At 45.6% G+C, this 144,179-nt stretch overlaps 1 protein-coding gene and 1 long non-coding RNA gene across 4 annotated transcripts; one reads left to right on the top strand and one right to left on the bottom strand.

Moving 5' to 3' along the window:
- The first annotated feature begins 23,013 nt into the window (after nucleotides 1-23,013).
- Nucleotides 23,014-51,430, top strand: LOC141100449 (uncharacterized). The gene is made up of 3 exons (XR_012234696.1): nucleotides 23,014-23,100; nucleotides 46,949-47,006; nucleotides 50,645-51,430. It is a non-coding gene; the product is annotated as an uncharacterized lncRNA (long non-coding RNA).
- A 19,305-nt stretch (nucleotides 51,431-70,735) lies between these two features.
- OGDH (oxoglutarate dehydrogenase) lies at nucleotides 70,736-139,035 on the bottom strand. Of its 3 annotated transcripts, none has more exons than XM_073588639.1 (23): nucleotides 138,892-139,035; nucleotides 121,050-121,305; nucleotides 110,958-111,146; nucleotides 108,746-108,839; nucleotides 98,825-98,940; nucleotides 98,566-98,720; nucleotides 97,753-97,899; nucleotides 97,553-97,643; nucleotides 97,052-97,231; nucleotides 96,838-96,966; nucleotides 95,870-96,049; nucleotides 95,039-95,191; nucleotides 94,720-94,822; nucleotides 94,303-94,431; nucleotides 94,060-94,210; nucleotides 89,521-89,648; nucleotides 89,104-89,282; nucleotides 85,143-85,214; nucleotides 84,608-84,733; nucleotides 78,265-78,337; nucleotides 74,156-74,319; nucleotides 73,865-74,019; nucleotides 70,736-73,089 (listed from the first exon to the last, which is right to left on the bottom strand). In XM_073588639.1, the coding sequence occupies exons 2-23, from the start codon at nucleotides 121,269-121,271 to the stop codon at nucleotides 72,969-72,971; spliced, it is 3,057 nt and encodes a 1,018-aa protein (XP_073444740.1). In that variant the 5' UTR covers nucleotides 121,272-121,305; nucleotides 138,892-139,035; the 3' UTR covers nucleotides 70,736-72,968. The 3 variants fall into 3 exon arrangements, with proteins under 3 accessions (XP_073444740.1, XP_073444738.1, XP_073444739.1); XM_073588637.1 differs by lacking the exon at nucleotides 108,746-108,839 and adding an exon at nucleotides 108,432-108,534; XM_073588638.1 differs by lacking the exons at nucleotides 108,746-108,839; nucleotides 138,892-139,035 and adding exons at nucleotides 108,432-108,534; nucleotides 131,421-131,444.
- Between the last annotated feature and the right edge of the window lie 5,144 nt (nucleotides 139,036-144,179).

The raw sequence follows: 144,179 nt of genomic DNA, 5'->3' as shown, positions 1-144,179 counted from the left end.
CCGTGACATTCCCCATTGAGATCCACGGGCCCGGTACCGAGTACACCATTGCCCTGGCGACTGAGGGCGCTCCATATATATATATACACTGTATATATAGATATTCACTACTGGGTCGCCCTCCCAGGGCTGTGGGGTACTCGGTACCGGGCCGGTGTCAGGGGGATGTGTCACAGCAGCGGTGACCCTGTCTGTGGCCCTGAGCGCCCAAGTAATGGGACAATGTAGTTAATGGAATGGAATAGTTCGTGACGCCACCTGTGGTGCTCGGCAAGGGAGGTGTTAAGCCAACGCTGCATGCAGATCGGCTGGGACTGATGGTAGGGTGCAGCAAGGATGTAAAAACTCCCCACAGGTGAAGCTATAGTCCCAGGGCAGTGTAGAGGTGGTTGGCACGGGGATGTAGCAGTGCCGTAAGGGTAGGAAGCAGACAAGACACAGCGGGGTGCAATTTCTGTACCTCTACTTGATAACTGCAGTCCAGGGTCCTGATTACAGATGGTAACGGAACAGGCTAGCCTGGAAGCAACTCAGGGATTCTCTCTCAGCAGACGGGCTGTGCAGTCTCCTTCCTAACGCTTGTTTGAATGAAGCACTCCAGTACTAAGTTACTCTGAAGTTCTTCCTGTCAGATGTTCCCAAGAACCTTACTTGCACAGCAGACAGCTGTAGCCTCTCTCGGGGACTCCTCTCATGAGTCCTGGCTCTCTATCCAAGCTGCTGTTGTGCCTCAAGTCTTAAACGGGAGTAGGGCATTTACAGCCTCCTACCCCTCTGGTATCTGCTGTAAGACCGTTAGTATGCATACAGCTGTGGAGCCCAAGCTCCAGTTCTTGCGCTCTCAAGCTGAGGGAGCTCTCCTTCCTAGCTCAACCTCCAGCTTCTCCCTACACGTCTGCACACTTCACCCTTTGCAGACTAACTTACTTCCCCTTCCTCCTGGCCCTCAGAGAGCACTCCTCCCCTTAATCCTGGTTCAGAGTTCCCCCTGCTGGCCTGGAGTGGAACTGTGTTGCATGTATGGATTGACTGACTGCGAGAGAGACCCATCATTGCCTCCAAGCCTGGCATTACCCTCCCCTGGAGGAAGGCAAAGCCACTGTGGCGACCATACTCCTGGGGCCGCCACACTACTGTACGCTGAAGCACTTGCGATGAAAGATCACGTCCTGACACTATATATATATACACAATATATACTTTTTAATATGATGCCACATTTTGTCCTGGAAACCAAGGTAGAGTTATTCATTGTAAATTGCGGCGGTAAGATGTGTTCGGCTTGTTGAGGGGATCAGCCTTTCCTTCACATCAGGAAGAAGAGGCTGCGGATGGAAATTCCACCAGTGTACATTCCATAGATAAAGGGGGGGAAAAAACACAATCCAGCTCCACCAAAAATTAGTCTACAATATATAAAAAGAAATTTTCTATTCTCAGAATGCACATGAGACTCTGACCACTACATATTTTCAATTTCTGTCAAACATAAGCCACCAACATATTTCACTGTAGAGGCAACATCTGAGTGTGCCCCTAACCAGTAACCCTGATTACAGCTATGGTGGTACATTGATATTTTCACCATATGATGATCATATGGTGGCATATACCAGTCCTGCAGAATGTACAAGTGATTACAGTACAGTTACATATGTATAGTGACATACAGATGACTTTCTTTCTGATGGAGTTGTTTATTTTTCATGTCTTTTCCATCTGGCCCAGTCCAACATGAAAACTTCTCCAGCCAGGACTCAGATGCAGAGATTACGACAGAACTGTCATAGCGTTGATGAACACACAAGACGTCAAAGCACCAGTGCGGCGCGATGATGTCACTGCCCTGTGTCTCGGCCGTTCTGTGGCCCGCAGGCTCAAAGCAGCCTGCATTGTACAAATAGAGAGCTATAGTGCAGGGAGACCACTCCAGGTGGGACCTTCTGAGCCATGGGTCCAGGGCAACCACAGCCTTCCCACCCCTGGTAGCTACACTACTGCACTGTGTACTTGTGGCGCCCCTGAGGGTTCAGTCGCCACAGAGGTACGGCACATCCTCCTGAGGTGTGGTACCCCACTATCCAGGTAAGGTGGAGACACCTGACCACACTCCAACACTCGCATCCCACACGCACACCAGTGCTGGGAGGTGGGTGGAGCTTAGACTGCACAAGAGAGCGGGAGAATATTAGGAAAAGGTCAGTCTGTGAGAGAAGATCCCCAGAGAGGGATGGAGTGAAGAAAGTGCTGCAGCAGACTCCTGTGACCTGGAGCTGCTGGCACAGGAAAGAGCCATAGAAAGCCTGATTCTTCAGAGGGAAGATAGTTTAGTACGGAACATAAGGAGAAGAAGAGAACTAAGGACTAGGGTCAGAGCGGAGCCCTTCCTCAAGTTTGAAGCGTATGGCCGGGGTCCGGTCCCCGAGGTTGTATGGATACTGATGTTCCTGCAGCAGAAACCGGAGGAATAGAAGTCGTCACCACTTTATTCCCATCTAAGACTTGGGGGCACAACAGCAACGTGGGTGAGTCGGGACATGATAGCAAGGAGTTCCCGAAGCAGGCTACAGCTGTCTGCCGTACAAGGAGAGTTCTAAGTAACATCAAGAAGAAGGAACTTGAGTTTAATACGCAACTACAAGTACTTCAGATTAGGTGCTAGTGTGGAGACGTTCAGAGAAGGCACATGTTGGAGAAGTGCTGGAATGGTGTACTTTACCTTGCCTGGGAGTTGGCTGAGCCCCTGACCTGGAGGACACGGCCCTGAAGCGGGCACCTGTGTGCACCAGACTGTGAGTAAAGCCTTGGAACTACATGCCCTTGTGTCCTCCACTTTTTCTTGCGCCTTACACCCGGCTCTGCTACATCTACTTCTTTACTCCATCTCCCCACTTGCTAACCTCATCTACACTGCCCTGGGACTACAGCTGCACCTGTGGGGAGCTTCAACATCATTGCTGCACCACACCACCTGTCCCAGAGAAGCAACCCTGCAGTGCTGGTAAAACGGACCAGAAACCACAGGTGGCGTCACGAATCATCTCAACAACTTTATCCCCATCACTCTACCCCTTTTACATTGACCACCTGAGGCCATGGACCGGGTCACTGCCACCCTGACATCTCCCATTGTAATCAACAGGCCGGGCACCGAGTACCCCACGGCCTCTGGGGGCGAGTCAATTTTGGCATCACGAACAGGATGACGAAGCCCGGTACCACCGGGTCCTGTGTGCTGAAGATTTATTGGACTTAAAATTGCTGAAAATGTGCAAAATAACCAAAATGATAGACTGTAAAATGGACTCTCAAAATGGCCGCCGGCGCGGTGAAGAAGGGCGTGACAACATGGGTGGCCCTAAGAAAAGAGCGCAAACTGTCCTGGGCCTCCCCTGCCTGAACTTCTATGCAACAGCAACATGGCCCACCCCCAGAGGGGTTCGTATACTGGCTTGGTATGGAGGCAGAGGAAGAAGACGCCGCCCCAGGAAGGAGGAGCAAAGCCCTGTGTCAGGAAAGGAGCCCAGAGAGAAGCCAGAATGCCAGGATGCCATGATGGAAGGACAGAGGCCTGAAGAGCGCGAGGAAGAGGAGCTTGCCTTCCCCGGCGCAGTAGTTGAAGGCTCCGGCCCTGCTCCTGTGATGGACCGTCAGCAGCTGGAGGAATAAACTGCCATGCTGAACCGCAGTCTGCGGCTGAAGCAGGAAGCGCTGCGGACCTTGGACCAGCAGCGCACCCAGGAGGGGCCTGCAGAAACGGTACCTCCACCACCGGTACCCGCCGCCGCTGCACCAGTTCTCCCCCAGGCAGCACCTGTGAAACCCGCGGCCGCTGCTATGCCATCGGCAGCGCCCGTCACCACTTCCACGCTGCTGCCGCCGCTGGGCACTGCCTACCCGGAGGACTTACCTGAGGGCCCGGGAGCTGAATGTGAAGCAGGGACCGTGTTCCTGCCTGGACCTGGTGCGGCCACGTAGGTCCCACCGGAGGCCTCAGCAGACCGTGAACCAGCATCTGCTCCACTCCAGTCGCCGCCCGCTGACCAGGCAGCTCCAGCAACCATCGCTGCCACCGGCTGCCGTCCAGTGCCTGCAGCGGAGCCAAAACAACACCGTCAGGAAACTTCAGGTACGACCGCCGCCCCTGCAACCGGGTTGACCCCTGAGTTTCCGTCCACCATGTGCAACAGGCCGGTACTTTGCATGGAACAAATGGAGGAGTTGTGTTCTCAATTCCAAGACGCTAAGCTGACTGCGATGGAGAACTGGAAGAAGTCCCTGCTGAAAAAAGCCAAGCTGGAGCAGATGCGTCCCATTCGGCGGCTTTTCATCTCGGAGGAGGAGCCTGAGCAGCTGATGGGTGTTACCATGCATCACGGATTTCCCCTACCAGAGATTCGTTATCCTCGCATTTCATCATACAAGCGACAAAACTCCTAAGTACTCTAACTAACTGAACTGTTACCCAAGAGGGTATGGGCACCGTTGTGCCCTCATTTTCTGTGTCTCCCCAATTCGCCCAGTTGGCACCACTTTTATTGAACTGAGCGATCATGAACTTGGAGTGATCCAAAAACTTTGTTGTAAATAGTTTGCACCTCTTAAGGTGCTCTCTCTTGGTTTTACATGAACAGTCTTCAACAAGGACTACCTCAGACCCGAGTTCTACTTCAGCTACAGAGACACAGCAAGAAATCCCGGCTGGGAGCGGTGTCCAGCCCTTGCAAGAATTACTGCTGTCTTACTGTGAAGTATTTGTGCCTTTTGAAAATGTTGGTAGCAATGTTTGGCTGCAGTATTAGGAGTGAATACTTTGCAGAATTTAGCCTCATAGTAATGCTTAATAAAAAATAAAAAAAAGTGAAGTTTTGAATAAAAATTTGAATCCAGGTGACGAACCAGGAGTCAATGGTTGTCACCTATGGGCCTAGAAGAAACAGCAGAATGTGAAAATGTGAATGACAAAGGAAAACATGTTGCAGCGGGGATAGTAGGCCCCGAACTGGTAGTGAACTTAGCAACGGTTACTGCCAATAACACTTTAAATTAGGTAAAATGTTAAAATATAGGTAGTCTGGTAACTTGTTCTGCAACGTTTAAGAATCAGTGCCTCCCATATTGGGAAGTTTAGTTTAAAAATTGTTCACCTGTTAAAATGCATTTTAAAAATTTTGTATGTTCCTTATATAACAACCTTTGCTTCACTTGCAGCCCGCGGACATGCTGTGTTTAACGGGGGGGGGGGGTGTATGTGGCACCCCTGAGGGTTCAGTCGCCACAGAGGTACTGCACCTCCTCCTGAGGTGTGGTACCCCACTATCCAGGTAAGGTGGAGACACCTGACCACACTCCAACACTTGCATCCCAAACGCACAACAGTAGTGTAGCAGAGCAACCTTGGTGGCTCCCTGCTTGGAACATGAAGCGTGCTGGGAGGTGGGTGGAGCTTAGACTGCACAAGAGAGCGGGAGAATATTAGGAAAAGGTCAGTCTGTGAGAGAAGATCCCCTGAGAGGGATGGAGTGAAGGAAGTGCTGCAGCAGACTCCTGTGACCTGGAGCTGCTGGCACAGGAAAAAGCCATAGAAATCCTGATTCTTCAGAGGGAAGATAGTTTAGTACGGAACGTAAGGATAAGAAGAGAACTAAGGACTAGGGTCAGAGCGGATCCCTTCCTGAAGTTTGAAGCGCATGGCAGGGGTCCGGTCCCCGAGGTTGTATGGATACTGATGCTCCTGCAGCAGAAACCAGAGGAATAGAAGTCGTCACCACTTTATTCCCATTTAAGACTTGGGGGCACAAAAGCAACATGGGTGAACCGGGACATGATAGCAAGAAGTCCCCGAAGCAGGCTACAGCTGTCTGCCGTACAAGTAGAGTTCTAAGTAACATGAAGAAGGAGGAACTTGAGTTTAATACGCAACTACAAGTACTTCAGATTAGGCGCTAGTGGTGGAGACGTTCAGAGAAGGCACATGTTGGAGGAGTGCTGGAAAGGTGTACCTTACCTTGCCTTGTACTTGGCTGAGCCCCTGACCTGGAGGACACGGCACTGAAGCGGGCACCTGTGTGCACCAGACTGTGAGTAAAGCCTTGGAACTACATGCCCTTGTGTCCTCCACTTTTTCTTGCGCCTTACACCCGGCTCTGCTACATCTACTTCTTTACACCATCTCCCCACTTGCCAATCTCATCTACACTGCCCTGAGACTACAGCTCCACCTGTGCAGAGCTTCAACATCATTGCTACACCACACCATTTGTCCCAGAGAAGCAACCCTGCAGCGCTGGTCAAACTGACCAGAAACCACAGGTGGCGTCACGAATCATCTCAACAACTTTATCCCCATCACTCTACCCCTTTTACATTGACCGCCCGAGGCCACGGACCCGGTCACTGCCACTGTGACATCTCCCATTGTAATCAACGGGCCCGGCACAGAGTACCCCACGGCCTCTGGGGGCGAGTCATACTTACATTTGCTCATTTTGCCTTTCCAACCAGCTAATTGTTCTCTTTTCTTTGCTCTATGTAGAAACAGGAAGTCATTTTTCCTTACATGAGTCATCTCCCTCTTCCCCTGCTGCCAGAGACTTTTGCAGTGATGACTCATGCAGGGAAAATAGGCCTCCTGTTTCTACATAGAACCTAGGAGGAGTCAGCTAATCAGTTTTTAATCACATGATGTGGTAGACTTAATGGAAAAGAGAAGAATTAGCTGGGCAGAGGGGCAAAATGAGCAATTGTAATTACACAGTGCTGTGTAATATGATGATTGCAATATATTAGGAGGATAAAAACTTTGATGGGAGCACATCTTTAAAAACTTTACTTAAAGGTGTATTCCCATTTTTAAATTTATGGCATATGAATAGGATATTCCATAAGTGTATAGTAGATGCAGTTTTCAACAATAGAACCTACACCAGTCTCAGGATTGGGACACCGTGTGGTCAGCTGTCAGTGCAGAGGTGGTCGGAATTCCCATACAAATCAATGTAAAACGCGACCTCTTCGATGCTGACAGAAGCGCATGTCATGGTGCGGTTCTCAAGATAGATGCAGAAACATCAAAATTTCCACTCTGAGTAGAGATCAACGGAGAGTCCTGGTTACTTGGAATAACTGAATTTGTTATTTTATATTATTTACTTTGTGTAGAATTTTTTTTCTAATTTGTAGAATCTCAATAAACATGCCTGTCATTTATTATTATTTATTATTATTATTTATTTATATAGCACCATTAATTCCATGGTGCTGTACATGACAAGGGGGTTACATACAAAGTTATAGATATCGTTAACAGTAAACAAATTTACAATGAAAGACTGGTACAGAGGGGAGGGGACCCTGTCCTTGCGGACTTACATTCTACAGGATAATGGGGAAGAGACAGAAGGTCGGGGGTGCAGCAGCTCTGGTGGTGATGAGGCGGCAGCTCAGGCGGTGGTGAGGTGGCAGAATGGTTATTGCAGGCTGTAGGCTTTCCTGAAAAGATGGGTTTTCAGGTTCCGTTTGAAGGATCCAAGGGTGGTGGATAATCGGACGTGTTGAGGCATGGCATTCCAGAGGATAGGGGATATTGGGGAGAAATCTTGGAAGCGGTTGTGTGAGGAACTAATAAGTGTGGAGGAGAGTAGGAGGTCTTGGGAGGATCGAAGATTATGTGAGGGAAGATATTGGGAGATTAGTTCAGAGATATAGGGAGGGGAAAGGTTGTGGATGGCTTTGTAGGTTAGTGTTAGTAGTTTGAACTGGATTCGCTGGGGAATTGGAAGCCAATGGAGGGATTTGCAGAGGGGGGAGACAGGGGAGTAACAAGGAGAGAGGTGGATTAGTCGGGCAGCAGAATTGAGGACAGACTGGAGTGGTGCAAGAGAGATAGCAGGGAGGCCACAGAGGAGAGTGTTGCAGTAGTCAAGGCGAGAGATGATGAGGGCATGTAAAAGAGTTTTAGTAGATTGAGGACTGAGGAAGGGACGGAGTCTGGAAATATTTTAGAGTTGGAGGCAACAGGAGGTGGCAAGAGATTGGATGTGTGGTTTGAAGGACAGGGCAGAGTCGAGAGTTACTCCGAGGCAGCGGATATCAGGTGCGGGAGAGAGCGTGATGCCGTTTACCATAATAGATAGATCGGGTAGGGAAGATACGCGAGATGGAGGAAAGATAATGAGTTCATTTTTGTCTACGTTGAGTTTTAGGAAGCGAGAGGTGAAAAAGGAGGATATGGTTGATAGACACTCCGGGATTCTGGACAGCAGAGAGGTGACATCTGAGCCAGAGAGGTAGATTTGAGTGTCATCTGCATACAGGTGGTACTGGAAGTCATGGGACTTTATGAGTTGTCCTAGGCCAAGAGTATAAATGGAAAAAAGTAGGAGCCCCAGGACAGAGCCTTGGGGGACTCCAACAGAGAGGGACCGGGATGAGGAGGTAGTGCGGGAGTGGGAAACGCTGAATGTGCGGTCAGAAAGGTATGAGGAAATCCAGGACAGGGCAAGGTCTTTGATGCCAAGGGAAGAAAGAATCTGTAGAAGTAGACAGTGGTCAACTGTGTCAAAGGCAGAGGACAGGTCAAGAAGGAGGAGGATGGAGAACTGTCTGTTAGCTTTGGCTATGAGTAAGTCATTAGTAATTTTGGTCAGGGCAGTTTCAGTGGAGCGGTGGGGTCGGAAGTCAGATTGCAGGATGTCAAGGAGGGAGTTAGATGAGAGGTGGGAGGAAAGTTGAGCATGGACATGCTGTTCAAGGAGTTTGGAAGCAAACGGGAGCAGTGATATGGGGCGATAGCTGGGCATAGCAGTTGGGTCAAGGTTTGATTTTTTGAGGATCGGTGTTATGGTGGCATGTTTGAAGGCAGAGGGGAGGCTGGAATGATCATGTTAGTGAGGTTGGGGGGCAGGTGGGAAGGGATGGGGTCAAGTGCACAGGTGGTGAGACGTGATTTGGAAAGGAGATGAGTAAGCTCTCCTTCAGTGATGTTGGAGAGGGAGGTTATTAGGGAAGAGGAGAGGTCTGGTATTTGGAGCGGTTGGGGTGGTGGAACTGTAAAGGTTTGCCTTGTTTGGTCAATCTTGTTTTTGAAGTAGGTGGCAAAGTCCTCAGCAGAGATGAGGGGAGTTGCAGATGGCAGTGGTGGGCGGAGGAGAGAGTTGAATGTGCTGAACAGTTGTTTTGGGTTGTGGGATAATGAAGATACAAGGCTTGTGAAATAGATCTGTTTAGCAGAGGTGAGGGCTGATTTAAAGGCAAGTGTAGCTTGTTTGAAAGCAGTGAAGTCGTCTGGCAGGCGTGTTTTCTTCCAACGCCTCTCCGCGACCCTGGATGCTTGTTGAAGTTTTTTGGTGAGGTTGTTGTGCCAGGGTTGCCTATTGGTTTGTCGCACTTTGCCATGCATGAGAGGAGCGACTGAGTCTATGGCTGATGTGAGGGTGGCGTTGTAGAAAGCGGTGGCACTATCCATCTTGTGGAGTGAAAATATGGAGGACAGAGGTAGAAGAGAGTCTGAGAGTCTGTGGATGTCTAGGTGTGCGAGGTTTCTGCGAGGATGTGCCAGTGGCTGGACATGGGGGGCAGGTGAGAAGGACAAGGATGAGAAGGTGAGTAGATGGTGGTTGGATAGGGGGAAGGGAGAGGTTGTGAGATTAGATAGGGAACAGAGGCGGGTGAAGATGAGGTCTAATGTATGTCCATCTGTGTGGGTGGCTGTGGAGGACCACCGAGTAAGTCCAAAGAATGAGGTAAGTGACAGGAGTTTGGAGGCTGCTGGCTGGTGGGTGTCAATGGGGATGTTGAAATCCCCCATGATGATGGTGGGGATGTCAGAACAGAGAAAGTGGAGAAGCCAGGTGAAGAATTGGTCAATGAAGGCAGTGTGTTGTGAGTTCATTTTCCCCTCCATCACTGAGGCCTGGTGAACTCCCTATTCTAGTGAAGGAAGGTAGTGAGCCTGATTATCAGACACCTGGGACTAATGAAGACAATTGGCTGAGTGGAGTCACTGACTGGATTTAAGGCAGCCTACGCCCTTTCTGCCCTGCGAGTGATTTCTCTGTGGACTCTTGGACACCAGTCTGATTCCTGCTCTCCTAAAGCTAAGTTTTCTGTTTTGCCTTTTTGCATCTAAGATTTGTTTTTGTTTTTCTTGCTTTTGGATTCTGCCACTCCCTGCTGGAGTGTGCAGTGTTCCGTGAGCTCTGTCTTCTGAAGGTACCTGAGTGCTGATTTAGTTTTTGAAGCTTAGTTGCTTCAGGGCCATTTTTATATCAGCTTGTTGGCTTTTGTCTCTGATAGGGTTTTTGCAGATTGCAGACAGCAGCCTTCCTATCCATTCCTATCTAGGTAGTTTTTGGGCCCCGTCTTTGCTCAGCCTGTCTTTCTGTCTGTTTAAGTGTTTTCACCTTGCTTCACCGTCATTATATGTGGGGGGCTGCCTATTGCTTTGGGGTCTGCTCTGGGGCAGTTAGATTTCCCCTTTCCTTCTTTAGGCCTATGTATCTCTCCGGCTGTGATCGAGGGGTCTAGGTCATCGTAGGAACCCCCCACGGCTACTGCTAGTTGTGTTGATAGGTTCAGGGGTCTGCAATCTGATAGTTGCCAACTTCTCTGGTTTTCAAGACTTAGCTAGCATTTCTGTTTTTGCCTCCTACGGTGACTCAATCATAACAGAAGTGGCTGAGCCCGGTGGTCGGTATATGACAGGCATTTGGAGATTAGAGGGAGAGTAAATACGGACAGAGTGAACCTCGAAAGAAGGGAGGATAAGGGAGGGTGGGGTTGGATAGGGTTGAAGGAGCAGTTTTTAGAAAGAAGGAAAGCCACTCCTCCATCTTGTCTGATGCCAGGGCGAGGAGTGTTGGTAAAGTGGAGGCCACCATAACTTAGTGCGGCAAGGGAGGCCGTGTCAGGGGGTGTCAGCCAGGTCTCAATGAGGGCCAGGAAGGAAAGGTTGCGGGAGGTAAAGAGGTCATGGATCACGTGAAGCTTGTGTGGCGCCCCTCAGGGCTCAGTCGCCACAGAGGTACTGCACCTCCTCACGAGGTGTGGTACCCCACCATCCAGGTAAGGTGGAGACTCCTGACCACACTCCAACACCTGCACCCCACACCACAAAGTAGTGTAGCAAAGCACCTTCGACGGCTCCCTGCTTGGAGTGTAGCATAGCACCCCTTGGTGGCTCCCTGCTTGGAACACGAAACGTGCTGGGAGGTGGGTGGAGCTTAGTTTACATAAAAGAGCGGGAAGAGTTGAGTCAGTCATTCAGTCATTCATTCAGTCAGTGAGTGAAGATCTAGAAGGACAGAGAGTGAGACAGAGAAGATCCCCGGGAGAGGGATGGAAGAAGGAAGTGCTGCAGCAGGCCACAGTGGTCTGGGTCTGCTGGCACAGGAAAGAGACAGAGAAAGGAAGCTTGATTCTCCATTGGGAAGAAGGATAAGCATGGAACGTCAGGAGGATCAGGGTTAGAAGAGAGAACCCTTCCCAAGTTCACAGCGCAAGGCCGGGGTCCGGTCCCAGAGGTTGTATGGATACTAATGGTCCTGCAGCAGACACCAACGGAATAGAAGTTGTCATCACTTTATTCCCACACAAAGACTTGGGGGCACAACAGCAACATAAGAGAGAGCCGGGACTTAGTAGCAAGGAGTCCCCGAAGCAGGCTACAGCTGTCTGTCGTACAAGTAGAGTTCATAGGAACATCTGATAGGAGGAACTCCAGTGTAACTCAGTACTGTGAGTACTTCACTCAAAGGCGCTATAAGAGGAGACGTTCAGAAAAGGCACATATGTTGGCGGAGTGTTGGAAAGGAGTACTTCATCTTGCCTGGAAGTTGGCTGAGCTCCTGATCCGGAGGACACGGCACGGATGCGGGCACCTGTACCTGCAACAGACTGTGAGTAAAGCTTTGGAACTACATGCCCAGGTGTCCTCCACTTATTCCTGCGCCAACCCGCCCAGCACTGCTACATCCCTTGCACCCGACACTACACCATCTAAGTGTCACTTCACCTACTCTGCCCTGGGACTACAGCCCTGCCTGTAGAGGGCTATAACATCACTGCTGCACCACACCATCTGTCCCAGAGGATCTATCTGCAGCGTCGGCTTAACATCTTCATTGCCGAACACCACAGGTGGCGTCACGAATCATTCATAAACTTTCCCCTTTTACAATGGGCGCCCAGGGCCACGGGCCGGGTCCCAGCTACCGTGACATCTCCCACCGAAGTTCATCGGGCCCAGTACCGAGTACCCCACAGCCCTGGGAGGGCGACCCACTTGTTGCAGATGGAGCGAGCATTCCAAAGTGCTCCAGAAAGAGGGTGCGGGAGGGAGGGGGTCAGTGGCACGGGTTTTAAGTGTGAGGGATTGCGGTAGTTTCTCTTAGTGTAAGAAATATAGGGGTGAGGATTAGTGGGATGTATGAGGCAGGGGGGCCAGGATATGAGAGAGAGAGCGAGAAAGAGAGCGAGAGCGAGAAAGAGAGCGAGAGCGAGAAAGAGAGCGAGAGCGAGAGCGAGAAAGAGAGCGAGAGCGAGAGCGAGAAAGAGAGCGAGAGCGAGAGCGAGAAAGAGAGCGAGAGCGAGAGCGAGAAAGAGAGCGAGAGCGAGAGCGAGAGCGAGAGCGAGAAAGAGAGCGCGAGCGAGAAAGAGAGCGCGAGCGAGAAAGAGAGCGCGAGCGAGAAAGAGAGAGAGCGAGAAAGAGAGAGAGCGAGAAAGAGAGAGAGCGAGAAAGAGAGAGAGCGAGAAAGAGAGAGAGCGAGAAAGAGAGAGAGCGAGAAAGAGAGAGAGCGAGAAAGAGAGAGAGCGAGAAAGAGAGAGAGCGAGAAAGAGAGAGAGCGAGAAAGAGAGAGAGCGAGAAAGAGAGAGAGCGAGAAAGAGAGAGAGCGAGAAAGAGAGAGAGCGAGAAAGAGAGAGAGCGAGAAAGAGAGAGAGCGAGAAAGAGAGAGAGCGAGAAAGAGAGAGAGCGAGAAAGAGAGAGAGCGAGAAAGAGAGAGAGCGAGAAAGAGAGAGAGCGAGAAAGAGAGAGAGCGAGAAAGAGAGAGAGCGAGAAAGAGAGAGAGCGAGAAAGAGAGAGAGCGAGAAAGAGAGAGAGCGAGAAAGAGAGAGAGCGAGAAAGAGAGAGAGCGAGAAAGAGAGAGAGCGAGAAAGAGAGAGCGAGAAAGAGAGAGAGCGAGAAAGAGAGAGAGAGAAAAAGAGAGAGAGAGAAAAAGAGAGAGAGAGAGAAAGAGAGAGAGAGAAAGAGAGAGAAAGAGAGAGAAAGAGAGAGAAAGAAAGAGAAAGAGAGAAAGAAAGAGAGAGAGAGAATTTTTTCGGCCGACAGAACAGGGTTTAGGGTTAAATTTGCGGCCGAGGCAAATCCTCCGGGCATGCGCAATGTAAAATGCGGATCCGGCCGCCCGAAAAAACGTTGCATTGTCCGTCCAGACATGTCGGCAGACGCCAAAATTTTGGCGGATCCGCAAAAAAATGGATCCAACAGATGGCCATCTGTCAAGATCCGCCGGTAATGCAACTCAATGGGAAAAAAAAGGATCCGGCCAAGCAAACTGGCGGATCTGTTTTTTTTGCAAAACGGCGGATCTTGACTGATTTGAAAAAACTGATGTGTGAAACAGGCCTAAGGAGTATGTCTGCAGCTAAAGCGAGGTGGGGGGGTAAGAGAGAGGGCGAGATAGTTATTTGGCTCGAGGGTGCAGGGGTTTGGGGATAGCGAAGGAGAGTGAAGATTAGTGGAGCAAAAACGGTGATGGCAAATGTGAGCATGGTTAAAGAGCAGAGAAAAAAAAGCAAGTAGAGTAAGAAAGCAGTGGTTAGTCTTACCGTCTGACCGATTTCTGGACTATGTCTGGTATATTTCTCATGTATCACTTCAAATGATGTCACATCTGACCTGCTCTCTTCAACTTATACCATTCAAATGTCCATGAAATGAAGCCAGGTGAGGGAGGGAGGGAGGAGGAGAGGGGGGCTGGAGGACGGTTCACAGCAGGGGGCAATTAACAGATTGCAGTTAATGGGACATTTGACTAGCATCAAAGTTGAAGAAAAAGGTGGGATAAGATGGAAGGATGGAAGGTGTGAGGAGCATGGGTATATCAATATGCATACAGTCAATTTGAAGTATGATACATGGAATTAAAGTCAGGGGAAAAAACAGAGTACAGACATACCAATTAAAAACAGAGGGTGAACAATGCATGAGGGTTCAGGAGTTCAGTGAGTATTCTGGATTAAGAAGCGGGTTCAGCAGACATACCAATTCAGCAGACATTACCATCAATATGTATTTTTTTTTAACTGCGGTCGTTCTCCTGAATTTGGCATTGTTTTCCTTTTGTTCTTGCACCTCTCTGTTTCTGAGACATGGCCTCCTCTTCTTTGTGTGTAAATCTAGTCTTTTTTTTGTGAGTGTGATCATCATACTTTTTGTGGACATCTTCTTGAGGATCACTGTCATGATCCAGGACGGGGTTTCGCTTTGGCCCGTCCTGGTCAGACTGGGGGTTAATTGTTCCGCCTCTCTCTGGCAGAGGGCGGCTATTTAATGTTCACTGGACCAAGGTCCGGTGTCAGTTATACTCCTGCCCTCGGCTGAGATAGTTGACCTCTTGTATATGTGTGTCTTGTGCCTGATAACTTGTTGCTTGTTTGGTTGTGATCCGGTTCTGTCCCTGTTACGAGTTCTGCCTGCCCCTCTTGTACCGCACCACTCTCTTGTGTATGACTCTCTGCTCGTCCCTTTGGTACCGCACCGCCCTCTTGTGTATGACCTTTGGCTTTGTCTGACCTCCCGTCTGTTTACCCCTCCTGTACCTCGTTTGCCTGTACTGTGTATGACCTCTGTTTTGCCCGACTCTGAGTTTTCTACCTTATCTGAAAGCAGGACGCTAAGCCCCGCCCCCTTGCAGTCACATGACCGTAGGTCCTGTGCCAGCTTGCTAAACTTCAGCGTTCAGGTCCTGTGCATCTGTACTTTCTGGCTGTTATTGTCCCCAGGGGTCCCTACAGTGGGGGTGAGTCCCTGCTCAGTGGAGGCTGTACGCCGGCGCTGTCAGGATCCTGATAATCACACCAAGATTTGTAAAGAGTGAAGAGGTCTCCATATCTCAGGAACTGAGAGGTGTAAAAGCAAAATAAAAAACGCATCAAATTCAGAACTGCGGCATTTATACCAGGTTAAAAAAAACCATAGATTAATTAATGGCAAATGACAGGTCCTCTTTAACGCTGGTGGCCTATGCCACATTCAGTATTACTTTGTTGCAACCTAACGCAAACATTATTTTACCCGCCAGCAAATATTTACTGACAAACACAATGCTTCAGCAATGGGTGGTGTTGTGAGTTCATTTTCCCCTTCACCATTGAGGTCTGGATGAACTCCCTCTTCTGGTGAAGGAAGTTAGTGAGGCTGATTACCAAGCACCTGAGCTGGATGATGATGACTGGGTGACGGGAATTGCTGACTGGATATAAGGCAGCCGATGCCCTTCTGACTTGCTGGTGATCTCTCTGAGGGATTCTAGGAGACCAGTCTGATTCCTGCTCCTCAAAAGCTAAGTGCTCTGCTTTTTGCATTTGTGTTTTGGTTTTGTTTTGCCTTGTTTTTCTGGATTTCTGCCATTCCCTGCTGGGGTGAGCTGAATTCCTTTTTGCTCTGTGTTCAGAAGATACCTGAGTGCTGATATAGTCTTTTTGAAGCCTAGCGTCTTCAGGGCTTTTTTCCCTATGAACCTGTTGGCTCTTGTTTTGATAGGGTTTTGGCGGATTGCAGACAGCAGCTTTTCTATCCTGTCCTATTTAGTTAGCTTGGGCCCCACCATTTGCTCAGCCTATCTTTCTATCTGTGTGAGTGTTCTTTCATCTTGCTTCACCATCATTATATGTTGGGGGCTGCCTATTGCTTTGGGGTCTGCTCTGGGGCAGTTTAGATTTCCCCTTTCTTTCTTTAGGCTATTTAGTTCTCCGGCTGTGATCGAGGGGTCTAGGGCACCGTAGGAACCCCCCACGGCTACTGCTAGTTGTTGTTGATAGGTTCAGGGGTCTGCAATCCGATAGCTGCCAACTTCTCTGGTTTTCTGAACTTAGCTAGTATTTCTGTTTTTGCCTTCTACAGTGACTCATTCATAACAGGGTGGCATATTGTCTACATTGACTATACGGCTCCAAAATATTTATGAGCTCCTGCTGGGCAGCAAGTATCCACTAAGGGTACTGTTACACTTAGGGTGCCATCACAATAAAGGATGCACCAGCGATCCCGACATCGATACTATATTGTCAGGATTGCTGGTGCCTTGCTACATGATCGCTGGTGAGCTACCAAACAGGCAGACACACCAGTGATCAGGACCAGCGAGGACGCTGGTATCCAAGGTAAATATTGGGTAACTAAGCGAGCGCATCGCTTAGTTACCCGCTGTGTACCTTGGATTCCTGCGTGCTCGCGCTGGGAGCTGGAATCCAAGGTAAATATTGGGTAACTAAGTGCGCACGGCACTTAGTTACCCGCTGTTTACCTTCGATACCAGTTCCCAGCGCCAGCACACAGGTATCCAATGTATACAGTGGGTAACTAAGCGACGAGCGCGCTTAGTTACCTGATATTTACCTTGGATACCAGCTCCCAGCGTCTGCTTACAGCGCTTGGAGCTCGCTGATCGTTAGTCTCCTGCTGGCCAGCATGCATGGCAGCGGGAGAGCAACGATCAAAAAACGGCCCAGGACATTCATGCACGATCAGCGATACCCGGCGGGGGGGCTGGTCGCTGATGCATGTCTCACACAGTGAGCTCGCTGGGGAGATCACTGATGCGTCACAAAATCAGCAATCTTGCTAGCGATCTTGCTGTTTGACGGGGCCTTAAGAGACGCACCAGCGATCCCGACAACGATACGACCTGGTAAGGATCGCTGGTGCGTCGCTAAATGGTCGCTAGTTAATTGCCAAACAGTCAGATTTACCCAACAACGCAGCAACGATCCAGCGATCCGTATTATGACCTCGGCGTTCGTTGGGACCTTGTCACACAGCAGCGATTCTGACGACTCCCGCCTGCATCCATGATTTCTAAGTCGCTAGCGAGGTCGCTCGTTGGTGTCAAACACAGCGATGCGCTCTGGTCAGCGAGACACCAGTGATCAAAAAACCTGCACTGGGATCAAGACAGTACCCCCTCTCAACAGGGGGCCTCTGAACCCCCAGGCTTCCCCGGGTATTTGGCATGGAAAGCCCGAACTAGGCAATCCACATGTACCGAGTGAGCAGGGACCCATGAGCGATTCTCCAGTCCATATCCCTTCCTGTGGACCAGGTACTGCAAGGAGCAGCGTACCCGCTGAGAGACCACAATATGTCCGACCTCATACTCCAAGTGACCCTCCACCAACACTGGAGGAACAACAGACTCGGAGTCCTCCTTGACAGACCCCACAGGTTTCAACAGAGATTTATGGAACACATTGGATATTTTTAAGGAGGCGGCGAGAACGCAACCTATATGCCACCATAATCTCGTACGAACCAATGAACTTTGGTCCCAATTTAACTGATGGTACCTTCAAGTTGATGTTATATGTGGAAAGCCATACCTTCTCCCCCACCTGAAACATGTGTCCCGATGCTCTCTTTTTGCCAGCAAAATATTTGTACCTCCCCTGCGCCCAAGAGATATTACGCTGGACTTCAGTCCAGAGGTTTTTTTTTTAACCGTTGAACGGATCTCTCCACCCCTGGACAACTGGAATCCACCCGTGAAAACTCCCCAGAATGAGGATTAAACCCATAATTGATCAGGAATGGAGACATGTTGGTGGACTGACTCACCAGGTTGTTAAAAGCGAATTCCGCCAACGGTAACGCATCACACCAATCCTCCTGTCTGGCGGAGGTCAGACACCTGAGAATTTGTTCCAGGGATCGATTGGTGCATTCCGTCTGACCATTACTTTCCGGGTGATATGCCGACGAGAAGGAGAGTGAGATGCCCAATTTCGTACAGAATGCCCTCCAAAATTTGGCCACAAACTGCACACCTCTGTCAGACAAAACATTCAGGGGTACCCCATACAATCAGACCACATGCTGCACAAACAACCTTGACAATGTTTCTGCTGAGGGTAATGCTGCCAAGGGAATGAAATGGGCCTGTTTTGAAAACCTATCCACCACCTCCCAGATCACTGTATTGCCCCTGTAGGGTGGAAGACCGGTAATAAAGTCCATGGAGAGATGAGTCCATGGCCTATCAGGAACCTGTAAAGGTATGAGTTCCCCAGCCGGCCGGTTATGCGAGCTGTTGGAACGGGCACACACCACAAGCGGAAATGAATTTCTTGACATCGGACCCCAGTGAAGGCCACCAAAAAAACCTTGGCTACTGCCTCTCTAGTGGCCGTGATACCGGTATGAGCACTCAGCCTAGACTCATGAAACTCCTGCTGAAGTCTAGGCCGCAATAAATCTGGAACAATTTATCCCCTGGCCTTGTTGCCGGAGCTAGGAACTGAGCTCTCAAAATTTCTTGTTCCAACTCTGACAAGACCCCCACCACTACCAGCCCTGGGGGAAGAATGGAGGATGGCGGCTTGGGGGGAGACACCGGGTCAAAACTTCTGGACAGGGCATCCGCTTTAACATTTTTGGACCCTGGTCGAAAAGTAATTGAAATCGTGAAAAAAAAGTGACCAACGGGCTTGTCTAGGAGTAAGCCTCTTAGCAGATTCAAGGTATGCCAAATTTTTGTGATCCATGATAACAGTGATAGGGTGAGCCGCCCCTTCCAAAAAGTGCCTCCATTCTTCGAATGCCAGCTTGACCGCAAGAAGTTCTCTATTGCCTACATAGTAACATAGTAACTATTGCCTACATCATAGTTTCTCTCGGTGGAAGAGAACTTGTTGGAGAAGAAGGCACAGGGTTTGAGATTAGTAAGGGTGGCCAGACCCTGGGACAGCGCAGCCCCCACCCCCACTTTAGAAGCATTCACCTCCACTATGAATGGTTTGGACGGGTCTGGCTGAACCAACAACGGGGTGGACATGAAACATTTCTTAAGTGTTGAGAAGGACTCCTTAGCGAGTCACGACCAATTTTTTACATCAGCCCCCTTCCGGGTAAGATCCGTGAGTGGTTTAAACACTTGTAAGAAACCTTTAATGAATCTCCGGTAATAGGTCACAAATCCAGTGAAGATGCGTGCTTCAGACCAGCAGGACCTGAAGCATGTGACTGCTATGGGTGTGGCCTAAACTCCAGAGTGCTAGAAGCTGCAGGAAAACTCCTAGAAAGGTAACTACATGACAAAGTTACCAAGGGGCATATATAGAGACGTAAACAGATCAGGCCGGGGTCAAAGCACGAGATAGCACGACAATACCAAAGGGCTAGACAGAACGGATAGTTAGGACGTAGCCAAGAAGTCAGAAACCAGAGAAACTGGTATACAGTACAGAATAAACAGGCAAACTCACAACAGGGGACAGAACCAGGTCAGAACCAAAGAAGTAAGCTAGAAGGCAAGCAAAAGGCACAGGCACACAGGGGTCACCACACTCGGCCAATGGCAAAAGTATAACTGACGGGGATTGGAGTTTCCCAGGGCTATAAGAAGCTCTCCCTGAACCAAAGAGAGGCCACAATAATTAACCCCAGATGTGCAGGTCAGAACCTGCACTGGGATCAAGACATTAACCCCTGGCGTGCAGGCCAAAACCTGCACTGGGATCATGGCAGACCTTTGGTGACGTTGTGGTTTCGCTAGACCGCAATGTCATCCAAGGTCAATGTCGCAAGGCATCCCTGGGAACGGGACTTGCCGGGAGCATCGCGGGACGCCGGAAGGTGAGAAGAACACGATTTTTTATTTTTAAATTATTTTTAACATTAGATTTTTTTACTACTGATGCTGCATAGGCAGCCTCAATAGTAAAAAGTTAGTCACATTTGTCAAACACTATGTTTGACAAGTGTGACCAACCTGTCAATCAGTTTTCCAAGCGATGCTACAGATCCCTTGGAAAACGCTTGCATTCTGCAAGCTAATTACGCTTGCAAAATGCTATTTTTTCGCAGGAAATATGTGGGAATTACAAATGCGGATTTCTCGCATATTTCCCGCAGCATGGTGTTACAGAACCACTTAGCACCCAGAATATGTTGTGCAGTTATATGTATATATAATAGGTTCTATGAGAGATGCATGTCCCTAATGTATCAGCAGTGTCCACCCTACCCCCACCTTTGTAATTCCCACAGTAAACATCGGCAGGCTCCGGCCACCTGCGGCTTTTGTAATGCATGTCTGGCCTGATGCTTGTCTATTGGCCTGCCCTCTGTATCTGTGTGATATATTCTGTGTCCTGTGAGTAAAGTGTTGTCAGACTGGAAATACATGGAGAAGCAGTGATCTTTTATATGCGCCCCATGCACGCAGAGGAATTCCAGCCAGCGTCATTCATTCAGACTCCAGCCAACGCAGAGCGGACCTCCGAAAACACGGGGTGGTACTGAAAGAGGTACCCCAGCTTGGAAGACCCCGTTACACATGGAATTGCGGAATTCCCACGGAAATTCCGGACGTGTGCACATAGCCTCAGTCTTAAAGTTCGAAACACATAGACTTTTATTACTTGAACCAGAAAAACTTCAATCAGTAAAAATATTAGACTTCCACAAAGATATAACGAGGTAAAGAATCCTGCCGCACTTCTCAGTAGTCACACATTAAAACAGCTGTGTGTCTGGGTATGATAGCAAGAGATCTGCACACTTCTCAACCAATCAGAGACAGGGTGAGAAAATCGGTGAAGTGATAAGATCAAGTTACAATTAAGGCCCCGTCAGCAACCGACCCCGGTTATCGCCGATCGTGCAGCATCGGCCTGGGCCGTTTTTCGATCGCTGGTCTCCCGCTGGCCAGCGCGCATCGCTGCATGTGGCAGCGAGAGACCAGCGATCAGCGACGCTGGTTTCTAATGTAAACATTGGGTATCCAGGAGACGCCGCTATGTATCACATGTAGCGAGATCGCAGGCGAGATTGCTGCTGCGTCACAAAATCCACTAGCGATCTCGCTATGTGAGACGGGGCCTTGAATCATTTTTTTCACTTGAAAAAGGCCACAATATGGCCGATACGTTGTATTCTTTCACTGGCAGAATAAATCTTTGACACGATTTTTCCCCTGGATAGGATGCTGCTCTTCTTTTTATTGGACATTTGTGTTCACTTGGGTTCGTGAACTTGGAGCTTGCATCCATAATACTCCTGCTGTGCTGTCGGCTGTCTTTTGCTGTATTACCTTGTGGGGCCTTAAATCATGTGATTAACGACACAAATACCTCCCCACTATGTGTAAGTCAATTTTAAAAAAAAAAATGCCATCTAAAATCTATCTAATTTACAAGGGCTCATAAAATAGAGGAATATATTGTAGCCTGGAGGTGTATAGTTTGGCCTACGCTATTTTACACCACTGGGTATAGTTTGGAGTAGGACAGTTTATCCCCCGAGTTATACTCTGGCCTGGGCTAAACTATACCCGGGATTAATCGGGACAGGAGTTAATTTGGCCTGTTACACCGCTTTTACACTTTAGATGAAGCTTCGGCCAATCATTCAGCTGACAGCCATCTCAGCCAGCTCTCCCATAAAGAGGAGCGCTCGTTGGTTCGAGAAGTCATGTGGTGGTGGCTTATCTCCGGGAGATCAATGCGATCACCAGTCCGAAATCGAACATGCCCACTCGACATCTTCCCCCCGTCAATCAGTTGTCCTGTTCCCCCATACACAGTAGAATAATGTGTATCATGGCCTTAGGCCGGGGTCAGACCTGCAAGAAACTCGCACATCAGTGCCCGGCACTGCCGCCGGCGCTCGGGACCAGCATAGAAATACATGCAGCTGAAACGCTCCACCTTCTTTTTTCTGTCAGTCAATGAAAATCATCCGATTTTTTCTCTCTGGACCATAGCCTTGCATTGCCGATTTTGATCAGATCAATATCACACGTCTCCATGATTTTGCACTCCAAAGGAAAAAAATCAGACATGGCACTGCCCCATAGAATATCATAGGTACAAGTGCCATCCGTGACAACCATGGATAGTTCTCGTACAAGAAAAACGGCTGTGTGCACGAACCCTTATGGCTCACTCAGATGTCCGATTTTTGCGTATGAGTGCTCTCCATGATTTTCACGGACCGTACTCATACCTACCATGGTCTATGGGGCCATTCACATGGTCCACCTTCTACTCTGCCGGAGAGGTCTGCAGACAATGGCAGAGACCCGCCCAATTTTGATCTGAGGGTCGGAACAAAATCGGCAGTGAGAGCCGATCTGTCCGTGAAATAATTGGACCACACTCGAATGACATCTGAGTGCAGTTCAATTTTCACAGACTATCAGAATAGGGAAGGTAGAGGAATTTTTGTTTAAAATTGTCCAAATACGGGAAATTCAGATGAAATTCAGATCACACTTTGATCAGAGTCTGATAAGAGTAATAGGTCATACGTGAAAAAATTGGACGTCTGCATGAGCCCTCACGTAAAGATCTTTGTTTCAGCGTTCATTCACACATCAGGTTTTCTCATATTTTTTGTTTCCCACATTCGCCTTCGTACCACTGACAGTCTCGGACCAAGTTGTTTGTGCAAAATCATGGAGACTTGTCCGTTATTGATCCAAGTGTCAGATCGAAATCACCAATGCAAGTTTATGAAAAAATTGGATAGCGCTCAGATGCCATCCAAGTGGTGTTCGTTTTTCACTGACTGATAAGAGAAGTTGAAAAAACTGATGACACTCTGATGAAAATCACTGATGTCCATTTTTCTCATGTGTCTGATGTCTGAGCCCTAGGCTTCACAGGGCAAAAATAATGGGTCGCAACAATAGCCCATACTCAACACCATCAGTTTCCGTCACCCGCACGTGGCGGTATTATGTTTACATATAAATATGTTGCCTCTTCTTGTTGTAACACAACGCTGCCAATTGCAGATGGATCACGGAAGATTTTGCTCAGACGTGTCACCGTGCCAGGCTGATGAGGTTTATTTTAAGGACCAATTTGCTCTCCTGCTGTGTAAGTATTATTCCGCTCTCTTACTTTGTTCGCTTTTTATGTCTTTTTGGTTCCATGAAAAAGGCAATCAGAGCATTATCTCTGGGCTTATTTCGATAAAAATGTACACACGGACCAGGGAGCTTCTGTGCTATAGACAAGATATGACTAAATACGATGTGTAGCTCAGACCGGGTCACGCACATGGCAAAAAAATCATTAGGAAAATATTAACACAATCATTTCTGAGTCATAGATCATTAGTAACACATCCAAATTCATCATACATGCATCATCATTTATTTTATGTCCCCTCGGGTGTAAGGTTATGCAATTAAAATATATAATATGTTATTTTAAAATATTTAATTATTCATTGTAATTAAGAATTTGTTTGGATTTTTTTTATGCGCCGAGTGCATTTTGCATTACAACAGCGGCATGGTCACACATTAAAGTTAGAGGGATGTCACACTCGAGGGCCGAGGTGCAATTCAAAAAGTGCAATACTTGAACATCATCAGGCTGTCTTGATATATAGACCCCAAAATCAATTCAAACCAGACCCCAATAATAATTCAGAGCTCAGACCAAAGCCATAATTAGTTCAGACCCCAGACCAGACCCCAAAATGTATTTAAACCCCAGACCTGAATTTATATTAATTCAGACCTCAGACCAGACCCCAAAATTAAGATAGACCCCAGACCAGAATGTATAAAAAATGAGACCCTAGTCAAGAATTTAAAATTAATTCAGACTCCAGATGAGATGTGTTTATATATTAAGACCAAACAATAGACCCCAAACCAGGACCCTTAAATGTATTAATCTTTCCAGTAGGATTATTTTCATATCTGGGCAAGGATATTGTTGGCGCTGCTTGCCCACAGAGTTATGACATTGCGCAGAGGTGATTGGCAAGAGAAACTAGCCATTAACTATAGGGTCAAATCTGGTACCAGGTCACCTTGAGCCCAGAGCTCCATATAAGTGGGCGCGGCCACTAGTTACGACCTTTTGGGGAAGTGGTTACTCATGTGGGCTGGTATCTGTGTGCATCTATGATGCTGATACAGTTGAATGCAGCACGCGGGGGGGGGCGCCGCTCGCACTGGGTCCCCCTGACTCACAGGCCCCATAGCGGCTGCGTGGTGTGCCACTATTAGCAGCACACTACTGGCTGGGAGCCCCTGGGGCAGGGGGGCCTTAGGCAGCTGCCTAGTCTGCCTGCCTCTAACGCCAGCCCTGCCTGTAGGCCTCCTCAATTGCATCAATAAAGCAAAAAAGGGGGGGGGGGGACAGTTTTCTGGAGCCTTCTCCCTTACCAGGATAGCAAAAACGGCAAAGGCTTGCAGCCAATTAAAAAAAAAAAGCGGTACCTGCTCTTTTGCTCATCCTCATTTTTTGATTCATCTCTCTTTAACCTGTCCAAATTAAAACACTCTAACGGTAACAGCGAAAAAATGTTCACTTATTAATTTGTCCATATTTTTTCCCTTCCTGCTTCAAATGAGCCCCCAACGACCCCTAAAAATACATATACACCTCTCCTCTTGTAGAATTGTCCAGCCCAACAGGCTCACCCTTTTTATTTTCATTTTTTTCTGTCCTCCGTTTGAACCTGTACTCACCCGCCAACACCTGCTACTGCGGACGCCTGAACCCCTGAGCCTGAATTCCGGTACTAACCGTTAGTACCTCTGTACTTGTGATGTTACTGGCCTCTATAACCCCTAAACGAGAACTCAAACCCCCCGTCCATGCAGCAGAAGGGGGTACTTTCACCACTTAAAAAAAAATATACATGTTTGGTATTTGTGTAATAATACTTACCGGGAGAATCATACCGCCAGGTCATTTATACCATATAGTTAACATGGAAACGTAAAAATAAATAAATAATAATAATAATAATAATAGTTGGACTGCACTTTTGCCATTTTGCCACACCTGGAATTTTTTTTCACAATTTCCAATACATCATATGATAAAATGAACAGTGGCATTCAAAAGTACAAAACAACAAGCTGTCACATGGCTACGTTGACAGAAAAATAAAAAAGGTATCAATAGCTCTTGGAAGAAGAAGAGAAAAAATAAATCAAAATGCATATAATGAAAAATAGCCCCCTCCTGAAGGGGTCCAAGAGGATGCCCAGGATTAGAACAATAGGAGGCAGCAGGTGATACCTCTCTAATCAATGAAACAAAAGAAAATATGCATTTTACTTGTTATTTTATTGAACCAATTTGAATTGAAATCAGGTGATTTTTGTTTGTTTGTTTTTCCTTTTCAAAATTTTGCTGCAATGACATTTGTGGGACTTTTTGAGGGTTTCAGGTGTGATGTAAAGTATCAGGAGCAGGGTCAAGGCTGAGGACTTCGGACTCAGTGACTTTGTGATCTTTTTAATTGAATTTTTTTTTTTTTTTTAGAAAGCTCTGCATATCAATCTGGATCATTCAAGTTTAATGTAGTAATTGGGGAGCCCATTTCTATCTTGATTTTAATTTTTTTTTTGGGGGGGGCAGTTAGTACAAATTAAACCACAGCAGATAAAGTGTTAAACGCTCCTAGGACAAAATGTGTACATAGAGATAAAGTACACTACTGGTCCTGAGAACTGCACACACAGAGGGAGGTAAGAAAACACACAAGCCTATGTCCTCAGCATCCAGAAGTTACCAGGAGGTATGGTTAACACTTCAAGTGCCAGGTCTAAATGGACCTACGTATCAGATGTGAACGTCCGCTTTAGCAGGACCAGACAGGTACTGAGTTTTGAGACATTCTGCGTAATCAAATGACCAAATGAAATGATTGAATATTTGCTAGTAAGTGTAAAGAGAGCAAAATATTAATGATCACAGACAACCCCTTTAATGTGGGGGCCAGACTCCTGGCACACAGCTGGGAAAAGCCACAGTCAGCCAGACATTTCCTCCACAGCAGCCGCAAGTGAGTGGAGATCAAGAGCTACTAACAAGAAGCACTCTTGGCTGGGAGAGGGGTCCCAAGCAGGGGACTTCCTCCATAACATATATATGTCCTATGGGCAGGGGTTGTCTTAAGGGGATGAAATATGCTACTACAATCTATACACTGCCATGTATCTGAGCACTTATGGAGCAGCAGCTACAATTTTAATTCAATGTGTCTGTACATAATGCGTGCTTTGATGCCAACATACACCAAGCGCAAAGAGTAACTAAACTTTCATTTTTTTTTCTATATAATTTTGTCAGTGAAATCAGAATTGTACTCTTTTGGAGTACAGATGATGGCAGTGATGGGTCAGCACCTGCGTCTTCTCCTGAGGTTTCTGCTTATCAGAACATCTCCTGCTCTACAATTCATTTGATAGCTAATATTTCCGAAACGGGGCGGCGAGATTAATCTAAAAATAAAGTCATTTTATTCCTGCCTCTCTGCAGCCTCTTTACATTGTGTGTCCAATTCAACATCAAAAATTTGGTGAAAGGTCTGTAATAGTGGTGGATTGTACTGTCGTGCTCCTGCCCCTGAAGACCACAATCACGTTATCTAAATGATGTCATGCGTTTTATCCATACATTGTGCTGTGCGAAGTGTGAACTGTTTATTCTGATTTTAGGCGTACACGTTGGTATGGTAATGTGCCTTACATAAGTAATGTTTAGTATGTAAGTATAGAGTAAGACATAGGTTAGAACATAAGGTCGTGTGACTATAGGGTAAGATAGAAACAGTAAAGAGAGGGGCGCATTAGCGCAGTTACCAAATTAACAATTAGTTTACTGTAAGGTAAAATTCTCATCTTTACACGTTGTGACTATGCACAACACAAATAGTAAGTATGATAGGAGAGCTGCAGATGGCACCGGACCCGCAAAAGATCTTCAAGAAATTCTGGATAGGATATTCAAGATGCCGACAATTCCGCGCTCCTCCAAAATCAGGCACAAACAACCCCTTTTACCACATTTGGTAATACAACATTGGCTATGTACCTGAGGATGTGGACAGAACGTTCACGAAACGCGTGGTTTAATAGCCCTGGATAAAGTATGCAACTCTTCTGAACTCTGTGATTCCCTTGCCTGATTTTGGAGGAGCGCGGAATTGTCGGCATCTTGAATACCCTATCCAGAATTTATAGGGTAAGATAGACTTTGGTAAGCATTACAGGTGTAATCTAGTTAATGTATTGTCGGGATATAATACATAGTGTTGTGAGGGTGATCTGCCCAGTTACATATTGTCTTGACAGACATACTTAAAGTTGGGACTAGCCCATTATAGGAGGAGCAAGCCCAGTAAAAGGGGACTGCTTCCTGATATCAGATCAGATAGGGAACTACAGTAACCAAGGTCAAGTTCAAGTTACAATGGGCAAGCATTTATCATTTGAGGCAGTGGAAAGCCTTGCTGGTATATCTTGCAAATATTCCTCAAGTATCCGGAGCTCAGGGCTCGATAAAGGTACTACAAAGAGTGCCTCATCCTCTGGAGTACAGGAGAGGATGGACATGAAACCACATGAAGGGAAGGTAACGGATCCAGGGTGCACTTTGGAACTGGGTGGGAAATCCCTGGGGCTGACAGAGCCAGTAAACAGAGTTATTGTCCAGGAGGAATGGATAGTGATGCTGGAAATATACTGTATAAAGGAAACAAGGAATAAGAAGTGTTTTGCCCCAGACTGCGTGTTACAATCTGATGAACTTGAACTTTACAGTAAACTTCCGGTTGCTAAAGCGAACTGCGTGCCCCTGTGTTATGTGCTGCGGCTCCTGAAGATGGAGGCCTGCGTCCTACAAGTGAGTGTGATGCACCCCACACCTGACCGCACGCTGGGAATGGGACATGATGTTCCAGGACGTTTCGAAGCAGCAGCTCGTCCACGGATTCCGCCCTCAGTCACTTTACAGGTCCTCTTTAAACAAACATTGTTGAAGTTCTCTACAGCTAAGTTTGAAGATTGGATTTTGACATATTACATAATACAATACAAATTTTTACAGCACTTTTCTGCTCCACTGTAACCGTCCATATGGTTCTACTTGGTTACACCTGGTCATAAGTTGATTGTCTGGTTTGCAAACTTTTTCCTTTATGCGTGAACAGGGTACCCCCTATAGACAATCCCTAACTAGAGCAAAAACCATTTTTAGGTATGCCAATTGATTCAGCACAATGCAAAGCAAACATGAGCTTTTGTGAAGAATCAACGGCTTCTTGACCCTCACCATCAGCTTATTCCGTTTGCAGCCCAATTTCTCATCATAATGCACAATTCCACCTGCTCTGGAGGTAGACGTGCCACCTTACCTCCTGCGCCCCGTGAGGCTGCACAGGTCGCACCATTGGTGTGTCCGCTCCTGCCTCCCAATGCAAATGTGTAGGGTGAATGAAAGCGACTTTGCAGGCACAGGAAAAAGAAAGGGTTACAGTCTGCCAGCCCTGCAAATAGGAGGCAGATTTAGGGAGTAAGGCTGGGGTCACACTTGCAACTGCAAAGCGAGAAACTCGCGCGAGTCTCTCGCCTCAATACCCAGCGCTGCCGCCGGCACTCGGGACCAGAGTGTGGCTCTGCAGGTATTTCTATGCAGCTGAACGCTCCGGTCCTGAGTGCCAGGTATTGATGCGAGAGACTCGCGCTAGTTTCTCGCACTGCAGTTGCAAGTGTGACCCCGGACTAAGAAGAAAGTTAGTTCCTCGTTAGAAGAGTCATCAGTTACTGGTAAAGTGAAGAGAGTGAAACCAACTACAGGGAATGTGACTGATCAGGTCACATAGTGAGTGTGTGTGCAAGGAGAAGGTTTTCTGAGGTAGCAAGCCCTATAACTGTACTGGATAAAGTGGCAGTCTGGATCTTAAAATATCCAGAATATCCTGGATCCTGATAAGTGGAACAGACATGGAGGGAGAGCTATGCTAAAGTGAGTACAACCTGGGGCCCAAGGCGTTTTAGCTGTGGGTAGCCCCGAGACAGCACAAGCGAACTGGAGATAAAAAGGCAACGTGTAGGCCGGACCTGAGAGTTGTACTGAAAAACTACTGGATTTGCCAGGGCACGAGTACCGCTGAAAATGGTCTGTGAACATTGAAGGACAATTAGTTGAAATGGAGTACTCAGGTCACCAATGCCGTATTGCTGAAATGCTGTTGCTAACAAGTGATTCTGGACCGTGAAGAAGGCGGGTTCTACCGCTGAAACGCGTAGTCCTATCTGCACGACTTTCCTGCGTAACAGCATCCTGTATTGCTCACGTTATTGCTGGACTTTGCTTTGTCGTTGTTCACATTTGCATGGATGGACTCCTACATCCAGATCCGGGCACAACGGAGTTAACCAGGTCAGCTGAGGTCCCAGGTGGTTCACAGGAGTGAGCTGGTCTACATTGTTGGATATATATATATATATATATATATATATATATATATATATATATATATAAATACACTTATAACAACCTATCCCAGAAGGCAGCCCCCCACCTATCATTATCTCTAAAATAAACACACAACATATCAAAATTAATGGTAGATTGCGAACACAAATAATTGTTCTATATTAAGGTGACACTATGTGAATACAAGAAAAATTAACAATAAAAGTGAAAAAAATCTGTTTTATTTATTTTCTAACTAAAAGCAAACTAAAAATGATGGACCCAATTTATTAAGACCGGTATTATGCATGCCAGACTTAAATGGAATCAGTCAGTAAGATGGTCCCTCCTAAGTCACCTATATGGACATGTAGGTCATCTAATTCCAGCTAAATCTGCTGTTTTTCTTAGTATGTAAATGAGCTGTGAAGATCTATGGGCTGGGCAGAGCTCTCCCTGAGAATCCGCCTCCAGAGATTATTATAAATGAAAGGGAGAGTTACCAGTGTGAGACATGTAATGACTGACAGTCTGCTCTCCTGATCTACATGTAAGGCCCATAGATCTTAACAGCTCATTTACATATTAAGAAAAATGTGGATTTATCTGGAATAAAACATCAGATCACAGATATCATACAGGGGCATAAAGTTTGATGCCTTTGCCACACCATCAGGGCCGCCATCAGGGCATTACTGCCCTTACTACTGTATGGGGCCCCATGAACAGTAGCAAAAGGAGGGGCCCGGAAGCGCTGGCAGGCCGGGCCCTCCTCTCTTGATACTGCTGTTTGGGCTACAGGTGCAATAGGTCATGGCCGCTGCAAGCTAGATACCTAACAACACCGCGGTGATTTAAAGATACACCTACAGTGTTGTTAGTGAATGCGGCGGCCAGAATTCAGTGCTGTACCTTTAAAGCAGCAGCAGGACCAAGTGCATCATGGTCCTGACGCAGGTCATGTGACACACTGCGCGCTCTTCTTCATTCTCCAGCAGAGCAGCAACATGTCATGTTTCTGGGAGACAGAAGATGCTGAAATCGGCAGAGGCAGAGGAGGCGGGCAGTGTGCCAGGACTTGCAGGAAGTTGCAGAGGGGAGTGAGGTGAGGAGATGGGAGGTTGCTGAGGTGTGGAGATGGGAGGCTGCTGAGGAGAGGAGATGGGAGGCTGCTGAGGTGTGGAGATGGGAGGCTGCTGAGGTGAGGAGATGGGAGGCTGCTGAGGTGTGGAGATGGGAGGCTGCTGAGGTGTGGAGATGGGAGGCTGCTGAGGTGTGGAGATGGGAGGCTGCTGAGGTGTGGAGATGGGAGGCTGCTGAGGTGTGGAGATGGAGGCTGCTGAGGAGATGGGAGGCTGCTGAGGAGATGGGAGGCTGCTGAGGAGATGGGAGGCTGCTGAGGAGATGGGAGGCTGCTGAGGTGAGGAGATGGGAGGCTGCTGAGGAGAGGAGATGGGAGGCTGCTGAGGAGAGGAGATGGGAGGCTGCTGAGGAGAGGAGATGGGAGGCTGCTGAGGTGAGGAGATGGGAGGCTGCTGAGGAGAGGAGATGGGAGGCTGCTGAGGAGAGGAGATGGGAGGCTGCTGAGGAGAGGAGATGGGAGGCTGCTGAGGAGAGGAGATGGGAGGCTGCTGAGGTGTGGAGATGGGAGGCTGCTGAGGAGATGGGAGGCTGCTGAGGTGTGGAGATGGGAGGCTGCTGAGGTGTGGAGATGGGAGGCTGCTGAGGTGTGGAGATGGGAGGCTGCTGAGGTGTGGAGATGGGAGGCTGCTGAGGTGAGGAGATGGGAGGCTGCTGAGGAGATGGGAGGCTGCTGAGGTGTGGAGATGGGAGGCTGCTGAGGAGATGGGAGGCTGCTGAGGAGATGGGAGGCTGCTGAGGAGATGGGAGGCTGCTGAGGAGATGGGAGGCTGCTGAGGAGATGGGAGGCTGCTGAGGAGATGGGAGGCTGCTGAGGTGTGGAGATGGGAGGCTGCTGAGGTGTGGAGATGGGAGGCTGCTGAGGTGAGGAGATGGGAGGCTGCTGAGGTGTGGAGATGGGAGGCTGCTGAGGAGATGGGAGGCTGCTGAGGAGATGGGAGGCTGCTGAGGAGATGGGAGGCTGCTGAGGAGATGGGAGGCTGCTGAGGTGTGGAGATGGGAGGCTGCTGAGGTGTGGAGATGGGAGGCTGCTGAGGTGAGGAGATGGGAGGCTGCTGAGGTGAGGAGATGGGAGGCTGCTGAGGTGAGGAGATGGGAGGCTGCTGAGGAGATGGGAGGCTGCTGAGGTGAGGAGATGGGAGGCTGCTGAGGTGTGGAGATGGGAGGCTGCTGAGGTGTGGAGATGGGAGGCTGCTGAGGAGAGGAGATGGGAGGCTGCTGAGGAGTGGAGATGGGAGGCTGCTGAGGTGTGGAGATGGGAGGCTGCTGAGGTGTGGAGATGGGAGGCTGCTGAGGTGTGGAGATGGGAGGCTGCTGAGGTGTGGAGATGGGAGGCTGCTGAGGTGTGGAGATGGGAGGCTGCTGAGGTGTGGAGATGGGAGGCTGCTGAGGTGTGGAGATGGGAGGCTGCTGAGGTGTGGAGATGGGAGGCTGCTGAGGTGTGGAGATGGGAGGCTGCTGAGGTGAGGAGATGGGAGGCTGCTGACGTGTGGAGATGGGAGGCTGCTGACGTGTGGAGATGGGAGGCTGCTGAGACGACCAAAAAAATTCTAGAATTCCACTTTTCTCAATTTCAACGCACTTTGAATTTTTTTCCCATTTTCGAGTACGCTATTTGATAACGCCAATCATGTCATTCAAAAGTACAACTCGTCCTGCAAAAAACAAGCCCTCACACGGCCATATTGATGGAAAAATAAAAAGTGGGTATATATGACTGGGAAACATCTTTATTTGGGAAACTAGCTGAAGAGCCCGGCGCTGCCCGGGCATAGTAACTAACTGTGGTTAGTTATAGCAAATTATAATTATCCTCCATCCCATAGGCCCGTGCCCATATACCCATCATACATATCCTCCATCCCATAGTCCGGTGCCCATATACCCATCACACATCCTCCATCCCATAGTCCCGTGCCCATATACCCATCATACATATCCTCCATCCCATAGTCCGGTGCCCATATACCCATCACACATCCTCCATCCCATAGTCCCGTGCCCATATACCCATCATACATATCCTCCATCCCATAGTCCGGTGCCCATATACCCATCACACATCCTCCATCCCATAGTCAACCATAGTGACATCATAATGAGGGGCGGGGCTTGATGCGCACACACTGGTTCCCCAGTATGCAAATAGGGGCATTATAACATCACAATGAGGGGCGGGGCTTGACGCGCACACACTTTTTCCTCATTATGTAGATAGGGGCAAAATTGGTGAATTGGAACGCACGGGGTTAAAATTTTGCCTCATAACATAGCCTAGGACACTCTCGGGTCCAGACGTGTGATGTGTGACATTTTGTGGCTGTAGCTGCGACGGTGCAGATGCCTATCCCGGACATACACACACACTTTGAGCTTTCTATATTAGATTGTTCTGCGCTCGCACTGCGGTGCATGGACTGGGCGCCGATCTCCTGGCCTGCATCCTCATACATGCTGTGAGGCTGCTGAGTTCTAGTCAGGAGACCGGCGGCCCGTCCATGTACTGCGGTCCGAGCGCAGATCGATATCCACCGACAGCTTCATACATGTACAGAAAACAATACAATAATCTACAATCAGAAATACAGATTATAAAAAAAAATCACAATCTGGTTTCAATTATTTTTTAAAAAAGTATGTGACTCATTTCCTTAACCCCTTACCTACAATTGACGTAATATTCCGTCCATGTGACCCTGGACCTAATTACCATGGACGGAATATTACGTCATCGCGATCAGCAGCGCCCACGTGGTGAGCGCCGCTGATCGCGGCCGAGTGTCAGCTAATTATCATAGCTGACACCCGGCACAATGTGTCAGGGGCGGTCACGGACCACCCCCGACACGTTAACCCCTTGCACACCGCGATCAAACACGATCGCGGTGTACCGGGGGTTAAAAGGAAGCATCGGCAGGGAGGGGGCTCCCTCCGTGCTTCCCTGAGCCCCCCACGGCAGCGCAATGTGCAGCGCTGCTGCGGGGGGCTCTTTCCCTGCAGGTCCCCGATCCAATATGGCGACGGGGACCTCCGGGGGCCTGCAGGAAGCTGGCTTCCTCAGTGCCTGCAAAGCGCAGGCATGAGGAAGCCTGTGCAGTGCCTGTGACAGATCGCTGATCTGTCACAGTGATCTGACAGATCAGCGATCTGTCACAGGATAGTTATGTCCCCCCTGGGACATTGTAATAAAGTAAAAAAAAAAATTAAAAAAAGTGTAAAAATAATTAAAAAAAAAAAAAAAAAATCGCTAAATAAATTAAAAAAAAAAAAAAAAAATATTCCCCAAAAAATTCATTTTTTGCAAATAAAAAAAACAAAAAACAATAAAAGTACACATATTTGGTATCGCCGCGTCCGTAACGACCCGCCCTATAAAACTGTCCCAATAGTTAACCCCTTAAGTGAACCCCTTAAATAAAAATAAAAAACGAAGCAAAAAATAATGATTTATTATCCTACCGCCGAACAAAAAGTGCAATAACGCGCGATCAAAAAGACGCATATAAATATCCATGGTACCGTTGAAAACGTCATCTTGTCCCGCAAAAAACAAGCCACCATACAGCATCATCAGCGAAAAAATAAAAAAGTTATAGCTCGCAGAATAAAGTGATGCAAAAATAATTATTTTTTATATAAAATTGTTTTCATTGCATAAAAGCGCCAAAACATAAAAAAATGACCTAAATGAGGTATCGCTGTAACCGTACTGACCCGAAGAATAAAACTGCCTTATAAATTTTACCGCACCCGGAACGGCATAAACGCACCACCCAAAAGAAATTCATGAAACGCTGGTTTTTGTTCATTCTGCGTCCCAAAAAACGAAATAAAAAGCGATCAAAAAATGTCACGTGCCCAAACATGATACCAATAAAAGCGTCAACTCGTCCCGCATAAAATAAGACCTCACATGACTCGGTGGGTCAAAATATGGAAAAATTATAGCTCTCAATATGTGGTGATGCAAAAACTATTTTTACAATAAAAAGCGTCTTTTAGCGTATGATAGCTGCCAAAAATAAAAACCGCCATAAATAGTAAATCAAACCCCCCGTTATCACCCCCTTAGTTAGGGAAAAATAATAAAATTAAAAAAATGTATTTATTTCCATTTTCCCATTAGGGCTAGGGTTAGGGTTAGGGCTAGGGTTAGGGCTAGGGCTAGGGTTAGTGCTAGGGTTAGGGCTAGGGTTAGAATTGGGGGTTTCCACTATTTGCGTACATGAGGTGCTCTCCAAACGCAACATGGCGTCTGATCTCAATTCCAGCCAATTCTGCGTTGAAAAAGTCAAATGGTGCTCCTTCCCTTCCAAGCTCTGCCATGCACCCAAACAGTGTTTTACCCCCTCATATGGGGTATCAGCCTACTCAGGACAGTTTGCAAAACTACTTTTGGGGTCCTATTTCTCCTGTTGCCCTTAGGAAAATAAAAATTTTGGGGCAAAAATATCATTTTTGTGGAAAAAAAATGTTTTGTTATTTTCACGCCTGGGCGTTATAAACTTCTGTGAAGCCCTTGTGGGTTCAAAGTTCTCACCACACATCTAGATAAGTTCTTTGGGGGGTCTAGTTTCAAAAATGGGGTCACTTGTGGGGGGTTTCCACTGTTTAGGTACATCAGGGGCTCTCCAAACGCGACATGGCGTCCGATCAGAATTCCAGCCAATTTGCATTGAAAAAGTCAAACGGCGATCCTTCCCTTCTGAGCTCTGCCATGCGCCGAAACAGTGGTTCCCCCCCCACATATCAGGTATCAGCGTACTCAGGACAAATTGCACAATAATTTTTGCAGTCCAATTTCTCCTGTTACCCTTGGTAAAATAAAAAAAATTGAACCTGAAGTAATTTTTTTTGTGAAAAAAAGTTAAATGTTAATTATTTTTAAATATTCAAAAAATTCCTGTGACGCACCTGAAGGGTTAATAAACTCCTTGAATGTGGTTTTAAGCACCTTAAGGGGTGCAGTTTTTAGAATGGTGTCACTTTTGGGTATTTTCTATCATATAGACCCCTCAAAGTGGCTTCAAATGTAATGTGGTCCGTAAAAATAAAATGGTGTTGCAAAAATGAGAGATTGCTGGTCAACTTTTAACCCTTATATCTTACTAACAAATAAAAATTTTGGTACCAAAATTGTGCTGATGTAAAGTAAACATGTGGCAAATGTTACTTATTAAGTTTTTTGTGTGCCATATCTCTGTGGTTTAAGGGCATAAAAATTCAAAGTTGGAAAATTGCGGAATTTTCAAAATTTTCGCCAAATTTCCGTTTTTCTCACAAATAAACGCAAGTTATATGAATGAAATTTTACCACTAACATGAAGTACAATATGTCACGAGAAAACAATGTCAGAATCACCGGGATCCATGGAAGCGTTTCAGAGTTATTACCTCATAAAGGGACAGTGGTCAGAATTGTAAAAATTGGCCCGGTAGTTAACGTGCAAACCACCCTTGGTAGTGAAGGGGTTAAAGAGAAAGAAAAATATACCTAAACAGAGTATTGGGTATTTTAACAAATGATTAATAAGTTACAGTACAGTAGAGCTCATCCAAAAGAGTCTACCTTGTTGTGGTGGCGGCTTAAAATTCTTTTGGCCAGAACAAAAGCTGCTGGCTATATGTATGATCTGGGAAATGTTAATGTGTGATTGGTGAGGACGTGGTGCAGAAGTGGAGTTTTTCCAAGAGTGGGTAGTGGGACTCTGGAAGATTTGAGGGGTGGAGGCAGGGCTGGGGTGGAGCCTGGACGGAGTCTCAAGGGGGTCCAAACATTTTTACAGTATGGGGCCCTGAAATTCCTAATGGCAGCCCTGCACACCATGCTCAAACTTTGCCCTTTTTGGCAGAGCTGGCCACGACTGGCGTAAGGCCATGTGCACACGATGCATTTTTCCTGCGGATCCGCAGCGGATTTTGCCGTGCAGAAACGCTGAGGATCCGCAAAGTGATTTACAGTACAATGTAAATCAATGCAAAAAAAAAACGCTGTGCAGACGCTGCGTTTTTTTCCGCGCGGTACAAAAAAATGCAGCATGTCACTTCTTTTGTGCGGTTTTCCACCTGCTCCATTCTCTAAATCCGCAGGGGGAAAAACCCCCAAAAACCGCTGGAAAACCGCAATAAAAAAGGAAGAAATCCGCAGGAAAAATGCAGGTCATTTGACCTGCGGATTTCTTCAAATCTGCGCGGAAAAATCCGCAGGAGGAAAATCTACGTGTGCACTTAGCCTAAAACTGAAAAATGTCATGAACTGTTTTGTGCAACTTTGAGTTGCACAAATTTTTTGCACCATTTCAAGGTGTTTATGCGAGAAAATGGACGAAAACACCGTGATGAGCAGGACCGATGTTTACCAAAATGTTAAAACTAGAAGTGACGCCGATCACCTTCCGAAGCAATGCTGAGATTCAGACCATATAGTGATCGGGGAATGGCTGGATTTTTTGTTTCCGGATATCGGTCCCTTTGGGCTTTCCCGACCATCTATGCCAGACTAGAGGAATTGCACTGTATTTGATTACGACTTTTATCCCCTTCTGTTAATAAATCAAAATATAATAAGAAAGATTTGGAGACGACATCTACAGATTAGTCCGTGTAATACCCTGCAGTCAGGAAGTAAGTGGCTGCATGTTCTGCTTGTTTTGCAGGGGGCCCTGTATTTAGAGACGGTGTGTGTGAGTATAGGGGGGCAATGTGGGCTAGTAAGAGCTCAGAACACTGTGTTCTCCTACTTCTTTCTGGCACAAACTGCATATTAATAGGATGAGGCAAAGATTAACTCCTTCCCCGATCTATGGAGAAAAGCAGCGTAGAAACACAAGGCAAGGAGCTCCAAAATCGAAATCACATCAAACCCAATATATTTTCCATTAAAGGAAGGCAGAGCTCATGGTAAATGCGTTCCCATGAGAAAAATGCGCGAGACACATATTAATAGTAGAAGTCTATTAGGCCAACAGGATGCTGGATTAGCAGATCTTCCAGAGTACTGGATGCTTTTAATACTCGGTCAACATTTTGGAGATTCTAACTGTGACTTGGAAGCCCTCCATAAATATCTGCAGCCACTAAGACACAGTATTTTTTTCCTGTTCAGATACTGGATCTTTCGGTCCTTTTTACTTTTTATACTATACATCTATTAGCCAGATCTCCAATTTGATGCAATGTCTTGTCGAGCAATTAAGTGGTAGGTGTAAAGGATGTTGTCCATTATTTCCTTACAAATTCTTATAAGTAAAGTCCCAACTTGTGCCTTAAAGGGTGTGACTGCAGACTTGTGAATTCTCAATCCTCATAGTGTGCACAGTGTGCGCTGTCAGGATTCTCTGGTGCTTGGAACTAGCAGGTGTGTGACTGTAAGAATAGGATTTGCATATGTGCGGTCACATGTCAACTAGACATGCATGACACGTCTAGTCATAATACGGCTGGAAGTGTGCAAGTAGCATGACCACCCGCTCACGGCAGGGGAGAATCCTGACTGCGAGCACTGTACGCACTGTGAGGATTCACAAGTCTGCAGTTGCAAAGAGTGACTGCAGACTTGAATCCCAAGCCTGGACAACCCCTTTAAGGCCAGTTTCACACATGCAAGTTTTTCTCACATCACAATTACCAGTCCAACCACCGGGTCTCTTGTCATAAGCTACCTGCTTTATTGGCATATAAAGAGCAAATAGCTCAGGGCAGGAGACCTGGCAAAGTGGGCATAAGGGAGAAATAGGTGTCAAGAAGGTAGTCCGATCCATAGTCCATTCACGACAAGACAATATTATGCCCCAAAATGGTAAGAAGACTGGGACCTTATGGACCAGTCACTGCAGTCCATTGGGCTTCATAACAAAACTATTCCATCATGAATAATTTAACAATGTAACCCATAATGTCAGAGTGAACAATGCCTAATAGGGCTAAAGTATATAACGGCCAAAATTGCTAACTTAGGATGCTTTCATGCACACAAAACTATGGCTTAAAGTGAACCTGTCAGGTGAAAAAAATCGCTATTAACCTGCAGATATAGGGATAATCTGCAGGTTAATAGCGTTCTGACCCTGCCCAGCGCCAGCACTTAAGCCCCCGTCACACACAGCGATCTCGCTAGCAAGATCGCTGCTGAGTCACAAGTTTTGTGACACAACAGTGATCTCACCAGCGAGATCTCTGTGTGTGACACTGACCAGCGACCGGCCCCCCTGCCGGGTATCGCTGATCGTTCTTGAAAGCATCGCTGCATGTGGCAGGCGGGAGACCAGCGATCAGCGAGCAGGAGCTGGTAACCAAGGTAAACAGCTGGTTTCTAAGCGCCGCACGGCGCTTAGAAACCCGCTGTGTACCTTAGTTACCAGCGTGCTGGTGCAGGGAGCTGGTAACCAAGGTAAACAGCGGGTTTCTAAGGCTAGTTTCAGACTAGCGTATCTACACGCAGCGCACGCCACCGCTAAGCCCTGCCGCACCCCCTCCGGTCATCTCCTCCTACTACAGCACATCGCTGCATGCGATCTGCGCACCCCATCTTTAGCATAGAGTGCGAAGACTGTGCGCTGGCCGTGCGCTAGTAGGATTTTGCGTGCGCTGCGCCCTTTTGACGGTGTGCCGAGCACACCAAAATGCAACATGTTGCGTTCGGCGCACATCGGCGCACCGTCAAAAGGGTGCAGTGCACGCAAAATCCTACTAGCGCACGGCCAGCGCACCCTATGCTAAAGATAGGGTGCGCAGATCGCATGCAGCAATGTGCGCTAGTAGGAGAAGATGACCGGAGGGGGCGCGGCAGGGGGCGGGGCTTAGCGGCGCCGTGCGCTGCGTGTAGATACGCTAGTGTGAAACTAGCCTAAGTGCCACGCGGCGCTTAGAAACCCACTGTTTACCTTGGTTACCAGCTCCCTGAATCAGCGCGCTGGTAACTAAGGTACACAGCGACGCGCCCACTCGTCGTCGCTGGTGCTGATCACTGGTGAAGCTGCCTGTTTGGCAGCTCACAAGCGATCATGTAGAGACCCACCAGCGATCCTGACAAGTTTATATCGTTGAGAAACTGGGTCTGAGCAGAAAAAGTAAGTTAATGTGCATGCAATATGTAATTGCATATGAACACATGACCTTTACACAGAGAAAACCAAAAGCAAAACACAAAACAAATATCCTGGAATAAAAAAGTAAAAAAATATATTGCAAAAATTGCATGAAGGTAGTAATAATAGTAATAATAAGGGTATTTAGTTAACATAATTTTGATCAAAATAATGTAGAAGCCATCCCGCCACGTCACGGCAACCCTTGTGGGACAGTCCTAACTCTTGTATTTAAAACCTTTCCACTTGTCAAGTGACGTAAATGTGAACAAGGACAGAGGGACTGAACCACCAATAATAGTGTAGGCCAGACAGGATGGATTTTCCAACTCAGAAACAGGGCGGTCACACTACATTATTTTGATCAAAATTATGTTAACTAAATACCCTTATTATTACTATTATTACTACCTTCATGCAATTTTTGCAATATATTTTTTTACTTTTTTATTCCAGGATATTTGTTTTGTGTTTTGCTTTTGGTTTTCTCTGTGTAAAGGTCATGTGTTCATATGCAATTACATATTGCATGCACATTAATTTACTTTTTCTGCTCAGACCCAGTTTCTCATTTGTTTCATTGTGCATTCTGTGCATATAAGGGTGTGACCGCCCTGTTTCTGAGTTGGAAAATCCATCCTGTCTGGCCTATACTATTACTGGTGGTTCAGTCCCTCTGTCCTTGTTCACATTTACGTCACTTGACAAGTGGAAAGGTTTTAAATACAAGAGTTAGGACTGTCCCATAAGGGTTGCCGTGACGTGGCGGGATGGCTTCTACATTATTTTGATCAAAATTATGTTAACTAAATACCCTTATTATTACTATTATTACTACCTTCATGCAATTTTTGCAATATATTTTTTTACTTTTTTATTCCAGGATATTTGTTTTAAGTTTATATCGTTGTCGGGATCGCTGGTGAGTCGCTATGTGTGACGGGGCCCGTAGACCCCTCTGCTGGGGGGAAATTAACATTATTCCTCCTGGTCATTTCCTCCTGGCAGTGGGGCTCTCAGTGCCAGCGCCGGGCAGGTTCAGAACACTATTAACCTCCAGATGAACCCCATAACTGAAGGATAATAGCTCTTTTTCATGTGACAGGTTCCTTTTCAAGCAATTAAGGCATTATTCATGGACCTAACTATAGGTGGTGAAGCGGTAGCAGTCTTTTTAGGCTCCGACACTGGAAGGAACCTTCTGACACAGAAGAAGTCTGTATGATAACTCTCCCAGACTGTCTGGGAACCTCCAGGAAATACAAGGGGAAAACTTCTAGAATCTCCTGGATGCCACCAAAACCTCTTGTAAAGCAGTGTTCTGGAAAGTTTCTTCTACACGACGCCGGGATATTCCATCATTAGTGCTTTGTTGTCCAAGGATCATAGCCTAAAGGGCATGGCAATGTGAAAAAAAATAATGGCGGCATATTCCCAGAAGTCCATCGCAAAAAAATTGTCATGTAAAAAGGGCATGGCACAGGATAGGTGGAGACTTGTTACAGATTTTGGATTGGGATCCAGGAGTCTTACAAAGGCTCTAATACTGGGGTGTACAACTGGAGGCCCAAGGGTCACATACGGCCCTCGATTCCTTTCGGTGTGGACCTCAACTATCTGGTGGTCACAGACAGGCCTGACAGTGTCAGGTAGCGCCATAGGGATGGGTAACTATTAATGGTACACTGTGTGGCCATGTCTTTATCTACGTAAGCGAAGAAGTTTTCCTCTCCTTTCTGGAGTGTGAATGGGAGGGATGAGGACCTCTAACCTCCTGATATGGGGAGTCCCAAAAATGAAAATTTATGTTGTGATGTTTCAAGATTGGTTCAATTTGACTCTGTAGACCTAGTGCCGAAAAAGGTCATGGACCCCGGCTCTACTATGGTATCGTAGTGGATATGAGTGATTTATACCTTCCGGTGACGTTTTATGACATCTGTGTGCATGACATGCCATTTTACCTCCCCAGTGGCTACCTTACTGTTGTGCTGTTGTAGAGGAGCCACTCTGCATACAACATGTCTAGGAAAATAACACCAGTAAATGTTTATACCACACGACCGCACTCAACAAACTGTAATAGATTGCCCACTGCTCATAGCAGCCATTATTCTCGACAGCACAGGTAATCAACACAGGGTCATGCGCAGCCGAGAACCATAATTATTTGTACAGCTCAAAAGATTATTCCACCTGATGAACGAGCGTTTTGCTCCTAGGAATGCTCGTTCATGATAATTTTTCAGTCTAAAAAGTCATAATATGGCACCTACAAAAGTCTGTGGGGACTTACTGTAGAAATTGGGGTCAGATCCTTTATGGAGTATAGTAGGACAAAAAGTGGTCAAACCTGCACATGTGGACCTGACTGTATACGCAAGACAGAACATGCCTATATCAAGTTCTGCACTGTTAGAAGGGTGGATCCAGACTCTTTCTGGATGAAAAGGGCAGTCACGTCCTGCCCTGAACCCATTCACCAGCCAGGAATGTCACATTTTGTGTCTAGTCCTTCGCTGTGGGAGAGGAGAGGCCAAAACCTCCCAGAAAGAAAAGAAAACTCCAGGCATCATTTCCCTGCAAGACCTCTGCATTATCAGTACAGCTGGGATATTAACTGTTACAGACTGCAGTTTATCCTCACGTACAGTATGTTTCTTATGGGAAACCTATAAGGTCACCATTACGGATCCCATAGGACTTGTCACACAACTTTTCTTGAGCCTTTAGGCTCAAATATGCATATTTAGGCTGAGACACTGTGGAGAGGGAGAGATCACTACATTTCTAGACAGTTCTGGCATTCAAGATCCTGAAAATAAAGATTTAAAAGATATGTCTACCTTCCAATAGAAATATACTACACTATATATGTATAATAAACACAGCGATGTCACTGTACAGGGATAATACGCACAGCGATGTCACAGTACAGGGATAATACGCACAGCGATGTCACAGTACAGGAATAATACACACAGCGATGTCACAGTACAGGAATAATACACAGCGATGTCACAGTACAGGGATAATACACACAGCGATGTCACAGTACAGGGATAGTATACACAGCACTGTCACAGTACAGGAATAATACACACAGCGATGTCACAGTACAGGAATAATACACAGCGATGTCACAGTACAGGGATAATACACACAGCGATGTCACAGTACAGGGATAGTATACACAGCACTGTCACAGTACAGGAATAATACACACAGCGATGTCACAGTACAGGAATAATACACAGCGATGTCACAGTACAGGGATAATACACACAGCGATGTCACAGTACAGGGATAGTATACACAGCACTGTCACAGTACAGGGATAATACGCACAGCGATGTCACAGTACAGGGATAATACACACAGCGATGTCACAGTACAGGGATAATACGCACAGCGATGTCACAGTACAGGGATAATACGCACAGCGATGTCACAGTACAGGGATAATACACACAGCGATGTCACAGTACAGGGATAGTATACACAGCACTGTCACAGTACAGGGATAATACGCACAGCGATGTCACAGTACAGGGATAATACGCACAGCGATGTCACAGTACAGGGATAATACGCACAGCGATGTCACAGTACAGGAATAATACGCACAGCGATGTCACAGTACAGGAATAATACGCACAGCGATGTCACAGTACAGGGATAATACGCACAGCGATGTCACTGTACAGGGATAATACGCACAGCGATGTCACAGTACAGGGATAATACGCACAGCGATGTCACAGTACAGGGATAATACGCACAGCGATGTCACAGTACAGGGATAATACGCACAGCGATGTCACAGTACAGGGATAATACACACAGCGATGTCACAGTACAGGGATAGTATACACAGCACTGTCACAGTACAGGGATAATACGCACAGCGATGTCACAGTACAGGGATAATACGCACAGCGATGTCACTGTACAGGGATAATACGCACAGCGATGTCACTGTACAGGGATAATACGCACAGCGATGTCACAGTACAGGAATAATACGCACAGCAATGTCACAGTACAGGGATAATACGCACAGCGATGTCACAGTACAGGGATAATACGCACAGCGATGTCACAGTACAGGAATAATACACAGCGATGTCACAGTACAGGGATAATACGCACAGCGATGTCACAGTACAGGGATAATACGCACAGCGATGTCACAGTACAGGGATAATACGCACAGCGATGTCACAGTACAGGGATAATACGCACAGCGATGTCACAGTACAGGGATAATACGCACAGCGATGTCACAGTACAGGAATAATACTCAGCGATGTCACAGTACAGGAATAATAAGCACAGCGATGTCACAGTACAGGAATAATAAGCACAGCGATGTCACAGTACAGGGATAATACGCACAGCGATGTCACAGTACAGGGATAATACGCACAGCGATGTCACAGTACAGGGATAATACGCACAGCGATGTCACAGTACAGGGATAATACGCACAGCGATGTCACAGTACAGGAATAATACGCACAGCGATGTCACAGTACAGGAATAATACGCACAGCGATGTCACAGTACAGGAATAATACGCACAGCGATGTCACAGTACAGGAATAATACGCACAGCGATGTCACAGTACAGGAATAATACGCACAGCGATGTCACAGTACAGGAATAATACGCATAGCGATGTCACAGTACAGGAATAATACCCACAGCGATGTCACAGTACAGGGATAATACACACAGCGATGTCACAGTATAGGGATAATACACAGCGATGTCACAGTACAGGGATAATATACACAGCGATGTCACAGTACAGGGATAATATACTCAGCACTGTCACAGTACAGGGATAATATACTCAGCACTGTCACAGTACAGGGATAATACACAGCGATGTCACAGTACAGGAATAATACACAGCGATGTCACAGTACAGGGATAATACACACAGCGATGTCACAGTACAGGGATAGTATACACAGCACTGTCACAGTACAGGAATAATACACACAGCGATGTCACAGTACAGGAATAATACACAGCGATGTCACAGTACAGGGATAATACACACAGCGATGTCACAGTACAGGGATAGTATACACAGCACTGTCACAGTACAGGGATAATACGCACAGCGATGTCACAGTACAGGGATAATACGCACAGCGATGTCACAGTACAGGGATAATACGCACAGCGATGTCACAGTACAGGGATAATACGCACAGCGATGTCACAGTACAGGGATAATACACACAGCGATGTCACAGTACAGGGATAGTATACACAGCACTGTCACAGTACAGGGATAATACGCACAGCGATGTCACTGTACAGGGATAATACGTACAGCGATGTCACTGTACAGGGATAATACGCACAGCGATGTCACTGTACAGGGATAATACGCACAGCGATGTCACAGTACAGGAATAATACGCACAGCGATGTCACAGTACAGGGATAATACGCACAGCGATGTCACAGTACAGGGATAATACGCACAGCGATGTCACAGTACAGGAATAATACACAGCGATGTCACAGTACAGGGATAATACGCACAGCGATGTCACAGTACAGGGATAATACGCACAGCGATGTCACAGTACAGGGATAATACGCACAGCGATGTCACAGTACAGGGATAATACGCACAGCGATGTCACAGTACAGGAATAATACGCACAGCGATGTCACAGTACAGGAATAATAAGCACAGCGATGTCACAGTACAGGGATAATACACACAGCGATGTCACAGTACAGGAATAATACCCACAGCGATGTCACAGTACAGGGATAATACACACAGCGATGTCACAGTACAGGGATAATATACTCAGCACTGTCACAGTACAGGGATAATACACAGCGATGTCACAGTACAGGGATAATACACACAGCAATGTCACTGTACAGGGATAATACACACAGCGATGTCACTGTACAGGGATAATACGCACAGCGATGTCACAGTATAGGGATAATACACAGCGATGTCACAGTACAGGGATAATCTACACAGCGATGTCACAGTACAGGGATAATATACTCAGCACTGTCACAGTACAGGGATAATACACACAGCGATGTCACAGTACAGGGATAATACACACAGCGATGTCACAGTATAGGGATAATACACAGCGATGTCACAGTACAGGGATAATATACACAGCGATGTCACAGTACAGGGATAATATACTCAGCACTGTCACAGTACAGGGATAATACACACAGCGATGTCACAGTACAGGGATAATACACACAGCGATGTCACTGTACAGGGATAATACACACAGCGATGTCACTGTACAGGGATAATACACACAGTGATGTCACAGTACAGGGATAATGCATTCAGTTGTGTAACATCACAGTACAGTAATAATACATAGTGATGTCACAGTACAGCAATAACGTATACCTAGATGTCAGAGCATAGGGATAATGCACACAGTAATATCACAGTACAGTGCTAATACAGACAGGGATGTCACAGTACCGATATACTATACAAAATAATATCAGAGTACAGTGATAATGAAGTGATGTCACAGTACAAGGAAAAATGTCACAGTCAGGGGCGGACATACCATTGGTGAAACCTGTGCGGTGTCACAAGGGTCCATGGGGTAAGGGGGTCCACATCCATCTCATAAGCAAGTGGAATTGTGCATTATGATGAGCTTTTGGGCTGCAGTGCCCAATGCTGTTCTTGCCCAGAGGCCCTCTCCTGACTGTGACCAGTGACCACCAGTGGTCACAGTATGGGGATAATGCACAGTGATGTCACAGTTCAGGGATACATTTATTTTATGTTTTCCTATGGCTTAGATCCTACTGATGACTCTTGGAAGGGTGCATTATCCTTTCTCGTCTGTATTATTTTTTGCTGTGACATCACTGTATTATTCCTCCTATGTGTTTTTTTTCTGCCCCCTTATATAATTAGTGTTAACTGCAAATTATTTCTGAATCTAAATGTGCCTCCAGAGTTGTTGGACCCCATTGAAACTGCAATGCTTTAGTAGTTACGTCCATGGTGCTGGTAAAGCACCACTGACTATTGAGCACAACCGAACAGCACAGAAAACGTCCTCGTGCCAATGGATCACCATTATACAGGACCAGGACTAAATGTCCATTAAACAATGTCTACTTTTAACTGGCCACAGCACATAGTCATCCAATCTTTTCCCTCCCTTTTATAACGGGAAGGAACACCTCATAGCAAAGATTTTTTTTTGTTTCTCAACAGGGTATGAAATACTGTTTATGAGTAATTCCAACCATTAGAAGGACTCAATGTGTCTCCTGTAAGTATTCTAATTCTCGTTTGACAGACTGCATACAAATTTGGGCTATTCAAGACTAACTTAAAAGGGGTTTCCAGGTTACTGTAATTTGCTATTATTCAAGGTGTAAATAGAAACTTGACATAGCAGAACAAAACCTATCTCATCGACAAGATGCAACAGACTTATTAGTGGCCCATGCCTCTTAAAAAATTTGTAGAAACTAGGTCAGATGCGCCCACATATAATATGATGACTAGAACTTAGATCTTGGTATTACAGTGAAGAGCAAATGGCTAGTGAGGTTTTGAACTTTTTACTTTCAAGCTCATCTCATTATCCACTTCTGCTTTGAACTTAGAATCATAGAATGGTAGAGTTGGAAGGGACCTCTGGGGTCATCGTGTCCAACCCCCTGCTCAATGCAGGATTCACTAAACGATCTCAGACACATGTCTGTCCAGCCTCTATTTGAAGACTTCCATTGAAAGAGATCTCACCACCTCTAGTGGCAGCCTGTTCCACTCATTGATCACCCTCACTGTCAAAAAGTGTTTTCTGATATCTAATCTGCATCTTTTCTCTTTCAGTTTCATTCCATTGCTTCTCGTGTTTCCATGTACAAATGAAAATAAGGATGATCCCTCTACACTGAGACATCCCATCAGATATTTGTATTCTTATCCAAATACGCGCAGGTGCTTCCCACAAAATTAGAATATCATCAAAAAGTTGACTTATTTCAGTTCTTCAATACAAAAAGTCAAACTCCTATATTCTATAGAGTCATTACACACAGAGTGATCTATTTCACGTGTTTATTTTTGTTAATGTTGATGATTATGGCTTACAGCCAGTGAAAACCCAAAAGTCATTATCTCAGTAAATTAGAATACTTTATAACACCAGCTTGAAAAATGATTTTAAAATCCGAAATGTTGGCCTACTGAAATGTATGTTCAGTAAATGCACTCAATACTTGGTCAGGGCTCCTTTTGCATCAATTACTGCGTCAATGCAGCGCAGCATGGTGGCGATCAGCCTATGGCACTGCTGAGGGGTTATGGAAGCCCAGGTTGCTTTGATGGCAGCCTTCAGGTCGTCTGCATTGTTGGGTCTGGTGTCTCATCTTCCTCTTGACAATACCCCTACACCAGCAGATGACATGGCTCCCCAAACCATCACTGATTGTGGAAACTTCACACTAGACCTCAAGCAGCTTGGATTATGGCCTCTCCACTCTTCCGCCAAACTCTGGGACCTTGATTTCCAAATGAAATGAAAAATTTACTTTCATCTGAAAACAACACCTTGGGCCACTGACAACAGTCCAGTTCTTTTTCTCTTTTGCCCAGGTAAGACGCTTCTGGTGTTGTCTATTGGTCATGAGTGGCTTGACACAAGGAATGCGACACTTGTAGCCCATGTCCTGGATACGTCTGTGTGTGGTGGCTCTTGAAGCAATGACTCCAGCAGCAGTCCATTCCTTGTGAATCTCCCTAAAATTTTTGAATGGCCTTTTCTTAACAATCCTTTCAAAGCTACGGTTATCCCAGTTGCTTATGCACCTTTTTCTACCACACTTTTTCCTTCCACTCAACTCTCCATTAATATGCTTGGATACAGCACTCTGTGAACAGCCAGCTTCTTTAGTAATGACCTTTTGTGGCTTAACCTCCTTGTGGAGTGTGTCAATGACTGCCTTCTGGATATCAGTCAAGTCAGCAGTCTTCCCCATGATTGTGGAGCCAACTGAAACGGACTAAGGGACCTTTCTTTTTAAATGCTTAGGAAGTCTTTGCAGGTGTTTTTTTGTAATTATTCTAATTTACGGAGATAACGACTTTTAGGTTTTCATTGGCTGTAAGCCATAATCATCAATATTAAAATAAATAAACACTTGAAATAGATGATTCCGTTTGTAATGTCTCTATATAATATATGAGTTTCATTTTTTATATTGAAGAACTGAAATAAATTATGTTTTTGATGATATTCTAATTTTGTGAGAAGCACCTGTACATGCTGTTCAATAATTTGTACCAATATCTTTCCTGGTATAGAAGTAAGGCTCACTGGCCTGTAATTTCCTGGCTTCTTATTTCCTGTTTTGAAGATAGGGACAGCATTTACCCTTCTCCAATCTTCTGGGACTTCTCCTGTTTTACAGGATTTTTCTAAGATTCTGGCTGAGACTGGCTTGAGACTGCCATCATTTTGTAGACAATCATCTTGGATATCTCATACTTAAAGGGAACCTGTTACCAGGTTTGGCCGATACGAGTTACGGCCACTGCCTTTCAGGATTTATCTACAGCATTCTATAATGCCTTCTGGGCATGCTCTCAATCAGCATTCTATAATGCTGTAGTTAAGCCCTCGATCCGACCTGCAAGAGAAGAAAAATAAGTTTTATTATAGTCACCTGCTGGCCGGTCCGGTCCAATGGGTGTCGCAGGTGCTGGTCTGGCACCTCCCATCTTCTTGCCGCCCTCATGCTTGCTTCATGGCTCCCCAGCATCGCGCTCCTGCGTGTCCCAGCTCCTGCGCACTGCAGTACTTTCATCTGTCCTCTACAGAGCAGATAAGTATGCCTGCACAGGAGCACGATACCAGGGAGATAAGTACTTGTTTGCAAACTCGAACTGACCCTTCTTATGACAATATTGAAGTTGACGTTTCTTCACCTTTTTTCGGGCCACCATTCCAGACTCGTGCAATGTGTGTTGCATGGTGCGTGCATCGACGTCTGTGATCTCATTATTACGACGCATACGAGCCTCCTCCACTGCCGTGTTTGTCACTCCAGAACTGATAGACCTTGAGATGAGCCAACTTGTTGACTGTGATATTTTGCCTGGACATCCACTTTTTGGCTTCTGAATCAATGGACGGGCTTCCTTTCGTGCTCTTTCAACTGTCATGGCGCTCACATGATGCAGTTTGGCAATTTTCTTGGCCCAAGAGACCGCTATCGATGAGCTGGACGATGCGGTTTCTCTTTTCTTGGGAAATTGTCTTCATGCTCCTTCTCTATTCAAACCAGAGACCTTTCACTTGGGAATCAACCTAATAACACGCTGAGCTATTAGGGAATGTGAGTACAGGTTGTATTTTGTAGTATTCAGGAATAAAAATATTTTTCCACCATCAGGAGCAAAACAGTAACACTGCAGGGTCATAAGAATCTGCATAACTAGTCACATGCTAAATAGCTGCAAGTCAAATTTATGTACGAGATAGTCAAGATGATGGTCTATAAAATGACGGTAGCCTCATGTTCAAAGCAGTAGTGGATGGTGAGATATTGAGCCTGAAAGTCAAAAGTTCAAAACATTGTTACCCTTTTGCTCTTCACTGTATATTAAAGCTATTATAATATTCAAGGTGCAATATTCTGGGCAGAGCACTCAAAGTAGCACAATGAAGTATATGTCCCAGTCTACACAACAAAGCTGACAGCTAAGCTACAGGAAATGTCAACTTAACCATGTGTTCTCTAGTTGACTTTGTAAAAAATATTTTTTATATGTATTTAGATTTTTATGGATAATTGTATAAAAAAAACACTTCAAATATTAAAAAAAAAATAGTTTATCATAAAAGCCCAATCATAATAGAATGTTATTTATTGATTATACGTTCTCTTTAACCTTCAGAAGAGACAGCAACCCTAAGCACACAGCCAACACAACGCAGGAGTGGCATCGGGACAAGTCTGTGAATGTCCTTACGTGGCCCAGCCAGAGCCCGGACGTGAACTTGATCAAACAAGACCTGAAAATAGATGTGACTGTCCTCATCCCATCTGACAGGGCTTAAGAGGATCTGCAGAGAAGGAAATCTACACATACCGGGGTGCCAGACTTCTAGTGCCGTACCCTAGTATTGTGAGGAATGAGTGATACTCTGTGGATTAAGTCAAGAGGAGCGCATCTTTTCTAAATGCACTGTACTTCAATGAGATTCTTGGATCTTTCACAATCAGTCATGAGATCAATGGTGCTGATCCATTAAAGTGATTCGCAGCCATGACGTAAATTTGTGCATCAGTTCTGCCCTCCGTCATCCATTCAGCGAACTGATAAAAAAAAAAAGTGTATTAAAACGTAATGCAAGCGCTTAGGGAATCACAGTGGTTATCAGTATAATGACATCCACGCCTCTGGACGTCTTCATTTCTCCAGCATCACGTGGGCTTCCATGCGCACAGATTTCTGATGTAATCTACACTCTGACTGTCTCCACCTGCGTAGAAGAAATCATTGCAGTGACTCATCCGGTTTGCCATTTACATGCACTCTTTCAGTCCTCTCTGACTCTCGCCCACTGGAAATTTTCCAATGTGCTGCTTGTTTTTTTTTTTTTTTCTTCATAAACTGATCCAATACATTTTCATTTATGAGAAAACCTCACACCGCTTATTAAACCACTACTTTGTAATCTGATGATTCCTGCCAAAGCTGATGGGCATTTACTACTCCAGTCCTCTCTTCAAGTTCTGATGATGAAAGGGACTTCTTGCATTGATAGATGCCCTTTCAGTTGTGTCTCCAATTCTGGTGGACTTGAGTTGTACACGTGCTACATTAATAATCATTTCATCTGAATAGTTGACATTTAATACTATGATATCCTTGCAGTATCCACTGAAGGTGAAATGCCCGATTGGCTGTGACTTTCCCTATCATTAGTATGCCATAGGTGCTGAGACAAATCTCCTTTATGTATGGAGAAATTCTGACAGGCATTGTATATCAGGCTACTTGTCACGACTCTGTTGTCGGGTGTCCCAGGACCAGGAGCTCCTTCCCTGTCCCTATCGCTAGGGGCACCCTAGCTCGCCCTGTTCCCCAGATTACTTCTGATGGTGAAGACACCGGGGCCACATCTCTGGCCTTAGCTCCTGAATCCTCCCTCAGTCTGTACCCTTCCCCACCCAGGGAAGAGGGGAGTAGTAGTGTACCGAAATACACCAGTGTTGTGAGTTCATTTTCCCCTTCACTACTGAGGCCCGAGGAACTCCCTCTTCTGGTAAAGAGAGGTAGTGAGCCTGATTATCAAACACCTGAGTCTGATGATGATGACTGGCTGAGTGGAGTTACTGACTGGATATAAGGCTGCCGACGCCCTTCTGCCCTGCAGGTGATTTCTCTGTGGGATCCTTGGAGACCAGTCTGAATTCCTGCTCCTCTAAAGCTAAGTTTTCTGCTCGGCTTTTTGCATTTGTGCTTAGACTTTGTTTTGCTTTGTTTCTCTGGATTTCTGCCATTCCCTGCTGGGGTGTGCTGAATTCCTTTAGCTCTGTCTTCTGAAAATACCTGAGTGCTGATTCAGTTTTTGAAGCCTAGCTGCTTCAGGGTCTTTTTCATATCAGCTTGTTGGCTTATGTCTTTGATAGGGTTTTGGCAGATTGCAGACAGCAACCTTCCTTTCCTGTTCTGTTTATCTAGCTTGGGCCCCATCGTTTGCTCAGCCTATCTTTCTATCTGTGTGAGTGTTTTTTCATCTTGCTTCACCGTCAAGATATGTTGGGGGCTGCCTTTTACTTTTGGGTCTGCTCTGGGGCAGTTAGATTTCCTTTTCTGTTTTTAGGCTATTTAGCATTCCGGCTGTGATCGAGGGGTCTAGGGTATCGTAGGAACCCCCCACGGCTACTGCTAGTTGTGTTGATAGGTTCAGGGGTCTGCAATCTGATAGTTGACAACTTCTCTGGTTTTCTGGACGTAGCTTCTACTTTTGTGTCTGCCTCCTACGGTGACTCAATCATAACACACCAGACTAAATCTGCTTAATTAGACAACCAGAGTTGGCATCAGCATCTGGCAAACCTGGGCATCTACCATACGTGGAATCAAGAGCTGAGTCTGAACCAGTCGGCACCAAAGTCTAACTACTGCAAATGGAGATGGTCGACATGTCTGTACGCCAACAGTATAGCAGCGTATTGTACAAGCATTTTAGATCAAGTGATTGCAGGTTAAAGCGCGAGCGAGCTGTGCTTTAAAAAATGTATTTTTCTTAATAAAAAAATATAGAAGTGTTCATATCATTCCTCTTTTCCCAGAACGTAAATGAAATCTAAAAAAAATTTTTATTAGTTAACACTGGCTGCGTTACGTTACTGTTCAAATTAATGAAATACACTGCTCAAAAAAATAAAGGGAACACTTAAACAACAGAATATAACTCCAAGTAAATCAAACTTCTGTGAAATCAAACTGTCCACTTAGGAAGCAACACTGATAGACAATCAATTTCATAGGCTGTTGTACAAATGGAATAGACAACAGATGGAAATTATTGGCAATCTCCACAGATAGGGGTTGTGCTCACAGCCCAACACTGTGCAGGACGCTTGGCATTTGCCACAGAACACCAGGATTGGCAAATTCGCCACTGGCGCCCTGTGCTCTTCACAGATGAAAGCAGGTTCACACTGAGCACATGTGACAGACGTGCAGCGTCGGACTGGCCCACCGGAGAACCGGTGGATTCTCCGGTGGGCCCTGGCATCTGGTGGGCCCTGGCACCTGCTGGCATACAGGGCCAGCAGTTGCCTAGGGCCCCCGCTGCTCCAGGGGCCCCCAGCCAGTGGTGTGTCGCACACCATGCAGCTGCTATGGGGGCCCCTGCCAGCGGAGTAGCAGCGGGTGTCAGGAGGCAGGAGCCCCTGTCCCCGCTGCTAAAGAGAAATGAATATTCACTGCGAAGCAGTTAATATCATTTCAGGTCTCCACCCCCAGAGGCTCCGCCCCGCCCCCAGCCCAGTAAGCCGCTCTGCATCAGGGCCGGCGCCGCCCTCAGTCCTCTCTGCTCCTGGCTCACAGCCAGTGCGCGATGACGTCACTACATCGCGCACCCGCTGTGTGTCTGGCAGAGGGGGCAGCTCCTGACACTGAAGCCGGGATCAGCGTGGGAGCGAGGAGGAGAGGTGAGTATTGTGGTTTTTTTTTTTTTTTTATATCTCTCGCTCTCTCTCTATCTATCTATCTCTATATATCTCTCTCTATCTCTCTTATATCTATCTTTCTACCTCTATCTATCTCTATATCTATCTCTATCTATTATCTATTTCTATATCTATCTCTATCTATCGCTCTATCTTTATATCTATCTTTCTATCTCTACATCTATCTCTCTATCTATCCATCTATCTATCTCTATATCTAATATCTCTATATTTATCTATCTAGCTACCATCTATATCTATCTATCTTTATCTATATATATCTCTAATATCTATATCTATCTCTATACCCATCTATCTATTTATCTATCCGTTATCTATCTCTATATCTTTTCTCTGTATCTATCTATCTCTATATCTATTTCTCTCGCTATCTATCGCTCTATCTATCTCTATATCTATCTCTATATCTATTTCTCTCTATATCTATCGCTATATCTCTCTCTATAGCTATCTATCTATATATCTCTATCTATCTCTATATCTATCTCTCTGTATATCTATCTATCGCTCTATCTCTATATCTATCTTTCTATCTCTATATCTATATATCTATCTATCTTTCTCTATCTATTTATCTCTATATCTTTTCTCTGTATCTATCTCTCTCTATATCTATATCTATCTATCTCTATATATATCTATTATCTCTATATCTATATCTCTCTATATCTCTCTCTATATCTATCTATTTATCTCTATCTCTATATCTATCTCTCTGTATATCTATCTATCTTTCTATCTCTATATCTATCTTTCTCTATTTATCTCTATCTATTATCTATATCTATCGCTCTATCTCTATATCTATCTTTCTATCTCTACATCTATCTCTATATCTATCTTTCTATCTAGCTCTATATCTATATCTATCTATTATGTCTATCTATCTAGCTATCTCTATTATCTATATCTACCTATCTCTATATCTATCTGTTATCTCTATATTTATTATCTATCTTTATCTATCTATCTCTATTTATCGATCTCTGTATCTATCTCTCTCTATATCTATCTCTCTCTATATCTACCGCTCTCTCTATCTCTATCTATCTTTATATCTATATCTATCTATCTCTATATCTATCTATTATCTCTATACCTATCTACCTATCTATCTCTATATCTATCTCTATATCTGTTTCTCTCTATATCTCTCTATCTATATATTATCTCTATATCTATCTATCTATATATTATCTCTATATCTATCTATCTCTATATCTATCTCTATATCCATATCTATCTCTATATCCATATCTATCTCTATATCTATCTTTCTATCTAACACTATATCTCTATATCTATCTCTATATCTCATTATCTATATCTCTATCTCTCTCTCTTTATCTATCTATCTATTGATCTATCCATCTATCTCTATATCTATCTATTATATCTATCTATTATCTCTATTATCTATATCTATCTGTCCATCTATCTATCTAGCTATCTCTATCTATCTCTATATCTCTCTATATCTATCTATCTTTCTAACTCTATATCTATCTATCTCTATACATATCTCTATATCTAGCTATTATCTCTATATATATCTCTATATCTAGCTATTATCTCTATATATATCTCTATATCTATCTTTCTATATCTATCTGTCTCTATATCTATCTATATATCTCTATATCTATTATCTCTATATATATATCTCTATATCTATTTTTATTTATAGCCATCTATATATATATATTTATCTCTATATCTATCTATATATGTCTATATTATTATTATTATTATTATATCTGTATATCTCTATCTATTATCTATATATCTCTATATCTTTCTATCTATAGCTATCTATCTCTATATCTATCTATCCATTATCTATTTTCTATCTATCTCTATATCTATCTACCTATCGATCTATCTATCTATATTTCTTTCTATATCTATCTTTATATCTATCTCTATCTATCTCTATCTCTATGAATCTTTCTATCTATCTCTATATCTATCTATTTCTACATCTATCTTTCTATCTATATCTATCTAACTCTATATATCTATATAGCATTATACCCTATGAGGGGGTGCATTATTCCCTATGAGGGGGGCAGTATTATACCCTATGAGGGGGCAGCATTATACCCTATGAGGAGGCAGCATTATACCCTATGAGGAGGCAGCATTATACCCTATGAGGAGGCAGCATTATACCCTATGAGGAGGGCAGCATTATACCCTATGAGGAGGGCAGCATTATTCCCTATGAGGGGGGCAGTATTATACCCTATGAGGGGGGCAGTATTATACCCTATGAGGGGGCAGCATTATACCCTATGAGGAGGCAGTATTATACCCTATGAGGAGGCAGCATTATACCCTATGAGGAGGGCAGCATTATTCCCTATGAGGGGGGCAGTATTATACCCTATGAGGGGGGCAGTATTATACCCTATGAGGGGGCAGCATTATACCCTATGAGGGGGTGCATTATTCCCTATGAGTGGGTGCAGTATTATACCCTATGAGGGGGGCAGTATTATACCCTATGAGGGGGGCAGTATTATACCCTATGATGAGGGGGTGCATTATACCCTATGAGGGGGTGCATTATACCCTATGAGGGGGTGCATTATTCCCTATGAGGGGGGAAGTATTATACCCTATGAGGGGGGCAGTATTATACCCTATGAGGGGGTGCATTATACCCTATGAGGGGGTGCATTATACCCTATCATTATACCCTATGAGGGGGGCAGTATTATACCCTATGAGGGGGGCAGTATTATACCCTATGAGGGGGTGCATTATACCCTATGAGGGGGTGCATTATACCCTATGAGGGGGTGCATTATACCCTATCATTATACCCTATGAGGGGGGCAGTATTATATTCTATGAGATGGCTGCATTATATTCTATGAGGGGGCTACCCCAACTCCTGCTACATAATTAAGACATGTACAACCTTATATTATACCCGGATATTAGTGTGTTTTACCGCACAATTGGTGGCCTGGTATTTAACTCTATGCAGCTACATAGTGGGCCCCAAGAATGATTTTCTCTGGTGGGCCCAAGGTGTTCCAGTCCGACGCTGCAGACGTGACAGAGTCTGTAGATGACGTGGAGAGCGATCTGCTGCCTGCAACATCCTTCAGCATGACCGGTTTGGCAATGGGTCAGAAATGGTGTGGGGTGACATTTCTTTGAAGGGCTGCACAGTGCTGGCCTGTGAGCACAACCCCCATCTGTGGACATCGGGCACTCAGGCCATCCTCATGGAATCTGTTTCTAACCGTTTGTGCAGACATATGCACATTTGTGGCCTGATGGAGGTCATTTTTCAGGGCTCTGGCAGTGCTCCTCCTGTTCCTCCTTGGACAAAGGCAGAGGTAGCAGTCCTGCTGCTGGGTTGTTGCCCTCCCACGGCCCCCCTCCACGTCTCCTGGTGTACTGGCCTGTCTCCTGGTAGCATCTCCAGCCACTATGCTGACAGACACAGCAAACCTTCTTGCCACAGCTCACATTGATGTGCCACCCTGCATGAGCTGCACTCCTGAGCCACTTGTGTGGGTTGTAGAGTCCGTCTCATGCTACCAAACGTGTGAAAGCACAACCAACATTCAAAAGTGACCAAACCATGAGCCAGAAAGCATTTGTACTGAGATGTGGTCTGTGGGCCCCACCTGCAGAACCTCTCCTTTATTGAGGGTGTCTTGATAATTGCCAATAATTTCCATATGTTGTCTATTCAATTTGCACAACAGCATGTGAAATTGATTGTCAATCAGTGTTGCTTCCTAAGTGGACAGTTTGATTTCACAGAAGTTTGATTTACTTGGAGTTATATTCTGTTGCTTAAGTGTTCCCTTTATTTTTTTGAGCAGTGTATTATAATATTGATCCCATATGGTGAACTCTTTAGTGAAACAGAAATCAAAATGGTCACTTCACCTCCCAGAAAAATTAAGTATAAAGATATTAGAAAGTCATATGGATCTAAAATGTTAATGATAGAAACTAAAGTTCATACCAGAAAAATAAGCAAATCGTGATACAATTTTATCAATCAAAAGATTAAATAAGTTATGGATCTTGGAAATTGAAGAGGAAAAATTAAAAGTAAAGAGTGACTCAATAGGATTTTGTCACCCACCCACATTAACCAAAGGCTGAGTTCAGATGGGTGCTTTATATAGTCCGTATACACCTCTATGAGACTTTAAGTCTCTAAAGTTTGAGTTGGAAGACCCAAGGTCTGTCTGGGCATTGAGGTCCATCTGTGATTCTGTAAGTTCAGGTTGGAAGACCCACAGTAACTACAGGCATTCCGATCGGTCTATGAGTCTGTAGGTCCAGATTGGAAGATCTACGGTCAGTCGGGGCATTGTGGTCTGCCTATAAGTTCGGGATGGAAGGCCCAAGGTCAGTCTGGGAATTGTGGTATGTCTAGGAGTCTATAAGTTCGAGTTGGTAGACCCATGGTCAGTCCAGGCATTACAGTCAGTCTATGAGTCTAAGTTTGGGTTGGCAGACCCATAGTCAGTCCAGGCATTGCTATCCATCTAGGAGTCTATAAGTTGCGATTGGAAGACCCAAGGTTAGTCCAGGAACTGTGGTACGACTATGAGTCTGTAAGTTTGGGTTGGAAGACCCAAGGTCAGTCCAGGGATTATGGTCTGTCTATGAGTTTGTAAGTTTGGGTTGGAAGACCCAAAGTCAGTCCGGGGATTACGGTCTGTCTATGAGTTTGTAAGTTTGGGTTGGGAAATCCAAGGTCAATCTGGGCATTGCGGTGTATCTATGAGTTTGTAAATTCAGGTTGGGTAACCCAGTGTCAATCTGGGCATTGCACAGTCTATGAGTCTGTAAGTTCAGGTTTGAAGACCCAAGGTCAAGCTGGACATTGCAGGCTGTCTGTAAGTTCAGGTTTGGAGGTCTTTGTTCATTATGGGCACTAAGGGCTGTATGCAGATTGTGAAAGACACTCGTCTGAACCAGTCCTGAAGCTGGGGACTTTATGCAACCATACTTCCATGGCTTCTGTTTTGTAGCACAGCTAGTCTTGTCATTCAGTAGTGTGGGAAAGTTGGGTGCCAGCCTATGTGAGCCATAATAGTGCCTGGATTAACCCCAGCATTGCCAGAAACTGACAACCAAGCTTCATACTTGTGAAGACTTGATCTAACAGACGTATTCTTCAGACAGAAGGAGCTACCCTGTGCCAGCTTCACCCCCTGCGTATACAACACAAAAAGGAGCTCCATGAATAGTAGCATATGTGGAGAGATGTGTCTTCTTCAGTCCTCTCTTTGGGGGGGGGGGATGAGTATTTAGTGAGTGCAGTTGTAGTACCTCATTTTGTATCGTTACACTATTTGCATAAAGGCCTAATATAATGAGGTTTGCCCTCCTCCCGTGTCTTGCGCTACACATTTTTCCGCACGCCAGCTATCATTGTATGGCTACACCCTCTTGGTGATGTAGTGAGAGTTATACGGTAAGATGTGCCGCATACGGGGGCAGTATATTGGATAAATGGCTGGGGAGGTGAGAGAAGGCAGATGAGGGAAGCATGGGATTACATAGAAGCTAATGAAGAGTCACTGCCAGCGCTCGCTGTCTCCCGCCCCCTCACCACCCTCCATGCCTTGACAGACTTACGTTGCCATAGATACAGACAGTAATGCAGCTTCTTAATGGGAAGGTGACGTTAAATGGGAGCAGTCTGACTGATGCCAGTGTGAGGGGCCCCATTGTCTGGGCATCTTATAATTACCATGTAATGGAGTCTGCCTGCACCGTTATTCACCATAATGACTGGTTTACCTGCTGGCATCTCAAATGGATCAGTAATTAAAATGTAACTTAGTGCACTGTGTAATCACCGTGTTCACGTAACCGTGCCCAACCTCGGTGTACAGCGGGTTGGAAAGAGGATAAAGGCCACCGGTGACATGGTGGAGAAGCACTCGCCATATAGACGCCACACTATGATCTGAAAGGCACTTCATAACTGAAGCCTTAATAGACAGTGACATCGATACGGCTCTGGCCTGGTAGGGGTTAATGGATGTGGCTTAACAATTGCCATCATAGAAAGAGTGAAAAGAGAAAAGAGGGATATATACATATACGTGTGTGGATGTGTATATATATATATATATATATGTATGTGTGTATATATATATGTGCGTATATATTTGTGTGTGTGTATATATAGATGCTGTATATGTGTGTATGTACATATATGTTTATATATACTGTATACGTGTGTGTACATGTATATACAGTATATGCACGGGTGTATCTATACAGTATGTGTATATGTACATATATGCGTGTTTATATATGTAGATATATGTGCGTATACGGGGGTGTGTGTATTTATGCATACGTATATGTGTTTGTACATATGTCTTTGTGTATACGTGTATATACACACACACTATACATAACGTATGCATCTTCTCTAGCGTGAACCTGATGGACCTGCAGCTCTGATCTATAGCCAGGATAATGACAGCGATCACCCGCCAATCAGCGATGACCCTGCCATGTTCTAGGGTGCGCCTGTTAGTGGCAGGGGAGGCTGCTGGGGGTGGTGGTGGAGTAACTCCCAGGGTGGTAAGGAGGTGGGAGAAACTTGGGGTGAAGAGAATAAGAGATGGGAGGAAAGATTGCAAACAATGAGGCGGAGGGAGTTGCAGAACCTGGGATGGAGAGGAAGGGTGGAGAGGGAGAGAAGCGAGGAAGGGGAAGGGAGGGGAGGAGAAGCGCTCAAGAACAATGAAAAATGGAGGAAAAACATTGATAGGGTACAGAAGAAGGGGCACAGTGTGCCGGAGAGGGTGCGTCACCTGCCCCTCCTTTTGGCGCTATGCGATGCCAGCTGTTTCCATAGAAACCATCAGCAGGATACATTTTTAACCCTTCATCTCTTGGGGATCTGTAAAGTAATGCTCCATTACACAAGTTACTAACAGACCATTAAGACAATTAACCTGAGGCTCGATACAGAATATTTCCCCAGGAGGAGGAACGCAGAAAAAAAACCAGACACGACTCTGATAGAGCTTGTCACTTCCACTTATTACGCCCGCCATGCAGAAATTCAGAGCGCTCATCTCGGACGACGTTCACATTTGTACCCAATTATCCATGTGGGCATTCACGACTCACTGGTTCCCAATTGAATACATGGCCGTGTGAGATGTTCCTTATTAATTGTTTTGGGGTTTAATATTGGGTTACACTTGTTTTATAATCTTATTTTTTTTTTGTCGGCTCACGACATCCCCGGATTGCAGCACTCTGGAATATGTTGGCGCTACAGATAGGTTTCTATTACTAGCGCCTTCCCTGCCCAGCTAGCAGCAGTCCAGGTTGTTTGCTCTGTTAAGTGCGTGTGGTCTGCGCCAATATTAAGTACTGGCATAAAACAGTCTGCGGAGGCCTCTGACGGTTCTTGTGCAACCGCCCTCCCCTCCTGCTACTACTGCGGTAACCCAGGTCTGACCAACACATCTGCGCTTAGTTATGTGGTAGCGCCACCTTGAGGTCACATAGTCTAGGCAAGCTTAGTCAATGCTAGAGCGCATACACACCATGATACAGCACAACTAGGAATGGGGCCTAGTATCAGGAACTCCCAGATTGTCCGCCAGGCAGCTCACGACGGTTACGTTTCCCTTGGACCTGATGAGGCGTAAAAAAAAATAATTAAAAAACGGTCTGCTAAAAACTCTTGAAACTATCATCTCTCTTTTCTTTTTTAAAGGGATGTCAATGTCCAGAAAAACATTTCTGCTTTCCTTCAAATACAGCGCCACCCTTGACTGTAGATTGTGTCCGGAATTGTAACTTGGATCCATTGGAGTGACTTGAGCACAGCTGCAATACCATGCCCAATCTATGGTCGAGGGTGATGCTGTTTCTAAAAGAAATCAGCCATGTTTTCCTAATCCTGAATTACCCCTTGTGAGGGACAAGGGAGAGTCCATTTTGGATTCCTGAAATGTGCCCTCACCCTTGCATCCCCAAGGTCATAAAAAGCCATGCAGTGTTTATCTTTAATTAAAAAGCTAGGAAAAAAACACTTTGAAGCTCAGGCGACTAGCAATTAGCACCAAGGTTTGAGCCCTTTCCAGCTTCACAGCAAATTAGCTCGCTTTTGTCTGACTGAAACATATGGAAACCCCATGGTACAACAAGTCACAGCAAGCTCTGAGGTATTGAATCTGGAAAATGATCTATAATAACAGAATGCAATATCTCTGAGACTAGCTGAGCACATAATCCGAATCGGCGTTCCTTTCCACACACGCCCATATTATTTAGCCACCTGTAGCACTCTGGATTATGGAGTTATAAAGCATAGCGAATAGGAATTACATACAGTAGGCATATTTGGTCTCTGCGCAGATAAAATTCAGCGGAATCCAATGGCGGTACAACCAACCCATTCAGAGCTTAGGGCGCAAACTTATAGGATGGAGGCAGCCCAGGCCAGGGGAGGCAACAAGTGTGGGAGGGGACAGCCTAGGAAATAAGAGACAGCTGTTCATTTTGAGCTTAGTTTTGCTAATGGCCGGAGGATACATTAGCTGATGCAGCCAGGCAAGCTTGTAACTAAGATTTGGACATGTGATCCATCAGCGCCTCCCTGTGGTAATTGCAACCTATCTATACCCTACTTTTGTCCTGCACTCCTGACTGTATACCTGTATATTGTTCTTGTAAATTTATACCTGTATATTTCTAGTGCACCTTTTCGAAGATTAAATATAAAATTGGGCTGCTCTTTTATCTCGATTCACGAATCCCCACGTCCGCACGCTCGGTTGGTCAATTGTACGCTACCCGGATTGGTTTCTGACCCGACATGATTGTTGTCAGACAGGGCTTATGTCGAACGAGGAACTGGTGACAGAATAATGTATTGTTTTTGTTTTAGTGATATATAGCCCCAGCCTGACATGGTGATATATATCCCCCCTCACTGGCAGTACTTCTCTAACTCGTACCTATAAGGCCAGTTTCACATTTGCGTTACAGGCCGCAGCACCAGCCTGCACACGGCTGCCGCTAAGCCCCGCCCCCTGCTGCACCTCCGGCGGTAGCTCCGCCTCCGGGCGCATGACCTGTTGCAATTTGGTTGCGCTCGACGCACCGTCAAAAGGACGCAGGCGCCGCCAAACGCATACTGCGCATGGCCTGCGTCCTCAGTGATAAAGATAGGGGACGCATGCAGCGTCATGCGCCCGGAGGCGGAGCTACCGCCGAAGGCGCGCCAGGGGCGGGGCTTAGAGGTCGGCGCTGCGGCCTGTAACGCAAATGTGAAACTGGCCTAAGAGAAGCCTTTCCAGCGACTATTTGCCCTCAGTGCAGTTCCCAGACTGATTTGGAGCAAGTGGTGGCGCAAGAGAGCCGATCCCTGCGGGTCCTTCTCTCCCCTCCCGAGGTGAGCAAAGTCGACGCCCCCCTTCCCCTGTGAGATCCCTCACACCCCTCTAATTTGTTTTCATCATCAAAAAACTTGTAAAATACAAATTTGAGGTGTGTTGAATGCATATCAGACTGTATAGTATTGTGTCACTCAGATGTAATTTTTTTTTTGGACTTTTTATACAGATTTGACAATTGCGACCTTTTGAAAAGCTGCAAAATATGCTAAATTAAGAGACTTCTGTGCGCCCTTCGTGTGTTTAAGGGCTCAGTGCACCTTTATGCCCCATCATTTTGCATACTGAGCGCTTTGTCATATCTTGTGTACTACACGGACACATGAACATAGTGTCATTACTGGCTCTCGCCACTCGCTCCTGTCTGCTGTAACAGCATCAAGCAGGGGCCGCAGACAGGAGCCCAGGATGAGAGCACACAATGGCAGTATACGATTGCTATAGTGTCGCTAAATTGAGTTCTGCACTGCAGGAGCTCAGCTGCTCTCCCATAGTGTCATTGTGGACTCCTTTCTCAAGGCCCCGTCGCACACAGCGAGATCGCTGATTTTGTGACGCAACAGCGATCTCACCAGCGATCTCGCTGTGTGTGACATGCATCAGCGACCGGCCCCCCCGCCGGGTATCACTGATCATGCTTGATCGTCTTGGGCCATTTTTTGATCGTTGGTCTCCCGCTGGCCAGCGCGCATCGATGCGTGTGGCAGCAGGAGCCCAACGATCAGCGAGCTCCCAGCGCTGTAAGCAGATGCTGGGAGCTGGTATCTAAGGTAAATATCGGGTAACTAAGCGGCACACATCACTTAGTTACCCGCTGTGTACCTTGGATACCAGCGTGCTTGCAGCTCCCAGCGAGAGCACGCTGGTATCTAAGGTACACATCGGGTAACTCTGGCTAGTTTCACATTCGCGCTTTTGAGCGCAGCGACGGCCTGTGCATGGCCGCCGCTAAGCCCCGCCACCTGCCGCGCCTCCACCGGTAGCTCCGCCTACCGGCGCATGACGCTGCATGCGTCCTGCGTCCCCTATCTTTATCACTGGGGGCACAGGCCGTGCACAGTATGCATTTGGCGGCACATGCGTCCTTTTCATGGTGCGCCGACCAGCGCCAAACGCAACCTGCTGCAGTTTGGTTGCGCTCGGCGCACCGTGAAAGGGACGGATGCGCCGCCAAATGCATACTGTGCACGGCCTGTGCCCCCAGTGATAAAGATAGGGGACGCAGGACGCATGCAGCGTCATGCGCCGGTAGGCGGAGCTACCGTCGGAGGCGCGGCAGGGGGCGGGGCTTAGCTCAAAAGCGCGAATGTGAAACTAGCCTAAGGAACGCGCGCCGCTTAGTTACCCGATATTTACCTTGGATACCAGCGTCCTCGCTGGTCCTCATCGCTGGTAAGATTTGCCTGTTTGACAGGTCACCAGCGATCATGTAGCGACGCACCAGCGATCCTGACAAGGTCCTATTGTTGTCGGGATCGCTGGTGCATCTTTAAGTGTGACGGGGCCTTCAGGCTCCTGTCTGCATCTGCCGCTCAGTACTAGACTGCAGACAGGAGCCAGTAATGCCACCATGTGAGCGTGGCTGCAGAGTTGGCGCAGAGCCACGGATTGAGTTCAGGCAGCACTCGAGCGCTGGCAATCAATATATGGCTAAGTGCTCAGTATACCAATTGAGGGGGTGTAACAGAGCACTGAGCCCCTGGCCTCGGTAAGAGCGCACCAAATCCTTCTGATTTTCATACAAAAAATGTTTTTTTATGTTAACTAAGCCAATAAAATCTATACTACAGGTATGTTTTTTATAGGAGTAAAGTCTCCTCCATACCTGTATAAGTGGTTTAATTAGAGTTATAACTTTATTTTATTGCCCTCTGCTATGTAATGTAACGATTTATCATCCTACTTCTAAAACCTCTCCTAGGCAATATCTCCAAATATACACCATAGTGGGTCTGGCAGAGGGAATCTGGTTAAATGAGTGTGGTGATAACCTTTCCCTATAATCGCTGGATTACTGGTCACTACCACGTAGTTGTGGCCAAAAGTTTTGAGCCAAAGCCAAATTTTTATTTTCCCTTGCGGCTTCTGTGTTTTTAGACTTTAGTAGCATATTTCTCTGGTTACTGGGGTGCAATTATCACCATTACATAAATTTTTACTGTCATGGCAGCGTCGGTGCCCGCTGCCGCCCCTACCTCCACTCCTGTGCCCTCCTCGCTCACCGGCTCACGCACTGCTCCTCCGTCCTGTCCTCCTGCCGCCCAGCGGATCCAGCGTGTCTCCTCCTCACTCCCGTCCTTCCGGCCAGCAGCGGGCCCGTGCATGCGCCTTAGGCCGCGGACGTGCCCTCCCCAGCCTCCTTGACCCTGTGGCACCTTACCCAGAAGCACTAGGGCCCCAATCAGGTGCCGGCACAGGGTATATCAGGCAGCTCCTCCATATTGGAGGTGCCTGATTACCGTGTGCATACTGAGCGTTAATCCTGACCTTGCTTGTGGGTTCTGCCCATTACCTGTACCTCCTGCTCCGTCCTGACCTCCTGATTTTCCTGCTTCATCCTGTACCGCCTGTTCCGTCCTATTAACCTGTGTCACCATCTCCCTAGCCTCGTCCGGGTCTAGGCCATCTCTTCCCTAGTCCTGCCCGCAGTGCTCCTGTCTCCCCTTGAGCCATCCCCTCTTGGTGACAGCTGTCGCGGTACTTGACTCCCTCGGATCTGCCCCTAATAATCCCTGAATAGGGGTTGGCTCCACCTGGTCCGCTCGCTCATGGGAGCTTCAGTGCTGCGACCCAGAGGGTCCACTTTCGGAAGCACGTCATCCCCTAAGCATCACATTTACATATTAATCGACAAATAAAAAAATAAATTTAAGCAAAACTCAATAACAGCACTTACCCTTATTTTTCCAGACGTCTGCCCTTCGCCTTGGCAGCTGGATATCAGCTTCTGGGCTAAATCCCGACTGATGACTCATTCTTGTGTTTGGAGTTTATCACAGTTTTTGATTGTCCTTTTGCTTTTTGAGAATTGACTAAAGGTTCTCAATGGGATAAAGATCTGGTAAGTTTCCTGGCCATGGACCCAAAATGTCAAGGATTTGTTCACTGAACCACTTAGTTACCAATTTGCCCTGTGACATGATTTCATCACGCTGGCAAAAAGTCATTGTTCATGACCATATTGCTTCAGGATTGTTGGGAGAAGTTACTCTTGAAGGATGTTTGGGATCCCATTCTTTATTCATGGTAGCGTCTTAAGCAAAATTGTGAGTGAGCCCCCTCCATGGATGAAAAGCCCCCACACGAATGGTCTCAGGACGCTTTACTTTTGGCATGACACAGGACTCATGTTGGCGCTCACCTTATCTTCTTCGCACAATCATTCTTCCAGATGTCCCAGATCCCTGTACTTCCTGCAGATTTTAAAATTTGCATCGAAATCCACTGTGAAAATCTACAGCATAAACTGACACGCGGATTGAATATTCACATTACAGGTCATTTTATGCTATTGATACCTTATGCAATACTTTTACGACATTAGGTGAAACTTTATACATGATACCGCTGCTGAAATATACTTTGGACTTTCCTAGCAGAAAATCCGTATGGAAAATTCACACCCTATTTTTCCTGAAAGAACATTAAATGAAGCATCAAATACCAGTGTAAGGTTGTCTATAGTGATTTACACTGGTGCTTGAAAGTTTATGAACAGTTGAGAATTTTCCATATTCTGTGTAAATAATAGGAGTTGGATTTTTTTTTGCTGAAATACAATGTTTTTCATAAGGCTTCTCCATTTAAAGCATATAGCTCCATTTTATTGAGATCTGTCCACCGTCCACAAAACATGGTTCCAATAGCATTCTGGCTTGTCCAGGTGATCTTTAACAAGCTAAATTGCAGATGGACACCAATGTTCTTTTTGAAGAACAGTAGCTTTCTCTTTGTTATCCTGACATGCGCACCATTGCCGCTTAGTGTTCTGATGATGGACTCATGAACATTAACAATAGCTAATGTTCAGACAGGCCTTTAGTTGCTAAGAGGTTACCTTGGGTTCCTTTGTGACCTCATACCTTATTATCCATCTTGCGCTAGGAGAGATCTTTGTTGTTTAACCACTGCTAGGGAATGTAATAAGGGTCTTGAATTTTCTCCTTTAGTTACTCTGTGGATTGGTAGAGTCCAAATTCTTTTACGGTACTGTCACACTTAGCGATGTACCAGCGATCCCGACCAGCGATATGACGCGGTCAGGATTGCTGGTACATTGCTAAGAGGTCGCTAGTGAGCTGCCACACAAGCAGATCTCACCAGCGACATCGCAGGGGACGGGGGTCGCTACTTACCTGTCACACTAGGCGATCCTGCGTCCTCCCGCCCGGCTCCACGCTAGTCTCTCCACAGGAAGCGCTGCAGGAAGCTGACGACGAGAAACGGTGCAGAAATACGAAAATTCAAAAGGGTTCACTGTGCTGTTGAATTTGAGTGACTTCCTTATTGATACCTCAGATAACCTCCAGGAACATGGCCCTTTTCCACTTCTGTCAAAAAATCTCACTGAATTAAGAATATCCACGAAATATCCATCCATGAATAATATTAGAGCTCTTACATTCCAGCCCAGTCTCTTTCCTCAGTTGAACACATTTCTGGTGTCTCGAAGTAAGGGTCAGGTGGCAGATTTTTCCCTAAACTTCTCTCAAACAAAGATCTGGTCTTTTTTTATTTCCAAAATAAAACATGAATGTTCACAGCCTCCAATTCCAAGAGAACTTCTCGGCATGTTCAGAGACTTCATCAAATGAAATTTTTATCATTAGGAGGGTTATGCTTTATCAATTCACTAGAAAATCCTATAGTGTTTTTGTTGGACGACTTCTTCAAGGGAGGTGTTTTGAAGCAAGTTCTTGCTTCACATAGAGGAATAGAAATCTATTTCAGTGTCTTTTGGTACAATGGACCACAGGATGGCAGCGAAATAGTTATCAATGGGATATGACATGTTAATTTTCATCAGGTCTATGTCTATATGTGAGGAAGACTATCAACCTCCTTCCATCATGGATGAAGAAAAATTTCCCAAGTTCTTCTCAAGACCTCAAGTGTCTTGAGGTCCCCCCTTTCATGACTTGAGACGGTCACCATTTTGAGTGGAAATTCTAGTAGAAAAATCAAGACCCTGTTAAGCCAGTCCTACATCTCTATGCACTGTGAGGTTAATGTGCTTGGGTCTTGTAACGGCATTTCTGGAAGCAGCACATGATTACCTATTTGCAACAGTCTCATTCTTACACACCTGTCCTAGGTCCAGGTTTTGCTCCCTTCACTTCGGTCCACTATCCTCTGTTGAGCTCCAGGTTGGGCATTAAAGGTTGCCTGGAATGTGGCATCATCGCCATAAGCCTTGTAAGGCCTCCAACGACAGACTTCAGATGGCTATTCAAGACTCTAGTTTCGAGAGTAGTGGGTCCACTTCACAAGGTGAGCCTAATACTCTTAGGACCGGATACCTATTCTTTTGGACACCAACAAAAATCTATGGTGGTTGGTCAGTGCCAAGCAGCCTCACACAAGCGAGCTCTCTTTTATCCCTCCCTCAACCAGTTTGACCTTCGATGTTGGAACCCAAGATTAAGAGGCCCATTGTCAAGAGCAGTGTTCCTCAACTCCAGTCCTCAAGAGCCACCAACAGGTCATGTTTTCAAGATTCCCTTAGTATTGCCCAGGTGATGGAATTCTTGCCTGTGCAGATGATGCATGTACCACTTGGGCAATACTAAGGAAATCCTGAAAACATGACCTGTTGGTGGCTCTTGACGACCAGAGTTGGGGAACACTGGTCTAGGGCAATGAGTCCCGTCTTGCAACATGAAAGAGTTAAAGGCAGCCAGGCTTGTGTAACTCCTCTGTTACAGAACAAATTGATGGTCATTCAGACAAAATTCCCTCTGTGTTTATATCACACAGTAGGGAGGAACACGATACATTCATCTCTCCAGGGAGTACGGATGGATCTGAGCAGAGCAGAGAAAAATCTTGTTTGGACTTTAGCAGTCCTCATAAGTTGCACAGTGAAAAACCAGGCAGACTGGCTCAGTCGCAACTTCCTCAGCCTAGGGTAATGGAGCATCAGTCCAAAAATCTCTCAAATTGCTCACAGATGATGGAAAGTGCCAGGCCTTGTTGTACTCGCTTGACAAAAATATGCCAAGTTGTCCAGAATATGCTCCCACAACACTACAACCAAGAGGATAGACGACACTGAGCTGATAGTCCTGCCAATGATATTTCTGCTTCCACAGTTTCACGACTTCTAGTAGGGGATTTAATAATGTGGCAACTTGATAGGGTCAGTTATTTTTCTTCAATGCATTTATTTTTGGCTAAAAAAGATTTTTGATATTGGGTTTCATTTACATGATTGCACTGTTTGCTTCCTTCAATGGCTCCAGAATAAGTTAACGGAGAATCCATCAGTGAGCTCATTTTGATTGGAGAGTTTAGAACGCTAGTCTTTTATTTTCTAAGATCTACACAGGTGGTTTTTGACGAAGTGAAAGTTGAGCTTAAGCAATCAACTTACCAGTATTAACAGGGCTTTTTTCCCCCCTATATACAGTGGACATAACTGGAAAGCGGACCTGCACTGTAAAGTACAAGGGATGGATACGGCAGCATCGTAAGCCTCTGAAGATATGTGATTGGGATTTTAACACACAAATCTTATGACCCAGAGCTAACTTGAACACTTTATAGATTCAAAAAACAGCAAGGGTCAATCTCCAATTTTAACACCATATCACTTTTTTTAGTTTAATATTTTGTACTTATTACTGTATTTAAAAAAAAAAACAAACAAAAAAACATATTAAGGAAGTAGGAGATCTCAAACATGTTCAAATCCCCAGCATAGCCATACGGGTAAATTATGTCTTGATGGCTCAAGCCATCCAAAACTCCCAAGTAGACATAGTATTAAATGATGAAATTTTGCTGCGTTAAGCCACCACTAGAGGGAGCTCATTACACACTCATAGACAAACCAATACGGTCTATTGTCTATGAGTATGCAGTGAGCTCCCTCTAGTGGTGGCTGAAGGCAGCAACATTTCATAATTTAATACTATGGAATATGGATAAAAAAAAAAAATATATCAGAAATCCGTTCTAAATTATTCATCAAGAATTTTGGATACTCTTAGATGAAAAAATGGTCCTGGAGGGTAGAGATTTACTTAAAAAAACAAAACAAAAAAAACATCGCAGCTTTCCAGGAAACAATCACATTTTGCGTCCTTCCCAAAATGTACCAAATAAACTCCAGGTAAAGATTTTCCACGACATTGTCTGTATACATATTTTTTATTTATTTTAACAAAATAAATAAGATTGCTTTGTGTCAGTGGCCTCTTGGGTTATAATTCTCCCCCCATTTGGTTCCGAAGAAACGTTCTCACTGCCCTTCCTCTCTCGCTCTCTGCCTCGTGTCGGAATTTGGCACGTGCAACTGCAACAGGTTTATGGTTTCCATCCAAATGAATGAATGTCTTTGCCTCAATAAGGGAAAATGAAGCTTCAAACTTTTGCAAAAGGACGCTGGGGCACTTTTCATATTTGGTTCTCACAGCCATGACCATAAGGGAGAAGGACCAAATCTACATTACCATATATTTACTAACATAAAAAGAACCTAAATCCCTCAATGTTGTGCCGAGTTATCAGGACAACTGCAAAGATCTGCTCTTCCTGTGTCCCTAAGACAACACTTCCTGTCTCAATGCTCTAGCAGTGTATAATTGTAAAAAGGGACATTACAGTAACCAATCAGAAACCAGAGTTTACTTTAGAACAGGTAAGAAACTAAAAAAAAAAAAAAAAGAAGGAACTGGATTAATTTCTATTCGTCCTCTACTCTTACCGTAACTCTGAGATGCCAGGGAACAGACGGAGAAGTTTATCACAGTGCTGATTGGCATAAAAAAATGTATTTCCTTTTGCTATAATCCTGGAAAATCCCTTTAAGGGCTCTTAGGGTTATTACCATATAAATAAAAGTTGATGTTTTGCTAGTAATGGTGTGACTTTAAATATAGACGTTAGTAGTTCTTCTTTAAGGGAACCGGTCATCTTGGAAAAATGGTGTATACCTGCAGGTAAACAATGCTACCTGACCTCCTTAATGAAAGTGCGCCTACTGCGAGAAAATATACTTACTTCCTCCATGAGCCGCCGGCTTTCAGTCATGGTAGTGGTGCAGCCACCGCTGATAGTGTCATGAGCCATGGCTGTAAGCACACACCAACACTTGTGCAGAATGAGCTGTCAATCGAAGTGCTGAGGCGGGCTTCCAGCTCGACTCACAGGATAGTAAGCGATGACTGTAGACGCTACAGGCTCCGCCCAAATGACTGAAAGTCGGCGGCTCTTGGGAGGAAATCTGTTACCGTAATTTTTTCCTGGTAGCTGCACTTTCAGTAAGGTGGCCGGGCAGCATTTTAATACTATTTATCTGCAAATTACCTTATGTCTGCAGTTTGTAAAGCATTTTCCAAGGTGACGGGTTCCCTTTAAGAAACTTGGGAAAAGGCAGATAAAATTGATAAAACATAAAAAGCTAAAGAAGTAATCAGCTGCTGTCTAATCTGACACATAGTGTGGTGTTGCCTACAATAAGTGGTTCACTATACGAGCTGTCAAATCAGTCTCTCCAGAGAGAACAGTAACACCTACGACAACATGAATACTTCCCTTTAAATCGTTAGACTTTTTTTTTTCCTCTATTTTTTAAGGCAAAAGGAATATTCAGATTCTTCCTATAGAATACACAGAGTGGGGGGGGCATTTCTGCGGGTCCACTGGCAGAATATTTTCCCTGCCATTCTTTGGGTTAATTAACACACAGATAGACAGACAAGACTGTGTCGTTACTTTGCAGATCTTTAATGGGATCCTCCGTTGACCTCCCTTGCAGTCATGTCTTTATGGGTCGCCCAGGGTAATGTCCACAACACGTCTCATCAAATACAGGTCAGATGCACGTGTATAGGACGTGACCCCGGGGGACCAGCGGAGATATTGCACATTAGTGTAGAACCCCCTTTAATACGGGAAGAAGCCAGATTACAAGAGGTTAACTACATAAGGGGAGGGGGGGGGGTAAAACGTATTTACTTATATAAAATGTGACTTTAAAAAAATATTGCATGACCGCCCAAATCATGTCCCAGGTCTATGGGAGCAGAAGTATGGGTAATACACAGGTATGATTGCCACAGTTCTCATGTTTAAATATTAAAACCAGCGCGCCCCCCCCCCCCGTACACATCAAGTTCACATACACAAGGTATATGCAGAGCTGCTCTTTTATATTCTCGCCCTTTGGAAGAGACTAAATTCCTGCTTGTTTTGCCCCTTTAAAACCATTTAATGGTGGGTGGTTGCAAGGCAGCAGTGAGCCGCTACCTGGAATTTTTCTATGGCCGGGTAAAAAAAAAGCAAAGAGAGGAGAGGATGGCCACAGTGAGTGTATGGATGGCAGATGGGGAGTGCAGAAGGAAGGGGTAAACGGGTGCCGGTCTAAGAGAGGCCCTTAAATGCATCCAGTTTGAAAGCGGTATCCAGGAATCGCTTCAGCTCTGTCATGTGGGTTTTCTTGTTGCCGGTGGCTGGGGCGGCTGCAGGTTCGCGGCCGGCGTACCTGGAGAAGAGGAATGTAAGTTTTAGCAGACTTATAATTTACTTTCTTACCATACCACTAATGGTAAGTGGGCAGCATGTTAGGAGTTTAAAGGGAACCCATCACTTGAGTTATGCTACCCAAACCAGAGGCAGTATGAATCGGAGCGCTGGTGTTTCAGAGATAGTATGAAGTGTGGAATCGCTCTGGTTGATTGACATGTCACTCAAGTGTGTACATCGGGAGAGACCTGTCAATCACTTGTAAAGGGACGTGGAGAGCCAGTGTCGGAATAGTCTCTTTTTTAAGAACGCTCCGGCAATTGTGCTGCCGAACTCTGATTAATGGTTTGGGCAGCACAAATCAAATGACAGGTTCCCTTTAATTGCATGAATCCCTGGAATGGCAGCCGCCTAAAGGTCTCCACAGACATTAGGCGAATGTTGGCCACACCTGATTATTTCAGCAGGACCGGTTTCAATTGATGTGTATGGTGGCCCCACGACAGATGATGTGAAGACTTGCATAGGCAGATGGAATTTCACCACCGATCCTTTAGTAATCAGAGGGGTTTGGCCTCTGCCAGAGGAGTCAGGCTGCGGCTTTTCTGCTCTCTCCCAAAAGGGAGAGTCGAAAAAAATGTCTGTTTGTCGGACAAATATGTATGGCCAACTCAACACGCTGCGGAGGAACCCCACAATGTATCCTGCGGCTGCAGATCTGACCTCCGAAGTATGGCCACTTATGCTGTGGCTTTCACCTTTTGCAACACACATGGTGGAGACTCCATACCTACCAGACAGGCTTATTGCGGTGGATTGTGGTGCGTAATCTTGGCTTCACGTAATCGTAATAACCCTGATTTTTGTGTTCCTCTTGGCACCAAACGAGATCTGCATTCGGGTACTTATTCACTTCCATCTCCAGAAGGTCGAATGGGAATGGAGACAGCTGAAGACATAAGATATAAAAAAAGAAACAGAAGGCATTTCTATTACCAAAGTAATCCATGTAAGGAAACTGTCTCTGCGCTAAGTATTGGCCATGAATAAGAATTACACTTTGCAGACTAGTGAGCTTCTCATACCTGCTCCACACGGGTAATGGCCACCTCTGCCTCCATTTCTCGGGTGCTGCGCTCTTTGGTCAGGTCGTAGTACACTTTTCCTGTGCAGAAGACTATGCGCTTCACTCCGGCAGGGTTCTGGGACGCGGGCCCGGCGTCTGGGATAACTCTTTGAAAGTGTGTGCCTGAAATGAGACGATGGTGACTGGTACCCATTCTGATCAGATAATATATGGAACATAATCAGATAAATCATGTGGCATATATAGAAGATTTATCTCTCGATGGGCAGCACGGTGGCTCAGTGGTTCGAATCCCACCAAGGACAACATCTGCAAGGAGTTTGTATGTTCTCCCCGTGTTTGTGTGGGTATCCTCCGGGTTCTCCGGTTTCCTCCCACACTCCAAAGACATACTGATAGGGAATTTAGATTGTGAGCCCCATCGGGGACAGTGATGATAATGTGTGCAAACTGTAAAGCGCTGTGGAATATGTTAGCGCTATATAAAAATAAAAAGATTATTATAAAAAAAAAAAAAAAAAAAAAAAAAAAAGAGAGAGGTATTACTATCTCAAAAACATCCACAATCTTCCAAAACTCCCTCACAGGTGCAGGTCCCACCTCTGGAGCCCTCAAATATTGGCCGAAAGGCGGTTCAGTGGCTTTCGGTAATTACCAACCACCTAAAAGGAGAGGGTCGGCAAGAGCCCCCCTAGTGCATCTGGATGACTAAAGGGTGGTCCCAGAGGTGGGACGCCCACCGATCAGGCAGATGAAAATACTCCGCTAAAGGGAATTCATGACCAATTATTTTTTTCAGCAATGGAAACCATTAATCGACAGTGACAAATCTGTTTCTGTTCTGTTTTTGGTACATTATTATGGTGGCGGTCATCTTGCCGGAGCTAATTAACAGACTTACAGTATATCACAAAAGTGAGTACACCCCAGACATTTTTATAAATATTTTATTATATCCTTTCATGCGACAACACTGGAGATCTGACACTGAGACAATGTAAGGTAGTCAGTGCACAGCTTAACATTGTAAGTTTAAGCCATTAATGTCTAAACCACTGGCAACAAAAGTGAGTACACGCCTAAGTAAAAAATGGGTAAATTGTGCCCAAAGTGTCAATATTTAGTGTGGCCCCCAATATTTTCAAGCTCTGCCTTAACTCTCTTGGGCATGGAGGTCACTAGAACCTTCCTCCACTGGAATCTTCATTCCATGACAACATCACGGAGCTTGTGGATGTTAGAGACCTTGAGCTCATCCACCTTCCGTATGAGGATGGCCCACAGATGCTCAATAGGGTTTAGGTCTGGAGGCATGCTTGGACAGTCCTTTACCCTCAGTTTCTTTGGCATTGCAATGGTCATCTTGGAGGGGCGTTTGGGGTCAATATCAGGTTGGAATTTTGCCCTCCGGCCCAGTTTCCAAAGGTAGAGGATCATGCTCAGCTTCAGTATGTCACAGAACATGTTGGCATTGATGGTTCCCTCATTGACCTGTAGCTCCCCACAGCCGGCAGCACAAATGCAGACCCAAACCATGACATTCCCACCACCATGCTTGACTGTAGGCAAGACACACTTATTTGTGCGCTCCTCGTCTAGTTGCTGCCACACACACTTGACACCATCTGAACCAAATAATTTTATCTTGGTCTCATCAGACTACAAGACATGGTTCCAGCAATCCATGTCTTTAGTCTGCTTGTCTTCAGCAAACTGTCTGCTGGCATTCTTGTGTAACATTTTTAGAAGATGCTTCCTTCTAGGACGACAGCCATGCAGACCAATTTGATGCAGTGTTCGGCGTATGGTTTGAGTACTGACAGGAGGACCCCCACCCCACTCCTTTAACCTCTGCAGCAATGCTGGTAGCACTCATGTGTCAATTGTGAAAAGACAACCTCTGGATATGACGCTGAGCACGTGCACTCAATCATGGTGAGGCCTGTTCTGAGTGGAACTTGTCTTGTTACACTGCTGTAAGATCTTGGCCAGCACGGAGAAGCCACATTTCAGGGTGTTGCCAATCTTCTTATAGCCTAAGTAGAGTTGAGCGACTTTGGTCGGATCGGGTTTCGTGAAACCCGAATGAAACAAAATAAGTTTCAGATGAAACTCATCCGACTAGAGCAAAAAAAGTCGGAGTTTCGTCTGACTTTTATTTCCCATTGACTTGCATTGGGGTCGGGTTTCGGACGAAACTCCGACTTTGTTTTGCTCTAGTCGGACGAGTTTCATCTGAAACTTATTTTGTTTCATTCGGGTTTCACGAAACCCGATCCGACCAAAGTCGCTCAACTCTAAGCCTAAGCCATCTTTTCATAGAGAAACAATTATTTTTTTAAGATCCTCGAGGCGTTCTTTGCCATGAGGAGCCATGATGAACTTCCAGGGACCAGAGAGTGCGAGAGTGATAACACCAAATTTACCAAACCTGCTCCTCATTCACACCTGAGACCTTGTAGCACTAATGAGTCACATGACACCAGTGGGGGAAAATGGCTTATTGGGCACAATTTGGTCATTTTCACTTAGGGATGCACTCACTTTTGTCCCAGCGGTTTAGACTTTAATGGCTGTGTTGAGTTACTTAGAGGGTACACCAAATTTACACTGTTATACAAGCTGTACACTTACATTGCATCAAAGTGACATATCTCCAGTGCTGTCCCATTAAATAATATAATAAAATATTAATTTGAACTTACAAATTGTAATGTGATAATCAAAACTGAAATTAAGAATCTGTAAGCTAAGAAAATGTTTTTGAATGTACATTTCTGTACGTATGTTAAAAATGATTGTTTAAAAAAAAAAATTCACAAAAATGTGAGGGGTGTACTCATTTTTGTGATATCCTGTAACAGAGTTGATTTACATTAGCCACTAAGTAATAATTTTATTTATATAGCACCAACATATACTGCAGCTCTTTACATGGACCATAGAGACAACAGTCTGGAGACATTTGCTGACTTCTACAGTAACTAAAGTGCTGCGGAATATGTTGGCGCTATAGAAATAAAATTATTATTAACTATATCTGGACTGAATATGTTGGCGCTATCTATTTATATAATTGCCTTGTAATGTTTTCATTTCCTGTTCTGTCCAGATGTCACCGTATCCCAGAATTCAAAGCGGAGGAAGTTCACCAACCACCATACTGGGACACCCAAGTGATGGGTGTCTCAATATGGAAACTGCTGCTGGTACCAACCTATTGTGCGGTAACACCACCGGAACACCGTCGCACCACACACACACTCTCACGCAGCCTCTTGCGCAGTACCACCAGAACACCGTAGCACTGCGCCTGTGCGAATTCCGCGTGGGCACAGTGAACCATTCGGCTGATCCCGGCGGCAGATGCGCGACGTGTCTACAGGCAGAGGAAGCCGGTCACATTAAAAGGGTTTTCCCATGAACAAAAGTTGATTTTAAAAATTGTCTGTGTCTGACCGTGTACGGAGCATACCACATCTCCTGGGCAGGGGAGGAAGCAAAAGACAATACTGACATTACAGCAGGGGACCACAGAGAATTCATTCTGTGAGGTAAAATATTTCACTGACTGTTTTTAAACAATATTTTACCTCACAAAATGTATCCTCTGCGATCGCCTGCTGTAATGTCAGTATTGTCTTTTGCTTCCTCCCCTGCCCAGGAGCTGTGGTACATTCTGTACACGGTCAGACACAGGGGTAAGAGAGACAGAGCACAGGGGGGAGACAGCTCTAACAGGACAGCACATGAGAGGAGAACACAGCACAGGAAGGAGAGAGACAGCAGACAAGGGGGATAGCACATGGGGTAGACAGGTCAAAGAAGAGAGCACAGACAGGAGAAGTCAGCACATGGGGAAAGAGGGTGTGGATAGGTGGGTGAGCACATGGAGGGGGGAGAGATTCTCAACGCTGCAAAGCCTGCCCTCATTGTGACATTATCGCCCTCCCGATGCTATAGCATCGGCCCTCCATCTAGTATAAATATAATTATCATGAATGTTAGGCATGCTCCGTGCAGAGGACGCATTTACTTTTAGTAGCGAGGCTTTACATATTTGGTAAAATATCTAAAAAGCTCATTATGCATGACAATCCATCTCACCTGATATCATCTCGTCGAAACTTGACCTTGCTTCAGGATGACGAAGGAGAGATTTTGGAGTGAAGACGATAAGCTGTGAGGCAAAATAAATAAATAAAGGTAAATCGGTGCATAACCGTGAACAATAATGAAAGCTAGCTGGAATGGTGTCTCCCATACACAGCACACACAGGTATGGGGAATTCCTGCTACCTTGTCTCTATAGAATACAACCAACAACAGCATGGAGAACATTATACAGCAGTACTCAGCAGTGTAGGTGTGAATCCAGCATTTGAGAGCGAGAAATACTAGAAAACTGCTGTATCCCGACTTCTCTGTCTCTGCTTCTCCCCTCTCCATAGACTTTAATAGGAATATATAATCTTATCTCACAGGGAGCTGACCGTCCGTCTTATGAGAAAATGGGTTTGAACCTTTTTTTTCTCATTTCAGAATAAATTCTGAGTTCAGGAGTTGGAGGAGGAGAAGTGACTCATTAGTGGACAAAAATCTCTCTCTCATTAGCTAAATTGTGCATATATACACTACCGTTCAAAAGTTTAGGGTCACTTAGAAATGTCCTTATTTTTGAAAGAAAAGCACAGTTTTTCCAATGAAGCTAACATTAAATGATTCAGAAATACACTCTATACATTGATAATGTGGTAAATGACTATTCTAGCTGCAAACATCTGGTTTGTAATGCAATATCTTCATACAGTGGGGCAAAAAAGTATTTAGTCAGTCAGCAATAGTGCAAGTTCCACCACTTAAAAAGATGAGAGGCGTCTGTAATTTACATCATAGGTAGACCTCAACTATGGGAGACAAACTGAGAAAAAAAAATCCAGAAAATCACATTGTCTGTTTTTTTTTCATTTTATTTGCATATTATGGTGGAAAATAAGTACCGTATATACTCGAATATAAGCCGAGATTTTCAGCCCGTTTTTTTGGGCTGAAAGTCCCCCTCTCGGCTTATATTCGAGTCATATACACCGGGGGGTCAGAGGGGAAGGGGGACGGGGGTGTCAGGTCATACTTACCCGTCCTGACACTGTCTCTTGAGCCCCCAGCTTCTCCCCGTGCTCTCTCTTCCTGCCTTCAGCGGTCACGTGGTGCCGCTCATTAAAACTCATGAATATGCGCATATTCATGAGTTTTAATGAGCGGCACCACGTGACCGCTGAAGGCAGGAAGAGAGAGCGCGGAGAAGCTGGGGGCTCAAGACACAAAGTCAGGACGGGTAAGTATAGCAATACTCACCTGTCCTGCGTCCATGGTGCTTGCTGCTGTCTGTCATCGGTCAGTGACTTCAGACAGCAGAGGGCGCGGTGACGTGGTTAGTGGGCGCCGCGCCCCCTGCAGTCTGAACGTCACTGACCGATGACGTGGCAGATAGCGGGGAGCAGCCATGGACGCAGGACAGGTGAGAATCTGACACCCAGCGACGGAGAGGTGAGTATGTCATTTTTTTATTTTTACATGCTGCAGCAGCAGCAGCCCATGGGGGAATAATCTTAAGGAGCTTCTAATGGGGGCAGCACATGGGGGAACAAAATGGAGCTTCTAATGGGGGCAGCACATGGGGGAACAAAATGGAGCTTCTAATGGGGGCAGTATATGGGGGAACAATATGGAGCTTCTAATGGGGGCAGCATATGGGGGAATAATCTATGGAGCTTCTTATGGGGACAGTATATGGGGGAATAATCTATGGAGCTTCTTATGGGGCAGCTAATGGGGAATAATCTATGGAGCATTTCCCACCCTAGGCTTATACTCGAGTCAATAAGTTTTCCCAGTTTTTTTGTGGCAAAATTAGGGGGGTCGGCTTATACTCGAGTATATACGGTATTTGGTCAGAAACAAGCAATCAAGATTTCTGGCTCTCACAGACCTGTAACTTCTTCTTTAAGAGTCTCCTCTTTCCTCCACTCATTACCTGTAGTAATGGCACCTGTTTAAACTTGTTATCAGTATAAAAAGACACCTGTGCACACCCTCAAACAGTCTGACTCCAAACTCCACTATGGTGAAGACCAAAGAGCTGTCAAAGGACACCAGAAACAAAATTGTAGCCCTGCACCAGGCTGGGAAGACTGAATCTGCAATAGCCAACCAGCTTGGAGTGAAGAAATCAACTGTGGGAGCAATAATTAGAAAATGGAAGACATACAAGACCACTGATAATCTCCCTCGATCTGGTGCTCCACGCAAAATCCCACCCCGTGGGGTCAGAATGATCACAAGAACGGTGAGCAAAAATCCCAGAACCACGCAGGGGGACCTAGTGAATGAACTGCAGAGAGCTGGGACCAATGTAACAAGGCCTACCATAAGTAACACACTACGCCACCATGGACTCAGATCCTGCAGTGCCAGACGTGTCCCACTGCTTAAGCCTGTACATGTCCGGGCCCGTCTGAAGTTTGCTAGAGAGCATTTGGATGATCCAGAGGAGTTTTGGGAGAATGTCCTATGGTCTGATGAAACCAAACTGGAACTGTTTGGTAGAAACACAACTTGTCGTGTTTGGAGGAAAAAGAATACTGAGTTGCATACATCAAACACCATACCTACTGTAAAGCATGGTGGTGGAAACATCATGCTTTGGGGCTGTTTCTCTGCAAAGGGGCCAGGACGACTGATCCGGGTACATGAAAGAATGAATGGGGCCATGTATCGTGAGATTTTGAGTGCAAACCTCCTTCCATCAGCAAGGGCATTGATGATGAAACGTGGCTGGGTCTTTCAACATGACAATGATCCAAAGCACACCGCCAGGGCAACGAAGGAGTGGCTTCGTAAGGAGCATTTCAAGGTCCTGGAGTGGCCTAGCCAGTCTCCAGATCTCAACCCTATAGAAAACCTTTGGAGGGAGTTGAAAGTCCGTGTTGCCAAGCGAAAAGCCAAAAACATCACTGCTCTAGAGGAGATCTGCATGGAGGAATGGGCCAACATACCAACAACAGTGTGTGGCAACCTTGTGAAGACTTACAGAAAGCGTTTGACCTCTGTCATTGCCAACAAAGGATATATCACAAAGTATTGAGATTAAATTTTGTTTCTGACCAAATACTTATTTTCCACCATAATATGCAAATAAAATGAAAAAAAAACAGACAATGTGATTTTCTGGATTTTTTTTTCTCAGTTTGTCTCCCATAGTTGAGGTCTACCTATGATGTAAATTACAGACGCCTCTCATCTTTTTAAGTGGTGGAACTTGCACTATTGCTGACTGACTAAATACTTTTTTGCCCCACTGTAGGTGTTTAGAGGCCCATTTCCAACAACCATCACTCCAGTGTTCTTATGGTACTTTGTGTTTGCCAACTGTGTAAGAAGGCTACTGGGTGGTTAGAATACCTTTGAAAACCCTTGTGTAAGTACGTTGGCACAGCTGAAAACAGTTTGGCTGATTAGAGAAGCTATAAACCTGACCTTCCTTTGAGCTAGTTGAGAATCTGGAGTATTACATTTGTTGGTTCCATTAAACTCTCAAAATGGCCAGAAAAAAAGAACTTTAATGTGAAACTCAACAGTCTATTCTTGTTCTTAGAAATGAAGGCTATTCCATGAGAGAAACTGCCAAGAACTGAAGATTTCCTACAACGGTGTGTACTACTCCCTTCAGAGGAGAGCACAAACAGGCTCTAACCAGAGTAGAAAGAGAAGTGGGAGGCCCCGCCGCACAACTGAGCAACAAGACAAGTACATTTGAGAAATCAACGCCTCACAGGTCCTCAACTGGCAGCTTCATTAAATAGTACACGCAAAACGCCAGTGCCAACGTCTACAGTGAAGAGACGACTCCGGGATGCTGGCCTTCAGGGCAGAGAGGCAAAGAAAAGGCCATAACTGAGACTGGCTCATAAAAGGAAAAGATTAATATGGGCAAAAGAACACCGACATTGGACAGAGGAAGATTGGAAAAAAGTGTTATGGACAGACGAATCAAAGTTTGAGGTGTATGGATCACACTGAAGAACATTTGTGAGACGTAGAACAACTGAAAAGACGCTGGAAGAGTGCCTGACGCCATCTGTCAAGCATGGTGGAGGTAATGTGATGGTCTGGGGTTGCTTTGGTGCTGGTAAAGTGGGAGATTTGTACAAGGTAAAAGGGATTGTGAATAAGTGAATTAGGAAGGCCATTTTGAAATGCCATGCCATACCCTGTGGACAGCGCTTGATTGGAGGCAATTTCATCCTACAACAGGACAATGACCCAAAGCACACCTCCAAATTATGCAAGAACAATTTAGGGAAGAAGCAGGCAGCTGGTATTCTATCTGTAATGGAGTGGCCAGTGCCGTCCCCAGATCTCAACCCCACTGAGCTGTTGTGGGAGCAGCTTGACCGTATGGTGCGCAAAAAGTGCTCATCAAGCCAAACCAACATGTGGGAGGGGCTTCTGGAAGCATGGGGTGAAATTTCTCCAGATTACCTCAGCAAATTAACTGCTAGAATGCCAAAGGTCTGCAATGCTGTAATTGCTGCAAAGGGAGCATTCTTTGACTAAAGCAAAGTTTGAAGGAGAAAATTATTATTTCAAATAAAAATCTTTTTTCGAACCTTGTCAATGTCTGGACTAGATTTTAAATTCATTTGGCAACTCATTTGATTAATAAAAGTATGAGGTTTCATGGAAAACACAAAATTGTCTGGGTGACCCCAAAATTTTGAACAGTAGTATACATACAGTATATATAATCCCTTTAATTGAATCTAAAAGTCTATACTTCAATTTCATCTCAGTTGTTTCATTTTAAATCGAAAATAGCGTCATGCAGATTCTGTCACTGTACAAAAATTTCTGGACCTAACTGTATAATATATATATTTTTTACTTTGTGGAGAGTGCTTTGCAGGCAATGGCTGCCTGAAGTCTGGAAGCCATGAACATCACCAAACTCTGCGGTTGTTTTTTGGTCTTTCTGACTTGATTTTGTCTTAAGCATGTGAAATGCTGCCCGATGGGGTTAAGATCTGGTGATTGAATCGGCCATTGCCTTAAACTCCTGAGTTGCTTTCGTGGTATGTTTTGGGTTTTTATCCATCTGTCTGTGAAGCGCTGTCCAATCAACCTTGCTGCATTTGCTTGAATATGAGCAGAAAGTATCGCCCTGTACTCTTCATAATTCATCCGGCTGCATCTGTCTTCAGTCACATCATCAATAAACCCTAGCGACAAAGTGCCATTGGGAGCCATGCATGCCCGCACCACCACACTGCTCCACCATGTGTTACAGAAGATGTGCTGTGAATTGGATCGTGAGCTATTCCAAGCCTTCTCCATACGTTCTTCTTCCCATCATTCTGTTACAGGTTGATCTTTGTCTTATCTGTGCATAGAATGCTTTTCCAGAACTGGGCTGTCTTCTGTATGTTTTTTGGCAAAGTCCAATCTGACCTTTCTATTTTTAAGGCTGAATAATGGTCTGCACCTTGTGATGAACCCTCTGTATTTGCTCTCATGAAGTCTTCTCTTATGGTAGACTTAGATACTGAAACATCTACTTACTGGAGAGTGTTCTTTATTTGAGTGGATGTTGTGAAGGGTTTTTCCATCACCATGGAAAGGATTCTGCAGTCATTCACCACTGTTGTCTTTCATGTACATCCAGGCCAATTGAGTTCCCAAGCTCATTAGTGTGCCCTTTTTTTTGCAGAATGTACTAAACTGTAGATTTGACCACTCCTAACATTTCTGCTATCTCTCTGACTTATCTATCTACCTAGCTTTTCAGCCTAATGATGGTCTGTTTCTCTTCAATTGAGAGCTTCTTTGACTGCATGTTGTGGGTCCACAGCAACAGCTTCCAAATGAAATTCCATATCTGGAATAAGCTCCAGACCTTGTACCTACTTAATTGATAGATTAATGAAGGAAAGGTCCATGCAGCCCATTAACGAGCTTTTGAGATTACTTTTGGTCCCATTAAAAGAGGCAGCTACATATTAAAGAGTTGTAATTCATAAACCCTTACTCCAATTATGATGTGAATACCCTCAAACTAAAGTTGAGTGTCTGCATGTTAAGCCCATATTGATTATATAACTGTATCTTCTATATGTTTTGGTAAACAGCAAAAATGCCAAAACTTGTGACACTTTCGTCATTTATTGATAAGATATTCTTATGATTTCTTGTACTGTTTGGAGTGGTGCAAAATTTGTTGAATTGACAGTAACCATTTAAGTGGTAATATGATTAACGGTTTAACAGTAAAAATATTGTGTCCACCCCTCAAAAAAGAAAAAAAAAAATTATATATACACACACACACACACACACACACACACACACACACACACACACACACACATACATATATATCCAAAACCATACACACCGGTTTCCGGAAAGGTAGCAGGATCTGTCTGCGGAGCACATGGAAAAAGTTGGCTGGAGTGGAGCAATTGACAACAATCCAGTTACAATCATAAAGTTGACGAACGGCAAAGTCTTCAGAAGCTTTCTGTTGAGGAAGTAAAAGGTAGAAATCACATTCAGGTTCTGCATTTATTATTATTATTATTATTTATTGTTATAGCGCCATTTATTCCATGGCGCTTTACATGTGAGGGGGGTATACATACATATTTACACCAGCAAGTAACCTCTACCCATAATTGCTATCAGCACTCTGGTATTTCTCTGTCCTCATCAATAATCCATTGCACTCATTAGTTATAGGGCACCACTATAATGTGTCCATGTCATCCCCTGCCTGCGTCATACAGATAACCCAAAGGTTAACAAGTACACCATTTAGCAAGGCGATGCTCCCTTCCCATTTTGCTTGAAATCAATGTGATGGTGGAAATCGTAAAACTAGACATAAACTCACCCAAACCTAAAAAGAAGGATACAACAGGTCGACTTACAGGCCACATATCTGGGTCATCATTGCACATCTGCAGGAAGCGTTCAGGTCTTGCAGAGGAATGTTCAGGACCCTAAAGGACAAACAGATTTATATGTGTAACTTACCATATACAATAATACCCTCATTTCTGCACATTAAGTGCATACAGTGGGGAAAAAAAGTATTTAGTTAGTCAGCAATAGTGCAAGTTCCACCACTTAAAAAGATGAGAGGCGTCTGTAATTTACATCATAGGTAGACCTCAACTATGGGAGACAAACTGAGAAAAAAAAATCCAGAAAATCACATTGTCTGGTTTTTTTTCATTTTATTTGCATATTTTGGTGGAAAATAAGTATTTGGTCAGAAACAAAATTTCATCTCAATACTTTGTGATATATCCTTTGTTGGCAATGACAGAGGTCAAACGCTTTCTGTAAGTCTTCACAAGGTTGCCACACACTGTTGTTGGTATGTTGGCCCATTCCTCCATGCAGATCTCCTCTAGAGCAGTGATGTTTTTGGCTTTTCGCTTGGCAACACGGACTTTCAACTCCCTCCAAAGGTTTTCTATAGGGTTGAGATCTGGAGACTGGCTAGGCCACTCCAGGACCTTGAAATGCTTCTTACGAAGCCACTCCTTCGTTGCCCTGGCAGTGTGCTTTGGATCATTGTCATGTTGAAAGACCAAGCCACGTTTCATCTTCAATGCCCTTGCTGATGGAAGGAGGTTTGCACTCAAAATCTCACGATACATGGCCCCATTCATTCTTTCATGTACCCGGATCAGTCGTCCTGGCCCCTTTGCAGAGAAACAGCCCCAAAGCATGATGTTTCCACCACCATGCTTTACAGTAGGTATGGTGTTTGATGGATGCAACTCAGTATTCTTTTTCCTCCAAACACGACAAGTTGTGTTTCTACCAAACAGTTCCAGTTTGGTTTCATCAGACCATAGGACATTCTCCCAAAACTCCTCTGGATCATCCAAATGCTCTCTAACAAACTTCAGACGGGCCCGGACATGTACAGGCTTAAGCAGTGGGACATGTCTGGCACTGCAGGATCTGAGTCCATGGTGGCGTAGTGTGTTACTTATGGTAGGCCTTGTTACATTGGTCCCAGCTCTCTGCAGTTCATTCACTAGGTCCCCCCGCGTGGTTCTGGGATTTTTGCTCACCGTTCTTGTGATCATTCTGACCCCACGGGGTGGGATTTTGCGTGGAGCACCAGATCGAGGGAGATTATCAGTGGTCTTGTATGTCTTCCATTTTCTAATTATTGCTCCCACAGTTGATTTCTTCATTCCAAGCTGGTTGGCTATTGCAGATTCAGTCTTCCCAGCCTGGTGCAGGGCTACAATTTTGTTTCTGGTGTCCTTTGACAGCTCTTTGGTCTTCACCATAGTGGAGTTTGGAGTCAGACTGTTTGAGGGTGTGCACAGGTGTCTTTTTATACTGATAACAAGTTTAAACAGGTGCCATTACTACAGGTAATGAGTGGAGGAAAGAGGTGACTCTTAAAGAAGAAGTTACAGGTCTGTGAGAGCCAGAAATCTTGTTTGCTTGTTTCTGACCAAATACTTATTTTCCACCATAATATGCAAATAAAATGAAAAAAAAACAGACAATGTGATTTTCTGGATTTTTTTTTCTCAGTTTGTCTCCCATAGTTGAGGTCTACCTATGATGTAAATTACAGACGCCTCTCATCTTTTTAAGTGGTGGAACTTGCACTATTGCTGACTGACTAAATACTTTTTTTCCCCACTGTATTAAGCTGTGATCCTTTCCTGGTAAACCATTGCTCTCCCCCATAGCCATGCCATCTATCAGTTGAGGAGTAAAAAGTGCTTGTAACACTTAAAAAATCAGATCCAACAATGCTATGAACCTGCAGATATAGGGTTAATACGCAGGTTAATAGTGTAATGGAGGTGCCTGGCTGCAGTACTGAAAGTGCGGCAACAGGGAGAAAAATGAACTTTTTTTTTCTTTTTCTGGGAGCTGCCGGCTTTCAGTCATATAGGCGTGTCCATAGCAATTACAGTCATTGCTCACAGCACTGAGAGCGGCAGCTGTAAGCACGCCCTGGCACTGATTGACAGCCAACTTTACAGTGCGTCAGTGCCAGGGCGTGCTTACAGCAAAGCTCTTAGTACTGTGAGCAATGACTGTAATTGCTCTGGACACGCCTATATGACTGAAAGCCGGCAGCTCCCAGAAAAAGAATCTACAATCTGGTTTCTGCCCCCATCACTCCACTGAGACAGCCCTGACCAAAATTACTAACGACTTACTTACAGCCAAAGCAAACGGACAATACTCTATACTCCTGCTTCTAGACCTGTCCTCTTTATTCGGCACAGTTGACCACTGCCTCCTACTACAGATCCTCTCCTCCTTTAGCATCAAAGACCTCGTCCTACACTGGATCTCCTCATACCTTTCAAACCGCACATTCAGCATCTCCCACACTATCTCCTCATCCCACCCTCTCTCGGTTGGAGTCCCCCAAGGCTCTGTTCTAGGACCCCTACTCTTCTCAATTTATACCCTTGGCCTGGTTCAACTCAAAGTCCCATGGATTCCAGTACCACCTTTATGCTGACGACACACAGATCTACCTCTCTGGCCCAGACGTCGCCTCTCTGCTGTCCAGAATCCCTGAGTGTCTATCAGCCATATCCTCCTTCTCCTCTCGCTTCCTCAAGCTCAATGTGGACAAATCTGAAATCATCTTTCCTCCATCTCACAGATCTTCCTTACCTGACCTATCACAAATAATGACATCACGCTTTCCCCAGTATCGAAAGTCCGCTGCCTCGGTGTAACCCTTGACTCTGCCCTGTCCTTCAAACCGCACATCCAAGTTCTTTCTACCTCCTGTCACCTCCAGCTCAAAAATATTTCCAGAATCCGTCCTTTCCTCAACCCTCAATCTACTAAAATGCTTGCGCACGCCCTCATCATCTCCCGCCTCGACTACTGCAACATCCTTTTCTGTGGTCTCCCTGCTAACACCCTCGCACCTCTCCAGTCCATCCTTAACTTTGCTGCCCGACTAATTCATCTCTCTCCTCGCTACTCCTTCGCTTCTCCTCTCTGCAAATCTCTTCACTGGCTTCCATTCCCTCAGCGTATCCAGTTCAAATTACTAATACTGACCTACAAGGCCATCTATAACCTGTCTCCCCCATATGTCTCTTAACTAATCTCCCGATACCTTCCCTCACGTAATCTCCGGTCATCACAAGACCTCCTTCTCTCCTCCACACTTATTCGCTCCTCACCCAACTGCCTTCAAGACTTATCCCGAAAAGCCCCCATCCTCTGAAAGTCTTTGCCCCAACATGTCCGATTATCAACCACATTCGGATCCTTCAGACGGAAACTGAAAACCCACCTCTTCAAGAAAGCCTACAGCCTGCAATGACCCCACTACCTTCTCACCACTACCGCTGATATCACCTCAACCAACACTGGAACTGCTGCAAACCACCAACCTACTGTCTCCTTCCCCACCATCCTGTAGCATCTAAGCCCAAAAGGGCAGGGTCCTCTCTCCCCTCTGTATCAGTCTGCCATTGTTAGTTTGTTTACTGTAAGTGATATCTGTAATTTTTATGTAACCCCTTCTCATGTACAGCACCATGGAATCAATGGTGCTATATAAATAATAATAATAATTGGACCCGACAGGTTTCATTTATTAAATATGCTGCACAATTAGTAAAAATATCTCAGCTGTATATGTGAGTGATTGTAAGCTGACATGCTTGGGTTCAGGACACAGCATGTGCAAGCTCTGGTAAGCAGAATTATGCTTTGGCGGGCCCGGCATCTAGCGATATTAATCCCAGGAGAACAGTTAAATCTGATTAAAAGGTGTCCAATCCTAAATTTACGTTTCTCTCTCTCTGTGTAACTGTTATAAAGAGCCTTTATTTTATTAAAACCTGTAGGTAATCACTTTCTTACCATTCCCTCCATGCCATGGGGTAGTAACAGGACAATTCCATTCTGTCGTACCCACTTAGCCTGCCCGGGGCAGATGAACTGATCAATGATACACTGAGCTGTGTTGTGGAAATCTCCAAACTGGGCTTCCCAGAGGACCAGTGCATTTGGGCTGGCCATGGCAAATCCAAGTTCGAATCCTGGAAGAGACAAACCGTGCATTTAAAATATCAAATATACTCCGTGTTTGTTAAAGGTCTGCCCAGCTCTAACCACCCAGACATATATCATATTGTGAGGACTACGTGACCCACAGAAAACGACACAGTGAACACCTTCTACACTTTCCTTCCATTATTGACTACATCAAATAGGAAGCCACGGCCTTCATAACATAGAACTCCATCATATGGTGGCTGTAATGTAGCACACACTCACCAAGCACACCGTACTCCGAGAGCGAGCTGTTGCACACTGTATATGGAGCTTGATTGGGCCACAGATGATTCATAGGGATACAAGTCCTCTTGTCCACATTTTGGTCATGCAACACGTGGTGACGGTGGCTGATGGGGAGACAAGTGTATAAGGACAAAGCAATAGTGTGCACACACCCTATATATATCACCAAGCTCAACAGAACAGATGACTGGAATAATCAGATCTGTTTCTGGCATCTCTATCATGAGTGCATATACAGCTCTGGCAAAAATTAAGAGACCACTGCAAAACTTTCAGTTTGTCTGATTTTTCTCTTTATAGGAATATTTTTGAGTAAAATGTAAATCGCTCTTTTATTCTATAAACTACCGACATCATGTTTTTGAATTTCCAAGCACTAAATTTTGTAATTAATTTCAGAAAATGAGAAATGGTCAAAGTAACAAAAAAAAAAAAATGTAGTGCTTGACAACCTCAAATAATGCTATGAAAACAAGGTCATAATCATTTAGCAGCAACAATACTAATGTTTTAACTCAGGGAGAGTTCAGAAATCAATTTTCTGGAATAACCATGATTTTTAATCACACCTTTCACGCGTCTTGGCATGCTTTCCACCAGTCTTTCACACTGCTTTTTGGTGACCGTATGCCACCCCTGGTACAAAAATGTAAGCATTTCTTTGTTTGATGGCTTGTGACTATCCATCTTCCTCTTGATTACATTCCAGAGGTTTTCAATGGGGTTCAGGTCTGGAGATTGGGCTGGCCATGACAGGGATTTATTGTGGTGGTCATCCATCCACACATTGATTGCCCTAGCTGTGTGGCATGGCGCATTGTCCTGCTGGAAAAACCAGTCCTCAGAGTTGGGGAACATTGCCTGAGCAGAAGGAATCAACTGTTTTTCCAGGATAACCTTGTATGTGGCTTGATTCATACGTCCTTCACAAATATTAACCTGCCCAATTCCAGCCTTGCTGAAACATCCCCAGATCATCACCGATCCTCCACCAAATTTCACAGTGGCTGCAAGACACTGTGGCATGTATGCCACTTCAGGCCTCTGTCTAACCATTAGACGACCAGGTGTTGGGCAAAGCTGAAAATTAGACTCATCAGAGAAGATTACCTTACTCTAGTCCTCTATGGTCCAATCCTTATGGTCTTTGGCAAACTTCAGCCTGGCTCTCCTTTGCTTCTTATTGATGAATGGCTTTATTCTACCTTACATGACTTGAGACCTGCCTCTAGGAGCCTGTTACGAACTGTTAATGGCATGCACTTCACCACATCTGCCATTTGCCATTCCTTTTGTAGGTCACTTGATGTCATCCTGTGGTTGCTGAGTAACATTCGAATAAGATGACGGTCATCCCAGTCAGTGGAGAGTCATTTTCACCCTCTGCCGGTCTGTAGCTTTGTTGTCCCCAATGTCTGCTGCTTGACCTTGTTGTAATGGACAGCCGTCTTAGAAATTTTAAGGATAGAGGCAACATGACGCTCACTGTATCCCTCTGCTGGTGAAGCCAGAATTGAGCCCTTCTTTTCCTCACACAAGACTTTTCTTGTCAACTCCTTTGGCATGGCTAAAAGTTATTTTTTCATTCCTATTACTTTTGGGATATTACTAGCACTTGATTTGCCATTAAGCTTGTCCTATTGCAAGAGGATTGTGAACACCACAGCAGGGTTTTTTTATACTTTCCTTTGTTAAATAAGATTTGGTTCAGGTGATCACCTAATCAGAAGCACATTAAGTAGAATGAGGTGTACTCTGGTAGGAATTCAACTGACACTGGAATGGAATGGCTGTCAGACATGTAGAGAAGCTGATTTTTATACAACTGTGCAGCGGTCTCTTAATTTTTGCCAGAGCTGTATATAATGTACATTGCTCAAAAAAATAATGGGAACACTTAAACACAATCTAATTCCAAGTCAATCACACTTCTGTGAAATCAACCTGTCCAGTTATGAGGCACCACTGATTGTGAATCAATTTTTCCTGCTGTAGTGCAAATACAACAGACAACAGGTAGAAATGATAGGTAATTATTAAGACAACTCCTATAAAAATGAATGGTTCTGCAGGGGTAACCACAGACCATTTCTCTATCATCTTTTCTGGCTGTTGTTTTGGTCACTTTTGCATTTTGTGCTCTCACCCCTAGAGGTACAGTAGCAACCCACAGAAGTTGCTCAGGTAGCTCATCCTGGATGGCACATAAGTGTGAGCTGTGGCAAGAAGGGTTGCTATGTCTGTCAGTACAGTGTCCAGAGCATGGAACAGATACCAGGAGACAGGCCAGCACAACAAGATACTTGGAGGGGTTTGTAGGAGGGCAACAACCCAGCAGCAGGACCGCTAGCTCCTCCTTTGTGCAAGGAGGAACAGAAGAAGCAGTGCCAGAGCTCTTCAAAATGACTTCCAGCAGGCCACTAACATCTATTTGTCTGCTCAACCTGTCCGAAACAGACTCCATGAGGGTGGTATGAGGGCCCGACGTCCACAAGTGGGTGTTAGGCTAACACCCTGAAGCTTTAATCCAGGTATGGGAGGAGATCCCTCAGGAGAATATCCGCTGTCTCATTAGGACCATGCCCAGAAATTTTAGGGAGGTTATGCACGTGAAGGCCACACACGCTACTGAGCATCATTTCCTTGTCTTGATACATTTGATTGTAATTTGATTTTCTACTTTGATTTTGAGAATCACTCCAAATCCAGACCTCCATGGGATATTAATTTTGATTTACATTGATCATTTTTATGTTATATTGTTCTTCCCACATTCCGTTATATAATGAATAAAGATTTGTAACTGGAATATTTAATTCAGTGATCTAGGATGTGGTATTCGAGTGTTCACTTTATTTTTTGAGATATATATAATCTATATATAGACACGCACATAACCACACACACGCGCACACAAGAGGGTATGTCAAAAATGTTTGGCACTACGGTTACATTAAAATTTCTGTTGTCAGTACCGCCTTATAAGTGCTTTCTGTACAAGGTCGATGTCTCCCTGGTCACTGCTGTGCAAGTTTGAGTATTTTATGTCAGTTCCTTTGTAACTGCAGTGCGAGATAAAATGGCTGTCCCATTTCTATGAGCACAGTATGGGGAAAGTGTGCATAAATGTATAGTAAAACTCGAGGAAGATGGTACAAGTGTCAGCCATGAAGAAGTAGCTGGACACTTGTCCACGACTGATGACAGCATTGAGCACATGAAAGGATTCTGTTGGACAGACGAGGACGAAGATTCAAGTCTGATGAAGAGGTGAAGACAGAGGTGCTGTTAGGCGTCGGGTTCCTGTCGCTGCACAGCAGGAATCCCGAGCCTTGCCTTCGGCGGTCTCCCATTCCTCTTCGAACACAGAGGAGGCTGCTCAGCAGACTCGTCGATCCCGGCGCTCTGCTCAGACTAGCACTGTGGGTTTGGTTGCTGCTGCCACCTCTGGTCCAGCTATAGCAACACATGCTGGTCAGCATCGAGCTACTCCAGGGACTAAGTCCTCCTTTCGGTCCACTGAGCATGCCCGTGGGACGATCTCCCATTGGAGATCGGAGGTCACATGCTCAGGTCCTTCTCCAGCTTGGATTGGACCATCAGGAAGGTCCCGGAAGGACACTGCTATAAAAGGGTCGCATGGCCACTCGGCCATGCGCTAGTACAGACTGCATTATCAGACTATGTGGAGTGAGTGTTGTATGCATGTATGAATGTTTCTGGTGAATGACTCATTAAGAAACCCCTACCCTTGGTATGCATGTGTTGTGCAGCCTAGCCTGTTAAGTGCCCAGACTAAGGAGTAAGCAGAGGCAGATTCTGAGACTGGCATCAGTGTCCACCTGTGGCTCTGCACGCCACGGTGCACTTGCTCGACACTCCACCATAGTCAGCGTCTATAGTGGTGTCCGCAGGTGCGACGCCGCGCGCTCAGAAGGTCTAGAGGAACTCTGACCCCGTGTCCTTAGGGCAGAGTTCTGTGACCGCATTCTGTGGGCTCCATTGCCGAGCTCTGTGAGCTAAACAGGCACCGGCATTTATGTTTTGCGGTAGTGCGGTAACAGAGTTCGCCCTGTACACACCGGGTGATGCTAACCCGCTTGTGTTCTTCCTTTATACTGCCATATAGCGTCCGCCATTACCGAGCAGCATTTACCATCTCTGCACGGTGGACCCCGGGCTGCGAACGCACCTTATACCTTCTTTATTATTTGGTGCGTTCCGCCAACCCATAACAGGTGCGTTCATGTCTAACTGCTCAGCCTAAAATATTTTTTTAATGAGGGAATGTGAAAGCTTGCTGTCAATTGGATAAAGTGTATTGAAAACCAGGGAGATTTTATCAGGAAATTATAGCTTTCTGAAAGCTAATTAGTATAAATTCTACAGCCAGAGTGCGGATTTATTCGACGTGTGTGTGTGCATATATATGGCCTATATTGGTCAGTGTCTTAATTACCCCTATAATAAGAAGTCTCCAGTTCAAATCACTACATCAATCTATTGTGGTAATACCTGAAGGTTCCTCTCTCTACATCTTGCCCACTCAGACGAATATGGATGCCTTCCTTTAGGAGTGAGCCAAATGCCATATACTCGGCCAGTGCCCAGTCAACAGTTCTGCTCTTCACCATTTCCCCACGGGCCTTCAATACACGGCTTAGGCCTGGGGGAGGCAAAAGGTTATTGTATAAGCCCAGATAACAATGTCCCTAAAATAGATAAAATAAAATAAAAATAAACAGAAAAAAACTTTACCTCCATGGATAGTAAAGTCCTCCACAGGAACAGAGCTGGCTACATTTCCTATGTGATTCAATTCGTCTTCACTGAGGCCAGTTGAAGGGCAGGACATACTGCGGGGCTGTCCATCCAGAGTGAAGAAACCTATAGGGAAGTGGAAGCATTTAGAACAAAGCAGAAATGCCTCGCTTAAACGGATTGAGCCATGGCTCCCAAATCTGACATTGGGTCTGAATAGATGTTACAGCATGCTGGGTGTAGACAAGAGCATGTATGATACCAGCAGGCATTATGCAATTAATTAGGCTAGGACATGTGCATGCTACTTGCCAGACATCTCTGCAACTGTCCCACCCAATGTGCAGTAGTCACTGTCTCTTCATGCCCGATCAGGCATAAAGAGAATTGCTACAGCAGAGATTGATCACATACCGGGCCATGGGGAGTCCAGCCAGTGCTTGATATGAAGGATTTTCTCATCTTTGGAGCGGGTTAGTGCTTCCTCACAAATTCTGTCATACTTTGCAATCTCCTCCTATAAAGAGTTCACAAAACAGCTTCATGTCAGAGTAACAAAACACTGGATTATGAGTTGCACACCACGCCTGGCTAGCGCTTGTGCACCACGCCTGGCTAGCGCTTGTGCACCACGCCTGGCCAGCGTTGGTGCACCACGCCTGGCCAGCGCTTGTGCACCATGCCTGGCCAGCGCTTGTGCACCATGCCTGGATAGCGCATGTGTACTTCATACCTCATACTCAGGCTGATTGACCACTCCTTGTGAAACAAGGGTTTCTGCATATTTTTGTAGAACTGCCTTCTGTTTGCGGATCTGCTTGTACATCAAGGGCTGGGTAAACATGGGCTCATCCATCTCATTATGTCCATTGCGACGGTAGCACACCTATAGGAGAGAAGAAGCTTTGAGTGGCCTTATCATTTATATACATCATCAATGAATAATCCAAGCCAGAGACCGATTACTACCATCCATGAATATCAAAACATCAGTGTATTTGTGCTGGGTTTTTCCAATATTTAGTGAATAACACCTCTTGGATAATATTTTGTGTATTTATTTTTCAGATTCAGAAAACAGGAGCTCCAACCATTATACGACATTCTGCGACAACTACTGACTTAACACATCTCCTAAGTGGTTGTGAACAAGTCTTTCTAGAGTTCTGAACATAGACTGTGACTAGTTATGCAGTGATGTGGGACAATGAATAATAGGGCTGCATTCTGGGTGATATCCCAGGACTAAACACAGCTGGACAGGAAGAGTAGTGACGATGGGAGAATGTGAAAACGCCTTCAAGTTTCCTAGAAATGCATTGTCCCTTGATCAAGAACAGAAAGGTTAGAGGACACGTGATCCAGCGAGAAATACACGACTCACGTCACTGATAAAGATCAAATACATAATCATTAACAGAGTAATAATGACATTAGTAACCTGATGTGCGCACGTCAGCTGATGATGCAGACTCCGGCCTCCACGTCGGCACAACCTGGATATAATTACATGTCCTGTTTCTATGACATCGTGAAATTTGGGTGAGAAGAAGCAGCCACTCACCAGGTCTACGACCACATCTTTGTGGAAGGTGCTCCTCCATTCTGCGGCCACATTGCACACGTACTGCACAGCTTCTGGGTCATCGGCGTTGACATGGAAGATTGGGGCGTTGACAACCCTAGCCACGTCTGTAGGGTACGGGGAGGAGCGAGCCATACGAGGATCAGTGGTGAACCCAATCTGATAGAAAGGGGAAGGTAATTTAAAGAAAAATGGAAGCGCGTACAAAGAGAAAATACAAACCTGGTCCTGTTTAAAGTGGGCTTATTTTGTTTTTCTAAAATGTTTTTTTTATGCCAATGCTCTGTTTCTGTTGCAGAAAAATCTACTACAAATACTCAATGTGTGCATGCAGACTTAAAGACTTTACCCCTTAACACATTTAGCTGTCCATCTCTTTGTACCCAGCTCTCATAATATGCCCATGAGTTAGCCCTTAACGGGACATATCGATGGCGTAACAAGTCAACTGTGCTTATTTAAAGGCCTTTATATGAGGCCGCTATATGGGTATTATACAACTGTTAATATGATTGTTTGGTCGTCAGTTTTCATATTTTAGGCACCATATTCCATGTTTACACAGGGAATTTTCTTCTGCCAATTATTAATTTTTCAGGCAAATGAAAGATATGATCGGCGAGGTGCTAGAGTTTACTCATTGACGAAGTCAATGATTGGGGACAAAGTTACATATGAAAGCTTGTTTGCAATTATTGTTCTGTGTGAAAGGGCTTTAAGGACAGGGATCAATAAGAGCTCCGATCTCCAGCTCTTAACGCATTTAACTTGGAGGATTCAAGATCTTCAAGTCACATCTTCGGCCAAATTTTTGGCCCTTGTGGCACATTACCACTGACCATGGCACTATATGCTATATGCTTATATACGTTATATGCTTATCCCAAAAAACACAAGGTTTTCATTGGATATAATTCCCGTTACATGTACAGAAACGAGGCCCATACCTGGTTGTTGACCACTACATGAACGGTGCCATGTGTAGTGTATGATGGGAGATCACTCAAATGGAAAGTCTCATACACTATGCCTTGGCCAGCAAATGCAGCATCACCGTGAATGAGGATAGACATCACCTGAGAGAACAAAGAGAACACGTGTCAAGACCTAGAGCAACAGTGCGTCTTGCTCTTCTTGACAAGTTCACTTCTGACTTATTACCTTCTTGCCTTCATTATCTCCACAGTAGAACTGTTCTGCTTTGGTTTTTCCTTGGACGACAGGGTCGGCAGCCTCAAGATGGGAAGGGTTGGCGACCAATGACAGGGTGATGTTCCTGTCACTTACCCTGTTTATCCGCCTGTGATACATTCCCAAGTGGTACTTCACGTCTCCAGAACCCTGAAGGAGGAGGAAGAGTAAATCGTTCTTTTTTACTCAAGTATCTTAGTCCACAAGGAACTGCACATGGACCCAAAGTAGTCACGCATGTGTGCGTGAAAAATAAAACATCAGGATGTATCAACGTTCAGAGGGTGAGTCAGATGGGCCAAATGACACACACGGGTACACCATGTACAGATGCACCGCCCCCAGAATACCAACACAGCCAGTTCCTTTACGCGTACGTGTGCAATGGCCAATGCTTCACACAATTACATGAATTCTGCTTTATCGTGTTTTGGAAATGGGAAAATAAAAAAAAAATAGCAAAATACTTGCCTCATCGGCAGCTTCCAGTTTAGAGTCAAACTGGCAGAATATCTGCTCCAGTTCTTTACGGATCACATTCGCCAGAACATTAAGACGACCTCTAGAAAACAGATCAAAGAGGGTACATATAAAAACAATGGTCATGTATTCACAATGTGATATGATGAAGAAACGACTAGGGTCAGTACTGTGGATACAATGTGGGCTACCTGTGTGGCATCCCCATGATGACATAATCCACGCCGTTCTCGCTTGATTTATCAATGATGGTCTTCAAGGCTGGAATTAAGACTTCACACCCCTCCAATCCGAAACGCTTCTCAGATGACCACTTACGGTGGAGGAACTCTTCAAACCTTCACAGGAGATTACAATAATATTGAGTATAACATTACCAAATATAACCCCAGGAAAAAAGTCTGACAAGGAGTAAAGGAACAAGAAAAGTCTGGCGGTTTTCATTCTTACAAGTCATGCTATGATGGAGTTCAAAGGAGAATCTCAGGAAGACAACCCATCTTGAGTAAGAACCGGCCAAGTGATCAACTATGGCCGGTTTCACATTAGCGTTTAGGGCCGCAGCGTCAGGCTGCGCACGGCCGCCGCTAAGCCCCGCCCCTGCCGCGCCTCCGACGCTGCGGCCTTAAACGCAAATGTGAAACTAGCCTTACAGAGCAGCTCTCCATTTGGGGGAGTCCATAGATGATGGCATCAATGTGCTCTAGAAGGTTTATATACCACCTCTGTAACCGGAACTGGTTGTCCAGAATTTTTTAAGATTTGTCTAAGGGTGGGAAATGTGTTGAAAAAGGTCTTCCAAAACTACAACCCACAAACAACAAGCCTTTATACAACTATGTTGGTTGAAAAAAAAAAAAAAAAGTTATGGTTCTTGGAAGATGAGGAGGAAATGATAATAAAAATGACCAGTGCTCCAAAGGGGTAATGAGAAGCCCGTAATGGATATATTATGACCTGGATGTAGAACCTCACAGACTCATTTTATGGATCAATGGTGGCACCTGGTAGATCGGACCAGTCTTGCCAGCAGAGTGCGCTTCTCCTCGTTGGTGAACTGCATGATTCCCGGGGTCTCAAACTTCTGTCGGATCCACTGACATTGTTCCAAGTCATTAATGAACATGAACTCGACCCCAATGTGCTGACAGTAGGAGCTCTGCACACAAAAACAAGAGATGGAGCAAGGCAGAAAAAAAAAGCAAAGGCGCTAGCAAAATACAGGGGCACCGATCACATCTCCAGCGGGTGGTCACATCTCACCTCCAGCCTTTTAATGATCTCTCGAAGGGGCAGCGCCGTCTCATTCCCTCCAATAAATGTAGTGGTTGGCAAATGGAAGACTTTGTCCAGGTCGGATTCCTCTAGCCCGTAAAACCCTGCGGAGGGCGGTGGTCAGAGACAGACAGACGAAGGCAGCGTTACAGAAGGAGAAACGCAATGCGGCCAGCCATGCAATGAGCATTACGGAAAGGGTGTGATGGCGTTCACAGTGGTGGGGGGATACATCAGTGGAAAGAGCAAGGTATATGGCACGGACAGACACAGGAGAATGAGACACGTGGGACAGGTGGGTGGAGAACGCATCACACGCGGTATGTGGTGTCATTGTGGTTTATAAAGGTGTGGTGGAAATGTGCAGGACATAGGTGGCGGCACATAGTTGGGGCAGCGAATGAGACAGGAAGCAGGTGAGGTGGGGACAAGCAGCATGGTAGGTGGGGGGTAGAAGAGAGACGTTAATCTACAGCTGTCCCGAGAGTACGGTCATTTCATGTTTCCATTACAGGATCAGTATAATCACAAGCTTCACACTAACCAAGTACCACAGAGCAAATATACAGCCACAAAGAGAGAAAATCAGTACGGAATACCTCATTCAGCAGCTGCACCCACCTACGTATTGTGCAGGGTTAGAGAAACATGGCTGACAAAGCGCATTACACCAGTCTGTGGGCTGTGTCCGATTGTAACAAGGTCCGAGCTGCAATACCACACACAGCCTGTAGACGTGCATGGTGCTGTTTTGCCCAAAACCATCCAAGTTTCTCCAATTCTTTAATCGTGAGACACCTAGTGTGCCGATACTGTGCCAACATCTAGTGGTCACTTCATGTCACGGAATCCTTAGAAATAGAAGTAATTGCCTAAGCAGGATCAGTAAAAAAAAGAAGAAGTTTTTCTGATTTCCAAGTATCCAGAATAAGACGTAAATCTCTTTTCTTAGTGGCACACAGCAATCTGAATTTTAAAGATGTATGCTGCAAGAAACACGAGTGGCATACATCAGACCCCGGCTCTGTCATGTCAGCCAGGTGGGTTTCACTATGAAACATTGATGCCTTTCAGAAAAGACATACAATGTAAGGCAAGCCTGGGAGTATGATATGTGGGTGACTAGTCCAAGAGGCGGACTCTCCCCACCCAGCTCCTCTTGAGTGACAGGTCTCTCCCTATAAACAAACATACCTGGCTGAAATTACAGAGCCAGCAGCTGATTCCTGCTGCCTGAGCCAATCGGCAGGAGAACCTGTCATCTCCTCTGTCAGGTTCGTCTTAGTACATAATTGTTATTTCCAATAAAATTACAATTTTCAGTATTTGTTCTGATAAGTCTACCTCGTGCGGCTCCTCTGTTATGGAAAATTATGTATAAGCTGACAACTGGGTGTCACCAATGGGGGGGGCGTATCCTCAGTTCTGATTGGAAAGTATTCGGGCTTGTAGTGACACGCCCCCACATGACATCACCCAGCTGACATTCATAAATTCCTAGGAGGAATATTGGAGGAACAGGACAGCATGGGCTTATAAGAAGAGATGAATACTAATAATTATTTTCTTTTGGGAGGGGGGCGATATAAGTATTTACTAAAACTGACATATAGAGACAAGACTAGTGATGAGCGAACACGAAGGTGTTAAACGACCATGCTCTGGTACTAACCAAATGACTTTGGTGCACTCTAAAACTACGTCCAAGTACACACGGTTGCATGAGGAAAGGTTGCAGGATTTGGGATTGTTTAGTTTGCAAAAGAGAAGACTGAGAGGAGACTTAATAGCTGTCTACAACTATCTAAAGGGCTGTCACATTGTAGAAGGATCAACTTTATTCTCATTTGCACAAGGAAAGACTAGAAGCAATGGGATGAAACTGAATGGGAGGAGACACAGATTAGATATTAGAAAAAACTTTTTGACAGTTAGAGTGATCAATGAGTGGAACAAGCTGCCACGAGAAGTGGTGAGTTCTCCTTCAATGGAAGTCTTCAAACAGAGGCTGGACAGACATCTGACTGGGATGATTTAGCGAATCCTGCTTTGAGCAGGGAGTTGGACCAGATGGCCCAGGAGGTCCCTTCCAACTCTACGATTCTATGATTCTATGTCTCGCGGCTGTTTGACAGCCACAACACATGCAGGGATTGCCTTAGGCAAGTCGAACAGCCATGAGATATGTAGGTATTTACTGTTTGTTAGGCAGGTCGAACAGCCACGAGACATACAACCACGGGGAATCAGACATATTTTTGGAGCATGCCGAAGTCACTCTCTTAGTACCCGAGCATGCTCGGATAACACCTTACCCCGGCACGTTCGTTCGTCATTAGGCAGGAGCACTTGAAACGAATATTTGGGGCAAAGCTGACATACAGCATATACCAAATGTAGGGTCTGAGGAGCAGATACACGACACATGGACCCTTGTGTATTCATATGTTCAGAATTTGCTCCTCAGGTCCTGTACTTGGCATAATGCAGAATATTAATCTAAGAACACTGTGGACAAAATTAAGAAATAAAAGACTAAATAAACAATAACATTTCATAATAAACTCTTAAAACCCTTTGATATATTCCTGAAATGGAGACTGCTGGTTATATAAGTCACACGCTCAGTAGATCTAATGTAATGATTCCTAATGTCCTTTCTGTGAATAATACATCTGGTTTCAGTCTGGGACGTCTTGTCTCTGCCGCCCACAAAGGTCACTTTGTATTGAACCCTACAAAGTACAAACCTTCAAGTCACCCGGAGAACTGGCACAAACACTACCGGGACTTGGCATAGTCTACCAGCTAAATAATAAACTACATGTGTGGCGTACAAGACGGTACTCCAGGTCCATACGCTCACCAAGAAACTATCCATACACCACTTACCTCTCCATATTTTACAGAACATATCGGGGGTGAAATCCATGGTGAAAGTCCACAGCACAGGTCACTTTCCGCTGTGGCACTTCCACTGTGTATCGGCCCGTCCGTCTGCACACACCCTACAGCAGTCAAAGGCCGGGTTCAGACAAGTGTATTTTTGGTCAGCGTATAGACACAGACTATGGTCAGCCAAGGTGGGTTTCTAGGCAGACCTAAGTCCGTGTGGAATGACTTGCATGCAACAGTCTCGGCTTAGGGCCGTATTACTCGCGCGAGGATACAATCGCAATCCTCGGACTGGCCGGCGGCTCTCATAACCCGAGCGTGACAGCATGTATTTCTACGCAGATGTCACGCTCAGGTCAGGAGAACAGACGGCCAGTCCGAGCATTGCGTTGGGATCCTCACGCGAGCAATACGGTCATCTGACTACGCCCTTGGATCATGCTACAGCAGACAATCTCAGCACCCCATCTGCAATCCGGATAAGTGTACAGAGATGTATATGACGCCTGTCAAGTCTGAGATTTGTAGATATTACTGGCCAGGAAATTTAAGGTCTTGTGTGAACCCGGCCATTCAGTGCACCGCAGCACACCGCATCAAAGCTCACAGCACATACATCATTTATGCTCCACGCTGTGGGCTTCATACACATGGAGGTGGACTATAAACCGATGACCACGTGTTGCATCCACGTTCCTGGCTTGTTTAGCCATAGTGCCTTGCAGAGTACAGATATTATACACAGCAGCCCGTGTTCCGTCACATTGTAAGATCCTGTCCAATATATGGGCATACAGGCTGCTGTAAATATCGCCACTATGGCAGTAATGGGGAAAGCAATTTCCCGTCCTGCATTGAGGGAGTGATCCCGTTGCCCAATTGCCATATTATGACACCGCATCACAACTGCTCTGGTCTCAGGTGGGACTAGCCTAAGACAGATAGGAAGGCGGAGAGGGTATGGAGAGGAGAAGCGAGGAGAGCTGTTAGATAGAGATTTTTCCGTACCTCCCACCGTGAGAACTCGAAGCCGATCCAGGAATGTCGACAGGTCTGAGTGTGTTAGGAGAGCGCAGCACGTGGGGAGTTGGGGGTTAAAAAGAGGAAGAAGCGCAGCATGGGGAAAAGAGAGGAATCTTTAAATATAAAATCTCAACAGCGCACAAAGGGGCTCATACGAGCCGCAAGCCATCTCTGCAACGTAACCGGGGGAGAAAAGAAAACAAGCACACAGGCACGTCACAGCTCCCAGCGTTTGGCCGAAGACCCGTCCCGCCACGTGCACACTGCAGTAATAGGCGCCCATAGATCTGCAGAGATCTATGTCTCCAGCTTCTTACTCATCCCAGTGTAAGACAGCCTCACGAAAAACACTTCCACGTCACACACATACTCACACTGGGCTGGAAAAAGAAAATGACACAGTAAGGCCGCACAACAACAGTCAGTCTCATCTAGGGGATGTCCCTTTAAATCCAACACATGGAACCATACCATGGAAGTCAATGGTTTTTATTTTTCCAAATCTAAGAAAAACTTGGGGCATGTCCTATACCGATCTGTCTTGGCGTATCGGGCTGGGCTGTTCTGTGGACAAAATCATATATATGACTACATCGGACACTTACACTGGCTTCATAGTCCACATGTACAGACTGGGATTTTCGGAGAGGGTCTCCTAAACTGAACTCAACGGCTTCATGAGACTGATGGGCTCTGGTCAGGAGACCGGGGGCCAGTCTGGAAATCAAGCCCTGTATACAGCCCATGTGACTCGGAGGCGAGAAGCAGAATACACTGAGAAGAACATACTTCACTGAAGGCTCATGTGTAACATCCAGATACATATCTGGGTCTTATAGGAATCTGTATGAGGCAGGACACCTCTTCGGAAAACCTTTTGTCATGGCCTAGTCACAAGCTACATCTTCTGCAGTTATTTCTAGACTTCTGAGATGCGGCCATAGAAGAACTGTGCCCTTTAGTAATAGGATTCATCAGTATTACTGTTCAGTAATATAAAGGCTATGGAAATCTATGGGCCTAAAATGTGTCCTACTACCACTCAGATCCCAGTGATTCCATATGAATCACATATATACAGTATATTACATATGTATGTTCTAGAAAGACTGCATTTTCTTCTTTAACTAGAAGCTCTCACTTCCCATAAAGATGTATTTTTTTACCTGGTGTAAATGCCGCCGTTGTTCTGAAACCGGCGAGCTTTTTCTTTTGCTCCTGCTCCTCTCCGTTCCGGAGATATGGTCCCTTCTTCCCTATATAGCTATCTAGTCTTGTTAGCAAAAGGGCCGTGGTCCTGAACTCTTCTCTTTGGGCGTCTTCTTGAGGTCCACTTCGCCAACAAGACTGAATCTACATACCTAGAAGTCGAGGCCGCATCTCGGGAACGGAGAGGAGCAGGAACGAAAAAGAAACAATGCTGGATTCAGGAGGACAGCGGCATTTACACCAGGTGAAAAAAAATTACATGGTTTTAGTAAAAGACTCCCCCTTTAAATGGTTCCGTATAAAGAATCTATGCAAAAGACATTGATCTTCTGCCCTTAGGATCTAAATGCTGCTAAGTGGACATGAGAAAGTCTGCTTTCTCTGGCTGTGAGATATGCATTGGGCGCACATCGGGATTTTGTGTATCACTGTACACAACATTGTGATATTTCATGTTTTTTTATTCAGTTCTTCAATAGTAGGTTTTTTAAGACAAATATTTTCTATAGTAAACCTATGAAGGCAAGATGCACCTGTGACGGAATCCAGATGTGAAGCCATATCCTCCTTACCTCATTACATTCTCTACCTCAATCCTTCATACTGTGTCTCACAGATCCACTTTTGAGAGGATTTACATGTTGTATATTTGATACGGATTTTAGCAGAATCCACACACCAAAATTCCACAATCAATGCTAGCGAATGGGGTTCTAACAAGCACCATTTACTCACAGAGTAAACAAAATATCTGCTGCCTTATCTCGGAATGTTGTGGATTATCATTGCAGATTGATTTCTTGGCTTTATGTACATCCAATCCGGAATGAAAGACAAGTTTTAATTTTTATTTCATAAATCAACAGTGGCCATGAAAATAATAAACTGTGCTATATATCTTTATCTGAGAAATTATTTTTCTCTCTCCTCCTGGACTGATCTTTCACTCTCAGTTCATGAGTTAAAATCTGTGATCTGTGAAGAGAGATTTTCCTATTGCTGAAAGAGGGGATGACGGTTGGTGCTTCTAAAATTCTATGGAGAGGGGAGGAGAAAGAGGCTGACACAGATGTTCTGCTGCAAGTTCTCCTAAAACAACAGTTCTAGTTCTCCCTATCTCTTTGTGACAACCATCTCCTTTCTCAGTAATAGGATAATTTGTCTTCACTGAATACAGATTTTACCTGAGAACTGACAATTTTGAGAATGAAAGATCAGTCCAGGGGAAGAAAGAAGCAAATTTCTCTATTAAGATATATCACAAAGTTTGTTATATTTCACGTATACTCACGATTTATGAAGATAGATACATAAAATGACAGTTTAGACGCATTTACACTGCAAGATGATCATGAATAAGCGTTACTAAAAACGCTCGTTCCACGATTATCTTGCAGTGTAAACAGACTGCCGATCACCCAACAAACGAGCAAAAAGCTTGTTCATCGGGTGAAATGATCTTTAGTGAAGCCCAAAAGATCATTGTTCACGTTGGTGCATCGTCCCGTGTAAACAGGAGTGGCGCTGGCCAGAACCACGGCAGCCTATGTGCACTAAGCGATCTAGCATTGATCGCTCAGCTCGCATCGTTTGCTTTGGTGTGCCTGGGTGACTGGGCATTTAAATGTCCGCAGATGGGCAAAAGTTTACCAAACGGAGGCCGTATCGTGACGAGCCAATGGTCGTCAGAAGTGACGGCTGCCATGCTGAAGCTTGGTAAGTGCCAGTGTAAAGCTTGGTGGCGGCATTTAATGGGTTCAGTTGATGCGATCGGAGCTAGCTCTGATCACATCAGTTACTGTCGGGTGCCGACTATGTAACACAGCAGGTATCCGTCCTCCATACAGTGACAGCACGCGGCCGACCTGCATGTATTGCACCTGTCATTAGGGGGTAAATAACTAGATTCCATTCACCCAAGGAGGCTGTTGTACTTACGATAAAGTCTCTCTTGGAATAGCTTACAATCCTCAAATTGAAACAAGCATCTTAGCAGCTATGCTTATTTTACTGAGGAAAGAGACTTTCACAAGCCATTGATTTTCACAGTGAGTATACCAGCCTCATCAGGTCTAAGGGTCTCTTAGACCTGATGAGGCTATTTAATAACGCAGCTTGTATTGTGAAATCTGGTGATCGATCTGCTTCTAAGGCATACAGACATCATGGCATGATTTCCCTTATGGTAGCAGAGAGTGGCTATCATATTTTACATGCTAAATCAGCAAGAAGTATTATTACATGGTCATCAACCTACCCAGCAAACTTAGGTACTTGCTGGTGGTCTTCTGTGTCTTTCATATTAACTATAATCTGTCAGCAGGGTTTTGCTATGTAATCTGAGAGCACCATGATGTAGGTACTGAGACCCTGATTCCAGCGATATGTCAGTTACTAGGCTGTGTTTTGATGTTTCAATAAAATCAGTGTTAAACTAAGTGATTATATTGCTGCAATCAGTATCTCTGCCTCTACATCATGCTGCTGTCATATTACATACCAAAATCCTGCTGATAGATTCCCTTTAAGGCCAGGGCTACACGGCAGCTTTGGCCGTGACACTATAGATCGCTGTATGCCACTGCGAAATAGAAACATAATGCAGGTGAATGGGAAGGCACTGAGATCGCAACAAGCAAATCGCAAAGAAGTCAGAATCAATTGGACTTTTTGTCGCTTGCTCGTTGCAGCTGCAGTACCCTGTGGGTCACAGTATGACCCCAATCACCTGCATGACACTGCTATGTAGCAGAGGCAAAAAGCCATCTTTGGACGCACGAGTTGTGTAGTCTCTACCCAGCCGAAAGAGGCTGCCTGTGATTGGGAAGCCAATGGTCCCAGCTTATAAGAGAAGCCGGTATCATTGTATAAGAACCTATCTAGTCCATCAGTCTCTGGTGATAGATACGTGCAGATCCCATTTACCCATCTGAGCCAGATATACACATTTGTGCCAAAAATTTGTCTTCCAGCGCTTACCACTTTGAGATCTACATTTTCATACTCATTCATAAGACTAATTTTTACACTTCCATAGCGCACCTTACAGTACATATAATTCATGGTGGCCCGTGCAGTAGAGGAGAAAAGCACTCAATTATTCAAATATCCATGATTATTAAAGGCAGACACTTTATCTTTACCAAGTTATAAAAATGACAAAATACTTACATGTGCCGACCTTCTCATCAGATCAGTCCCCACACATACAGAAACGTTCTCATGCCCACCACATGCTCCATGTCCCAAGCAATCCCGGCCCCAGCCTGGCCCCCCGAACACACCCAGATCATGCTCGTGTGGTTAGTTGGTGGTTACTGGCTGAACTAATCTATGTTAGTGGTTTCTGGTGCAAGAGCAGCACAAGCCTTTGTACCCTAACCATCTGTTATTACCCGGGCTACACTCAGAGCTCCTACTAACAGCTTCTACGGCAGGACAGCCAAGCCAGTCATCTCAACGGTGCCCGCCGGCCTTTGTTTGGTCTTGTTTAATGTTTTACTATGGCCGATTAGCATTGAGGAGTAGCCGGTCATTCACCCAAGACGAGGGCAATGGATTTAGTACCAGCATAAGGCCAAATTTAGATGACCATAAAACAAAGGCCAAAAATGCAGTGTGAACCTAGGCCTACCGATGGCCATATACATGAGAAAGCTGTTGGCAGAGATGAACATGTGGCCATCAGCTCTCTTTCCCGAAAAAAAAAAAAGGGAGAAAAGAAAAATCCACTGACAGACTCCTCTGGCAGAGGCTTATCTCCACTGAAAGCAAACGGATCAGGTGTTGAAAGTCCATCTCCCCAATCCTTCTTTTCCATGACATCACCTGTCAGGAGGCCTCCAAACACATCAGAAGATTGTCTGGTATCACCGAAATCGGAGCATTCAGCCAACTTTCACCCAATGTGTACAGGGGCTGTTGGGTCATTTCTTGGGCATTTCTGTATTACCAATGCAAATCACAAACCAACCGTGGATCAAATGACCGGAACGAACAGCATTTTAGGAATCTACGATGCTGTCAGGTATTTGGACCTATGACTTGCCCGAGTCTTGGATAAAGAACATGCCTTTATTACATGTGTCTGAAAGCTGCCAAAGGCTGGGCTCACACTGCGTTTTGGACCTCTGCCTATTATTTCAGATGTCGATTTATAGCATTCTACTACTACACAATTGCATATGTGATGGCGACGGAGGTGAAAAGGACATCTTGTGGCCTCCATTTGGTAAAAGCTTAGCTTGTATGTCAGGTGGTTTCCTGGCATACATGTTACACTTATGGGAAAATTGTGGTGTGCACAGGGTCTTAGACGTCCTGCTATGTCGGACATTTCCCACCAGAGAGAAGCTGTTAGCTGTGAGCTCTGGACCTCCATAATAGCGAGCAGGGGGACAAACAAACATCTGGGGGGTGAGAGGAGGCGTTAAGCAGTGACCATACTAGCATAGCTACTGGCCCTCACCGAGTTTGTCTGAGGATGTGACAATGTCAGCTGGCACACATGAGTCCAAATCTGCGTCCAGAATGCCCAGTGGGTCAAGCTGGGCAACATGGTGCCCACGGATCTACATAAAGGAAAGGTGCCAGGGTAGAAGAGAACAGTGAAGGAAAGACAGAGCATAGATATAAAGATGTCAGGGAACAAAGTTGGGGAATAACAGAAATGGAGGGGTAAAGAGAAGGCACCACGTAAAATAATAAACACAGGGAAAAAAAGGGAAAAGAGGAGGAAAAGTAAAGAGAACAGTTACAATGAGTCTGATACATAACCCTCACCGACATTCGGAGGACCGACAATTACTGGAGCGTCATCAAAATTAACAGTGCTAATTCCGAGGGGGTCAAGTTTTGCAATGTGGTGACCCCTTACCTAGAAGCAATGACACAAACTGGTTAATGACACCTCCCCCACCCCGACAGGCAGTAATCAATATGAGAATAGAGGTGACTGCCTCAGCAACAATATAGAAAACTGGAAGTTTCATACTGTGGTTAATGAACATTTCCTCCTATGAGAAAAAGAAAGCTTAGCAGGAAATGTATGTCCTTGAGCTGCCCTTTTCTGGTAAATGGCACCCATCATCTTGAACAAAACTTTTGACAAGTCAAAAGTTTTGATTTGAGAAGGGCTGAGTGATGAGACCCCCATCGACAGCCAAAGGTGCCAAAGTCCCCATCGAAAGCCTTTAGCCTTTCTATAAATCCGTGCTCCACTACATTGCTCTCCGAGAAGAGCTGATCAGATACATAGGAGTACAGGTGTCAGATGGGGTACAGTAGGGGGTCTTATCAACTAGGACCTCAACGATTAACACATCTGATCAACTTCAGTCTCATGTATGAAAACTGTACAAAATGCAACCTGTCCTTGGCGCCTGTAGTAATCAATGAAAGCTCAGCTTTCACTTTTCCGCAACAGTTGCCGAAATGTTACAGTAGCTCTGATTGGGTGCCATGGGCGACACGGACTGCTTTCGTTTTACACAGTTTTGATATATGAGGCCGTTGTAATGTCTGCACAACTACTTAGGTGCAGACCGATAACAATAATCTCATTAATAATGTCTGGAATACAGTACAGGAGCAGGATACCCAATATATTCAAGAAACAAAATGGCAACAGTTCAGCTCAGTTAGGAAGCTTAAAGGGGCTGTCGACTACTAGGACATCCCCTTCTCCATCCGTATGTTTGCCCCTTGTAATACATTAGCATTTACACTCAGCTCCAGCACCAGCACTTGCTCTCATTACATTGTTACGCGATGCCTGCGGTCAATTATCGACCCTTTCACCCTCTCCACCTTTGGACCAATCACATGCATCATCTGGAGAGCTGCTGCTCTCTCACTTCCTCCAGATGTCTGTGATACGTTTGAAGGCGAGGAGAGTGAAGCCAGTGCTGATAGGCAGCAGGGATTGCGTGACGTCACAATGTAATGAGAGCTATCACGAATGTGACACATCCTGCTGAGATCTTTGGGGTATCTAGGATGAAAAGGTCACAGCGATTCGCGGATCGCAGATCCTCTTTAGAGAATCTTCTGCTCGGTGAATAACTTGAGTGAAGCAGATTGATTTTCACTTGGTGGGGAAGGGGTTAAGAGTTCCTTTTTGACCCTAATGGGATTCCATATGTCTCTAATCTCAGCTGCTGCATCTTACTGCCACTCCCTTCCATTATTTAAACTCACTTCTTGCTCTCTTCTGTGCCGGTTATAGGTTTTCTATGCTGACCTCCTTGGAGAAGTTGTTCAAGTCTAAGCTGTGGAGTTCCATTTGTTGTTTGATTTCTGATTTTGATTACCTTAGTAGTGAGACTAGTGTCTTGCTGAGTAGTTAGGGCCATGTGATGGCGCATGGGGGATTTGGGGGAGGACCTTTCTAGGAACGAACGGGAGCTCAGCGTGCAGTCTCAGAAGAGTGTTTTAAGGGTACACCTTCTCCCCTCTCGTCAGCGCTCCCTTTTACCTTTCTTTCCCTCTCTTGAGCCGCATGCCGGGCACTTCCTTGCTCCGACGTGACAAAGTTCCCCAAGAGATAGCTAAACTGAGCTAACTCTACCTAATACCTCATACAAGAATGCTCGGGGGGCTTACATATTTAAGTGTATAAGGGTCTTAAGGTTTTGCTCACATTTGCATTGGAGGTTCTAATTTTTGTGGCAAAATGACAGGCACCGGAACAGAAACTCTGCTGACTCAATTATCAAAATGGAATTCTGAAGGCAGATGTGAACAGAGACTAATACAAATATTTCCTGAATTGCTCCCTATATCAGCAGGAATGACCAGATTTTAGATAGTTGTACCCCGGATACTACCCTGCAAAATAGAGGGCCCACTTTTTCAAAGGTGTTAATTCTGTCTAGAAAAAAAAAAAGAAGCCTACTGGCAGGAGGGAGTACTACAGTTTATGGACTCCGAACTAGCCATATCGTAAGTGAAATGGGAAGAAAGAAGGTGAAAGAGGTAGGTAGGAGAGACATACCTGATAAGCCCGGATGAGGGACTGCACAGCAAGGTGATCTTCCACTAGCTTGTCTATATTTGGCTGTGCCTGCACCAGTGACTGCGCCTGGGAGAATGTAGACAGGCTGCTACCCAGGGGTGGGGGGCTCTGGTAAGCTGTTCCGGGGGCTGCTCCGGCATTGGCATTCCGGAAGAAAATGTCCCATGACTGCAGAAAAATAACTCACATTAACTTGCTAGTCATTAGATGTGTTAATTGTACATTACTACAGCCATAAATCATACAAAGAAGATAAATGAGAATTGTAAGAAAAAAAAATAGAAGTCTCTGTCAAGACAATGAGATAGTGGTGAACAAAGTCCTCGTGGCCCATTCAATGTATATTTTCCACAATTGTAGATTGACCGCAGCACCAGTTATGTTCTCACCGCATAACAAAATGGTGGCAGAAGCCCTGAATTGGACGTCCTCTTCCAGAGGCCCCATATACCAGGCCGCTTCAACAGATGTTATGTCCTTGGGCCAACTTTGTTAGGAAGTTACTTAGGTTTCTGTAATAACTGAGAGACAACTAATAAAGGCCACCAACTCATACACAATTGGTTACTCAGAACTCGGGAGACTCTGGAATAGTGACAGTTACCTAGATTTGTGGCTATATACCACCCTTACCCCCACAGTATCAACATCTCAGTTGACCTAACACTGAAAGCCTGTCAGCCGAATGATGGCTTCCCCTGACTCCCCCATATATAGGAACACTTGCCTTACAAAGAGCTACCGTGTTCTTCTGTTGAACAAAAGTATTGGGCAATTGCATTATCTTCAGAGAGAACAAAAGAATGGGTTAATGAATTTCAACAGATCATATCTTTATCTTCCCTGACATCGCCTATCTAGGGTGGGTCGGAAGGAACCCATACTGTTGGCCAATCCCACCAAGGTTGGCGGGTTTGGTCTGACTTTAGTCTAATGTGTACGAGGGCCTTTATCCGGCCATACATTAGTTAGCTGTTGACTCATCTGCTTTGGCAGAATGCTACCTATTTCAACTTCCCTATACAACACTTGGCTGACCGTTCCCGTGTTCTATACAAGATAGATGCTGCTGGAACAAGCTGGATTGAGCGATTGAATTCTATGTCGCCGATAGTGGGGAGGGCCCTGTACATATTAGACTGCTGGCTGATCATGCCAAAATCCTTACCTAATGAATAAGGCCTCTTTCACACTTCAGTTTTTTACAATCAGTCACAATCTCTCTCTCTTTCCAGGCTGCGATTCCTTTAAAAATCTTCATTTGTCGGATCCGTAAAAAAAACGGACGGGTGGCATCCGTTCTCATCAGTACTAAAACGGATCCGCCATCCGTCCTTTGGGCGGATTTTGACTGATGCAAAAAACTGAAGTGTGAAAGAGGCCTAAGGGTGCCTTTAGATAGCAGTCGGACAGCTGTCATTCCCTGAAACCCCCATACAAATACATGATAGTTCATGTGCTCTTCATGGGGAGAGGAGTTAAGCAGATACCATATCTTAGGAAAATAGAAAGACTAGGTGTTGAACTTCAACATGCCAGTGGTAGTGCTCCCAGGACTCCTAATGACAGCTAAGCCAGACTGACCGATAACTGGATTCCGACAAATTGTTTTCTATAAATTCAGCAAAAAGAGAACTTGAGACATTCCCCAACACAGGACTTTGTCTGCAGGCAAAACTGTCAGCAAAATACTATTTCCTGCAGTTTGGGAACAAAAAGTCCTAGTGTATCTATGAGGTAACCTCCCCGGAGAGCAGGTTAAAGGAAAGGCGAAGCCAAAATACCAGGAAGTCCAAAACAGCTTCTACTACGGACAAACTGAATATGCATGTATATCAAGCTGCTATCTGTGTGCATGCGTTGCCTCCAACTATCCTAGATCAAAGCGACCTAAAGGGTTCCTCTATTTCCATAATATACTTTAATATGAGAATGGCCAAAAAATAGAGCTACGAGGATGTGGAGAAGTCAGTGAGCAGCTTCCATGCAGCCTGTCAGCAGAAAAGTTTTATGGCTATGTGCAAGGGGGATCGAGAACCTCAAACTAAAGAGCTGCTTTAAAGGGGTTGTACACCTTCAAGAAAGTTGACTCAAAACACTGTAAAATACTTAAAACAAGAACCACAGAAGGTACTCACCTTTTTTTGGCTCCTGCTCCGGACTTAGTGTATTGGCTGCAGCGGTGATGTCATGCTGACAGCACGCATCAGCATCACCGCTGTAGCTAATCACTGAGCTCAGCGGCTGTGCCAAGGAGGAAGCTCAGTGATCGGCTAAAGTGGTGATGCGCGCTGTCAATGTGATTTTTTTGCTGTAGGCAAAACACTGGAGAAGTGTTGGGGAGCTATCGCTGGGCCTAGCGATGGCGAGTACCTGCTGCGTGTGTTATTTTAGGTATTGTACAGCGTTTCCTGAAACCTTTTTGAGAGCCCACTGTTGCACCTCAACAATGATTATGGCGATTCCCCCATGTTGCAGGTCTGCAGTGTGAGGATTCCATCAAACAGCTAATAATGGGAGGGTTCAGATGGCCTTTGCAATAACTGGGCCTGATCACGGTTTCCAGTTCAGGCTGCGTACATTACTGGGAAGGTGAGCGGCTTCGTGCCGTCCTCCACACCGCGGACTGGGGCCATAGCTGCCTACCAGAACATGCACTATGCAATTTGGAGCAGTATAGTGCATGGTGCGGGTTATTTTTTGCTCATGAGACCTATTAGGTGCGCGTGCTACCAGCATGCTCATCTGAATGAGGCCTAAATCTCAGCATGCAGCCATACAATGACAAGCTAATAGTCCATAAATATAACCAAAATCAAGGATACAAAGTCCAGCCGGAGACAGGACGTGAATGCCATCTTGTCCCCATCCTAGCTTGCTGACACTATTTTAAGAATCTTTGTAAGTCACAAGACAGACAGCGGGAGGCAGAAGCTGGACGAGTCAGACATGCTGCCAATGTCACTACAAGTCAGCGTGATCAGCAGCCATCGCTCCTAGGGATAATCTGCAAAACAAATGATCCTTCTAAATGCACAGTCTATGGAGAAAAGTGTCCTGCAGTAGATGGCCACTGCCCCGGGCTGTGCCTAGGAAGGAGCAGCACCTTCGCTTGTATTGGACACTAGGCCTCATTCATCAAAACTTTATAAAAGCAAACCTGTCTTTGTTGCCCATAGAAACCAATCAGAGCTCCGCTTTCATTTTTAAAAACTGCTCTTTAAAAATGAAAGTGGAACTCTGATAGGTTGCTATGGGCGACAAAGACAGGTTTGATTACTAAGGCCTACTAAGCCTCGAGCGAAGTAGAGGAAATCCTAACATTAGAATCGCTTTAGCCCCTTATTAATGGATCCAGTACACCCGGATTTACCCAAAAATGCTATAGAATTGCTACATTATTTAATCAATGAATAAGGCCACGTTCAGTATCTGGTCAGTATTTTACCTCAGTATTTGTAAGACAAAACCAGGAGTGGGTGATAAATACAGAAGTGGTGACGGGTTTCTATTATATGTTTCCTGTTTGTTCCACTCCTGGTTTTGGCTTACAAATACTGAGGTAAAATACTGATTGAATACTGATCGTGTGAACGTGGCCAAAGGCTGCAGCCCAATTCATAAGGATGGATGTATTTAGGCATCCGTTAAAATCAGGGATCTGAGAATGAGATTCGGGAGACTGGGAACAAGTCCTATTCTTATGAAATTTGGAGGATCAGAATCAGCTGTTACGCAATGGGTCCATGTGCTGTCCAATACAAAAAAAAAAAAAAATCAGACAGCACAAGGACATTTCACACGGGTGCTGTCTTCACTCATTTCTGGGAAAAGCTGACAGACAAAAAAGATGGCTGCTACGACATTGAGTGTTACAGATGCATCCCTGTATAATTTTATTAGTTTAACTTGCTTATATAGCACCATTAATTTCCACAGCACTTTTCAGAGATCATCATTCATTGCTGTCCCCATTGGGGCTCACAATCTAAACTCCCTATCAGTGTGTCATTATAGTGTGGGAGGAAATCAGAGAAATCAGAGTACCCGGAGGAAACCCACGCAAACACGGGGAGAACATGCAAACTCCTTACAGATGTTGTCCTTGGTGGAATTTGAATTCAAGACACAGGAGCTGCAAGGTTACAATGCTAACCACTGAGCCACCGTGCTGCTCCATTATTAGGCAGATTTCACCATTCAGGGTTTTTTAAATTATATCCAATATAAATAATTATTAAGGCTCCATTCACACCTACAGTAGAGCCTCCATAGCAGATTGTATCATATTTTACAAGACAATCGGGTCATAGGCAGAAATATTCTCTCCTCAAAATGACTGTGGGAGCATTTACACGGGCCAATTGTCCTTTCTGATAAAATCAGCCTTATGTAAAGAGGCCGACGATTACGCAGTGAATGACCTAAACTCTCGTTGGTCGGGTCAAATGATTTTTAAGCTTGTGTAAAAATTCTATTTCTCGGCAGATACTAGCCTATATTTCCTAACGGCAGCCAGTGTGAACGAGTCGTAGCACTTCAGCAGTACCGCTCAGTGTAAGTCAATCTGGTCCACTGGGTGCCCGCTCGTGCCAGTTACGGCACGTTTCCACCACGGTGTTTGGATTTCTGTTATACATGGAAACCACGACGCAGATGTGCACAGAGCCCAAGGCTGCATTCCCATGTCCCTGCCTCACGCTACATGATTTCCTTTCTATTAACCCGAATTTTTAGCCGATCTTCATTTTGAAGTTGGTCTGATACATTTTCTGACCAAGGAAGCCATCACTACATAAAACTAAGTGGCTTTTCCCCATGGAAAGTCCACTGATCTGAGATAATCGTGGCTATAATCCATGATAGCAGTTAAGCAGTTGTTTATATGGTGAACACTAATATAAAGGCGAATCATATCAACGGTATCAACAAAAGTGAAACAGAAAACATCCATACACAACTAGGTCTAAGCCCTGCGAAGAAAGAGTTAACCTTGGAAACTGCATGCAAAAGTAGCTAGAGAAGGGCGTAAATCAGAACAAAGGTCATGGTAAAAAGAGTTAATATGCCTGCATGCTAATCAACTGACCCAACCTCTTTTTCCAAGAGGCTTTCCCTTTGCGAGCTGGCGTCTCGCCCGTCCTGATGACGCTCTATTTATTCCAGCAAGAACTGGCCTGCACGGTAACAGGGTGACTTTTAGATTATGAAGGCACAGGGCCTGCACCAACAATGGCAGTAATGCTTCGTACTGAGCGGAGCCTAAACACAAAGACAAGATCCTGGCTCCTCCTCAATTAAGAGAGATCTTATGGGTTTAAAAATACACGTTTCTCCTTCAGAAGCCAAGGAAATCTGGGTGACGTCGGTCAGAGCCGCAACCGTGGTAGCCATAGTGCCCAACGTCCACATTTCCTAGACACATAAATATAGCTGAATACAACTTTTAGTGGCCAAACGTTTTTTTTTCTTTAGTATTTGGAGTTAATTGAAGGTCACACATGAACCTGGCCTTAAGCCCCCGTTACACATAACGATGTCCCAGCGATCCCACCAACGATCCGACATGATGGGATCGCTGGGACATCGTTAGGCTAATCGCTGGTGAGCTGTCACAGACAGCCCCTCCAGCGATCAGGACCAGCGACGCTGGTTTCTAATGTAAACGTCGGGTATCCAGGAGCCGCGTCGCTGGTCTCTCGCTGCCACACAATGCGCGCTGGCGAGCGGGAGACCAGCGATCGAAAAACGGCCCAGGCCGATGCTGCAGGATCAGTGATACCCGGCAGGGGGGCCGGTCGCTGATCCCTGTCACACACAGCTATCTCGCTAGCGATCTCGTTGTGTGTGACGGGGCCTTAAGGGTGTTTGGATCTTTTATGCCAGCATAAAAATTTCGTTATCGGCAGCACATCGCCACACGCAAACAAGGAACAAGCGGCCGATAGCATGATGGGGTATGGGGACAGAATGATTATATTCACAATCAGTCTGTCTCCTACTTTACTTACACAGTCAGTGATCGCTTGATGGGGGCTCATTAATGGGCTGAGATTGGTGCATCTACATGAGACATGCGTCCGTCCCCCCCCCCATTCTTTACATTTTGCCAGACTTCTAGTCTCTTACTAGTAGCAAAACCCCCACCTCCGCAGATTTGCAAACCAAAACAGCTTGAGTTCTGGCATCTCCATTGTTCTCAGGCACAGTAAGAATAATGAGCGTTATACTTAGACAAATGGAACTGTACTCTGAGCATGGTAAGAAATCTGCAAGGATTGAATATAGGAATTTTGAACTGCATGACTTATACTGCCTTATAGACATGCAAATTGCCTCTTCAGAGAAAAAGAGGACTTGAACTCTATAGCGCCACCTGTTGGTAGTAGCGATCCTACAAGTCACAATCAACCCTTTAACGAGTCTTGTAATATGACTTGCACTTCATTATAGACAATCCTTCTTAGGCACTTATTGAACATTTTGGTTAAATTGTGTGCACCCATTTACCAGCGACTTCTTCAGATGGGAACCTACACTAACAGGCTTCCCTCTCCTGAGGTTGTCTGAGCTTTCTACATGACTGCAGACTTGCGAAACCTCACAGCATACACACTGCACACAGTCAGGATTCTCCAGTGCTGGGAGCGGGCAGTCATGTGACCTGGGTTCTTCCAGACACATTCAAACTAGACATATCTGGGCTCTTTTAAATACACTTGTATTGAGAAAAGCTGCGCACGTCTAGTCGGCACGTACCTGCTTGTATGCAAATCGGTCATTTGCAGTCAGGAATCTGGCCGCTCCCGGAGAATCCTGACAGTTCGCACACTGCGCATTGTGAAGATTCATAACTCTGCTAGCGTGACTTGACTCCTAAGTAAGTACCCTATTAAAGGTCAGGTAGAATCCAGCTTTGGACATGCTGAAGGAGTGCTCAGCCAACTATGGTGGCAGTCACTTATCCTCACACGTACGATGCAAAAAACAAAACCGACAAGCACCTTCTGGCAAAGTTAAATAAATGTAAAATACAGTCACAGCAACTTGTACACTTATTTCAATTTGCTAGGAGGTGTTTGTAAAAATGTTTGAGGCTTTTTATTTTGTAAAAGGGAGATTATTAATTAAGAGGTAGCTGAATACAGTGCAGTGTAAGCGCACTTATTGCCATCCTCCCCAGTTTCCAGCACTACTCCGATCCTCTTCTCACTCATGTCACTGCAATTCCAACTTGCCGACTTCACTTGGGGTCTATAACTGAGCCGGAAGTCACTTTTACAACCTCGCTCTGAACCTCCATATACTTACATTGTAAGGCTATGTGCACATGTTGCGGAACTCCCACAGAATTCCGGAATTCCATTCCGCGGGAAAACCAGTTTAAATTCCTGCGATTTTCCCGTGGAAAAACTAGCGTTTTGCAAGCGTAATTAGCTTGCAGAATGCTAGCGTTTTCCAAGCAATCTGTAGCATCGCTTGGAGAACTGATTGACAGGTTGGTCACACTTGTCAAACATACTTGTTTGACTAGTGTGACCAACTTTTTACTATTGAGGCCGCCTATGCAGCATCAGTAGTAAAAAGATCAAATATTAAAAATAATAAAAAAAATATAAAATCGTGTTTTTCTCACCTTCCGACGTCCCGCGCAACGTTCCCGATCATGGTGATGCTCCCGTTCCCAGTAATGCCTTGCAAGACCGCTGCGTCATCACAGGTCCTTGCCGCAAGGCATTACTGGGAACGGGAGTTGGCGGGAGCATCAGTAAGGCTGCGCGGGACGCCGGAAGGTGAATATAACCCGATTTTTTTTATTTTAATTCTATTTTTTACAGGGATACGGTACCCAGAGCCCGGAGGACAGTCTCCTCTCCTCCACCCCCTGGGTACCATCCGCAAATGTTCTGCTTACTTTTCGCATGGTGGGCACAGCCACATGCGGAAAGTAAGCAGAACAATGCATTCCTATGGGTGCGGATCGCCGTGATTCCGCAAAATTAATGAGCATGCTGCGTATTTTTCCGCGATGCGATTCCGCCGCGGGAAAATCCGCAGCATTAGCACAGCATTGCGGAATCCCATAGGACTGCATGGGATGCTGTTTTTTTGCGGCAAAACCGCCGCGAAAACACCGCGACGTGTGAACACAGCCTAAAAGTCACTTTCAGCTCCTACGTAGACCTGAAGCTGATCTGGCAAGTCGGAATAGAGATCACGTGGCTCAGAAGAGGACCGGAGCAGCGCTGGAAACTGGTGAAGACGGCGCTCAGTCGATCAGTGAGTATACTACCGCACTTTCACTACATTACATATACATTCACACAGATTTAGGCAATAAAGGGCTTTGTACGAGAGCTTCTTTAACCACTATACAAACGAAAAGTTTTACAACTTTCTAAACTACTTGACTGTCACACCTTAGGATTCAAATAAAGGTTTCTTATAGCAGCACAATTCTCACTATGTTGGAGTATGTAGCCTCTGATTGTAAACTTCACTGACAGCAATCAAAGATATCATGAGGAATTAATACACAAATTCAATTAGAAAGCGGTTGAAAAATATCACCGGTAGGTTGGGGAGGGTCACGCTTCCTATGTCTCTTTTAAGGTGCCCATTAGTGATGAGTGAACATGCTTGGATAAGGTGTTATCCGAGAGACTTCGGCGTGCTCGAAAAACATGATTGCGTCCCCGCGCCTGCATCTCTCGCGGCTGTTCGACAGACAGAACACATGCAGGCGTGGGGACGCAGAAGTCACTCGGTTAGCACCCGAACATGCTCAGATGACACCTTATCCCAACACGCTCGCTCTTCACTAGTGCTCATGAGCAAAGTCGACTAAAGCTGACGATTTTGGTCAGGGACTGGCTGAGCAATATGTAAGGGGGCCTCTCGACTCTACACTGATAAATGATATTGTGGGGAAAAAAAAGATGTAACAGCAATTGGAGGTATATGGTCTCCCTTTAGTTTCTGGCACTGCATCATGATACGTGTGCCACTAAGAGGAGGGAGATTGGGCACAATAAGTACTATTTCATGCAGAAAATCCCTTTACTTTCCATCTAATGAACAGAACCACAGGAAACCCATCCCCGAGCATAGTATAAAGCCAAAAAGTATTCATCCATGAAGAATTTGCTGCTGTGGCTCCAATAAAACCAGCAATTACTTCTATAATTAGGGTTAGGGTGCAGTGAAGGTTGCCTCCTGTGCCCAAATTACTGATTATAGTCGGAAATGACCTCAATGTGGATCAGATACTTGGTGCCTAGCGAATCTACCTGTGGACATGAAGGCACACCATAGATGTCCAGCTGACCTGCATTGTCTACGTCAAGGGACAGCAACCTACAGCTGTAAAACTACAACTCCCAGCAGTGCACATTGTGGTTGTGGCTACTGTAGGGAAGTATCCGCTCATGAGGTACAAGTATACAGTTTCGATGGGTCGGCCATACAACCAATTTGTAAAAAATGTATACTGCAAAGAATATGTATTTTGCAATGTCCGTTTGTATAACAAAGTGCCTCGCTTTCCCATACAGCTAACTAAACAGTGATATGACGCATACAGACCAGACGGAGACCAATAGAACATATTTTCAACCGTCGTCTGGTGGAAAGAGGTCATGGAAACATTAACGTGTACACCGGGAGCTTTCTGGACAGTGTGCACTTAGCCTTAGTGATCTGAACAGGGATTTGATGTAAATATCTACAACAGAAGAAGGTTGATGGTCCCACGGAGACATCCTTATTGTCACCACAGCGACATACAAACACAGGTACATTACTGAAACGTGTCACATCTCTGAGGAGCTGAAGATAACGATCTGTGATTTCCACCCTCGAAGTGCGATCCTCTTACGAAAGCTCTTAAAGATGCAAGGAGCGAGAATATTATAGGGATATTCCATGTAGATACCAGACCATGTAGATGACTTCCCATCAGTGCAGAAAATACATTCTCTTCCTGCGTCTTACTGACTGTCACTCCTCGTGAATATTCCCGATAAGATTGGTGCCATCCGCTTATTGTGGCAGCCCTGGGACCATCCTTACCTTGTGGACACTCTTAGGGTTCTCCAGCCACGCATAGTACATTTCCTCCACATAATTAGAACTAGTCCCACTAAGAAAAGGCTCTGCGGCCACAGGTGTACTAAGACACCTGATGGGCTGAAACGTCCTTGGGGCCACAGGCTGACTGTGTTTTAGCGACCGAACAGTCTGAGAGGCCGTCAAAGGCCTTAGTTTAGCAGCACAAGTCCTTAAGCTATGCATGGTTGTGTCCTTGGGAGAGACCGATTACCAGAACCTAAGAGAAAAGGAAACAGAGGAGAACATTAGCGCGTCCACTCGCTGTACAAAAACGGATTATACAAGCACAAGTCTGAATGACATTACCAGAGGAGGTTATCCCCGGGCACGGCTAGATCTGTGCTCGCCAATAGTCTGCACAGCACTTTATACAAAGCAGTGAAACAATGCATCTGTGGTGGTCACAAAGCAGGATGTACTAGATGGGTTATGAAAAAAAAAAAAATGTGCTAAAATCTGACGGGGACCACGTAGTACTGGATGAAACTGCAAATCTTCAGCATCGGCTACACTTTATCCAAACATACCGGTACTAAGGTAAGGTGCCGAGTGTCAGAGGAGAACAAGGATCTGTCTCACAAGGACAACTTGCCAGACTGGGCACATTCCAGGGACCACGTAGCCAACACACCATGACATTCAACGCTGGTGGTAAATTTTGGTTCCAGGAGTGATAAACCCGGCTACCAAAGATTGCAATAGACAGAAATGTTACCGTAAGGCTTTTTTTCGACTTTTTGGGGGAACATCTGGAACTTGACTCCTAAAACGTATCAGTATCTGTCTGCCAAAACCTGCAGAACATCAAAGATTTTGCAAAAAAGCCATACTTCTCGGCCTAAGTGTCTTGGTGTGAATCAGAGATGAGAATGTCGTCACCAAGTCACACGGCCGTGTGTCAGATGTGGCAGAAGAACTGATCTTATGTAACAGAGGAACATGATCCCCTTTTCAATGTATAGTCATCGTGAAGAAGCCAAGAACACAGAGTACCCAGCCTGTAAGATTATACCGGGCTGCAGTCACGAGACCCAGTCTAGTGAAGCCCCGAAACCGAGCAAACATCGTTTCCCTAGATACAAGGGAAGAAACGGCAGCTCCGAATATCAAGAAGACAGCATATTTACAAGAGTTTGCTTTTTAATGAGGCAACTGCATAAGTCATTCCCTCATATTCATCTATTATATTGACGTTTTACAAGTCACAGCATTCAGCAGCTTGCATTGGATTGTGTTTAAGAATCGGTCACACCGCCGTACAGAGGTAGGACATTATGGTCTGTGGTATGGCTGCCGGAATGGAATCCTAAGGATTGGGGTCAACTTCCTGATTGCTGGAGATCCGACCGCTGGGATACCGATCTGACGAACTGGGCTCTGAAGAAAATGCACACACATACACAACCTTGGCTCTATTCATTCTCTATGGGACTGCCAGAGTAAGCGGATCACTGCACTCTATTTTTGTCAGTCTCATAGTAAATGGATGTAGCGGAAGCTGAGCAATCGTACAACTGATCTACTTAAGATGAGGTTCCTCAGACCCCAGTTCTCGGAATTAAAAGGGAGCCCCCAGGGGTCACATCTCCAGCAATCGGGACAGTATCCCCTATCCCAGTGGACCTTGAGCGCCACATCCCTCTCTAAGAGAGGGTCGCGAGCCACATCCAGCTCTGAGGGAGGGTCGCGAGCCACATCCAGCTCTGAGGGAGGGTCGCGAGCCACATCCAGCTCTGAGGGAGGGTCGCGAGCCACATCCAGCTCTGAGGGAGGGTCGCGAGCCACATCCAGCTCTGAGGGAGGGTCGCGAGCCACATCCAGCTCTGAGGGAGGGTCGCGAGCCACATCCAGCTCTGAGGGAGGGTCGCGAGCCACATCCAGCTCTGAGGGAGGGTCGCGAGCCACATCCAGCTCTGAGGGAGGGTCGCGAGCCACATCCAGCTCTGAGGGAGGGTCGCGAGCCACATCCAGCTCTGAGGGAGGGTCGCGAGCCACATCCAGCACTGAGGGAGGGTCGCGAGCCACATCCAGCTCTGAGGGAGGGTCGCGAGCCACATCCAGCTCTGAGGGAGGGTCGCGAGCCACATCCAGCTCTGAGGGAGGGTCGCGAGCCACATCCAGCTCTGAGGGAGGGTCGCGAGCCACATCCAGCTCTGAGGGAGGGTCGCGAGCCACATCCAGCTCTGAGAGAGGGTCGCGAGCCACATCCAGCTCTGAGGGAGGGTCGCGAGCCACATCCAGCTCTGAGGGAGGGTCGTGAGCCACATCCAGCTCCCACACTCCCTCACATTAGTAGCAACCAAAGCCCCTATTATGGGTATAATGACAGCCAAAGCTTTTCCACAGAAGCAGTATACAGAGATCCAAGGGTTCCCACAATTCCCCCTTCAGAATTCTCCCATCCAGCACTCCCACCACACAGTCATATCCAGGTTCAAGCACCTCCTCTGACCGGTAGTATCATCCTGTCTCCAGCGTATACTTAAATTATCTCTAAACCCCCAAGACCAGTATATATGCATCCAGATCTGCTCTTCTGTGCCGGACTAATCACAAAATTCACCATTTTCAGATGCGCTGGAGCTAATGCACCAACCTGGCAGACAGCCGTGAGCCACAATTCATGGGACTGCGAGCAACAAGTGCTACAGGTTGGGGACCCCTGCCCTATCCTATGGCATAAATGACTGTCTGTTCAGTACAGGAGACCCGTAGTCAGATCGACAACTGCACAACTAACACAGACCATAAAATACCGCAATGATACGGTTGTGTGAATCAACTTTTAATTGAACACTATTAGTTTTACTGAATCTAACTGATCTAAGTTCAATTTAGTAGCAATGATTTTTAGCTATTTTTGGTCGTAAGACCTTGAGAGAAGTACACACCTTTCAGCAAAAAAAAAAAAAAAAATGACAATGCCTTATGGATCACCCAGACCCCATATTATTACTGTTTGGTAAGTCTAATGATAGACAGTATGGAAGTTACATGAGTCTGCACCAGGTAAGTGAGGGACTCGATATTACCAGCAGCTCCATTATAATAGTGGTCTATTAATAAAATATTAGGGATTGCGTCGATCGATAGTTGCTCAATATGGGAGCTACTGCACTATGATGACATATCCAGAAATGAGGGCGGCAGTGAGGTGCGGGGCGAGAATGCAGCTATCCTCTGTTGTGCAGATTCGGGAACATAAGAGTGGAATTAAGCTGACAAACGTTAGCAGCCGGCTCAATCCGCAGTAATTTCCTGCATGAATGCCTAGAAGATCTATCTGACCCGCTCAGCCAACCTCAGCCCCCACATCAATCAATGTAAGTTCTTTGAAAGGTACAGGAAAACTAAAATTTCCAGTATGATGTGATACCCTGATAATAACCCCATACCTCACTATAAGGGGATGCCCACAACGGACGGATATGCTGCAGTAAGTCTGCACTAAACCATGTGGTGATGAATAGGTCACTATGTCAGAAGATACCCTTCAGCTGCATTCACACATTGCGGCCACAGTAAGGTATTTTTTTTTTCTTTTTTTTTTTAAAGCACAGCAGTAAAAATGGAACTTTGCTGCCTGTTATTTCAAAAATTGCAGCAAACGGTTCATTTCTGTACAGCGGCTGCAATATGTGAAGATACAGCTACAGGCTGAACAATCGCTCCAGTCTTTCAAATAGTCTGATTTTCGTTTCCTCAAAAACGAATGACCAAAGATATTGTCAGTGAGTTCCTAGGATTATGACAGGTATAAGTGCCAACCTAACCCAAAGGGTTAATACTAAAAGCACAAGTTATCCTCTAGAAACGGGATGACTTTTTGCTCTTTAGGGGACTAATTGTTAGGACCAAGAATATGGCTCTGGATCCCAGGCTGTCTTGAGTGGAGAGGAGACTCCTAGGCTCAACCTCCGCTCCACCGACTGTCCGTGGGACGGCAGACCTCCGCTCCACCGACTGTCCGTGGGACGGCAGACCTCCGCTCCACCGACTGTCCGTGGGACGGCAGACCTCCGCTCCACCGACTGTCCGTGGGACGGCAGACCTCCGCTCCACCGACTGTCCGTGGGACGGCAGACCTCCGCTCCACCGACTGTCCGTGGGACGGCAGACCTCCGCTCCATCGACTGTCCGTGGGACGGCAGACCTCCGCTCCGACTGTCCGTGGGACGGCAGACCTCCGCTCCACCGACTGTCCGCGGGACGGCAGACCTCCGCTCCACAGACTGTCCGTGGGACGGCAGACCTCCGCTCCACAGACTGTCCGTGGGACGGCAGACCTCCGCTCCACAGACTGTCCGTGGGACGGCAGACCTCCGCTCCACAGACTGTCCGTGGGACGGCAGACCTCCGCTCCGTGGGACGGCAGACCTCCGCTCCACCGACTGTCCGCGGTACGGCAGACCTCCGCTCCACCGAGTATCTGTGACACAGCAGGACTACGCTCCACCAACTGTCTATGGTATGGCAGGAAATAGCCAAGGTCTGTACTCTGCTTTCTCCAGCAGCTTCATAGACAATAGTGGTATCTGTCACACAAAGGTTGACCTTTGAAAAACAGTATATATGCAATAAGTACTTTTTCCTGTATACTGTTTATATATATATATATACACACTAGTCTGATGGAGACCAAAAGAACACTCTTTCTTCAACGGTCTGAGCAATGGATCTATAAGGACAGGTCTGGTGCACATGCCAAGAGATTTTCTGGCATATGTGATAAATGTATGCACAAACCATGTTATGATTGGAGCCTTAGGAGGGTTGCCCGATGCAAAGAAGTTATCACCTAATCACAGGACATGTGATAACTTGTTGATCCGAGGGTGTTAACCGCTGGGACACGCAGCAACTGGCAAAATGGGCCACTTGTATCGGTTAGAAAGGCCCTTCAGTGCACATGCTCGACAGCAGTATCATTCATTCCCTAGGGAGCTGCCGAGCGCTGTGGTCCACTTTTTCCGGCAACCCCATAGACCATGAATGAAGCTGCGGTAGGTGATCCGATCTGCCACTCTCAACGGTGATCAAAGTGCCCTGTTGTGCAGATAGGCGAGAGTCCCAGCAGTCGGACCTCCGCCAATCAGTAAGGCATCACCCATACTAAGTGATAACTTGTTTACATTGGACAACGGCAGACTCATCCTAACTTCACCCCCAGCATGCACGCTCAGCTGTTTGATGGCTAGAGGGGACATGCCACCGCACTCCTGACAGCAGCTTATTTCCCAAGGCCACAAAGAATCAGGAATGTGGAAATTCAACATTCTTGACCCACCCGTCTGTCCAAAAGTCATCTGTGTATGACAGCACCCTCCAGACAGGAAACTTCACACTGAATTTATGGCAAATTTTCACCGGCCCCCTGGGACTTCAGTGTGCGACCCTAGGCTCAAGTAGGTGGTCTAGACAATACCCTTGTATACTGGGAAGGAGTGATGAGCGCTCCTCCAGTTTGCCTAGGGTGCTTGGGTACGCACCAGGTATCGCGGGTGCTCAAGTGACATGTTCAAGACCCCACGGTCGCATGTTTCTCGGCTATTAGACAGTCACAAAACGTGCGGGAACTGCCCGTGTTTGTCAGGCAATCCCCACATGCTTTGTGGCTGTCTAACAGCTGTGAAACATGCATCCGCGATACTCTGTGCACACCAGAGCAACAAGGACTTGCGCTAATCACTATCGTTTAGTAATCAGTCACTTCATTTACATGACGGCTTCCTCCAGATCAGGTCTAGCCACATCCTACATGTCAGTCACCACAATTCATATTCCTTCTGTGGTTCTAGCATCCTTCCACTTGTCTTAAAAACAAACCAATTCTGAACATTCCTGGGTCATCACCCACATCAGTCACATCGCACTCCTCCTATGCATGTTTTACTATCATGGGCATTAATCAAAAAAATGGAGGTGACCATTAAAATGATGACCCAGCTTTCCCACACTCCTGAATGAGAATCACTAGGACGGTATAAACTAGCCAAAATTGCTTTACTGCATGCCATTAATTTCAGGGCTCATACTGGTTGTCCTCAAGTGCCCGGAGCAATATGTAAGTTAAAAAAAAAATATATATCTATATTTTTAAACCAATAAAGAAAATTATAAGCAAGAGTGGTATGGCAGGGGTTACAGCAACGATGGCCTGGGAATGACGAGATATTCCCATCTCCAAGATCGTATCCCAATATGAAGTGGGTGTGATAAGAATATTAGAAAATACTTCCAATTAGAAATGTGGTATAGTTCTTCTGATTATCTACGTCACTTTCTCCATGTGCAGGGCTTGCAGTAGCTCAGGTATCCATGGTTACGACCACTAACAACTAACTGTCAGTATATGAGTGGTGGTGACCATGGATACCTAAGCTACTGCAACGCCCTGCACATGGTGTAAGCTACATAGCTAATCAGAACTACTGTACTTCACATTGGAGGTATTTGATATTATTAGATGGGAATACCTTTTTGAGGCCCCCGTGTATGTTAAATTTGTCTGAACCAGTTGATTTTGGCAGGGTCAGCCAACCATCCAATGTGTATTGGGGGAGTGTCTCCTGACAAATTAAGTCATGCGATTGTGTCCAATCCTAATGTTCGTCAGGAGATCACAGGAACGCGGACCCGATCATTTTTGTGTACGGGGGTGTCAGGATAGAGAGAGGTGTCGGCCTAGCGATAGTCTGACCAAGAGAACCCATTAGAGCCAGAGGAGGGTTATTTGCTTAGAGATGTGGTTTCACGACTTACCTCTGCAAAAGGCTACGCGCTTTTTTTTTTTTTTGCATTTTTTATTCCCCTTCTTTCAAGAGCCATAACACTTTTTTTTTATTTATTTATTTTTTAAACTTTTTCGTCATGAGGACCTGTCTTGTGGGACGAGTTGCAGCTTTTAATGAGTCCCTTAATTTCACCGTATTATGTACTGAAAAACGGGAAAATATTCCAAATGGGGCGACATTGTTAAACATACTCCAATTCCACCATTGTTTACAGAGTTTCGTTTTTACGGTGTTCACTGTGCAGTGTAAATGACTTGACAACATGATTCTTCAGGTCAGTACGAGTGTATTGATCCCTTCATCCCCTTTGGGGCTGCGCTCAACTTTATTCGGGTAGCCCCATGAAAAACAAAAACAAAACAAAAAAAACACATACTCCATGTTCTAAGGAGGATAGAAGTGCAGTGTTCTGCGGATCGGTGCAGGTGCCGGGGGTGAGACCCCCACTGCCCACCTCTCCTAAGTGAGAATTTATTTTCATTGGATACGTGAGAGATTGACAGCCAGATCCTCGAACAGCCAATGCACATGAGCCCTAAGTTTTGTCAAATTTGCCCCACTGCTTAGGCAGGCCTACCCTCCTCACTAATCTTTCCTTTCTCCCCTTTCCTACATTTGTCATCACACCCTGATCCCTTCATCCTAGCAGTGGGTAGTGAAATAGGTCCTCGGAGTGGTAGAGATGCTGCGGAATACGTTGATCATCAGGAAGACTAAGATTATATTCTCCTCCTTACCATTGTAACCTAAGAAGGAATTGCCATTTCATATATTTTTTTTTTAAAATTTATTTATTAGGAAGCAACACTGATTGACAATCAATTTCACTTGCTGTTGTGCAAATGGAATAGACAACAGATGGAAATTATTGGCAATTATCAAGACACCCTCAAAGGAGTGGTTCTGCAGGTGGGGACCACAGACCACATCTCAGTACTAATGCTTTCTGGCTGATGGTTTGGTCACTTTTGAATGTTGGTTGTGCTTTCACACTCGTGGTAGCATGAGACGGACTCTACAACCCACACAAGTGGCTCAAGTAGTGCAGCTCATCCAGGATGGCACATCAATGCGAGCTGTGGCAAGAAGGTTTGCTGTGTGTCAGCGTAGTGTCCAGAGGCTAGAGGCGCTACCAGGAGACAGGCCAGTACACCAAGAGACGTGGAGGGGGCCATAGGAGGGCAACAACCCAGCAGCAGGACCCCTACCTCGGCCTTTGTGCATGGAGGAACAGGAGGAGCACTGCCAGAGCCCTGCAAAATGACCTCCAGCAGGCCACAAAAGTGCATGTGTCTGCACAAACGGTTAGAAACCAACTCCATGAGGATCGTCTGAGGGACCGACGTCCACAGATGGAAGTTGTGCTCACAGTCCAACACCATGCGCTTGGCATTTGCCACAGAACACCAGGATTGGCAAATTCGCCACTGGCGTCCTGTGCTCTTCACAGATGAAAGCAGGTTCACACTAAGCACATGTGACAGAGTCTGGAGACACAGTGTAGAACGATCTGCTGCCTGCAAATCCTTCAGCATGACCGATTTGGCAGTGGGTCAGTAACGGTGTGGGGTGGCATTTCTTTGGGGGGCCGCACAGCCCTCCATGTCCTCGCCAGAGGTAGCCTGACTGCCATTAGGTACCGAGATCCTCAGACCCCTTGTGAGACCATATGCTGGTGCGGATGCCCTGGGTTCCTCCTAATGCTGGACAATGCGAGAACTCATGTGGCTGGAGTGTGTCAGAAGTTCCTGCAAGATGAAGGCATTGAAGCTATGGACTGGCCCGCCCATTCCCCAGACCTGAATCCGATTGATCACAGCTGAGACATCATGTCTCGCTCCATCCACCAATGTCACGTTGCACCACAGACTGTCCAGGAGTAGGCGGATGCTTTAGTCCAGGTCTGGTAGGAGATCCCTCATGACAACATCCGCCGATTCATCAGGCGCATGCCCAGGAACTGTAGGGAGGTCATAAAGGCACGTGGAGGCCACACACACTACTGAGCATCTTTTCCTTGGCTTGAGGTATTTCCACTGAAGTATCAGCCTGTAATTTGATTTTCCACTTTGATTTTGAGTATCCTTCCAAATCCAGACCTCCATGGGATATTAATTTTGATTTACATTGATCATTTTTAGGTTTTCATGTTCTCAACGCATGCCACTATGTAATGAATAAAGATTTCCAGCTATGATATTTCATTCAGTGATATCTAGGATGTGGTATCTTAGTGTTCCCTTTATTATTTTGCGCAGTGTATAATGCTGACATCACTATAACCACCCATGTGTGCTGCTCCTGTGGGATTACGCTGCGTGTTTAGACTATGTCACCGCTCGCCAGCCACTACAAGTAACATACCCGGTTTACACCAGTCTCTGCTTTGTACGGGCTGGTCTATAGGATGGTAACACCAGTCTGTACTGAGGGGACGCGAGTCTGGAAGTTGAACCTGTTTGCTCATGCTGGCACAGGGAACACAGTCCTGACCTTCAGGGGAAGGACACAGGCCAGAGCTGGATTCCCTACAGAGGAGTTATACCTGGCGTACATTTCCCTAGACATTTCAGATCCCACTAACATATGTGAAACCCTGGCTAAAAAAAAGAAATAAAAAAAATTACAGGGATACTAAATAATCATCGCTTCCACATTCATATATGAGGTTCACAAAATGCACCCATTTAGGTGACTGGGTATACAAACACACGTGAAAAAGGTCTTCCTGACGACTGATGGCATCTCTGACAGGTTCTCGCTCAGTGGGTCCTTTTCACTACAAAATGGTAAAACTTGGCATAACACCACAAAACGAAAAGGGACCGATCCGTCAAAGTGTAGAAAACAGACGTAAAACACTGACAGGCACTACAGGTGATTTGTGGCAGTTTTCGAGCAGCTCTACCAAAATGGTCAGGGCTGAGGAAAGAGCCAGGGTAGAATGGGCTGTGACTAGAATCAAGTTGATTATGGCAGCGCTTCTTTCGCCAGAAATGTTAATCCAGTCACTGACTAGAGTACAATTTCTGTCGGGGCACATACCACGAAGATGCGTTTGCCCCTAAATGAATTCGGTGCCCCTTATTCTTACACACACCTCCTTATGACTAGCGTACGCAACACCAGTCTTAATAAACCGGGGTTAAAGTGTAAGATGGCCTCACACGTTTATTTTTTAAAAGAAAGTGTGTCGTGATTTGTATTCCATGTTAATGAGGTTGTCAAATGATTAATTTTTCACAAGCGCTCCGCTCTCCGTCTTGTCTGAGGACGGTGAGCTCCTGAATGACTGCACTACCAGACGCTGTTATATGAGACAGCATCGGAGGAACACAGGGGCCGGTACAGTGATCCTGCCAGCCTCAGAGCAGCGCTTACAAGCTCTATAGCAGAAAGCTTCTAAGCACTGCCTTGCTTTGGAATCCAGCCACCATTGATAGACTGCATCGGTGACTGGCAACCTAGGCAACGAGCAAGAAACAATAAATTCAAAATCCCTCCGTTCTTAAGTGTAATGCCAAATCTCGGACCTTACCCTACATCGTGTCAGGGACAGCTAATCACCTGGAATCCATCTTCAACAGGCACTGTGCTAGAGAACGGCAGGGCCAGTGTCTGTGGCCTCCACAAATCGCAGTCTAACATGCATACGTGTACATTTAGGACAGTCCCAGCATTAGTGACAGTCCCTCTTCATTATACAAGCATCATCCATAATGACAGACAACCATTTGTAGCCAGACATTCCTGGAGTTCCCTGTACAAACCAGTCAGACCCAGCTACGCCCAGTCCGTACCCGGAGCACACACCACCTTCTTCACTAGGAAAACAGGGAGGAAAGACATGGTGCCAAGTGGAGCTGCGCCAACGAGCCCACATGATGCATGTACCGCAGCACTTCTATAGGCATACAGACCCACAATAAGCATAGTCATCTGGTGAAACTACCAGGGCTGTGGAGTCGGTAAGCCAAACCTGCGACTCCGACTCCTCAATTTCCCTTACACCGACTCCACGACTCCGACTCCACGACTCCGACTCCACGACTCCCACACATATTGCTTATATTTAAGTGAAAAATTTATTGTAGTACAATGTGAACCTCAGACATTTAATCATTTTTATGATCCAATAATCAAGATATTTAGCTAGAACAGAATATATATTGGTGTACTACCCGGTTTTCATTCTTTTTGGTACAGATACGATATGGATAGACAGATATGGATAAATGGATATATAGATAGAGCAGATTTCTAATCTGCTTTTGCTATTGAAAACATTATCTATGAGCTCAAAAACCTTCCAGGTGATGCGGTTTTTTAAAAAGATGATCAGCTTTTGCAGCTGAAAAACGTATCCTCAAAAAACACAGGAAAAACGCTGTGTGTGAATGTAGCCTTAGATCAGGAATAGAACAGCCATTTATAGGACATTTCATAACATTCCCAAACTCCTAGGAAAAAATATTCAGCACATGCTGCATTGAATTACTGTACCCAATTTATTATATATTTTAGGAGTCGGAGTCGGTCCATTTTATACCGACTCCACCAAAATGAGCACCGACTCCGACTCCACAGCCCTGGAAACTACAACTCCCAGCATGACCCGACTGCCTCTAAACTACTGCACTGTTCGTGGAAAGTGCTTTTGGCACGGTCTTCTCTTGATACGATTTGATAATTGACCCTAATTTCTTTCTGGGGAAGGTAGTTGACGCACACAGCAGACTAAGCAGCCTCCTAAATGGTGGTACATTTATTAACTGAACCAGTAAAAAAGGGGCAAAGAGTGTACAGTCATGCATCAGGATCCATTGTGGAGCAGATCTCATGGCCGCCATATCTAAAGTAGGCATGAGCGAACATGCAGAGATAAGGTGTTATATGAGCATGCTCGGGTGCTAACCAAGTGTCATCGCCGTGCTCAAAAACCATGTTCTCGTCCCCGCGGCTGCATGTCTCGTGGCTGTCCGACAGGTGCAACCCATGTAAGGATTGCCGGTTTGTTAGATAATCCCTGCCTGTGCCGCAGCTCTCAGTGCTTCTACTCCATGTCCACAGACTACTGCGTCAAGTGATTTGCACCAAACCTAGTGACAATTTTGCTGTAGAATAGCTGTGAATTTGAGGCAGTATTAACCCTTAGCACCTGCATCAAAATCTTCACGTGTTACATGGGGATTTTTGGTGCCAATTTGCTTTAGCAAAGGGTTTGCTAAAATCTCACCTATTTAGCTGGTACTACTGTAAATTACAAATTGTAAAAAATCTGCACTGTGTGAACATACCTTCACACAATAACATTTTCCAACCAGAAATTGCACAGAAAATCTGGAGCGCATCAGTCTCATGTAAATGTGCCATTTGTCCCCCAGTATTCCCGTATAAACATTATCTACTGTCATTATGTATTGTATGTGCCTGGAAAACCAGCAGTGCCCACAATAAATGTAGCATAGACCTGTCATGTCAGGCATATGCAAGAAAAAAGAAAATCATTTCCCTCTGGCCTTTGTTGGATAGGTATGTGTCATATAGGTTTGTCTCTACCGCACTATTCAACACAGACATCTAGAGAACCGAATACTACATAGCTGAGGTCTGAGGAAAAAAAAAAAAAAAAAGATTATATATATATATTATATATACACACACACAGTACAGACCAAAAGTTTGGACACACCTTCTCATTCAAAGAGTTTTCTTTATTTTCATGACTATGAAAATTGAAGATTCACTCTGAAGGCATCAAAACTATGAATTACCACATGTGGAATTATATAATTAACAAAAAAAGTGTGAAACAACTGAAAATATGTCTTATATTCTAGGTTCTTCAAAGTAGCCACCTTTTGCTTTGATTACTGCCTTGCACACTCTTGGCATTCTCTTGATGAGCTTCAAGAGGTAGTCACCGGAAATGGTCTTCCAACAGTCTTGAAGGAGTTCCCAGAGATGCTTAGCACTTGTTGGCCCTTTTGCCCTCACTCTGCGGTCCAGCTCACCCCAAACCACCTCGATTGGGTTCAGGTCTGATGGGTGTGGAGGCCAGGTCATCTGGCATAGCACCCCATCACCCTCCTTCTTGGTCAAATAGCCCTTACACAGCCTGGAGGTGTGTTTGGGGTCATTGTCCTGTTGAAAAATAAATGATGGTCCAACTAAACGCAAACCGGATGGAATAGCATGCCGCTGCAAGATGCTGTGGTAGCCATGCTGGTTCAGTAGGCCTTCAGTTTTGAATAAATCCCCAACAGTGTCACCAGCAAAGCACCCCCACACCATCACACCTCTTCCTCCATGCTTCACGGTGGGAACCAGGCATGTAGAGTCCATCCGTTCACCTTTTCTGCGTCGCACAAAGACATGGTGGTTGGAACCAAATCTCAAATTTGGACTCATCAGAGCAAAGTACAGATTTCCACTGGTCTAATGTCCATTCCTTGTGTTCTTTAGCCCAAACAAGTCTCTTCTGCTTGTTGCCTGTCCTTAGGAAACCACTGCTAGCAGCTATTTTACCATGAAGGCCTGCTGCACAAAGTCTCCTCTTAACAGTTGTTGTAGAGATGTGTCTGCTGCTAGAACTCTGTGTGGCATTGACCTGGTCTCTAATCTGCGCTGCTGTTAACCTGCGATTTCTGAGGCTGGTGACTCGGATGAACTTATCCTCCGCAGCAGAGGTGACTCTTGGTCTTCCTTTCCTGGGCCGGTCTTCATGTGAGCCAGTTATTTGTAGCGCTTGATGGCTTTTGCCACTGCACTTGGGGACACTTTCAAAGTTTACCCAATTTTTCTGACTGACTGACCGTCATTTCTTAAAGTAATGATGGTCGCTCGTTTTTCTTTACTTAGAATTTGTATTATGGCAAGAAAAAAGCAGCCAACCGTCTATTCAGTAGGACTATCAGCTGTGTATCGACAAGACTTCTGCACAACACAACTGATGGTCCCAAACCCATTTATAAGGCAAGAAATCCCACTTATTAAACCTGACAGGGCACACCTGTGAAGTGAAGACCATTTCTGGTGACTACCTCTCGAAGCTCATCAAGAGAATGCCAAAAGTGTGCAAAGCAGTAATCAAAGCAAAAGGTGGCTACTTTGAAGAACCTAGAATATAAGACTAGTTGTTTCACACTTTTTTTTTGTTAATTATATAATTCCACATGTGGTAATTCATACTTTTGATGTCTTCAGAGTGAATCTACAATTTTCATAGTCATGAAAATAAAGCTCTTTGAATGAGAAGGTGTGTCCAAACATACACTATGTGTGTGTATATATATATATATATGTATATATATATATATATATATATACACACACACACACATACACACACACGACGGTCCACCATGATTGGCGATCTCACAGCGGGCGCCTGGTCGCTGCCGCATGTCACACTGAGGCCAAGTACCCACGTTGCAGAAATGCTGCGGAAATTTCTGCAACTTCTGCTGCGGGAAAAACATGTGAATTTGCATGCGGTTTCCCGCGGAAAACATGCATTTTTTACGCAATTTTCGCGTGAGGAATTCAAGCGCATTCCAAGCGATTTGAAGCATCACTTGCAATGTGATTGACAGGTTGTCAATTGTCAAGCATAGTGTTTGACAACTGTGATTAACTTTTTACTATTGATGCTACCTATGCAGCATCAATAGTAAAAGATAGAAAGTAAAAAATTAAATAAAAAAAAAAAAAGTGTGAAAGCTTTAGTTACACTTTGAAGATAGGGGTCCATATGTAATGGACTTCACTGCGCTGCTATAGAGTGGCACCTGTGGGAAAATTCTCCTAATTCAGAAGTGCGACAGCAGCTCCACCAGGAAGCGGCAGGGGAAAAAAAAAAAAAAAAAAAAAAAAGATTTCCCAATCTGAAAAAAGGGCAAGACTATGACATTTACTGGAGATTATTTTATTTTAAGAGGAAATGGGATCTGATCCCAATGAAAAAAGAAATGGTTTCAGGAAGAAAGTTGACCCATGATGTGTGAACGCTCCTCCCCTTAAAGGGGTCGTCGCAATTTCTCTTGCGGTGCGCGCACACAGCGATCCTGACTTTCTGGCTGCTTGAAAGGGTTGCGTTCCTGAAGATTGACAGATAGAGCACTCAGCTTGGTCCTGTCTCCTCTGCCGCTAGCAAAGCCAGGTTAGCAGAAGCGCAGGAAGGGGACAGAGGCTGGTTGGAATCAAAGATCCAGGGAGCTGCAGAGTGCTGCAAGCAGCCGCTTCCCTTACCTAGGTAACCGGCCACTCAAAACAAGTGACCAGTAGCTGTACACAAGACTAAAAATCCCTCAGGTCTTGATAATGGAGAGGATTGCTAAGAAGAAGTAAACTGGGCAGTTGCTAGAATTTACAAGAAGATTGCAATTTTAAGCATATTAACACATTTAGGTCTATGCTATGGTTCTGCTCAACTCCCAAGTTGTATTAGCCTTGTAACTGGGCCCCCATAGATTTCTATCCCCCCTACCATACACCTCCTGTCGCTACATTCATTAGTACAGAGCTTCTGCTGAATGTCAAACGTTTATCAGATTACGGAGCTGTTCTCCCGTCTCCCTGAGGAAAGACGTCGCAATGTCCAGGGCTCATACACTGCCCTGCAAACCTAACTGCACAAGGACAGGTATCGGGACGCCAAGTCCACAGGATCGTTAGCCAGGACGCTTCTTTTAGCACACTAATCTTGATGTGGATAAATCCACCACGGTCACGTTTATCGAGTTGTTGTACTAAACAATTAGGAGGAGGACACAGACGTAGCGTCCACATCCAACCGATTGGATTATAACATCACTGAATTTTGGGGCGTACAGGAGGATACACGCATTAAACCGGTTACCCGGCACCTCTCACTTCTGCATCAAAAGAGGTGTATGCTGACCACTTGCCCGATGAGAAAGTTCATGTGCACATGGTGTCTTTTCAAATATCGCCACAGAGTATTTACGGGAAAGACTTTGGAGGAACTTTTGTTTTTGGTTTCTTTTCTGGTGATTTTTTAGCAACTTGTTTACCACCAGTGGGATTTTTTTTTTTTTTTTTTTAATACTTGTAATAACTAGAGAGCAGCAGCTTCTGTGCAGAAGCCGTGTGAGGAATGAACCAATCACTTTTAATTTACTTTGTTGTAAAGAGAAGCTCAAAAGCCTGGACGTATGAACAGTGAGCGGTCTCTTCATTGCATCGCACATGCCCACTCTTTACAACAGCAACGATTCCAAAATTCCAGTCCTCGTAGCACTCAGACCAGGACTGTGGAGTTAGTAAGTCAAACCTCCAGCTCCTCAGCACTACTTTCCCAAAGTCTTAGGAAAAAAAATATTCACAACATCCTGCATTGAACTAATGTTCCCAATGCAGTATATATTTTAGAAGCCGGGGTCCACAGCAGTACTGCCTACAACAGATCACATTTTCAGGATTTCCTTAATTTGCAAAGAAGATGGAAATTCTAAAACTTTATAATGTTTACTTTGTGCTTCTCCTGACGGGTTATGGAGTGCACCCGGAGAGGGTTATTAGATGCTTTGCCCTCCTGCATGAAGAAGCGAGCCGTGGATGACGAGGCATAGATGACCACTCGACAGATGCTGTGTCCAGCCACAGGAGGTGTGCCTGTATCCCTTACAGGACAGGAGCCCAAGAGCTGCCAATATCCGGCCACCAACAATGTCAGCAGTGGCCATCACACTCCGATGCAAAGTGCTAAGACGCAACATTAAGTCACACCAAAAAAAAACGTGCAACTTCTCCACAATTCGCTGTAACAACTTTTTTTTTTGGAGATGCAATATGGCTTAGTAAATGAAAAATCACAGCAAGCTCACAGTCTCACGATTCACATTCTGGTCTCTGATGGCATTGAAGAGTGACCCAAGAACAGTCGGGGGGGGACACAGACCCGACAGTCGCGATAGTGGCGACACACACAGACTCCTGACAGTCGCGATAGTGGCGACACACACAGACTCCTGACAGTCGCGATAGTGGCGACACACACAGACTCCTGACAGTCGCGATAGTGGCGACACACACAGACTCCTGACAGTCGCGATAGTGGCGACACACACAGACTCCTGACAGTCGCGATAGTGGCGACACACACAGACTCCTGACAGTCGCGATAGTGGCGACACACACAGACTCCTGACAGTCGCGATAGTGGCGACACACACAGACTCCTGACAGTCGCGATAGTGGCGACACACACAGACTCCTGACAGTCGCGATAGTGGCGACACACACAGACTCCTGACAGTCGCGATAGTGGCGACACACACAGACTCCTGACAGTCGCGATAGTGGCGACACAGACACCTACAGGCCAATACAGTACTTTTGAGTGGCAGCATTTACTCGAGGCCATAGGTTGCCCTCCACTCTGGAGCCACACAACACCTATAGGCCAGGACTCTAGGGGGTCACCAGAGGCAAAATGCAACTTCTACACTGTTGAAGTTATGCAACTCCTTGCTCGCTATGGTCACATGGCATTGCCCACCATAGCACTTGCCTACAGAGCAGGCATAAGCGTTATCTTGGAGGGGGTAGACACTTCTGAAACTACTATGGGATCCTGGAAGTTCCTGTTCGCTTTGCACGAGATGCCAGAGCTTGCAGTCCCCCAGCTCAGGAGGGCGCCGCCACCTCTGCGGCTAACAGAAGGGGCAAAGTGACTACTGAAGTGCCGCCCTAGCCAGAAAGCATGCCGCACGGGCCCACCTAACTTGACCTCGCTGCAGCCTTGGACGCACAACCCTACCCTCCTGCAGTTGAAGCCCCTCCCACAGGTCTTTCTCTCCACCAACAGCTGAGGCCGTTATCAAAGCCGCGTCCGTAAAGCCTCTTTTGATTGGCCCTAAGCCTGGATATCACCGGCGGGGAGTTATATGAAGCAGTCGCCCGGATCCCCGCTGCTGACGTCACAGCCAGCACCCTGCCGTTGATATCGAGGTCTCGGTCATCCAGCCATAGCAGACCCAGCTCACCTTGGCTTGCAGAATGCAGCCACTGCCGTCCGCTCCGTCCGGCTCCCGCCCGACGAATGGCTGGGAAAGCTGGAGGGCGCGGCCAGAGAACTGACCGACACGCCCTGCCGAATATTACGTACATGACCACGCCCCTGCAGCATTACGCACACTTACACGCCTCTTTACGTTTTTGTTTTTTGTTTTTTTCATTCAAGAAGTTGAAACTTTGTTAACAAAAACAAAGAAAACAAACAACTTTAAAGGGAATCTGTCACCCCATTTTTTTCGAGTATCAGGTGCCAGCACCGCCATCAGGGGCTTATCTACACCATTACAGAATGCATTGCAGAATGCTGTAGATAAGCCCCTGATCTCAGTGCCAGCAGCTGATACTCGAAAAATGGGGTGACAGATTCCCTTTAAGGCCTCTTTCACACATCAGGTTTTCGCCGTCAGGCGCGATCCGGCGCTTTTGACAGAAACCGGATCCTGCGAAATGCAATGCCGGATCCGGTTTCCCCCCCATTGACTTGCATTTGCGCCGGATGGCCATGCGTTTCATCCGGTTATCGCCGGATCCGGCAATGTGTCGCGATCCGGCGTCTGGAAAAAACGTCTACTGTAACGTTTTTTGTCTCCGGCGAAAAAGCCGGACACGCCGGATCCGGCGCGTCCGGCTTTTTCACACAATGAAAGCCTATGAGCGCCGCAATGCGCCGGATCCGGCGAAAGCCTGATCCGGCGGCCGGATCCGGTTTTTTGGTCTGAGCATGCTCAGTAGCTCTGCCCACAAGACATATATAAAAGCAAGACAGTGGGACCCACAGCCACACCCAACATGCCACCCAAGACAGCAACCAGGCGCAGGAGAAGGCAGGAGACCACTGCAGCACCATCCGCACCACCACCACCCCAAATGGAGCAGCAAATAGAACATGCTGAGGAGGGGAGGCCAGCAGCAGAGGAGAGACGGTAATTATCAAATAACCCATTCCTCCAAACTAGGGCTATTGAATATCAAGATATTCATTGGCCCTTTGTTTCTCTTTATTCAACAGCCGCCCAATAGATGCAGCAGCAGCAGCAGCAGCAATGGCAGCAGCTTCAACACCACCCACAGGCATGGAGTATGGCCACCAGGAAGACAGCACATCATCTTCTGGGAGCCCTCCCTCGCATCGTCAGCGTTTGACGGTAAGTTTTTATTTCCAAAATCCATCTTCTCTGTAATATATGTCTATTCATGGCCTTTTATTTCAAAACAGGAATCACAAGATGAAGAGGAGCTCCCAGAAGAAGAAGGAAGGGGTGGACAGACACCTGGAGTGGGCTCACAATTGGTAAGTTTTTTGCATCAAACGCAGAAACACAACATCACACTACACACAACACATAGAAAACAATGTTCTGCAGACCACACACAGCAAACAAATGCCTACATCCAAAGACATAACTTTTTTTGTTTTCTTCTCTAGTCTTCCCAATCTGGTGCTTGGCCAAGAGGTGCTCGCAGTGCCTCCCAGGGTCGTCGGCGACAGCAACGCGGCGGTCACCAGCGTGTAAGTATAAATATTTTTGCTTTGTTTTTTTGCACTTTTTATTTCATTTCTTTTGTGGAGGCTAATTATGTTATTTTTGTCTTTTTCTTTAACAGCCTTCACAGCGTGCTCCCGACTCTGACGTTGAGGATGGAGGGATTGATATGGACCGCCTCATCGATCTTGTCAGAGAAAGGGAGCCGCTCTGGAATATGGCTGACCGCCGCCACGCTGACCTGATCGTTACCCGGCGACTCTGGGAGGAAATCTGTTCGCTCCTTGTGGGCCGCTGGGAGGACCTCGATGTTCGGGCCCAGATTACAGAGCGTAAGTATATACAGTACCGGTTGCTTGATGTAAACCAGTGTTTCCCGAACTCCAGTCCTCGTGGTCCCCACGGATCATGTGTTCAGGATTTCTATTTACTATGGAAATCCTGAAAACATGACCCCTGGGGACCATGAGGACTGGAGTTTGGGAAACACTGATGTTGTATACTAACCACTCCTTTCTCGTTTCAGGGAACAGAATTGTGAATCGGTGGCGGTCTGTGAGGGATCGTTTCAAGAAGGAGTTCAATAAAGAGATGCGGGCCCCGAGTGGATCTGGAGGACGCAGGAGCAAGTACAAGTACGCAGAAGCCCTGTTGTTCCTCCGTGAAACAATGGTCACCAGAAGGTAAATATTACACACCACATGTGAAAAAAAATGTTAGATGTAAAATTTTTTTTCAGCCAGGGCCATACCATGTCAGTATTTTAATTGTTTTTTTTTCTCTTTATTCCACAGCACGGTGAGCAGCACTCGGGAGCCTGCACGATTGGACCCTTCTGAGGCGATCCCTGAGGAGACCGGCACCGAGGGACACTTCGACCGCCCCGGTACATCTGCGCCTTCCCACACATTCGACCCATCTGTCCCATCCACCAGCACAGGAGCATCGTGGCCGCCTACATTACATGAAGCTGCTGGTGAGGAGATCGCTTTCCCTTTACCCCACCCTTCTGCCCCTGCCACCTCTAGTACACCTGCGGGTACTGGGCGGCAGCGGCAGAGGGGTCAGGAAAAGACTTATGCGCCAGAGTTCTTGCATCTGAATGCATCTTTCCAGAACTGTCTAAAAGTCTTGTCAGAGCAAATCTCCGCAGGCTTTCAGCAGATCAACTCCAGCATTCTGGAGGTGAAGACACTTCTGCAAACCATGCATTCAGAAGCAAGATCTTCGCCAAACCACACCTTTTTCAGGTCTGTTGTGGAGCGCATGGAAACGCTCTCCTGCCCAGCAGATGCATGTAATGCATTCATGCCACGCTGCTCTCCAGCAAGTTACCTCCCAACCTCCTCCTCCTCCTCCCACCACAGTAGTTCCTCCACCTGCACCCCCTCCAGCCACTTTCCATCCTCCCCCTCCTATTACATCTACACCCCCTCCAGCCACTTTCCATCCTCCCCCTCCTATTACATCTACACCCCCTCCAGCCACTTTCCATCCTCCCCCTCCTATTACATACCATCCACCTCCAGCCACTTTCCATCCTCCCCCTCCTATTACATACCATCCACCTCCCCAGCACCAGCCACCTCCCCAGCACCAGCCACCTCCCCAGCACCAGCCACCTCCCCAGCACCAGCCACCTCACCAGCACCAGCAACCTCACCAGTACCAGCAACCTCACCAGTACCAGACATCTCCCCACTTCCAGCAACCTGCCCCGTACCAGACATCTCCCCACTTCCAGCAACCTGCCCCGTACCAGACATCTCCCCACTTCCAGCAACCTGCCCCGTACCAGACATCTCCCCACTTCCAGCAACCTGCCCCGTACCAGACATCTCCCCACTTCCAGCAACCTGCCCCGTACCAGACATCTCCCCACTTCCAGCAACCTGCCTCGTACCAGACATCTCCCCACTTCCAGCAACCTGCCCCGTACCAGACATCTCCCCACTTCCAGCAACCTGCCCCGTACCAAACTCCTTCCCCATACAACTTGCCATCAACATCATCTGCTCCTACAGTCCCTGCCCAACCCTCCACTCCACCACCCACCACCTCTTCTGCTTCCCACATGTCCACCCATTCTGTAGTTTTTTCCACACCTTCACCTCTAACTGTTCCTTCCCCACAACGATCCCAGTCCTCTCTCCACACTCCCAGTGTCGAAGTGTCCCGCAGCCCCTACAGCAGTATTTCCACCACACACTACACAGAATTATAATGTGTCTTTTTAAATAAAAATGACCAGTTTTATGGCTTCAGTTTTATAGTTTCAAATTTTTATTAAACATGTTTATTAAAATTTTAAAAAAGTTTACTAAAAAAAACATTTTTCAATAAAAGTTAAATTATTTTACACTGGTTGTCTGTCATTTCTTTCTGCGGCGAAAAAGGTTAAATACAGGGTATTTAAAAGGTGAAATGGTATTCAAAACTAGGTATATAACTGTGGGTAAATTTTAGCTTTTTGCCACAGTTGTGTTCCTGGTTGTGTTTGAAGCAAAGTATTTCACCTAAAAAGTTGTGTTTATTGTTGGTGATTTCCTAACAATGTACACAACTTTTGTTAAAAGGTGAAATACTTTGCATAAAACACAACCAGGTACACACCTGTGGCCTAAAGCTAAAAATAGAGACCATGACAAGATAGCCAACTTTGGTTGGCAAAGGTATATACTGTTGGTACAGAAGGTACACAAGTTTGGGGCACAAATCTTTCACACTCTGTCATCCTGCCAGTGTACTCTGCCTTGAGGTGACATAAAGTATAGTGCAAAATTGTCCCTCATTACTGAAACCGTCACAGAACTTCTAGTGGTAATGTCATGGTAATCTTGCAAGGTGGTTTCTTCAGAGGTGTCCTCAATGGAAATGGGTTCCTTGCATATAACAAAATTGTGGAGTACCACGCACGCTTTGATCACCTCGTCCACAGTTTCTGTCCTGAGGTTGATCGCAGTCAATAGGACCCGCCATTTGGCTGTCAGAATACCAAAGGTACATTCAACCATTCTTCTTGCTCTTGTGAGGCGGTAATTAAAAATGCGTTTTGGTCTTGTCAATCCTCTGCTAGAGTACGGTTTCAAAAGGTGTTCTGACAGCTGGAAGGCTTCATCCCCTACACAGACAAATGGCATAGGTGGACCAGATGTTTGCGGCAGCGGTCTAGGTGGTGGGAACTGGAAGGTGTTTCCATACAGTTTACGCCCCATGGCAGACAGTTTGAAAACTTGAGAGTCATTGGAGCGGCCATAGGCCCCAATATCAACCGCAATAAATTTGTATTCCGCGTCAGCGATGGCCATGAGGACAATTGAAAAATATTTCTTGTAATTGAAATATTCCGATCCAGATCCAGCTGGCTTTACAATGCGGATATGTTTCCCGTCCACAGCGCCCAAGCAGTTTGGAAACTGACATATCTGTTGAAACTTGTCAGCAATTTCAATCCACCTCTCTGTTGTGGGCTCTGGTAAAAACTCTTCAGCTAAGGAGTCCCACAGTGCACGGCATGTGTACTTCACAATTCCAGATATGGTGGAAATCCCGAGTCTGTACTGGAAATGCAGTGACGAAAGGGATTCTCCAGTTGCAAGAAATCTGTGGGGAATTAACAAACAATAAATTAGTTTTAAATCACAGCATTATACCAAAACTGACCTAACACTTGGAGATACAAATTACCACCAACAAGATTGCAGTGAAAGTGTGCTCTGATGCGATCATATCCAATAAATGTGGCTTACCTTAAAGTCACCATCAGACGCTCT

This window comes from Dendrobates tinctorius, unplaced genomic scaffold (genome assembly GCF_039654945.1).
Source record: "Dendrobates tinctorius isolate UK_male_01 unplaced genomic scaffold, ASM3965494v1 ptg000104l, whole genome shotgun sequence".
Classification (NCBI taxonomy): Eukaryota; Metazoa; Chordata; class Amphibia; order Anura; family Dendrobatidae; genus Dendrobates; species Dendrobates tinctorius.
Note: the sequence above shows the minus strand (reverse complement) of the source record. Positions and strands in the feature narration are given on the sequence as shown.

Excerpts from the sequence above, each read along its gene's own strand:
- OGDH (XM_073588637.1), bottom strand. The coding sequence starts at position 121,271 with ATGCATAGCTTAAGGACTTGTGCTGCTAAACTAAGGCCTTTGACGGCC. Across the intron at positions 97,900-98,565 it reads AGACTGGTCCGATCTACCAG|GTTTGAAGAGTTCCTCCACC; the intron begins GTGCCACCATTG and ends TCTCCTGTGAAG. Across the intron at positions 89,283-89,520 it reads CTCGGAGTACGGTGTGCTTG|GATTCGAACTTGGATTTGCC; the intron begins GTGAGTGTGTGC and ends TGTCTCTTCCAG.